At 51.2% G+C, this 121,896-nt stretch overlaps 1 protein-coding gene across 1 annotated transcript; it reads left to right on the top strand.

Moving 5' to 3' along the window:
- Positions 1-30,198: 30,198 nt before the first annotated feature.
- Positions 30,199-118,243, top strand: GRIK3 (glutamate ionotropic receptor kainate type subunit 3). Its single transcript, XM_065856991.2, has 16 exons — positions 30,199-30,832; positions 79,761-79,937; positions 80,462-80,719; positions 81,940-82,121; positions 83,958-84,011; positions 87,121-87,294; positions 88,179-88,322; positions 90,445-90,552; positions 93,858-93,971; positions 95,930-96,133; positions 101,622-101,845; positions 106,036-106,154; positions 108,055-108,272; positions 112,762-112,984; positions 113,206-113,456; positions 114,436-118,243. The coding sequence occupies exons 1-16, from the start codon at positions 30,718-30,720 to the stop codon at positions 114,628-114,630; spliced, it is 2,760 nt and encodes a 919-aa protein (XP_065713063.1). The 5' UTR covers positions 30,199-30,717; the 3' UTR covers positions 114,631-118,243.
- Positions 118,244-121,896: the final 3,653 nt, after the last annotated feature.

Consider the following 121,896-nt stretch of genomic DNA (forward strand, 5'->3'; position numbering starts at 1 on the left):
CATTTCCATTTCCCAGATGTGCTGATACACAGCTGTTTCCTCTGGGTACACCCCACACTGATCCCCCGTTCCTTCTTTAGTGACTTACGGGGCATCCTCTGCCCACACTATCGGCACATCGCATTCACATTAATGCTGAGTTAATTCTTCACTATCAGTATCCAGAGACTTCATGATTGGCTACTTACTATAAAATAATTATTTTTATTGTCAATCATATAAATCTAGCAAAATAATGAAGCATCAAGAGATTAGGCACTTGGTACTAATAAAAACACACCACGCAGGTAATAATAATAAAAACAAGGTATGGGAAACAATAAAATACATGAGGATTTATTTCTATACTTAATGCAATGACCTTCGTGACTCTCTCCTGAATTGGAGAATGACTTATTGCATTCTCTGAGTAAACGCGCTGTATCGCACGTCTTGTTCCCCTCCTCGCTGGAACACGATGCTCTCAGACATCTGGGGTGCCCGGAGCAGTGTCCTATGGTCGGGGACACCATGCTCTGTCCCCCGTGTCCCCCGGGCACCAGGGCTGGGAGAACACAGCAACGGGAGCTGGGGTTTAATGAAACCCAGGCGCTCCTCTGAGCATCGCTCATCTGCTATTCAGCTCAACCTGTACATGGGGAAATTAGCCGCAGAATTCATCTTCTCAGGGAACGTCAGTTCAAATCTTGTGCCTGTTTCTGAGAAACGATTTTATCTCCAGCTATGCCAGTTAGAAGGAGCAGGAGAATATTATTGCTTGGAAAGGAGGTGACGGATCTCTCGTGGCTTGTGTTAACAGCACAGGGGCTGCGAGGAGGTGCAGGGGGATCCCAGCCCTGCAGCACGAAGCCAACCGATCCCATCACACAGAATCACAGCGATTGGAAGAGACCTGGAAAGCTCATCCAGTGCAATCCCGCCATGGAGCAGGAACACCCAGCTGAGGTTCCACAGGAAGGGGTCCAGGCGGGTTTGAATGTCTGCAGAGAAGGAGACTCCACAACCTCCCTGGGCAGCCTGGGCCAGGCTCTGACACCCTCACCACGAACAAGTTTCTTCTCAAATTTAAGTGGAACCTCTTGTGTTCCAGTTTGCACCCACTACCCCTTGTCCTACCATCGGTTGTCACCGAGAAGAGCCTGGCTCCATCCTCCTGACACTCCCCCTTTCCATATTGATCCCCATGAATGAGTCACCTCTCAGTCTCCTCCAGCTCCAGAGCCCCAGCTCCCTCAGCCTTTCCTCACACGGGAAATGCTCCACTCCCTTCAGCATCTTTGCTCCAGCAACCCAAGAGCAGCCGCATCGCTGGTGTGGGGACACGGCAACATGGGGATGTGACAATGTGGTCCAGCACCTGTGTCCCCAGCAGCCAGAGCATCGCTGACCTCCGCGCCTCCCCGGCTTTCTGCTGTTGAAATGTTCTGCCCTGCTGTAACCCTGGCATCCTTAGAATACACCTCTCTCATCTAATGGGAGAGACTCCACCGCAAGGAGCCTGACAGCCCCTTCATTCCAGCGCGAAGGGGTGAGAAATTGCTGACCCCTAGAGTAAAGTGCTTAAAACCATTAGTGACTGCTTTGGTGGCAGGCTATTACAAGCAAATTTCTGCTCAGTGATTAATTTCATCACAGTAAAAGGTTCCACTGTTCATTTTGTGAGTTGATGAAATAAGGGAATTCGGTTCTTTTCTGAGTTACGTTCTTGAAAAGCAACTTTTTGGCACCAGGTGAGAGTTTCATTTCATTACAAAATCAAACTCGCTTGTGCCAGAAGAAGCAGGAGAACAACCATGGAAAAGAAACAGCCCCACAGGAGCTGGGCTGCCAGGCCCAGAACCCAAATCCACAACAGCGAGCACCAAATACAGTGAGAGTCTGCTCCTGCTACTTACTCATCAGTTTAACGTTAGTGAACAAAAGAATAAATAATTGCCTGTGTTTGCCACAGCGCTCCCATCGCTTCTGTCCTCCGTGTCCAGTTAAAGGGAATTTCTTTTCTCTACCAGTATCCTCCTTTTCATATTAACCCAGCTGATGATCTGAAAGCTCTGACCCCTCCACAGGCTGAGAAAGCTGCACTCCTTTCAAAAATGCCTCAGAGCTACGTAACACCATCATCAGAAAAGGTAAAAAAAGACATGGCAATTATTTATTGACTCATAGTTTAAGAAAATGTTGTTTCCTCTCTCGGAGTAAAAGGAGATCCAGGCTCTAATGCTATTTCTCCCACTCTTCAATCAATAACTCCGACAATAATTCAGGCTCACTCGCCCCAGCCCACGTATCCAGCCTCATCTCCCAGAGCTTTTGATGAGTCTGGGAGAAGAAAAGGAGCTGAATTACACCCACCGTGTCACACACACAGCGTGAGGAACGCCGCACAGCCCGCCCCGAATTCCGTGTTTGCCACCCAATGTGTCCCCAGCCCAGGCTGTTTCTGCGCTGGAGCAGGCTCTGGCAGGACGGGCAGTGGCAGGATGGTGATTCCTGGCCCAGAGCAGCTCGGCATCACCGCTGCACGCCAGCATCGCCCCGGTTCCCTTCTCCATCTCACATTCATATGTTCACTTGTTCACTCTTGACTCACAGAGACATTCACGGCTCTCCACAGCATCGCGTCCCATTCTACCCACATTGGTTTTGGTGGTCCTGGGTAATCAGCTCCAGGATTCACCCAAAGGGCCCACAGATGGGGGCAGAAACTCCCCCATCCCCACTGCAAGGTTTATCTTAGGAGATCTGTCGGGGACATCACCAGGGGACATGGGGAAGCCAGTAATCAATAAATCACCCCAATAACTGAGATTTTCTACAACAGCGAGCTCTGATTTTGGAAGGTCCCTAGAGGCTGTGCTGACAGCACCGTGATGCCGAGGGTGCTGGGGATGCTCAGCACCCACTCGGGTGAGGAGGGCGGGACCCACCGTGAGCATCCACACGGCTCTGTCACCGTGTCACCCGCACCGACAGCCGCAGCACCACCACCGCCAGGCTCCACCGCACCCGCTAATGAAGAGTCCACCGGGACCCGAGCATCGCCGCAGTGCTTTCGCTTTACAGAAAGCCACGTCCCCCCTATCCTTATTAATATGATTAATAATTAGGGGAAAAAAGCAGCTCAGCTTGGGATAAAATTAATATGGGAATAAAAGACAGATCTAATAAACATGGACAGAATTTATGATTTTCTCAGACGTCGCTTTGCGAGAGATAATGTTGCACAGTGATGCTGATTTGCTGGATGAGAACCATATAATTTACCCTGTCAGCGAACATAAGAAATCCTGTCTCTGCAGGGGATGACTGATGGCCTCATGAAAACTGGCAAGGAAGCAAATAAAATAATTTGGTCCGTTCAAAAATATCTAATTATCACGTCCTCGTTTATGACAATGCACGAGGGCGAGGGCTGAGTCAATACTTACAACGCGCATTTCTGCTCTATGCTGAAACTTTCTTTTCACTTCCAAGTTGTAGAGTTTTTAAAGCTAATAATTAGAGCTGCTGGCTCTTTGTTCTTCACAAGAGAGCTCAGGTTCCTGCACCGACACAGGTTTCCTCAGCCGGATCTGCTGGGAACTTCACCATGTAAAAAGCACAAGCTCAGATCAGCTCAAAATGATCAACCCCCCTGTGAATTGGGGCTTGATGCACAAATATTATCCCCCTTTTTCAAGATGCCAGCCCAGTGATGCTGGAGCGTGTCAGATGGACCCGGAGCAGCGTCACAGCAGAGGGAGAGCAGAAGGGAACAGAAACGGACAAGTCCAAAAGCGATGTGCTGATCTGAGCTATAAAAATCACTGCTGAAATTCCGGGAAAAGGAATAAAAAATACATCTTAAAAGTCGGCGCAGCTACGAGCTTCAAAGGGCACAGGTTTTGCATTTCCCTTGCTGCCGGAAGGTCTGCTAATGGCTCTTTAAGCAGGGTTCATCGGTGAGGAATGGTTTCAGTAGCAGGGCTCGTTCCTCGCCGGGAAGAGCGGAGCTGGGTTAATAACACCTTATTTTGTGGAGAATTCCACTTCACTGGAGCATATGTGAAAAGGACTTGGACTTGAACGAGGATTGATATCAGTCCTGCAAAGCAGGGCAACTAAACCAGCAACAAAACGAAGCATTTATAACCCAACCACTACCCTGTAAACTTATCACCCAGGCTGATTATTTTGCAATAATCTGAGGAAAAGGTTGGTGCCTCTCTGCCCAGCAGAGCTGTGCTGTCAGGTCGTAAAGCCTTCCTGGAGCTGCACGCGTGGGCTAATTGGCATAATTATGCCTGATAAACTGCCAACACCAACCATCGCTCAGAGTGGAGCCGCCTCCGCCATCCTGGGAACGTCCTTGTCCTGGGGTGATGGGGTGGCTGCAGTCCTGAGACCGTTAGGGGGTGAGACCCCCCTGACTGGCCCTGTGGCCACCCCGGGCAAGCTGGGCACCCCTCAGCCGTGCCACCTGCCCTCGCTGGCACTGTGACACGGGTGCTGGACGACCCGGGCGATGCCGTGGGCACGGTGGCCAGGCCGCGTTGCAGCCAGCGCCGCAGGGCCCCGCAGCGCTATTTTTAGTGTGTGCTGCTTTTTTGGCACCTGTTTTCTCCATGTTCCCTCCATAGCGAAGCAGAGGATGACAGGAGGTGCTGCGCTGTCCTCACTGGAGGGGCTGGGGCAGGATCAGCAGTGGCAGACGCAGCGAGTTCAAGCGCCAGGAAGAGAAATTGATAATAATGAATAGGCACAACAGCGCAATAAATAAAGGGGATTAAATCAGAACAAAACCAGGTGGCATTTATGTAGAGCATCTCCTTTGCAGATTACTCATGTAAAAAATGTACCTATATCATCACACGGCTCAGTTTAGCTCCACGATTAGATAATACCCAGGCAAACGACTCTCATAAGTCTGCATTATGTTTCCAGAGTGAATCCTGCTGGATCCCAGCGACACTTTTGCATTGAGCTGTGAGTTCAGACACAGAAACACTCGTGTCCCCAGACACCGAAACACTCGTGTCCCCAGATACAGAAACACTCGTGTCCCCAGACACCGAAACACTCGTGTCCCACCAAAACACTCATGTCCCCAGACACCAAAACACTCGTGTCCCCAGACACCAAAACACTCGTGTCCCCAGACACCGAAACACTCGTGTCCCCAGACACCCCGGTGGGCAGGATTGCCCAGCTCCCCGTTACATGTTCACCCAGTCTATTGAGATCAGAGCCAACCCGTGTCCTCAAGCACCACCACGATGCTGAAAACCACGAGAACAAGTGAGCAGCAACATCACCAGCTCAGTGCGGTCCGATTCGCAGCGATCCTCGCTATTCTTCTTGGGAATCTCTGTGCAAAGTGAGCGATAAGGGCCATAACTTTGCTTTATTTTTCCTCCCGTAGTGCTTTCGGCTCACACCCTCGCTGGTTCTTTGTGTCATTTTTATAGTGACTTATAAAAGCCTCAGCAGAGTTCGCCGTGATTTACTTCTGAGAGACAGGCTGGCTTTTGTCTGCCGTGGAAACTTTCCCATTGCTGAGACTTGCATGGCACTTAGCTAAATAAAACCAGGTAAGAAATTAGGAAAACACAGATATTTGCTTTGTATTAAATAAGTATTTCTGAGGAAGAACACTGTTACTTCTCTGCATTCACAGGCTCCTACAGCAGCTGTTGGGAAAGGGCTTCAAAACGCGGATGCGCGTTCAATACCGCTCCGCCGAGGTGTGTTCCCCATGTTAAATGGAACAAGTTCCTCTGGCTGGACACCCCTTACGCTTCAATTAATGTATTGTGGACACCCTTTATGCTTCAATTAATGTATTGTGGACACACCTTATGCTTCAATTAATGTATTTGTGACCCCAGCAGCTGTCCCAGGTCATCACGGGACCCACCACCCGTCTCCTCCAGGAATGCGTCCCAGGGCACAGGCGGGCAGCTGGACTCAATATACAAGGAGAAGGAAAAGCCAATTAAAAGGCTCTTTTGCAGACGGCCACTGAGTCAGACTTTCATAATTAAAAGCCCTGTTTCCTCCTGCTGAGGTGAAGGCAAAGGCCCATCGTCCTTTTACTCTGTCCTGCGCTGTCACTCTGTCCCTCGTTAAAGCCGGAGCACCATGTCAAAGGTGGCAGCTCCCTGCTACTGAACTCCATCCTTTCCAGCACACGTTCCCCAGGCCGGCGCTTCACGTTCGTTAAGGTTCATTTTCAAAGCCGCCGCAGCCCGTGCTCTCAATAAAGTGCAAATGGCAGGGATGAGGGGAAGGTGGAGAGATACCACCAGAGTACCCTCTTTAAAAATTGATAAAAATAAGATTAACAGATGCCTCTGGCTGCGAGGCTCCATCACTCGAGCATCGTGCTCAGCACATCTCCATGGCAACTCGCTTATGCGGCCTGAATAGACGTGTTGGGAAATTGGGGTTCGGCTGGACTTGTGGGGAACCTTGGGAAAGCATCCAAATCCACCCTCCCGGTTCAAACCGGGATTATTTGCTTAGTCCCAGTTTTGACCAGCGCTACTTTAACACCCAACTCCAACCTCGCCACTTTCGGAGGTTTTAACTTCCATCTGGTGATAAATGACATTCGGCAAAGTGAGTGCTAATGAGCCCAGATCCTTCATTTCACCCATGAAAAGATGGGTTATTGACAATAATCAAAGAGCACATCTGCGGCCGTGCAAGATGCGCTAATTCTGTTACACGGAACAACATCGATTTGTTGTCGTGAGGCATCTGCTGACCAAAAGGCAATTCCAGCTGAAAAAGGAAGGATGGAAAACACTCTGGTGAAGTTTAAATTCCTTGCCAATTAGACAGAACCAGGCAGGGACCTTGAGGGAGCAGCAGGGACCGCGTCCCCGCACCCGGCCCCACGTCCCCTGCCCTCTGCAGACAATATGGGCTTTTTTTTCCCTCTTAAGTTACTTTTATTTAAATGCAAAATCCTCAGCTTAAATTGCAGCAGGTTTTGTGATATTTAATATCCAAAGCTCGGAAAGGTCACGTCTGTCTGAAAATAAGATGAGGTTTAATCTGGAGATTGTGTGTGGCAGGTTTTTTTTATGAAGATTTGGGTTAGAAATAGATCTTAAATCCATAAGGTCACCAAGAGGGACGTGTTTTCTTTCTCAGAGACTCATCGCTCCTGTATCTCAAAGGAATGGAGGATGTTTCAGAGAAGAAACAAAACGCTGCGTCTTCCCTTCTGTTCATTCCTGCACCTGCACCCAGAACTGCTCTCTTCACCATCCATTTGTCACACTCCTCTTCTTCTGCTTACTTGAGTATTTGTGTTCAAGGTGTATCAGATAAGACACCTTTGCTGTATTCTTCCAACATTTTAACGCTATTTTTCAGTACCTTCATGTCGAGTTCACGACGACTGCTGTTCCAGTGACCCCGCGTACAGCTCTGCGGACGTTGTGCCAGTTGAACCTCAGAACTTCACCGTTCTTACTAAAACATCATTTTGTATCCTGCACTGTGAACACAGCACTGACCCGGCCCAGAAAGAGACTTTGCCCCCCCAGGAACTCTCAGGAACACTTCAAAATCTCCTCACTCCCTCCTTTTCGCAGAAGAACAGAAGCCAAAGGGCCGGAAGGTGGGACAGCACAAACACCGCGCTGAACAGAGCACAAAGCAATCCTAAGAGCATCCTATCACGTTTTTCTCTAAACACACAGATGTTTGGCTTCATTCTTTGTCCTTAAGCACCTTTAAATGCTCGATGCCCCTCTCCAGCAGGATCTGTGTGCAGCTCCTCACGCATTCTGGACATTGCTACCGCATTAAACGCCCCCAGGTCCAGTTTCTCTGTCTGCACGAGCTGGATTCCCCTGCAAGCTCCTCTTGCCTTGCAGACTAACGTAGAGCTCTGTGTATTTAATCATTCATGTACTCAGCGTTAGAGCCAGGGAATCACACACAACACAAGGTTAAATCACCCAGCAGCGCGATCGCTTCCTACTCGCGCGTGCGGCACTTGAGCAATGGGACCGCGGGAGCTCAGGTGCCAACCCCTGTTGTGCTGCTGGTGAGCTGTGTCGTGCTTAAGCATCACTGCTCTGGTATCTTTGCATTTAGTCCGAGCAGCCTGACGCCTGTTCATGGACTTAACCTGGTTTATGTTACACAGACACGCGGGGCTGGAATGTGACCTAAGGAAACGGGCGCAACATTCCTATGGGCTCCCTGTGCCGCATCGGGGTTGTCCCAATGTTTTTGTGCATCTGCAGCCTCTGACCTGTGGAAAAGCACTTGGAAAATGCCACGTCCTGACCAAATGTGCTCCTCAACATCAGCGTCCGGAGCTGCCGTCCGTCCTCAGTTCAGAGCGCGTCACCAACACGCCTTGGACTGCCCGGGGTAGATACACCTGCTCACATAAGGGAGCGCTGCACAAAACCCGCGACCAGCGCTTCTGTCGTTCTGTTTGATCTCGTTAAGAATCAAAGCAGGCAATTACATCCTTAATCTTTCTATAAAACTGTAGCTACAGATAAAACCACCACGGGTAACACACGCTACAGCGCAGACACAAAACAAGAAATGACAAGGGATCTTTGGTGCCTGACTGAGGACACCTAGAAACAGCTTCACAACTCCCTGAAACTTCAGCTGCCTCTAAGACAGCTTGAGTGTGAGTTGCACACTCACAGGTTTTGTTTTCTCCTGGCACTTGCGTACCAAGAACAGAAAAACATCAGCGAGGCCTGGAGATAAGGTTTGCTTCTCATTCTAGATACATTCACTGATACGGCTGCAGTCAAGGGCCCAAAGGGGAAGCAAAACAGAAGCAAAGAAAAAGCTAAGAAAGGAATCTCAGCTCTGTACGCAAGGGGAAGAGCTGAAACTCGAGGAGCTATGTGCATAGCATTGCTTTTGCTGAGAAAATATTTCTTTTCCAGTTTGGGTGCAATCCAGCACGGTGACTTAAAATTCCCATTTTAGCACCATCAAGGCTCCTCCAGTCCCCAAGCAGAACTCGTATGTCACACACACCTTGCGTTGGCTCTTGGTGCCCATGGGAAGCCCCAGCGCGGGAAGCGGGAGCAGCACGGATGATATTTACTTTAACTAAGCATCTGAATCCTTGCAAAAATCTCTGCTCTAAAGCAAGAATTACTGCAGAATAGAAATTCAGTGTGCCGTTGCTCGCTTTACCCGCACCGAACGGCCCCCACAGCAAGGGAATAAGTCGGCGCAGCCCTTTCTGTAGCTCTGGTCACCAGGTCCCTGTCTGTGCTGGATCCACAGAGGTGGCCAAAGCACCAGTTTGTTCACAGCGCAGAGAAGGCAGGGATGGGCGTCTCCATTAGAAACCCAACCCAAACCAAATGCAGATAGCTTTAAACCCATCCCTGTAACGAAAGCGATCATGCATAATTCAGCGATAATGAAGGCTACATGGAGAAGTTAAAAACCCAACACATTCAGCTCTTAAACCTCGGAAATAACCAAGCGGCTGCTTCCCGCCCAGGAGCCATTGCTGGAAGAGCCGTGGCCGCGGGGCTGGTTGGGACACCGGGGACAACCTGGGAAACACCAGGATCTCAGCATCGCCCTCCCCAGCTCCGCGTCCCCGGGACCGCAGGGACACGGGTCCGGCAGCATCGTGACCAACTCAGCTCATGCGTTTCCACCCCATCTCTACAGCACCCGCTTCCCTCCCCACGGGTCCCCTCCTCCTGTCTACTCCAGGTCCCGCGGGGCGCGGATGGCGGGAGGACCCCCCCCGTCACACGGATAAGCCTGGCAGGCTGGGAAAGCATTAAAACCAGCATTCGGAAAGGAAATGTGACACCTGGATATTACAGGATGTAATGGAATCAGCCAAGTGGTAAATGCAGCTTTTAAATAGGTTTTGCGTTCCCCATTAGCTTGTCTGACGCTGATGAGTTCTGACGGGGAAAGGGCTGGTCAGCAGCTCTGCCCAGCCAGGCCGGCGCTGGGGACACCCAAAGACGAATGGGACCCCCCTGGCCCCACTGCATTGAGGGGGAGCAGCTGAAAACAGATGCAATTTAAGGGAAACTTCTGGAATTGCGTAATTGCAGGTCAACAAATGCACACGGTGACGCACGCAACCAGCAAACACCCCGTGCACCGGCCTGGGGGCTCACGCCACCTATTTTAAACGCACAGGCTCAAATCGGGAGGATGTTTTATTCAAACACTTAAATATTATTGCTTAGTATTTCCCAAACACAAAGAGATGGGAAGGAAAACAGGAGGGGGGAGGCTGGGCAGCCCCAGCCAGCTGGCTTGGACCCCACCACGTCCCTGGGCCCCTCCTGGGGTCCCTGCTCTTTGGGATCAGCCAGCACGTCCGTGGTCCCCTCCTGGGGTCCCTGCTCTTTGGGGACAGCCAGCACGTCCCCGGTCCCCTCCTGGGGTCCCTGCTCTTTGGGATCAGCCAGCACGTCCGTGGTCCCCTCCTGGGGTCCCTGCTCTTTGGGGACAGCCAGCACATCCCCGGTCCCCTCCTGGGGTCCCTGCTCTTTGGGGACAGCCAGCACGTCCCCGGTCCCCTCCTGGGGTCCCTGCTCTTTGGGGACAGCCAGCACGTCCCCGCTCCCCTCCTGGGGTCCCTGCTCTTTGGGATCAGCCAGCACGTCCCTGGTCCCCTCCTGGGGTCCCTGCTCTTTGGGATCAGCCAGCACGCCCCTGGTCCCCTCCTGGGGTCCCTGCTCTTTGGGGACAGCCAGCACGTCCCCGGTCCCCTCCTGGGGTCCCTGCTCTTTGGGGACAGCCAGCATGTCTCTGCAGTTTGGGAAGAACAAGGACACAGCCTCATCTGCTGCTGGTGCTCTGCATCTTTTCCAGCCACGCGACGTTTGTGAAAAGGTTTTATCTTCATTCACAGTTTCTAATAAGAACGGAGCTATGATTTCTCCATTGCTTCGCTTTTTCACAATGAGCTTTCCAGTACTTAACAGATATTCAGAGCTACGCAGCAACTGCCTTTATTCTTTTCACTTGCAGTTGGCTCTCTCATGTTTTCCCAGGATAAAGCTTATTAAACATTCATAGAGAATAGAGGCTTATGTAGAAAAAAAGCTAAGAAAAAATTTTAGTTAATTGGAATCTGGAAAGAGTTGTGCTGTCACAGGTTTGAAATCCAAACCAGATTTCCAAACCCAAGCTGGTTCGATTTGCTTTGGCCCAAAACCTCCTGTTAAGAAAAGCGTTAAAGGAAACATCAAGCCTGACTTTCTTAAAATTCTGCAGTAAAGATGCTCAAAATGACAAAGCCATTTTGACTCGATGCACTTAACTTAAAGCCTAAACCACCTCAGGATAAAGCTGGACTTGTCATTCTGGGCGCACAGGTGGGTTTGTGGCTCCTTGTCCCGAACCCGCGGGGATGAAGCACAAAGCCCATACGGGACAGTTTGTGTCTCTGCCACAAGGGGTGGTTTGTGTCCTGGGAAAGAGCCTGCGGGAGCTTTTCTGCTGACGTTTGGGCTGAGGGTCCCCCAGTCCCCCCATAGTTGGGTTTGTGGCCCTGCCAGCCCAACCCATCAGACCTGCCCCGGAGCATTGAGATCCAGCTCCGTTGTTGTTTCCTTCTCGCAACAAACAGCGCATCGTTTCTCAGCAAGATTAACTAAAAGCCAGTATTTTAATTGTACTATAAGCTCTTTCATAAGCAAGCATAAGAATTCGCAGACTTATTTCCTTTTAAAATGAGGACATTTATTCAAAGTAGGTAAAAGCACCCACTTTGCATAGCATGATGCCAAGAATATTGCTTTTTTACTAGAATAACTCGCGCTATTTATGCAAACCCTGATGTATTACCAGTGTGCTGGGAGTTTTCATTGTCTGTTTATGAGCTTACAAACCTAACATCTTCCCCGTTCAATCTAGTAAGAAGTATTGCCATGCAAGTGTGCACTGGATTCTTAACCAGTCACTAAAACAGCAGCTCAGAGAACTAATGAGAGCCTTCGTTAGGCAGCGCTCATCACTCCATAGCTCACCCAGCTTCCACCAAAACGACCCGGGCCCCAGTACCACCAATGGGGACCCAGACAACGGGCTCAGGATCCAGTAGCATCAAGGCCACTTGGAAATGTCCTGTGGGACCCTCGTTACTTCTGTTTTAAACATAACTTATTTTCCTCATCTCAAGAGTTTCAGGCGCAGCCACGTGTTCCCTCTAATGAGTCCCATCTACACACAGTAATCCCTATTCCCTCTGTACTCCACAATACTCTGACAACCAGGACGCATAAACCACAGTGTATATATTTTATATATATATATACTTCCCATAGTAAGTTTTTGTATGGGAATATTGGGTCTGCTTTTAATCTGATGTACCAGTTAGGGAGCGCTGCTAAAACAGCCTGAACGTGCCAACGTGGCAAATCCTAAGCGTTGCTTCTAAAAGTCATAAACACGAGGCTGATGCAAGGAATTCTCTTTCAGCTGAATTGCTCTGTTCCTCCTCGCTCCTCCCCACCCCGAGTTTTAAAGCGGTTACTCCAGCAGCTGGTAGCGCCGCTCTAAAGCAATCACAAGGACTTTTCCAGGCGGCGTGGCGGGCAGAAACAAAGGCATCCAGGGGAACACAAAATCCTCTTTACTGGCTCTAACGAAATTGCCTTAAGGGTCCTACACAATCAATAAAATATCACTGCAGATGTATCTAAAATGGAGCCTTTTTTGCCTTTGCTTTGCATTGCAGGTAATATTTCCTGATGAGTGCTGTACCCTGCGCTCTGCTGCTGCTGATTTCTGGCTGGTTTTTGGCATCACGCTGCCGCGATCCTCCCTGCGCTTGCTCCGCCTTGCTGTTCTTTTTTCCATGAGCCTACACAGGCTCTTTTAAGCATCCCTTATAAATAAAACACTGGCGCAGCAGCGATGCTGGAGGTGTAGATGTACCTGTGGTGGCTCTGGGTTGCGTCCCAAGGCTCTGGCACACGCGTCACCACGTATCGTGCTGCCCGGCTGGGCACCGGGACCATGGAGCATCCCCGGGTGTCGCAGGTGCGAACCGGTTGACGAGCCCCAACGAGCACAAACAATCGGTACACACGAAAACGCACCGTATGCCAAGAGCAAACCATTCGCTAGGGAGCCCGGTTATCCTCATTGCTTGCTTCTTCTCAAATAATAAACACAACGCTCCCTGGCCCTTGGTCCCAGGGGCACTGGAGAGAGTGCCACTCGTGCTGTGGACCCGCAGGTCACGTTCCCACGGACACGCTGGCACGGTGCCCCCGCTCTCCAAACCCATCTGCTGCTTCGCTGCTTGGCCAGCGGCTCCTCTGGCTCCAACGCCTCCCCGCGCTCCCACCGTCACCAGCCACCCCTGCTTTGTCAGCTGCTGCCAGCCAAGCCCGCAGCCCTCTGCCGCCTTCATGTCGTTAAACGAGAGGAAAATCACATAAACGAGTATTTGCTCTATGTGCGAGAGGGAGAGCAGCTCCCAGCTGCCCAGCCTCTCCCCTCCTGTTTTCCTTCCCACCTCTTTGTGTTTGGGAAATACTAAGCAATAATATCCAAGTGTTTGAATAAAACATCCTCCCGATTTGAGCCTGTGCGTTTAAAATAGGTGGCGTGAGCCCCCAGGCCGGTGCACGGGGTGTTTGCTGGTTGCGTGCGTCGGCGTGTGCGTTTGTTGACCTGCAATTACGCAATTCCAGAAGTTTCCCTTAAATTGCATCTGTTTTCAGCTGCTCCCCCTCAGTGCAGTGGGGCCAGGGGGGTCCCATTCGTCTTTGGTCCCGGTTCCTGCCGGGGGGTGATGGGGACACAGGTGTCAGAAGGGACCGGCAGCCAGAGCTGACACCGCTGCTCCTGGGCCAGCAAAAGGCAACGCTGGGTTCAAACAGCTCCAACTTTGAACAAAAACCGCGGTTCAACCCCGACTGCCGAACCCCAGCCCTTCCCTCCAGGAAAAACACCAACCGGCTCTCTACTGCTACAAAATCCTCCTTTCCTAATGTGTTGATATTAACCACAAATTGGCTGATTTCCTGTAATGTGACAGCAGTCACATTAATATGGCACATTTGGCTGAGACTTCGCGCTCTTAAAATCTGGAATTGCAAAGTTCTGGTTCCCACAGCAACCACAGGTAGCAATTATCCTGGTTCTGCAAATTTCCAGACCAGAAAGAATATTTGCCTTCTGCAGCCCCCTTCTAAATGCACAGCAAAGGACGCGTCTCTGCATCAAAATTCATTTATTTCCTTTTTCTGTGTTTGTATCTCCATTTGAACCTTAGAAATCTTTTCTGTATGAGCATTTTTAGACAGGCTTTTGTACCTGCTGCAGAATATAGAACCTCCTAAAACACATCACGCTTAATTTATTTCCACTTAGCTCTAGTCTTTGCAACAAATACAATTCATTGCGCCCGCTGCATCACGTTTTGTCTCCGTACATCACGTATAATGAATATCACCACAATAAAATTCATAGTTTGTGACACTCCTTATTAATACCAGCTTCTCAGAGAAAAGGAAGATTACTGCGGCCATTATGAATTTATAGATCTTGCTTTTTCTGTGAGAAGACACGCACGCTGCTTTCAGAAGAGAGAAAGCCCTTCGTGGCCATGGATGGACGGAGCACCAAGGAGAGAAGCCCACAGTGTAAACCCACACGTGGCCCTTGTGGGGTGGTGGAACAAGCGGCCATCGGGGTTTCCAGCACATCAATGTGCTCCCAATGCCGTTCCCTCCATACGGCGAGAGAGGAGGGGAAACTGAATGTTTCTATGAGGATTTTTAAGCATTGCATGGCTCCCTGAACTCCCCCCTGTGATTAACAGGCCAGCGGTTTAGTGGTTTATTTCTTCTTTAATTAGCTGAGCTCTCCTAACGAGTCACTCCTCACCTCCAGGACCCAATGCCCTGAACGCAGATCAGCTCTGGAGAGCGCTGAACAGAAACCACGCTGCTACCTGCCCTAGTTTGGAAGATGCTCTTTGCTTTGGGGAAGTTCAGTAACACTGCAATCGCCCGGAAAACACTTTGACTGGTGTTTCCAACTTAAGATGCAGTTACATGCTCGCTCTGCCACTGCAAATTGCTTTGGGTTCCCTCCCTGCCCCTCCTGCATTACTGGCTAAATTACAAACACTGAAGCCTGCTTTCTAATCTACTTTTGCTTCGTGTTTGCTCCTGGGAGCAGGAGTTTGCTGGGGCTCCATTCTCAGCCCCAGTTAAACCCGTCTGCATCCATCCAGGCCTGGCTCATGGAGAATCAGCACTAAACAGCCCCGGGACAGACGCTGACCCAGAGCTCAGTTCAGCTCTTGCTCCATGAAGCTCAGCTTGGTGGGAGAGGAGGAATAATTACCGTCTGCAGCTCACAGCCTGCCTATATTTAATGTGTATTAGCACTGCAAACTGTCCTGATCGCTTTAGTACATTCATTATGTACTCAGTCCTCTCAGAGCCAAGATGCAGCACTTGATTTAAATTTTTGCTGTCAGATCTGATTAAAAATTAAGTTGAACACAGTTGTAGGAAAACTAAATTAACATTCTTTTTGAGTAATACCATATAATTTAATGCAACAATTAATACAATTGAGTCATGCAAGTACTAATATATGTCTAGCGGAGCCCGGGGTTGGAAGCAGGCAGGGACACGTGGCTGGTTTTGCTCTCTAAAGGAGCACAGGCAAAGGTATGAGCACGATCACCGGTGCTTCAGCACCACAACCAGAGGAAAATAAACAGGATCCAGGTTGGGACAGAGCGGCGTTTCGAGGAGACGGCTCTCACTGGGCACTCCTTGCGAGGTGGGTGGAAATTTCCATCCTCGCTTTTATTTCAGGATCTTTGAAGAACATTCCCAGAGGCAGCTGAACCCCTGTGTGTGTCTGGGGGTTCCGCAGAGCCCAGCGCCAGCACACGTAACCTTGCTCATCCTCCTCCTCGTGCTGCCCACGCATCCCTGCCAGAACACGCGTGTCACCCCAGGGGGACCAGGACAACGGCATTTGTCCCCCTCACCATGAGCAGACACAGCTCGCACCTCCAGGAGCTGCAAACAGATTCAACCCAGACCCACGGCACATCTCACCCTGTCCCAGCGCCTGCTTAAGCCCAGGAACTGCTGGCTGACCCCAGGAGCTGCTGGTTAAGCCCAGGAACTGCTGGTTAAGCCCAGGAGCCGCCGGTTACCAAACAATAGCAGTGCAGCATCACCGAGCTCTCAGCAGCCACCCCAAGCACAACCAGAGCATCTAAACACGCCACAGGGGTTTGTTTATCATTCTGCCCTGACAATTTTAATAACGTGGTTTATTTGCAACAGTTGAGGGCCTCAGGATACAGGAAGCACAGAAACATTTGCCATTTATTGTCAGTGAAAATGGCTTAAGGCAAACCCCGTGTGAGACACCGCGGTGGCCGTCCCGGTGCACCAGGCTCAGCGGGGCTGGCAATGGGGCTGCCGAGAGGGTTGGTTGGGTTGGTTTATTTAAAGAAATGGGTTATTCAAACCCTGGTGAGGAGTTTCCAGCAGCACCTTCAATGCAGCAAAGCATCCCTGGAGCACGAGGAGCTCGGCCAGGACCTGGCGGGGGAGCAGGGGATGTCCCCACAGGTTCCAATTCTGCCCTCACCACAAGATAAACTGCCCAAAGCCACCCGGGGTGTGCGATCCTGCCAGACGAGGGGTTCAATGCCCTTAATCCCCATCTCATAACCATAAAAATCATCACAGTTTTGCAGCAAGATGTAGTTAAAAACATCCAGAGAGAAAAACGTCCCCTCTGCCAGAGGTTGAGCAATTCCGGACGGTTTCTATTCCTTCACGCTGAATGGAGAAGGCTCATACACCAGGCTTTCAATGCAAGGGCCATTTAGGATTGAAAAATAGAGATAAGTTTATATACAAAATGGGAGCATTTCACAAAAACTCTGTCTCTCGCTCCCTCTCCAAGAATTATCGTCCCTTATTATACCGCAACAATGGAGGGATTCGCTTCCTCGCTGAGGTGAGCGCGATCAGTTCTGCTGTCATTTTGCAGAATGGAAGAGGAAAATAACGTTGACCTGAGATCTGAGCTGCGAGGCTGCGGACGCCACGTAAACGCTGGAACCCTTTGTCTGCTGCTCCCTGTCCCCCCCAGGCAGAAAACCCCCGGAGAGCAGCAAACGCACCGCACGCCGGAGGGGCCACCATTAGCCCAACCCGGGCCACTGTCACCGCGCCGGGGGGGGGGACGATCCGCTCCGTGACAGGGACTCTGGCAAACGCCGCAGCAATTTTTTGCCATTAGCAGCATTCTGTAAATGTCATTGCAACTGCCCGTCATCTCTGGAGGTATTTTTGGCTCTTGTATAACCCGCTCATCGCCTCGGCTCCAGGCATCTATTTATATCCCGCCGGCGGGAAAGGCTGGTCCTATAGACATGATTTTCATAAACCGGCTATAAAGCAGTTTAATATTTGAAATGTGGAGTGCTGGGGTGGGCTGGGCAACCTCACCCCCCAGCACCGAGTTTATTTGGGGGAACCAGAGCTGCGAACGGCTCTGGCCATCGTAACCGGGGTCGTTCATCTGTTGTTTAGCAGCGGTGCTCGAATTCTTCATCCCTAAAATTATCACCTGGGTCTTTGAATCTTGCTCAAGGTGCTTAACCCCTCTCCCTTTGCTCCTCAACGCACCAGCCCAACGTTTCTGCCTTAGGTCTTTAATAAGAGGAGTTTTGCCATAGCTTATTATCGCTAAAATTAAATGTCACCTTGGGTTTTCCTCGCTCACTTTAGCACACTCTGCTGCTTTCTACATCTATAAAAGGAAACTTCATGGCTCTTTGCTCTCCGCTTCTTAAAAACCGCATGCAAAGAGAAAAATATCTCGTTTTCTTTCTATTTTTTTAAATATGCAGGAATAGTTTGTGCAGTTGCACGTTGGCTGCACGGTGACGTTCGGGGAAAGCTGCACGACTGCGTGGGATTGATGCAAAGTAGGTTTTACAGCAGCAAGAAAAATATTGAGGGCAATGGGTATTCTTCATCGACTTCTCAGGCCTCCGGGGTTTCGCTTCACTGTGTCATAAACGAAGGCAGCGTTAACCTATAGAGCACTTCATCCCAACCTGCTTTTACTGCCTTAACCCTAAAATCGAAGGCATTTGTCCACAGCTGGTGGGGCAGAGGGGTCCCCAAGGTACCTGCTCGGGTCTATAAGGACGTTGCCAGACAAGGATTTCAGAACAAGGAGATTTAAGCCCAAATTTCTTAACAGTTTTCCAGTGAGAAGCGTCTCATCCCACAAGACTCTTAAATTAACCTGCCCAACGTTCCTCTTCTCTTTTACTAAGGCAAGAAGATACATTAAATCAGAGCCCGGCTCTCGCTTAAATCCAAGGGACGCTCCGGGAGGAAAAACAAACCCCAAAGCATCAAAGGAACGCAGAGAAACAAACTCCCAACAACCTAACACAAAAAACTAGAGCTCGTTCACTGCTCTGCCCGTTTGTTCCACCCTTTGTGCTCCCAGCTCTTCCTCATCCAGCACTGACACCCTCCATACCCCCAAAATGATCATGAGCCCCAAGTCAAACCGGCTCCAGAGCACTGGGTGATGCTGCTGCTCCGCATCCCCTCCAAAACCCACATTCACATCCCCCGCTCCCTCTCAAGAGGATCCCCGTGCACCCCAGGACCGGCCCTGCCTTTAAACCACCCTCAAACAGACCCTTTCATCCTGAGGGAACTCAGCTCCTTCCCCGCTCAACGCCTGGGATACTTTTGAAGTTGTTTTGCCAGCATCCAGATCAAGCCGGGCTCATGTTTAATGACACCCGCACGCTTCTGTTACACAGCTACAAAGATTGTTTTGATACTTCAAGAATATTTGACTCGCCAGTCAAAATAAAACACTGGAAATCGAATAAAAACTCCCCTTGAATGCAGAAATCACTTATTAAGACAAGCGCGCTGTGCAGGATGCGATCTGGACTGGCTTCCCAATTAGCTGCAACACCGAGTCTGCTGTTGGAGCCAAGTGCACAAGACACAGGGCTATTAATTAACTGCTGCAGTTTTCTTCAGCTCCCAAGTCATTTATTTTCTAAGCAATAGGGTGTGTGTGTAACACGAGAGCTGGGGAAGCAATTCCTCGCTGCTGAAAGTGTCACCATGGTCTTGCACCCATCACAAACCAGCGTCAGGAACTACCCGCCCATGGCTCATCCTGCCCGGCGTTGAGCACAAAGCCCTATGGGCCCCTCCAACACAACCCAAAGGAGCTGCTTTCAGGTTGACCCATTTTCCAAAAGATTTCACACCAGGTTACGTTGAACACGACGCTCAGAACGCTGACCCTGCAGATTTGGGGCTGTTCTCAGCCTGGCAAACAAGCACCAACACACGGGGAACACCAATTCCTGCTGCATCTCCGCTCCAAGCCAGCCTGCTCATGCTATTTTTTACTATTATTGCTGAAATGCATATGAATTAGTTCTCTGGGGGCTTTGCACAATTTTTTATTTTGCTAAGCTGCATTTTCTTTTCCAGAAACCTTATTTTGATGTAAATCTTGTAAACAGGGGGGCTGGCTCGTTCGAATGCTGAGCACAAAAGCTCATCCAGAGAAACAGATCAAAAGTCTGCGGTTGGCTTAATGAAAGGACAGATTGACAAAGAGGTTGGGAAAGCCTGCATGGATTGGGGGGGGGAAAAGCCAGATTTAAAGGTTTATTAATTGCCTGGGAGTACCTGAAGGAGAGATACAAACAGCAAGAAAGGTAAGGGAGATGAACCCTTCTTCATCTTTCTGACTGTGAATACCCTCAACGTAAAGCGTCCACTGTTCAATCTCGATGGAATGGCTGCACTAAGTGTTCAGGCAAATAGAAAACTCAGACTTCCAGACAAATTGTTCAATATTTAAAGCGTTTTCTTTGCAATCAGGTGTCCCCATTTTGATTTCTTTTCAAGTTGTGCACCAGCCCTGAAATGACTGCTAGGGGATAATTACGGTACTTTTCCCAAATGAAGTATAGACAATAACGAGAAAAGCAGCCGGGCTGTCAATACCACGGCAATAACGCGCAGCCATTGTGTGGCCGTGACACCCAGAGCATCGATCGTCCCTCCACGGCCACTAACGACACGGCAAACGAGCCGGGAGGAGGAACAGGGCTGGGCAAGGGAAGCTCTATCATCCCCCAATGTTGGTTTTGAGCTCTGACGGGACCAAATGCTTCTTTTTAGGGAAAACCCAAAGTAATGGGCACCCCTTGCGCTCCTGGAGCTGCATTTGTGCACTCGAGGGACCTTGTGCTCCTGGAGCTGCATTTGTGCACTTGAGGGATGTTGTGCTCATGGAGCTCCAGACCTGAGCTCTGGGTACAGAGACACAAAACGGTTAACGCTGGAAAGGAAAAGTGATCCCGCTTTTTGCTTTTATCATCTAATCTTAGCTGGACACAGCAAATTATGCAGAATACCAAGGAAAGCAGCATAAGCAAGATCCTTTGGTACTTGAAATTATCCACATTATCTTAAAAATAAATCATGCCCATTGCCCCTTTGAAGTTCTGTCACTATTTTTAATCAGAGAGCTGAGGCTCGGCGTTTTCAGTGACTCCATCAGTAATTTATGCTAATAGGTTGCTGTGCTGATGCTATGTGTGCATCTCCAGATCTGCCCGGATGCCGCGATAACCACAGGAATGCTGGGGCCTTTACCAGAAGCCGGCAAGCGGAGCTGGGACCGGATCCTGCAGCACAGAGCCCAAACCCACCCGAGTTCACATGCATTCTTCCCAGAGCCAAAAACACTCCTGATGTGCCTGGAAACCCAGAGATGTCCCTTTCCTTTCCTTCTCGATTGCCCGTCTATAGGGGACCACATGGAACACAGCGCAGGTTTTAGTTCAGCTCCCATGGGTCCAACCTCTCCTACAGCAACGGGAGCAGAAGGGAAAGAAACAGCGTTAATAAATCTTAAATTAAAATTAAAAAATCAAATCGCAAATTCAACCGGAATTTGCGCAAAAGGGAAGAGAATCAATGGCAGCCTGTTCCCAGTTTCTTTAAGGTAGCCTTGTGTTGTTTCTAATGAAACAAAGATCAATAAGAAATGCTTCTCATGGTTCATTTTTTAAAGCTCAATAGCAGCTACACAATTTGGATGACAATTATGAATGATCGGTTATGTCATTCAGCCCTTTCTCTACTCCCCAGCTTGCCAAAGCCTGCAATCATGTATTATTGCTTGCAGGTACATCTTTAAATATTGGTTTGCTTTCCACTTTTCTACAATGATCATTCAGAAATAAACTGAATTTGCTAATCAATTCCATTGACTTGAGAGCAAGAGTTATTAATGCCTTCAGTTTGTTGCTGGCTTCTAAACTTCTCTGATCCATTAGTTATGAGTCCCCATTGATTGAAAACACACATCCCCACCGCATTGTTTTTCAAGCTAAAAACCCAAAGGTTTGTACAGTCGCTTTTCCCCAGGAGGCACAGCTTGGTTTTTAAAACCAGCACGAGATGATCATGTAATTTCACCACAATAACTTCCTTTGTGGGTAAAAGCGACAAAGCTGGTTCTGAAGCGCTTCATTAAAGATGAGTTCATTTTCTCTCCCAATCGCGCGCTCTTCCACCTCCCGCCCGCGCGCTCCGGGTCCATCGCTCGGTCCCCGGGTGCCGCAGGGTCATGGGGGCACAGGCTGCTCCTCAGCTGCTCTCCAGGGGTTTGTGGTTGGTGCTGGGAACGTCCAGCAGCACCGAGGTCATTTTTCCTTCCAGAAAAGTGACTTTCAATGGGAAGGACACGTGTTTACAAAGGCACTGTTAGCAAGCGCAGAGCCGCTGCTCGCTCACCCCGTACCCACCATGAACCACCACGGGATCCCTCCAAACCTGCTAAGAAACCTAAGAAACCCACGGAACTATATCTGATTTTAAAATCACATTGGTTGGGCTCAATTCTGCAAGTCATTTAAACACGTTCTGAACTTGAAGCTAATGAGTCAACTTAATGAAGTCAAAAAGTACTTGACCGTCAAATCTGAAGTGCTGAGTGTGTTGCAAGGTCAGACCCCACAGGTGTTGGTGACAGTGAAAGGCGCGGACGGGGCGCACACCCCGCATCCACTGTCCCGGGCTTTACCATCTCCAAATGACAAACCTCACCACTTTCAGTGCAATCTGCAAGCGCCGAGAGCAATCATTACGTCTCATTTGGTGAGGAAGGGAAAAAATAAAACCCACTCTCTAATTCTCTTGCAGTTTGATGCCTAAATATATCTAAGCCTTCCAGGGAAATGTGCTAAGAACAAGTCTAACGTGAGCTGCTTTTCCTTTCAACTGAAGGTATTCCCCAAAACGTCCTATTGATCACAAGACAGGGGGATCATTTGTCTCCCCCGATGGCTGCGCTGAAGTGACCTTGTCTGAGAGTGTCTGAGGTTGGCTCAGCGCCGGGGGGACAGTAAAACCCACCCTGCTCAGAACCCTCCTGAGCTCAAGGGTAAAGAGCAAGTCAGCTTTTGGGGAAACGAGTGTCAGATTAACAGCTTGTGATCTGGAGCATGTGATGTGTGCATCCGATGGAGGAATGAGAGAGCAATACCCTGAAGCCGTTCCTGCTTCTTCTCCACCTTGCTTTTGGAGCATCCTTGGGGATTTGCCCTTCTAACGGAGTTCGGTTTGGAGGAGGAAGAGGGTGACATGTTCTCCAGGAGGTTATTTACAAGTGCTCTTTTCTGGAGATCAATGTGTTGAGCCTGGTGAGGAATGATTTCAATTTTGCCTGTAAAACTTGGATCAAACAGTGCTGACAATGCAAACCTCCCCACCGCCCGGAGATTAAACTCCTTCTGCTGTTTTTAACAGGGGCTGCGTGCGTTGTGTGCCGGGGGCTCTCGGTGCCGCGCTCCCTCTTCAGCAGGTTCTGAGAGCACACGGCAGAAATAACCCATTTGTGTATTGCTCGAGGTGCTTCTGATGCATCAGAGCTGTGCCAGACCTGGGAGTGCCCCACGGAACTGAAAACGCATCTGGAAAACCGGGTGCAAAGATAACACAAAATTACAGTGGTTGAACCTGAACTTGATTCTGGATTAGTACAGGCTCCTCGTATCGACCTTGAACAAGTCCCAGGGATTGAGAGCATAACAGCAGCACAAGGACAGAAGAGTCCTGTGCAGCACTGGAGTCTGTAAGAGGTCTATATTCAAACATCCAAAGCAATTTATAGCAAGAGGCACCCTTGGCATCCAGCATCTCCCGGGAAATGACTGCAGAGCTGAGCCTGATCACCCTTGACTTCACCTAGAGCTGTTTACTCCCTGCACCAGCAATTAATCCCACTGTCTCCCCACCCCTAGGACTCGGCTGCTAAAACCGTACACCCAAAAAAAGCAATGACACCTCTTGGCGAGTGCCAACCGCACCCGGTTCTCTAAGGCCCATTTTCCCACCAGCGTAACACAAAGCGATGCAACAAACCAGTAAAAATCCCAAGGATCTGATGTTCGAGCAATCACAGAACCACTTGCACTGTGTATTTACAAGGACTCCCTGATATATATTTTTTATTGCCCAGGAAGGAGCAGAGGAAAGCTCCAGCCCGTTGTAGGGAGCACCCCGAGCTGCATTGCTGTGGTGCCTGCTCTGTCTCTGCTTGCTCTTCATTTACCCTCCGAGTTGTAAAGCGTTGCTAAACTTGTCCTCAGCCACTTCAGAGAGGCAGACAAGGCAGCCACGCTTCTCCAGCCCTTGATTTGGCAGTTCTGCGAGACATTAATCTACTTGGAGGGGTTCTTCCTAATTCATCAATGGGTATCTTTATATTTAATCTCTAGTCAAACTACTCCTTACTTGATCTTTACACTGTTAGCACAAGGAGATGTAATTGTGTCCTCCCACGGCGGGTGCGGGAGGGCTGAGCTCTCACCGCTTCCAGGCTGGATCTCACCAAAATACACAGCCGTATGAGACGGGAGCTGCGATTCCTTTCTGGGAAGGATCTATATCCACTTCAAATCAAAACACAAAGGCGCCCAACTTCCCAAAGACACAACGTGCAGGCAGGTGCTGCTTGATTTTGTGCGACTGTTCCTCAGCAGCAGCCGCACAGCCCGGCACAGGTGGCGGCAGCAGCACCAACCAGTGTCACCAGCACTGTCACCGCAGCGCTGGGGCAGCCTAGGGGAACGAGAAACATCAGAGAGCATCTTACCGGTTACACTTCAAAAAGCAAGTGGTTTTCTATCTTTTTAAATTCATTTTCTCTGTTTTCCTAACACCTTTAAATACCAAATAAACAGCGGATTTTAAAAAGCTAATAAAAAGCAGCGTTTCTCTCTTCCTGTGAGGACTGTGATGCACACGGGGAGCCTCCCACACTCCCCCTCTTCCAGCCCATAAATACTGCGCTGCACAATCCCCTTCCACCGGGATGAAACATAAAACTCTTCATTGCTTGCTAAGCCGAAAAGCACCAACATTAACCTCCCGCCCAAGCACCGACAGCCATGAATAACAAGTACTTAACCAGCACAACGCTCTGGTTTAGCACTGGTTTTAGAAGGCATCTCACACCAGCTTAAAACAAGGCCACTGGCAATCCAGGCTCCAGTTCAGACGTGTGGGTTAAGCGCTAATCCCAGCCCAAGTGTCTTCTGAGCACGACCTGGCGCTTTGTCCCAGAGCCGGGACATCATTCCCGCAGTCACGGGCTTTTTGTTTCCACACATCTCGCGCACCTGGGTTGTCCACAGCATCTTGCGCACCTGGGTTGTCCACAGCATCTCTCCCATGGCCAGTGCCCAGCGCTACAGAAAAGCTGCTCTTTGGACATCCCGCCCCACGCAGGAGCCTCCTCATCCACACACATCAGGACGCAACACCCAGTCCTGTCTTATTTTGCTCTGAACAGGGACAGCCAGACCAGCCATAGCTTCCCCACCAGCATTTAGATCTTGTCTGGGTTGTTCCAGCACATTCAGAGATGTGCAGTGGGTTGGAAGCAGTGCCAAGTGTGCAAGGGGAGTGGGAACAAGACCCACTGCAGCTGGCCAAATAACTCCCAGCGTAATCCCACTGGAGTCTGATTTTAACAGGCATTCAAACCAACGTGCTCTTCTCTTGGCCTTTGCATGCGTGGAGGAAAACACCAAAAGGTATTAACAACTCATTCCAAACCTTCACACGGGTAATTGGACACGTGGGTAGTGAAGTGCCCTGTGCCCTCGCGGGCTGGCCGGTAACCAACCTTCTGCTTGCCCACACGCTCTGAGGCTGACAGGTTAAAAATCAATCCCACGTGAATTCATCAGGAAGCCAAGGAGCATACCAAGTTTTGCTGTAACCTGGTTCCATGTAAAGATAATTGCAAGCAGAGTTTAATTCTGCAGTGTCTCATTTTCTTGTCTGACTAAGCAGGCGTAATTTACACCCATCGGTTGCAAATGGCTCAATGGCTTCTCCCACCAATCCTAAAGAGAGAGGGCTTTTTCTTCCAATGAAAAAAAAATCATTTCCTACCTCTGCAGAAGGAGGATGGAAAATACACGCAAAGGCTGCCCGACACAAACATGCATTTCCACTCAGCCTAGTTCAAAAGGCTACATTGCAGCACAGAAAAGGGAGCACTTGACAAAGCCAACTGGCCAAAACAGCTTCTCCCACCAGGGGACGAACATGTGGTGCGATAAAGATAATAATTTAAACCAGTCTTACTTATTCATTTGTTCCCTGTTGCCCTTTTCAGCCTGTAGGACACGCTACAATTGTACAAACTCGCCCGCTGCTGCGTGCGGCTGATGAGCAGCTGGGGGCTCGTGGAACTTCGATATGAGAGGGATGCTCGAGCCCTGCTCGCCATGCACAGCCAGGTCTCTCATAGCACCAGTTCGTGTCCAACACGAGATTGAAAGACGTGGCTGATCAAAGGAGGCGCCCAGCAAGGGTCCCACTCCAGCGCTGGCAGGGATGCTCGTGCTGGCTCAACCGCCTCCCAAGGGTCCCCCAGGTGGGAGCGAAGCCACCTTTGAATCGGTTCTACCACAGGGGCCATGGTGAGAGCTTTCCCCGGAGCACCGGTCCCCACAACACCCTGCACAGTAACGGAGTCGGTACCAACCCTGCTCGTCCTCAGTTTCCGCAGAGCGCTCCTGCTCCCCGGTTTGACAGGAGCTCGCGTTCTCCCAGCGCGTTCGCCTGACTTTCGCGATAATATATTCAGCAGAACTGGATACATTTCAAACCAGCTATTACACCACAGTATGTTCCAACACAAATATATGCAGCGTAGTGCAGCAACAATTCTTCTACGAGTTATTACTCTCTAACGCAGATTACAGGAAAAAAGCAGCGCTTCCCTGCCTGCCCCCCGGCCCCGCTGGGCGAGAACCCACGGAGCAGACCCCACCGCAAACCGCGCTTCCCGGGAGCTTGCATGGAATCACCAAGAGAATAAACCGGGCAAAAATCTAAGAAGCGGGAAGCCTCCAGACATCCCAGTCATCTGCCCAGCAACACACTGCACAACACACGGGTGGTTTCTGGCACGTTCCATGGTGGGGATGGCAGAGCTGCCAGTGCCCCCGGCACTGCGGTCAGAGGAACCCACGGGGAACACGGAGCGGAGATGGGAATCCTCCTCTTCCCAACCAGCTAAACACAGCACAAAGTCATAGTGAGTTTGTGGGGGCAAACGTGGTTTCTCACCATTGGCTTTGGCAAGAGCTCCAGGCGGCACCGCCGCCTCGCCCCGGCTGCTCGCGAGGGTTTGACGCCTTCCACAAAGCGCTGGACGGAGCTCCTCGATAATTAATGCAGGAGGAATCCTCACTGTAGCTAAACTTGCTATGTAAAAAATCAAACCTACCGCGGCACACGTGGAGCTGCAGGGGAACCAGAATTAAAACCACAGTGTTAAAGGGAAGCGGAAGGAGGAGAAACGAGCACACGAGCAGAAAGGATGGAAATATTCCTCATAATGGTGAACCTGCGAACCACCAGCTGAGATTCAATTTAGCGGCCCATCAATCACGCTGGCAGTGTCACAGCTCGGGGCTGCTGGGGACGCTCTCAGCAGAGGGCACTCAAGGCCCAGAAATCTGCATCTCCAGCCCCCGTGTATTTACTCTCTGGTATTTTCGGAGACGACTTCAGCACATGAATCTTGGTAATGTGAGCACTGGGCCTCATAACTCACATTGATTGTGGTTATATTACACCTGATGCATATAAATCTAAACAAAACGCATGTGGATGTAGCTAATTCAAATGAACCAGTTTAGATACCATTAAAAAAAATAAGAGAAGCCTCTTTTTCTTCATTAGCATAGAAAAATGCCATAGCTATAGAAATGCTTACGTCTCCTTCTGCAGGTTCGTGCTTCTGCTGCTGCTCTGAAGCATGAATCTCGTTTGAAAAGGTCCTTTGTCAATCGGCATTTTTCCCTAGATATTAATATTTTAAACACTATTTCCACTTTCGCAAGCGGCTCCTTTTCATACTCCCAAATAAAGTATTACACTCATAGTCCAGAACATCAATAAATATACAGCTGTATTTGTAGGTGAAGAAACTGAGATTTTTTAATGTATGTAAAAAAAACATAAAACATACATGAGTATCAGGGTCTTATCTGGGTAATAAATGAACTCTAAATACCACACGTATGCGCTGTAAAAAAGGCAGCATGAAAACCCAACATATCCAAACACCCTCATAGCAAACGAGGAATAACCAAATGACTTATTCCAAAGGGCACGCGACGTTCCCGAGTTACAAATACAGCAGAGCACGTGCACTAATTGATACACTACAGAGTGATGAATTATCACATTAAAGCCATTTTCACAGCACTTGGGAACTGGGCAAACACCTCCCATTTTTAACGTGGCTGTGACAAATCGCAGAACGCCGAGCCCTCGGCTGCCTCTGCCTGTCCCTCAGCACCACAGCAGCCACCGGTGCCCAAAGACGGTCCCGTCTCACCCCATACAAACTCATCCGCATCTCAGGGAAAGGTTGCCTGCCCACCCACTGGGACAGACGGACAGACAAAAAGCACATGGAGCTGGGCAGCACTTACCCAGCAGCAGCACTGAGCTGGAGCTCTAGTCCCACAAGGTGCTCTGTTCATCCTACAGAAGCACTTTCTCTTCTTCCATCCATTTTGTCTTTGCTGTAATTGGCCACAGCTGGGGACACTTTGGCCCAACCTGCAGGTCATTGCTCACAGGTGTGGAGCCGGGGCAGGGCAAAAACAACCTAAGGCAACCACGGTGCAACATCTAAGAGCAGCTCCCAAATGGTCCCTCTTTTCAATCAGGCCGTGGGTCAGGCCTGGGGTGCCCTTGGAGAGCAGGGACTGGGCTGGGGACCGCGCACAGGAAGGGACATGGAGATGAGAGTTTTGCTGCACGGCTCGATTGCTGTGGCAGGAAAGGCCATGGCAGCCCCAAACAACCCCCCAGGCACACCGCACTTGTTTTCCCATTCAACTTCAGGTAAACCATGGTCCTGCCTTCCTGAGCAGCACAGGCTTCTTCCTCTGACCTACAAACCCGCTGTGCACTATTCACGACCTCCATGCACCCATCAGACCCCGGCCAAATAAGAAATAAGCTGTTTGTGCGGGTAGGATCCAGAGGCTGAAACCTGGTGCCAGCAAAAAGGCGAGAAGCAACATCCTGACACTAATGAACCAACAGAATATACCATCCTGGCTACATTTTAGTTTAAATAGTCCACAAAATCTCAACCTCTTATCCCAAGTTACTGAAAATCAAACCCACTTCTCTACATGCTGGAGTCTGCAAAGAGTAAAGAACAGACATAGAAGAAAGAGTCCTTTCTAGCCTTTCCCTCCCAATAGGTTTGTGGGGCTTTTTTATCTCCAGGTGCAAAGACTCACCAGGTTGTGACATTTAATCTTATAACAAGTTCACAGGAACAGCTGTCCTTCATTTAAGCAATAAGTAAAGAAAAATTCTTCCATGCCCTTTTGCTAAATCTCATGCTTTTCGGTGTCAGGAGGGATACAAATATCCTTAACATGAGAGACCCTTTTCTATAAGCGTCCTTGACACGGGTGAGATTTCCCGCTGGACGCGGGGCCGTCTGCCCGCACCGAACAGAACAGACCCCGGAGAGCGGGTTTCTGCACAGCGCTCTGACGATGCCGCATGCCTGCGCCTCCTGGCCTGACTCCTAGAAAGGAGTAAGAAGAAGCCTCCTCCACCACGACATGATGCTGAGAGCCCAGGCGGTGCTCAGGGGCACCCTCCCATCACCCCACACGAGCTAAACCGCGGCCCCGAGCGCCCACGGGGGCTTGGGGAAGAGTTACACCAGCATCTGCAGGAGGGGCTGGTGCTGCCGTGGGCGTGCAGATCCCCAGAGGCTCTTCCAGCTTCTCCTCACCATTCCGTGATGCTGACAGCTGGCAGACACCCCGGCCAATCCCCCTGCTGCCACGGGCACGCAGGGAACCCCCCGGCCCCGCGGGTCTGCCTCACTGCGGCAGCCGCTGCGCCCGCTCTCTGCTGTCACACGCAACACCCAGGAACTCTCCTTCGGATTTTAGACCGATAACGATTCGCTTATGTCCCCTCCGCCAGTTCACACAGTCAGGCGAACGGAGGCTGCTCCAAGTCGCTCGAGCGCAGGACAGCGATCGGCTTTTCTCCCAGCGCTGAGCACACCGAGCTCGCTGCTGGGGAAAGAGGCAGACAAGGAAAATTAAAAGGATGGACAGATATGGAGTAATAGTATGTTTGTAAGAAAATTAAAGATTTGCTCTTCAGATGTTCCAGGCGATGTAGTTAGCAGACAGCTGGCAAATGGGAGCGATTGGAAATGATGAAATAGATCAAATTATTTAAATGAGACAAAATAAATTCACCCCAGCCTAGCCCAGCAAGTTGACAAAGCAGCTACTTATCTGCTGCATGTGCAGCCCTTTGTCTCTGTCACCGCGGTCATTAAACTCCCGCCTGTGCAGCCCGGGCTGGGCACCCGCTCGGTACCGCCAACTCCAGCGGCCCCGACCCCCCCGTACCGGCCCCGACCCCCGGTACCCCGGCCCAAACGATGCTGCCCCGCCTCGCCCGGAGCCCGATGGAGGGGCTGTCGGGGACACAGGGGACATAGGGGACATCGGATACCCCGGGATCCGCGGGACGGGGGGGGGGCTGTCGGGGCAGAGGGCCCCCCGGGGCTGCCGAAACCCCCGGAGCCCCCGCGCCGCCGCTCCCCGGCCGCCTCCTGCCCCGCGCCCCGGGGGAGCGGGCGGGCACAGCGCGTCGGTGCCGGTGTGTGTCGGGGGTGTGTGTCGGTGTGTCAGCGTGTGTCGGTGTGTGTCAGTGTGTGAGGGTGTGTGAGGGTGTGCGGGCTCCACTCCGGGCTTTGCGCGAGCCGCGCGCATCAGCGGTAGGAGGGGACAGAGCCGCTCCTGCGGGCGCACCGGCACCGCTCCGCAGGTGCCGCCCGACCGGCAGCGGCACCGCACGGCCCGGCGCGGCTCGGCTCGGCGTGGCACGGCCCGGCGCGGCTCGGCTCGGCTCGGCTCGGCGTGGCACGGCTCGGCTCGGCACGCGGGACGGGCCGGCGCGGCCGCACTAAGATGTGCCATGAGCGGTCCGGCCTCGGCGCCGACCGGCCGCTCCGCCTGAGCCCCGGGCAGCAGCCGCCCGCTCCCCCGCTGCCCCTGGGGCCGTAGGGCCCGCGCCCTCCCCAACGATGCCCCATCTCTGGCCGGCTCTCCGCGGCGTGCTCTGGGAATACTGGGCAGCGCTCCTGGTCGGCGGCTTCTGGGGCCAGTGCTCGCACGGGATGCCGCATGTCATCCGGATAGGTAAGGCCGCCCGGCCCCGCGGGGCAAGGTCGGGGCGCGGTGCCGGGGCGGGGGATGCGCAGCCCGGGGACGGGAAGGACGGTGCCCGCGGGCGCGGAGCGGGGCCGGGCGCGGTGCGGAGCTGCGTCCCGCGGCGGAGCGGTGCCGTGTACCGGTGCGGAGCTGTGTCCCGGCACGGAGCGGTGCCGTGTCCCGGGGCGGAGCGGTGCCGTGCCGCTGCCACGGGGGTAGCGCGCCCGGTGCGAGCAGCCGCCCTGGGCACGGTGCAATGGGGGTGCTGGGCACGGTGTAAAGCGGAGAGGGGGTGCTGAGCCTCCGGAGAGGGGGGATGCCGTGCTCTTGGAGATAGAGGGTGCTCTGCCCCTGGAGAGGGGGATGCCGTACCCCCGGAGAGGGGAGATGCTGTGCCTCCGGAGAGGGGTGATGCTGTACCCCTGGATAGGCGGATGCTCTGCCCCTGGAGAGGGAGATGCTGTACCCCCGGAGAGGGGAGATGCTGTACCCCTGGACAGGAGGATGCTGTACCCCCGGAGAGGGAATGCTGTACCCCTGGAGAAGGGGGTGCCCGGTGCGAGTTGGGCTGCTCTGCCCCTGGAGAAGGGGATGCTCTGCCCCCGGAGGGGGGGCTGCGGTGCCCGGTGCATAGCGGTGCAAGGAGAGGCGCTGAGCCTGCTGCAATAGGGTGCTGTGCAGGGGGCTCGGAGCCTGGGTCAGCCGTGCCCAGCAGCAGGGAGAGGCAGCCGGGGGCCGTGGCAGCGAGCCCTGCGGCCCGGAGGATGCCGCGGGCTGGTTATGCTGCAGCCGCTGCTAAGGGCCAGGCGTGTTCGTTAAATTGCGGAGGTTGTGGGGAAAATTAATTTTTAATAATGTTACATAAAGTAATTGCACAGATAACAGCTTGGGAAAGAGTCTACAATCCTTCTTTTTCTAATTAAACAAGATACTTGTTTTAAGTGTGTCAGTGAGAGAACGGTGCTGGTTTCCTGTTACACCCCATGTACTTTGCCACCCGTACACATTCCCAGGGATTTGCTGTCTGCCCAGTAAAAATTATAAGGAGAGGTTTACTTGTCTTTTCAGGGACTGGATTCTAACCCAGAGAAACTAGTGAAAACAGAATAGATTTGTGAATATTCTGAAATGGAAAAAAAGGGTTTTATTTATTGCAGTGCAATTGCACAGCAGCAATGTGAAAGGCAGTGCGGGGAAAACGCTGCTCCGGAGGGGCAGCTGCGTTCTGAAGAGAAACACTGTCACCTCCAGAACAGTTCTGAGCGACTGTGTGGCCCAGAGCGTCTCACGGCCGATTCCTGCAGGGTGAACATCTGCTCTCCCCTGGACTCCTGTGGCCGGGCTCTCCATGCAGCCGTGGTCCTGTGCGTGTTGCAGTGCCAGAAATGCTGGTGGAAAAGGTTAATGGACCCGCTGCTGGGGCCTGGGCCCTGGCGGCTACTGAACTTTTGCTGGAGCCAAGCTGCTTGGTATGCTCAGCCATAGCCCCGAGCAGCTGGAAATGTTTTGCGCCACAGAAACCCCCTCCCAGGAAAGCTCCGGGTGCTGCTGCCAGCAGGGAGGAGGTGTCCCCGCCGTCCCCCCCCCATCCGTCACAGCCTGTCCCCAGCGAGAGCTCCGCAGCGCCGCGGCAGCGCTTCTCTTCCCAACGGGTCCCAGGGCACAGATCCCCACTGGGACCACTGGCTGTGTGCTGGGGGGTCCTGCCGCAGCTGGAGTGTCCCCGGGGGGATCCTGCTGCAGCTGGGGAGTCCCCAGGGGGCCCTGCCCTGGCGGCTCCTCCTGCTTTGGCTTAGCAGCAGCGGGCCCGATCCCGCATGGGCTGCTGTGGGCATCGGTGGGGTCCAGGCTGGGGGTGCCTGGGTCCCCAGACACAGCCCAGCTCGGGGAGCCATCCCAGCCAGGAGCACCCCCGTGGGTCCATGGATGTCCAGCCCCACGCCCAGCGCCTCCCCGGTGCTGCACCCGGGTTTCCTCGCCGCAGAAGGTGGGAGCGCTGCTGTGCCTTCCGCACAACGGCCTTGCTTTAATTGCCGAGAAACACCCCGACGTTCAGCACCTTGTTCAGCCTCTTTCTTCATCAGTCAAATAAGAAACCTCAAGATCAGAAAAAGGCTTTAAACGGGGCTGCAGGGAGACGGGTGTTTCCCTTCGCTCTCTGCTAAAGCTGGCGTAATTCTGTCCTCTTTTTCTCAGCCCGCTGGAAAATTGCAGCTTTTACCCCCTGCATTAATTTGTGCAAAGCTGCCCTGGCTTTCAAGTAATTCTTTTAATTATTAGGTTATGCCAGGAAGTGCAGAACACTTAAATAAGTATTGTTTTAGAAATGAAAATCAAGGCAGAGAGAAAACAGGCAACTTCTCAAAGCTCTCTGCTTTTCCTATGAAGCTGACTACTAAAATAAATACAGGGAGAGATATCTAAGAAAGGGAAGGAAAAGCCAAAAGCGCTCTTTCTCCCATGAGTAAAATATAAATATTTAATCCACACATCTAAACATAATCCACACATATACAGGTACAAAGAAAATCTCTGCCTTATTGCTGGATTTTTGTTTATTAAGTAGGAGTTTGTATCTGAAGCTTTTTCAACAGCTGTTGGATTATTACGCAATCTGTTAAATATTTGAAAATGCTCTATCAGGAAGATCTGCTGCAGGCTCAAGGTGCTCGATTCGGCTCCGAGCTTTGCTGCTACAAAGACAGACAATGGTAGCGGTGCAATGGAGTTACTCCGTGTTCACGCCCTGTGTGATGCCGCCATGGGATGGCTGAGCTTACACCTGTTAGCAAGCGCTGCACCGAGCAGCTCTATTCCCAAAACCATGCCCCTCATACAGTAAAAGCAGCAAGACGATTAAGCTCCCATTGAGAGCCTATTTCTCTAACCTTTCTCCTAGATTAATGAGCAGTAGTAGCACCTTTTCCAGCAACAGGCGAGAGCCTGATGCCATTTTGTGGAGCCCGGTGGCCCCGGCGCTGCCAAAGCCAGGGCTGACTGGGACCAGCGCCCGCTGTTCCGCAGCGCACCGGTCTCCATCGCCGCGCTTTGCTGAAGCGCCATCAGACACGACTTGGAGTGATTATTTTGATGGATGACGTGTTAGCGAGATCTACGTGCCGATCAGATGGATGCCAACGGTTTGAGATTAATAAGGAATTCTAAAAAATAGACCATGGGCGCCGTCAATCTAATCCCAGCCCTCGCGTTCGTTCATTAGTGGGTTTGTTTGTATTCCGGTGCTGCTGAGGAGGTGACGCCAAAACCGCAGCCCCGCTGCCGTCGCCCCCTTGGGCAGCGCTGCTTGGGGGGCAGAGCAGTGGGGGGGTGTCTGTCCCCAGTGCTGGGGGTGACAGGAGGGTCCCACACACCCAGGTCCCCCCAAACCAGGCTGCACGCTCACCTCGTCCCTCCCTTGTGCCGGGGGGGCTTTCAGCTCATGTTCCACCTTTCATAGGAATCACCTTCACCTCTACATTCTTGCTTTTATTCTGGGTTGTGGTTTGGTTGTTGTTTTTTAATAAGGTTATATTCCCACCGATATTTGTGGCAATAATTATACTTTGAGCATGTCTGACAGTCGCAGTCTTGTATCCCTGAGCTCTTGTGAGCAGGATCGGGCCCCAGCTAAGCCTTTAAACAAATAGCCCTGCACGGAGGAATCCATCGGATTGTACTTCTAGTCTCTTTCTAAGCTGTGTTTGCCTAGAGAAGGGGTCAGAGCATCGATCGTTTGTATGATTTGCAAGTAACACAGAAAAGACAATCAAATTGGATTGGAGTCTGCGTGGAAAAAAACCCATTGATTATTTTATATAAATAAGCAGAAAACAAATTCTGTGGGTAATTATCCTCCTCTGTGTGATTGCCTTTTCTGAGGCTTATTATGCCTGTCTGGGATTTTATTTTGAAATCACCTTCCCACACTCTGCAAACCAAGTGTTATTTTTAAAAACAAAGGCACGAGCAGGGTTTTGCAGACTGGGGGGGGGAAAGGGGTGGATGCGGGGAGGGAACCCTCAGAACGGCAGCGCCAGGGGTTCCTGGCACTGCCAGCCTGGTGACGGGTTTGGCGCTGGATGGCAATGGGGGGAGAGGGGTCACCGGGGGAGTGACCCCCCGGCAGCCCCCAGTGCCCCCAGTGCTCCCAGTGCCCCCAGTACTCCTGGTGCTCTCAGTGCCCCCAGTGTCCCCAGTGCTCTCAGCGCTCCCGGTGCTCCCAGTGCCCCGGTGCCCCCAGTGCTCCCGGTGCTCTCAGTGCTCTTGGTGTTCCCAGTGTTCTCAGTGCCCCAGTGCCCCCGGTGCTCCCGGTGCTCTCAGTGCTCCCAGTGTCTCGGTGCTCCCAGTGTTCTCAGTGCCCCGGTGCTCCCAGTGCCCCCAGTGTGTGGTACCAGCAGCAGAGCTGGGCCACCCGGGTGAACCTGCAGCGGCTCCAATGCCACCTCATCTGGGGGTGCGAGAGGAGAACCCCCCGCACTCCCGGGGCCAGCAGGATCCCCCTCTCTGCATTTCCACTGGTGCAACGAAGCGGTATGTTTGGGTTTGTTGTGTCTTCCCTGTTTCTAACCCCCTTTTGTTGCCCTTGTGGCTTCTCCTGCATTTCCGTGGGTATTTCTGTGGGTATTTCTGTGGGTATGCGCCCATTGCTCAAGCATTTAACGGCTGATAAAGTTATTTCAGGTCATGAGATGCTTTGTGTGTCAGATAACGTGTTCTAGTAATTTCAGCGGGATATAAGGGTGGCAGTGTAAATTGTTTGGTGGTAAATTAATTCTGAATACATTTGAATAACAATGTTACCTCTTTATCGCAGAATAGTCTAATTATTTGATCTTGGCATCCTCTTGAGAACTTCATACAGGAAATCAAGATCAAACCACAGAGCAGAAGAAAAGCAAATCCTCATTCATCTCGGGGGCAGGGGCGCCGCCAAACCAGACAGACCTGCTTGGTGCTGGTGGCCTCAGAGAGGGGACGTCCCCTGGTGGGCAGCAGCACATCCACCCCTGGGGTTAAAGGCAGCAGATTCTGCCAGTGGGGAAGGAGCTGGTGTGGACTACGTGTGCAGGGACAGACAGACGGCTCTGCCTGCACTGGGGACACAGTGATGAGCTGCTCTGTGTGCAAGGACAGACAGACGGCTCTGCCTGCACTGGGGACACGGTGATGAGGTGCTCTGTGTGCAGGGACAGACAGACGGCTCTGCCTGCACTGGGGACACAGTGACGAGCCGCCTGTTCTTGCTGCGCCGCCACCTCGGGCTTTGCCACCAGCAGCTGCAAACCCACTGCCACTGCTCCAAACTCCACTGCTTCATCTCTGGATGGTTTTGTCGAAGCAACTAAACAGAAGTGGATATTATGGAAAGGTTCCCGTTACAGCCTTCGCGCCGCAGCCACGCGCAGAGCAGTGCTATAAGTAATTCGGTCTCCAGCAAAGCCGGGTCTCTCCTGTCCCGGTCCATGCAGCGCTGCCCTGGCGCAGACGGGCAGTGTCAGTCAATCGGTGATCGCAGGGAACCGCAGCGTTCCCGTGCGTGCCGCGGGACGCCGGCCGGAGCAGCAGCTCGGCAGAGGGCACTGCTCCGCTCCACGGCGCCCAGCGCCGCTCCCCGCAGCCTCCAGCTCTGCCAGAACAGCCGCGACGCTGGAGTCTCTCATGGCGACACAATATCAAAGAAAACCCGACGCTGCACAGTCTGTTTGTAGCAAGCGTTAAGCCTTGTAATCCAATGTATTGCGTTCCTGTGCAATCTCCGTTCCCTCATTTTGGCTAGAGGTTTAATGTGATGATGTCTAGACTCCTTTTTTTCTTTGCATACTTAGAAGACAGGCTGGTGGAAGTCTCTGGGTAAGGCAGATAACGAGTTGAAAGCACCAGAACTCAACAGGCGAGGGAGGGGAGAGAGAAATGTTGGAGAGGAGCTGAGGGCTGAACGGGAGGATAAAACCTGCACTGTGGCAGCGTTGTCAAAGGGAACTGACGTGAAGTGAGAGGAGCCGCTCGTCTTAGAGCCGTGAGACCTGAACTTCTGGGACTGCAGATGTTTGCAGGGACCACGGGGGATCCCGATGCTCCACCCGTGAAATCTGGGGGCTCCGGTGCCCTTAGAGACTCCAGCGCCCCTTAGAGACTCCAGCGCCCCTTAGAGACTCCAGCTTGTGCCTGAACGCACAAACAGGGATGTGACTGCTCTGGTGTTGCTGGGAGGGAAGACAATCAGGAAAATGCCGGTTGGGTTGCAAACACCGCTGGGGAGAGCTGTGGGGTACCCAGGTGCCAGAGGCAACCCCCAGTGCCATACAGTAACCCCCAGCTCTGCAGTGGCTTGGGGAGCGGGGCTGGGGTTTGCAGCTGTGGTTTGCAGCTGGGGTTTGCAGCTGGGGTTTGCAGCTGGCATCTGCTCCTCCTCCTGTGCCCTTTGGATTTACCCCAACAGAAACTGATGCGGCAATGACACATCCACCTGGAGAAAAGGCCCCCAGGCTGCGTGGTTTTTCCCTAAGTACAGCCTGCCCTTTTGCTCCAGCCCTGCTAAGTCTGAAGAGTACACCAAAATAAAGACTATTTGCACCTCGGATTAGGAGTTTAGTCTGTGTAGTTACTGAGTCAGAGAAAGATCCCTGTCCAGGGAAGTTTTTAAGCAGACAAATAAAGCAGCTAATATCAAAGGAACAAAACAAAGACTTAAGCTTTCAGACATATTCAATTTGGGCTCATCCCTCTGGAAACTGGGCACCCAGGGATCCCCCCTAAGGGGCACCCAGACTCGCAGGTACCACGGCACTAAGCGCATTACGAAGGCTTTTGAGACAGATTGATTTCCATTAGCCTTCCATCCTTGACACCTGCAAGCCTCCGCTTCGGGAGCTTTGCTAGTGCCACTGCAGCAGGTTGGGTTGTGACGGCTGCTCACGTGTCCAATAAGGACCACGAAGAGGCCACTGGATACTCATTAGCGCATAATGACATTTGATTGCTGCAGCACGTCCTTTGTTCAACCTGGGGACTGGGAGGTGACCAGAGCAGCTCTTTGAACTCACCCGCATAAACTGCTCTTCAAATAACAGAGCTGGTGCTGGAAAACCCAAATTCAATTAAAGATGTGGAAGAGTGCGGTGAGAGAACCAGCGCTGGCTGTGGGTGGCTTTCCCCCGCTTTAATGAATAGATGGCTGTCATCTCTTACTTATCTCCCAGGATGAAACAGTAAATAAAATCTGGTATAACCCACAAATTTAGCTGAGTTACGCCTGTCTATCGGGACCGAAGCGTTAGACTCGCTGGTTAGTTTTGCAGTGATTCCAAGCACTCAGAGGAAGTCCCAGCAGTGATTTTCAATTCCTGCCCAGGCACCGGCCGGGGGTTCCCTGCCCTGTGTTAGAAACAGGGCTGATTTTGCTACTGATGCAGCCAACGGTCCCAGCACGCGCTTAATAGAGAACCTGAGAATGGATTTTGGCAGGAAGGGCAGAGCTGGGTTAAACCTGGTGCACAGGGCACCGCAGCGGCCGAACGGAGCTGCCGTGCGGAGAGCTGGGCTGCAAGTCACCAGAGAAGACCCAGGCGTGCGTCTGAACCGCTGCAGCATCTGGAGCCTGAAACAAAGATGGCTGTTTCACCCCATCTAAATCAAAGGTTTTCCTCAAGCGAACAGGTGCTGCTCGGTCTGAATCGCTCTGATTCATGCCTCGCTGGAGGGGAATTATTAATCTGTTATATCCCGCACAAGGGTGGCTGGTAGTTATTTTTGAGTAAAAATTAGAGCAGATCAAGACCGTTCCCTAACGGTTTCTATAGCCATTTGCATTATTCTATACACAAAGTTCTGCCAGTGTGCCAGGGCTGCTGCTGTTCGGGTGGCATCAGCAGGGTCTGGATGCTCCATGCTGGACAATGACAGACAAAGCATCCCTGAGGAGCGCAGCACCCGTTACGCTCTCCTCGCTGTCTTTGCCTCCTGCCCAGCGCAGTTCCCTGAGCAAGAAGGTGGTTTCCAGAGCATTCCCATATCAGCCTCCTGGGGCAGCACCAGACCCGTGGGACACGCAGTGAATAACATCTGGCAGCAGCTTCAGTCGCTGCCAACACCTGACTTGGAGCAGTCGCTGTTTTCCGTGCTGAGAGTCATAGGAACATTATGGCACCAGGATGTGACCTGGAGACTTTCAGAACTAACTCAGCTCGGCAATATCATAGCCATAACTTGCAGGAATATTTGTATTCTTTCCTCTGGATTCCTACTACAGAAGTTTATCACAGGCCATTTCAAATGCTTTTCCCCAGAGAAAGCATCCAGCCATTAGATATTTCCATGCTAAAGCATGTCTGTTAGCTCAGGTTTTGCTGTTATTTATGAATACTGCTATAAGCCATTTCAGAGACATGCTTCGCCCGAGTTCTTTAAAAGCCTCTGACTTATCTGGTTCTGCTCCTGTCCTTGGGAAGCAGAAGTTCAGCTCGCTCCCCAGAAAGAAACAGGAGACAAAGCCAGGCCCAGAAACCCTGCTGGCCCGACCTGCAGAGGGACACGGAGGTGGATGCTTTCTCCCAGTCCTCGAGATTCCATTTGTCATTTCCACTTTCCTTTGTTCTCCTTTCTTGCTCCGATTCCTGTGATGTTCTCACTCCCCTGCACACCCCATCGCTCCGGTGTCTGTGAGCCTGGTGGTGCTGGGCAGGTCCCTCCCTCAGTGCACCCCAGATACTGCTTGTCCCTGTCCCCATCCCCATTCCTGTCCCTGTCCCTGTCTCTGTCCCAACCCCTGCCCTCATCCCTGTCCCCATCCCTGTCCCTGTCTCTGTCCCTGTCCCGACCCCTGTCCCCATCCTTGTCCCCATCCCTGTTCCTGTCCCTGTCCTGACTCCTGTCCCCATCCCTGTCCCTGTCCCTATCCCCATCCCCATCCCTGTCCCGACCCCCATCCCCATCCCTGTTTCTGCCTCTGTCCCCGTCCCTGTCCCTGTCCCCATCCCCATCCTTGTCCCTGTCCCTCTCTCCATTCCCATCCTTGTCCCTGTCCCCATCCCCATCCTTGTCCCTGTCCTTGTCCCTGTCCCCGTCCGCATCCCTGGGCAGGCTGAATTCGCCTTTGTTCGCAGTCCCGGAGCAGCCGCCCAGGACGGTCCCTGCCCCACAGCTCCGGGCAGGGCCCCGTTCCCCCGCACACAGAACGCGGGCTGCTGTTCCTTCACAGCACCATTAACCCCAAAAGTAGGAGCTGCTGCTTTGCCTATGTAGACAGATTTATAATATTTCCTCTTCTTTAACACTGGATTCTTAGTGCAGACAGCAATTTATTGAATAATCAATTTCCTTATCTATGTAATACATTGAGGTGATCCATCAACGTCAGATAATCAATCCAGCTCAGGTTTTAAGTGTGTAAGAGTGTATGTGTGTGTACTTGTATATATATTTTCATCCTGTATCAATGTCAGGCCAAATAACATCTCCCTTTCCGTGCTGCTTTTTCAGTGACTTTTGTTTATGATGTATAAAAGAAAACTACAACATTATATTACACCTTGTAAGTTTTACGGTACTTGAGAGGTTTATGCGGTATGAATGTAAAGGGCAATGCAATAATGCAAAGGGCAGTGAGACATTTTTAAGCGCAGAAGGATCCACACGGAGCTGCAGAGATAAATCTGGGTGGATAATCTTCCCACCGTGTCTCTGCTGTTTATGAGAGAAGACGACATTCACTGCAAATCACGCTTCAGGTCACTCTCGCCCTGCTCTCTGGCTCTGCTTTGCGTTACAGGCTGCTTAAATGGTTCTAAATGGCCTTTGGGACACGGGCCCCAAGGGCTCATCTAGAGAAGAACTAACAGGAGTCCAAATGACCAAATCTGGAGCTTACAGATAGTTCAGGTGAGGAGGAAGAGCTGAGTCCGAAGTCTGAGCTGGGTGGAAAGTGCCTGAGAACAGGGCTGGACCTGCAGCAAGTGACTGTCCCTCAAAGACAGAAACCCCAGCGCCCCGCGCTGCTGTTGGACATCGCAAACACCCCAGCAGCGAGTCCTCCAACGTGAATATTCACAGTTCAGCATCTGTAATTAGCAGCAGAACTGGAGACAAAACGCCATTACTTTTTGAGGTCAAGATAAGTTTTATACATAGGTCACCGCTCCATGTGCTTCATTCAAAATCCAATTTGTTTTGTGGGCTGACGGACGGTGGAAATGCTGATTATTACGCTATCTCCACATGGCCAGTACTTTCTGTTGCAGGAAAAGATTTCTCCCTTAATTACTTTTAGTTCTAAGTGTCTGGCACCGAGATGGGATTTTCCTGACTTGAACCGTCTCATCAGGAGCTGAAAACTTAACTGGAGACGGGGCAGAGCCAGGGCAGCGCAGCTCGCGTCCCATCACGGTGCTGGCAGGCCATGTCCCCCCATGGCGATGTCACCTGTCCCACAAGGAGCTCCCAAACCCACCATTTGGGAGAGAAGAAGCCACAGAAAACCCCCTAAATCCTCATCCCTGTCTCCTGCACCCCAGTTCTGCACCGGAGCCCCCGCACCTCCCGCAGCTCCGGATGCCAGCACCAGGCAATTTCTTTTTGCAGTAATGCTATTACCATTTGAAGCTGAAACAGGGACCTGTAAAAAAGAGGTTCTTGGTTTAAATTTCTGCTCTATAAAATCTTAAAGATCTGTTCTTCCTTTATAGGGAAAGAAAACCATTTTCTTCCTCATTTTATGCACTTTTCTCCTTACGGATTTTTATTTCTGCAAGATCGGGTTTTGTCATCTTTACTTAGAAGAAATTCAGAATGAGTCCTTGGATGTTTCGCTCCAGGGTGATATCCAGGCTTGGCTCGTAATATTTGAATGGAAACAGGATCTTTAGTTTCTTTTCCTGTTCACGTACATCATGGGGAAAGGGTTGCCCACAAAGCCTGGGACACGATCTTAGATAAGCCAGGAACATTTTTAAAACGTAGACTTGTCTTTGCACAGATTATCAGCTTCACTTAAGATTAAAGTTACAAATAAAAGTGTCGAATACAAACAATCCTGGGCTGTTCCAGCAGCTGCCGCCAGTCCCGGGGGGGTCAATAGACTTTGTACATGTGCCCATCTATTTATACACTGATCAGCAGAACACCAGCTAACATGAAATATTTTGTCTGCAGTGTCGCTTTACGTATTAAGTGTGGAAATTTCAGGCACTGGATCCCTTTCCTCCAATTAGAGGGAGAGCAATGACACACTAACGAACGAAACCTCATTTGCGTATCCTTATCTTTACATTATCAATCCGCATGTAGTTTTAGTACTTTGGACTTGACTTTCACTCTTTCCTTCTCTCTTACTCCAAGGATCCCACACACAACAATGCAACCACATGGACCAGCCACCCCATGGTGGTCAGGTTAACCCGGCAGATGTGACCATGAGCCACCCCAGGGTCCCCATCATGGTCAGGTTTAACCCGGCAGATGTGACCATGAGCCACCCCAGGGTCCCATCGTGCTCAGGTTAACCTGGCAGATGTGACCATGAGCCACCCCAGGGTCCCTATCATGGTCAGGTTAACTCAGCAGATGTGACCATGACCCACCGCAGGGTCTCATCGTGGTCAGGTTAACTCAGCAGATGTGACCATGACCCACCGCAGGGTCCCATCGTGGTCAGGTTAACCTGGCAGGTGTGGCCATGAGCCACCCCAGGCTCCCATCGTGGTCAGGTTACCCCAGCAAATGTAACCATGAGCCACCCCATGGTCCCACCGTGGTCAGGTTAACCCAGCAGATGCCACCTGCCCCATGGTCGTGCCCAAGTCATCACCCGCATCCCAGCCCCTTCCTGGGGACGCTGAACCCCACTCCTCACCCGCTGGCCTCACAAGTGCAGGGAAGAAACCAGCACAGTTTAAATCTTGAGCAAGCTGTGTTCCTGGCCTCCCAAAGAAGCTGCGAGGTGCCACCAGCCCCGGTGACAGCACTGGGGACAGCGGCTGACAGCCCAGCAACGACCATGGCCCCGCTCGCATGAGTTCACCCAGGAGATTCTCCCCCAACCTGGTGACCGTTTCTATTTAGTCCTGGCCCAGGAGTCTGATCTATATTTTTTGACTGCATTATTAAGGTCATTCTTCGTGGTTACGTGACTCCTTGTGCTTTGCGAGTGTTTGTGGGGAAACCTATTTCCATATGAATTATGAAAGTTTATGCCAACGGGACTGTAATTCGTAAATCGTTATGACAGGAGCATTTTGAAAGGAAACACAGAGAAACCAGGGTAATAAAACTTGCCATTAAGGGAGTGGACTTGTGAGTCCTGGAAAGAATTCTTGTCCAAGGATTATATATGATCATCACACACCAAAATGTGGTTTTGCGTTTTTATTGCTAGCAAATGACCTGTAAACCCACTAGGGAGCTCATGATTTTTCCTTTGCGGCCACGTCGCTTCACTTTGGTTTTTTTATATATACGTTTTTGTGACCAGTTAAGCCATCGGTTTTGATTTATAATCACAATAATTGTTTCTAAATAGCCTGGGTGTTAGAGGGTTAACCACCCTGGATTCCAGCTGACACAAACTACCTGCCCGTGATGGATTTCAAAGGGAGGGTGGCTGGTGGAGCCTGGGCAGGGTTTCCTCTCTAAGGCGCTGACAGCTCGAATGGGGAGCACGGATTGTCTGTGTTCCTCAGCAGCTCCTCACTAATTTGACAGCGCACCTGCTTGAAGATTCCTCACTTTTTGGCTTCTTTATTAGCGTTACCTGTTCAGCAGTGCGGAGTAATGGGAGTGACTCCAGAAAGGAGCGTTTGGATTCAGATTCCATCGCTGCCCTTGTCGCTGTGCAGTTCCTGTTTCCATTCCTGTCCCCACCCCTGTCCTCGTCCCTGTCCCCATCCCTGTCCTTGTCCCTGTCCAGTTCCTGTCCCTGTCTCCATTCCTGCCCCTGTCCCTGTCCCTGTCCAGTTCCTGTCCCTGTCTCCATTCCTGCCCCTGTCCCTGTCCCTGTCCAGTTCCTGTCCCCATTCCTGCCCCTGCCCCTGTCCTTGTCCAGCTCCTGTCCCTGTCCCCATCCCTGTCCCTGTCCTCATCCCAGGCCCTGTCCCCTGTCCCCATTCCTATCCCTGTCCCCATCCCTGTCCCTGTCTCCATCCCTGTCCCTGTCCCTGTCCCCATCCCAGTCCCTGTCCCCATCCCAGTCCCTGTCCCTGTCCCCATCCCGGTCCCTGCTCACACCCTCCCGAGGAGCCTCCTCTCCACGTCCTCTCCTCCGAGCGTCGCTCGGTGCCGTGGGCGCCGGTTCCCGAACAGCAGCCGCTTACCCGATTACCCCTCGGAGACGCTGATAATTCATTGTAAGAACGACGCTGCAGAGAGCAGCGGGAAGCGCAAGATCAGCCTTAATACGAAGGTTAAGTGGGTCCTAAATTATTCACTGCCATGGTTACCGGGGTGATTACACCTCGCTCCTGATGTGCCGTCTTAGAAAGACCCTCCTGGCACAAGCCCGGTCACAGTGTGGGGACAAGCCACCTATTGTCCCTCCCGGAGCCCGTCACCCCCATCTGGGATTCCCTGCGCATAAGCAGCAAAGGGACAGAAACGTTCAGTAGATCATGAGACATCTGTATGTTCATTACCAACGTCCGTGACAAAAAAGCATCACACGACTAACTGCACTTTTGATCGTAATAAAGCCATTTGTTAGAGCCACAGTTCCTTTAGAGATTTTCAAAGCCTTATTTTTAGAGAAGTATTTTTTGATCTTTCGTTAGCTCCTGTTCGCTGCCACGGACTCCCCGTGTGGCTTTGAACAAATGACTTTGCTCTTCTGTACCTTAATGCTGTGCTTGTAAAACGAGGCTGAGCGCGGTTCCCGCTCCTCGGGGCCGTTGCAATGCTGAGGGTGACGTGTGGATGGAAACGGCCCACACTGCTGCACCGAGGCTGAGCAGAGAGGCACCAACAGCCACAAACCCCTTTAACTGGTGAAATAGTGAGATCACAACCCAGGGCTCTCTGACTGCAGTCGTTCTGAAAAACACGAGCATCCTAAATATGCTTAACTGCTTACTTAATGTAGATTTTAAAAGTTATTTATTGAAATCTAACAACTGTTTACTCAATATAGGACTGTGAAGCCTTAAAAACATACTCTTAATAACCCCGTGGTATTTAACTAATGTACAATAGCGTGTGCCATTACATCCCAATTAAACCCCTATTTAAGACACTTAATTAAAAAGGAAGCTATAATAAGCTCCCGGTCGTTTGGCTCCCCAGCCAGATCCATACAACGAAGGATTCTGCGCGAGTCGGTGCCAAAGGCAGCGGAGCAGCCGCCGGTCGCAGGGGGTGCGGCGGGGCTGGGAGGATGAGGAGGGACCGGAGGAGGGATGAAGGTGCTGGAAGGTGCTGCTGCCATGGGAGCAGCTCCCTCCCCGTCCAGACGCTTCAATGCCAGGGTTAGCAGAGCCCATGGGCTGCAGGAGTGGGGAAGGACAAAGGACACAGACACGTTGTGCTGCTGGATGCTGGAGCTCTCAGGGCCGCTCCAGCCGAGGGTCCTGGGCAGGAGCAGCAGCTGGTTCCAGCAGATCCGGCTTTATCGCAGCCACGGGAACGCCGCAGCCGTTCCCCTGCAGGAGACACCACCGGCTTCACGGCCCCTTTGGGCCACGAGTCCTGGTGCGAAGGAGCAGCCTCCAAGCTGCCCCAAGGCCACGATACCTGGGGCGATGGGAAACGACGCCCGGCGGGACGCAGACGCGATGCACGCACAGCGATCTTGTTCTGGAGAACAGCACAGAGCCTGGCAGAGCAGAGAGCTGAGCTGGGCTGGCTTCTTCAGTCTCCATTGACCATTTATAGGATTTACAGATGTAAATCCTGGGCTAAGATGTTACATGTTTTTCCAATAATTGTTATTAAAAACACACCACACTCCTGTTATGTTTGTTTCAGTTATGTTCCCACTCATTCACAGACCAGGCCCAAGGACATTCGCACACCCCATGCACTTGGGGCCGGTTACCCAGCCTGAGATACCATTCTCATGAGTCTGGGCTATCACTCTTTACAGTTATGAGAAACGTACTTCAACACAATCTGTCCGAGGCCCTTTATATTTTGCTATGATCTAATTACATCAGTATTATTTCTTTGACCGCCCAGACGGCCATGTTAGTATTGATCCTCCTTTATCACCCAGGTGGCTGGAACCGCACACCTTGCTTTCCTATAGATACTGTGTGGGGTTTTGGGAACGCGGATGGCTCCGAGTGGCTCTGCCCTGGTCTCTTCTGCCGTCGGGAGTCGTGACACTGGGGAACAGTGACAGTGGTGAACAGTGACAGTGGCGAACAGTGACAGGGCTGTGTCATTATCCAGCCCGTGCCAGGCTGCCGGAGCCCTCGGGACACCCGTCTGATGACAGCCGCTCGCCATCCAGCCGAGACCTTCGTCCTGCATCTCTTGAAAGACAATAATAATCCAAGCTCCCTGTAATTCAAGCACGTTTGAAATAGGAAGTGACAATAGCTTTGTGCCGGCTCCACAGCGTGATGTGATGGTAATTTGTATAAATGATTTTTTTTTGCTTTTAATTATCGGCTTGAGATTCAAAACTGAGGAATACGGGGACCCCGCGAGGCATGCTCGACTGTTTCAAGGATGAAGTTTGTTTGTTTATTCAGGTGCTTAAATATAGCTCTTAATTGTGCAAAATTAAAAGGCAGGAGAAGAGATTGGCAGCCAGGAGCCTCAGGTCAGGCCCCAGCTCTCACAGAGACCCGGGCCGCCCCAGGAAAAATACTTGAGGAAAATACTGTTCCCATTTGCATCTGGTGGACGGGATGCAAGAAACAGCAAATGAAAGCAAATGAGAGCAAATGCACTTCTGGTCCCCAGGCCACCGGCCGGGTCCCCACAGTGTCACCGCAGAGCAGAGCAAATGGATTTACAGCCACGGTGTCATTTCCCCAAGTGAGAATTGATGCCCTCGCTTCCTTTTGGAGGTGGATAAAATAAGTACAGAGAGATGTGGGATGCGTCAGCTCTCTGGGTTTTGCAGAGGATTTCCAGGCAAGCCGTGGTTTATGAGCAGCCCATTAACACAGCGCACACCGCGTGTCATAAAAAATCCCATTTTCCCCATTTTGGCTCTACCGTTGTATTTCATTTGCAGCCTAAATCTCCTAAGAGGCTCAGCGGAGGTTTGGGCAGGGAATGGTCCCTGTCCCGGGTGCGGGGACTGAGGCGGCCGCATCCCGGTAATGGGGCTGGGTGATGTAGAAGCAAGATTTGGGGAATTGCCCATTTCGGAGGGGTCTGTGCTCCAGGGACCTGGGTCAGGGCAGAACAGACACTTCCGAGGGAGAGGGAGATGTGAACATCCCCCCCTTTTTTGTTGTTGTTGTCCCAGCTCCTTTAAAATAACGTTTAGACTTCACGTATTGCTAATTACATACACTGGTGCTGTGTGGTATTTCATGCCAGCCACTGATGGATGCTCTATAATCTTACATAAAAGAGAGCACGTTTGTTTTGTAGGGCTAACTGCACACAATCTGTTATTGTATAATGCTGAATACTTTGAGGATTGGTGCCTTTCAGCGTTGAGCATAAAAGCCAGGCCTCCCCGGCAATAACCTTCATCAATCAGGCTTCCCTGGTCTGCGAGCGCCGGGACCGCGACGTTTTCTTTGTGCAGCACTTTGAAAAAGCTCCCACCGATCTGCCGGTCTTTCCTTTTTCTTTATTCAGTTTAAATGGGAAAATCCCCTCCCAGTACAACCACCGGCATTTGAGTTGGGGCTCCACGGTTTTCTGAGACTAACAGGCGGCTTAAAGCGGGGGCGGGAAAAGCAGCTGCAACTCCAGCTTCACTTAAAGAGGACCCAGCTTCTTTTGTTTTTCACAAGAGCTGTTGAGTGTTTGGAGCTTTAAAAAATATGGCAGCGTATTCAGGCTGCTAAAACATAGATTTAGGTGTTTCGAGGGCTTTCGAGAGACGGAGAAGCAGGAGTGAAGGTCACAGCGAGCTCTGCCAAACTGCCGCCAACTCCTGCACGAACCAAACCCTGGTGCTTTGGCTCAAGGTTTCCAAACTGTCCGGTTTGCAGATACGTCCCAAACCCCCCCGGCTCCTCACCACAACCAACATCAGGTGGTGTCTGAGCGACTCCGGAACAGCAACACAATCAACGTAATTTGAGGTTTAATTGCTAAACGTTGCTGTAGAAAGAGCAGTCGCCTTCCTGCTCCGCATCCCCGCAGTTGCTCCCCCAGGTTTCAAGACGCAGGGAAAGTTTTTGGGTTGTTTTTTTCGCACTGTACGTTTCAAATGCTTCATTGTCAAGCTGGTTAAAAGCCCTTATTTATAAAATGTGTGCGTCTCTTTCAGCTTAACTGAAAAGGCATTAAAATAACTGCAGCTGTGGAAAGAATAATTACAGCGAGATTTTGTCAAGGACTCTCTTGTCTGATGTTGCCATCTGTGACATGGTGAATGCAAAGATCATTTTAAACATAGGCCGTTAATGGAGAGAATAATTTGAGAGCTTTAGATATTTAGGGTAAATTATTTAACTTTATCGCTGGGTTTTATGGGCTCGATATTCCATATAGTGAGGATCTCTGCGTTTTGTGTTGTTCTGCACTTTGTGATGAGAAGTACACTGCAGTAAAAGCAGCACCTCACGTGTTTCAAGGAGACATCATATTAATCACATTATTTTCATGCTCTTCAATATCATCCTCGATGACTTATAAAAAAACCTTTAGAGCAAGATCTTGTTATCGCCCAGGTGTTAACAGTCAGTCCTTCAAGCATGGGCAGTGACAGGGCCTGTAAACACCACATTTTCGCATTAATTTCCTCCCGTCTCTTAGAATATTGTTTTTGAGACTCCCACTAAGAGGACATTGCTGCATTATTTCCTCCAACAACCCCCTAACTGCCAAATTAAGAACAGACTGTCGCGCTGGAAATGAGTAATTGGCTGCCGGAGCCCCGGGAAGAGGAGACTTGGCTTCAGTGACAGTCGCTGCTCTGTGAACGGGGCTCGCGCTGGAGCGGAGTCCAGTGTGCTCGTTAATCAAATTAGGGCAGAAGTGGCCGTGGGGTCGGTCCCTGAACCTCCAGCTCCCGCTGCCCGTCCCGCAGCTCCAGGCTGAGCAACCTTCTCCAAGGAGGTGTCCCCAGGAGGAGATGGGGGGTTTCCCAGTACAGAGCCGTGTCCTTACAGCACGTTCCTTTCCATAAATAACCCAAAAAGCTTTTAACGGGCGGTCTGGGGGCCGGTTCTGCTGACAGAGGACGAGGTTCGCTCCTCCTGGGAACATAACGTGGCTCCATCTGACAAGCGTCTCGCAGCACGTGCGTCCCCGTCCCTCCCCGCTCCCGCGGCGTCGCCGCGAGCCCGCGCACACCCGAGGTGCCCGGCGGGATGGTTCCGTCGGACGTGAACTTTTCAGCGGCATCGAGATCATCGTTCTGACAGCTGAAGGCCGCGGCTCCGCTGCAGCCCTTGGCAGCCACCTTGGGAGCGTGCAAAATGTAAATGGAAGGGACAAGAATCCGCCCGTTTGTTCTGACTGCAGAGCCTCTTCCCACCCAGCCTGCCCTCTGCCTCCTGCGGCTCCGCAGCTGCTCAACATCTGGATCTCTTTCTGGCTCGCTAATGGGCTCTGGCTGTGCTAATGAGGAGATGGCACTGCAGCCAGGGGCATGGCCGCTGGGCTCACAGCGCTCCCTGCACATCAACACTTGGCTATGAGAGGCAGGTGGACCTGGAAACCCCCTGAGAGCGGAGATGCTGCAGGCGATGGGCAGGGGAAGGTCGGCAGCACCAGCCATGGCACCAACCCCACCAGGCACTCAGCCTCAGTGCAGCTAAACGGGGCAAACCCAGTTGCTGGGGACTTACTACAACGTGCACTAAGTTGGGAGTAAACGTGTGGGCGATGGACTGGCAGGGGAGAAGCCAGGTAACATTCATCTCCACGGCAGCCCCGGGGCGATGCCGTCTGCCCTCAGCCGTTTGGGTGCACAGGAGCCCTCGGGAGGTTCTGCCGCTCCAGGCTCTGCCACGTTTGGCTCATTCTTTCACATGGCAGCACCTAAAATGAGCCAGCCAGCTCCACCCCTGCAGCACCGGAGCCCCTCACTTTGCAGAAGCCAACTTGCAAATGTTTGAGAGCACCTGAAGAAATATTTACAGAGTAGTGTTTGCAAACCCCTGGAAGTTTGGCACTGTCAGGTGCTCCTTTGTTTGAAGGAAAAGTGAGTTTGTGTACGCAGGTGGTTTACACTGTTTAGTTAATTTGGGTAATTTGTTTGTCACCGGTAACTTGCATCACAAAACAAAGCAGCTCTTGGCCAGCCCCTCCTCGCTTTGCACAAGATACCAGCGGCTCTTTGTGACACGATGCTGCTCAAAGGTCTCATAGCCTTTCTCTAGAGATCACAGCCACGCGGTCCACAGGTCCCTCTGAGCACAGGCTCCCTTTGTCCATACGTTTCCTTTCTCTACATAAAGGCACCGATGGCTGTCCCTGGAGGCAGCCACGCAAAGTGTCGAGGGCATGCGTGTGTCTGGGTGTGCGTGTGAGTGCACACTTGATTGGGAAAGAGGCAAGAAGGAGCAAAACCAGACTTAGTGCTGGCTTTGGCGTTGATTTTTCAGCAATTTTTCAGCTCGGTAAACCACAGTGTGAAGGTGTGTAGATGGATTTTTGTTCATGTAGCAGCCAATGTGTATCTGATGGTTCCAAAGCTCCTTCACCAAGGTCCTTGCACCTGAAGAGCGGATCCTCAGAAGAAGCTTTGCTCTCCTGTTCGCAGCGTGGCCGTGCAGGGGGTGCCGGCACAGACACAGAACACACTTAATAATTTAAGATACCATCTTTGAATGTGACTTTGTGGTTGAAAATAAGGGGAAACAGGGTAGCAAAGACAGCTCTCGAACACGCATCGAAACGCCGCCTGGCCAAAGTGCCAGCTCTGCGCTAAACCCACCTAAATCCACCCAAAACGGACCCCAGCCCCAGGTCCCAGACCCCACGCCAGTGAAACTCGGGCTCGCTGGCCCAGTTACAAACAGAAACAGGCAGGAAAGACCCCGCGCTTGCTCAGAAGCTGCAGGAACTCTTGGCTTCTTGGTTTCTCCTCCTCTGGCTATCAGAGCTGTTAACTCAAATTAACATTCCTAACGCCAAATCTATTGGAACATGCCTTCCAGACCCACAGACATTTCTGCTATGGCCAGGATTAATCACAAGGGATAATTAGAGTATTAAATGAAATAATTATAACATTATGACTCTAATAACCAAATTCATGGATATTAGCTTCTGAGAAAAGAGAAATACGGCAACAAGAGCCGTTTCGACGGGTGCCTCTGGCTGCATTGCTTTTTCTTTGCATTTTTCCATTAAAAATGCCCAAACATCCGCCACAGCAAGACAAGTTGCCTTAAAGCAAGGGGGCAAAGCAGCTTCTGAGCCACAGCAGCCGGTCCAGCAAGGGGACATCCTCGCGGCCAATAAGTGTTTTGCACCGCTAATGTACGCACGGTCCCGCACCAATGCTCTCCAGAGGAATAAATGAGTTCATGAAGGCATTATGCAATGGTAAATGTTTAAAAATACTGAGTACATACATTTCTGGGAGCACACACAGCAGTGTCCCGCGGCCATGGATCCGCACAGGGCGCTGCCGGGACAGCGAACGCCGGCTGCGGTTCTGCACGCACACACAGCACGTTAAACATGCAACGAGGTTTCACAGACCAAGCAGCTCCTTCTTTTCAGCAAGAAATATTAATTCTGGATAATAAATTGGGATTTTCATCGTATCATTCCCCTGAGATTCAGAGTGAGCTCCTTCATATTTGTAGTAGTCCCTACCATTTTTACACGAAAGTGTAGGAGTGGATGTTTTACCCCCAAGTCCCTAAAAACATACACAAAGCAACATGATGGTGACAGTCTACAGGATGGGTTTTGAAAAGAAGTAATATAGTACCACAGGTGGTCAAGAGAGTAAAGGGAGAAACACTGCTTTTACTGTTTCATAGAATCATAGAATTGTAGAATGATTTGGGTTCTTCTGGTCCAACTCCCTTCAATGAGCAGGGACACCTTCAACTAGGGCAGGTTGCTCCGAAGTCCATCTAACCTGACCCTGACAGTCTGATTTCTGGGCTGCAAGTGCACATTGCCATCTTATGTCCTGCTTTTTATCCACCAGTACCTCCAAGCCCTTATTCTCAGGGCTGTTCTCAATCCCTTTATCTTCCAGCCTGTTGGTTGCCCTGACCTAGATGGAAAAACATGTGGCTGCAACTGGCTGCAGCGAGGCAACTGGTAGGAAATGAAACAGACCTACCTTATGTATTCACCGTATGTAATCACTGGTGTAGCTCACCATCACATGTTTTCAAGAGATAAAGATAAGGCACAGTATGTGATATCTAATAATGAAGGTGGATTGCTATAATTTTTTCAGGTATCCAAATTCTTTGGTTCCTGTGATCTGCGGCAGGGATCATCTCGGTGTGAACTGTTACTATGCTGTGCTCCATGTACAACCTCGTAGCTCTGTTAGCAAACGAGACACATAACCACGGACGTAGTTATACGCGGTGCTTTATTTCAGCGCTGGGAAACCAGGGGTTCACACCCAAAGCTGGTTCCACCAACTGATCCAAACTACACTTCATTTATACAATTTGGTCACATAGATATTCATTACAATTCTTGACAACCATTAGCATATTCCACACCTGTTCTAACACAAGCTGTCTGTTTAAACGATGCTAAGTAACATTTGCATGTTTATCAGTTATTTCTCAGTTACCTGTTTTAAAAGAATATGTCATAAATCTATGTCAATTTTAAGAATAGGCTATGGCTACTAAGTACAAAGATCCTATGGTTGAATGCACCTCCTACGGATACAGCCTGCAAACCTTCAAGATAAGGGAAGAACCTTGGATACAGCATCTATGGTTACAGTTTACAAAACCAAAACCGAATATAACTTACAAAAACTAGTTCAACTATGACAGCTCCAATCGCAGTCTGTATGTACCAGCCTAAGTTGCATTATCCCTCTGTGTGTATGTGCGCTCTGGAGGCCGCGGCATGGAGAATACATCACACCACTTCCATTTCCAAATTCCTCCACAGGATTAAATGATTAGAATTCTTTTGCATAGTTCTGACAAAGCAGTCAAAATCCAGTTGCAAATGCTATGTTGTTTATCGATAGCTCCATAATACAGGCGAGGTGGGTTGCCAGACAGCTGCATTTCCCGGCATTTAAAAAGAATTCACTGTAATGTATTGTAATGCATTAGCATAATAATTGGTAAGCATTCGCAGATGAATAGTTTACTGACTGATAGATTTTGTACAGAAACTGTGAAGGTTACACGGAGGGTGAAAACATTTCACTGTGTCAATGAACATACTTAATTTTTCTGGAAGTGCTATTTAAATTGTGCGGCGCTGGGACATTAGCATAACAAAGCCATAACGCACCCGTCTGTGCCGGACCGGGGAGCGCGGCCCCGCGGGGGCTGCGCCACGAGACCCCCAGGAGATGGTCTGGAGCCCCCCGGACCCGCTGCTGCTGGGGACACGTTGCTGGTGGGGACACATTACTGATGGGGACACGTCTGAGCTCCCGGGGACAGGGACCCGCTGATGGACACACCATCACCTCCCATGGGGATGTCTTGGCAAGGCTTGGATTCACTCCCCGCTCTTCTCTGGGTCCTCTGAGCGCTTCGGCATTAACAGACGTCACCTGGGGCCCCTTGAGAGATGCACCACGGCTCTCAATTATTTACACCCTTCAGTTTCTGCCTCGGTCTTGTCTTCCCATCGTTCTACAGCAGACTGTCAGGATGACAACTTTGCAATTCACTTAGAGACAACCAGAAAGCTCAGCGGAAGGACAGAGCTGAATCTTTTGGACAGACAGTTTTGGAAAAGTCAGATTTGTGCTTGCCGTTACAGATATTGACTCCATTCTCATTTGGAATAAGTTGGGGCAAACAGATGTGAGAAGGAACGAACTATTCCAGCAAAGCTTTGATCTCCACTGTCCCCATAAGGAAGATCAGACACACGCGGCCTTGGTCTGCTGGGGGATCCCAGACTGTTCTATCAGTTACCATTCACTGTTCTACCACAGTTCCCATTCACTGTTCTACCACAGTTCCCATTCACTGTTCTACCACAGTTCCCATTCATTGTTCTACCACAGTTCCCGTTCACTGTTCTACCACAGTTCCCGTTCACTGTTCTACCACAGTTCCCGTTCACTGTTCTACCACAGTTACCATTCATCTCCACATTAGGAATATGTTTAAAAAAGAACAAAATCAAAGGAGCTTTTTGCCCAGGTGACAAAGTAAAAATACTTCCTTTCAGCACAACCATTTGACCTCCAGTTCCTACCCAACGTACAGATTTTAAGTGTTTCAAGATTTCATCTGAAAGCCTCATGAGCAGCAAACTCTGGAGTACGGTTCAATGCGTTTCTTCCAGGAATGATGGAAAGATGAATCAAACCTCATTCACAGAGATCTTTTAACCTTCCTGACATTTGCGGCTCTCACTTTTCCTTCTCGGAAAGTTCTTATGGTATGAAGAGGGTAGATGCAAACAGGTAGACGCAAACACTTCAAAATTTGTCATCAACAAGATGCCTTTCTGTAGATTTTTAAACCACCCTATAACACGAAACACATAGGGTATAAATTATGGATTAAGAAAATCTTCCTAGAAGTAAGAATATTTAAGTGGTGGAAGAGGTTTTCTATTTAAGAACGTGGATATTTAGGACTGTGGTAAAAGCAATGGGCTGACGAGGAGGCCCCAGACAGACAGACAGACACTGCAGCCACCGCTGTCCCCACCCAGACCCTTCCCATGTCCCTCCAGAGGCTCAGCAAACAGCCAAACAGCTCCTGCTCTTGTTATTTTAACCGTGAAAGCCCATTCCCAACGAGCTGCACGCAAACCTGACCTGTTTGCCTCCCTCGGGCTAATTGGTAACGGGGAAACAGAGGCGCGATTTATAGTAACAGGTTTCTTCCTACTTTACGGTTGCAATGGTGTCTCATTAACGCTTCCGCAGCAGTTTGCACTATTAGGGACGCGTTTGCTTCCAGTAAGAAGAGAGAAAATATAACAAAGCGGGGATAACAATGGGATGACGGCCTGCAGCTGGGAAACACCAAGTCCCTCGTTCTTTCTTGCGCAGGGAACCGCACCAGGACCTCCACAGGGCTGCTCAGCACCCTCCGCAGCATAAGGCTGTGCTGTAAATAAATACACTTAATGCTACACGTGGAATTTCAAGAGCAAAGTCCTCACCGAGAACGCACGTCATATTGGAGAGGTTTTGTGAACCAACCGCTGCCGTTATTCCTGAACAGAAGGCACGAAATGAGCTCCTGAGGAAGCAAAATGATGAAGGGAACTGCAGCATCTCCCGTCTGGGTCTGCAGATGCTCCGGGGGGACCGGGGTGTCCTCATGGGTCTGGCTGTCCCAGCGCAGCTCCAGGACTCGCTGTTTGCTTGAGAATAGCTGGAAAATGCTGGATTTGTTAGCTGAGGAATGAGGGACAACAGCGGAGGAGCCGGAGGAGCCGCTCGGGGAGCGCCTGGTGCTGCTCCGGGCAGAGGATGATGATGCCCATGGCTCGGGATGCATTACAGCTACCGCAACTTCAAAGGGAAAAACACACCCCGACACTCATTACATTTTACTTCTGCTTCTTTAAAGGAAATCTATTATTTATTTCTGTTCTGATTTATTTAATAATTAGCATGAAAGAGAAAACTAGCGGCAGATGGGGACGTTCCGGGGGAAAATTTCAGCGCTGAATATTTCATTATGTACAAATGTAACTTTGCTTCAGATGGAATGCAGTGTGCAGACAATGTGGGAGGCCGCGATATTTTTCTTCACGCTATTTGTTTAAAAAATAAACCGCACTTTACTAAAACCACAAGTTTTTAAGTAGTCCTGAGGACTATGTTAAAAACCATGTTAACATCTTCATGTTTTACTCCAGATGAAAACTCCTGCAAGTGCAGACGATGCTGGCCCCATGGTAACATGGACAGGATCCTGGGCACAGCTGCGGGGGGTTTGGCAGTGACTTCACTCGACTTGGTAACTCCGCTCATTTTAAACATGAAACTTGTAATATTTTGCATTCAGATTAAGGTGGTACCGGCTCCTGACTGCAGACAAACCCCATTTCGGTGCCGTCTGGGTGCCCTCAGCATGGAGAACATCCCAGAAACCAACAGCGCGGCGGCACCTTGTAAAGCTGTACCCTGGCGTTAGATGCTTTTTGCTGCCCTCATATATATTGGGTAATAAATGCCCCTTTGGTAGAAGGAGACAGTATTTCATTGCAAAAGTAAAATATAATAACAGGGAAAAGTGCTATCTCAGCTCGCTGCATAAACAGCTAAAATAAGCAATATGTAGGCATATCATTTGGAACACAGATTAATAATTTCTGTTCTGAGTAGTGGTAGCTGGCCTGATTTACTGTGGTGATGGTATTATGGTCCCAGACTTTATTGTCCTTTAAATTATATGGCAGTCTATACAGGAGGCAGACAGGGATCTAAATCAAGTATTATTGCCTGTAAATTTGGAAACAAATAGTAGTTTTCCCCCCTTTAAATCACGGAGTTTGTGTGTTTTATAAGGTGAACGCTACGGGTTTTTACACGACCCGAGTTTTTGTTTCCCTGCTTCGCCTTTCCCAGCGCACGGAACCCGAGTTGTTCTGCGGCTCCGGGATCTCTGCGTAACGGGGATGGTTTTACCTGACCCGCGGCTGCCTCGGGACAGGGGGGAAATGGGGGCTGCAGGTGCCTGGGGACACACAGCCCCACAGGAGCACCCGCTGGGGCAGGGACCGCGGGCACAGCAAGGGACACGTGTTCTCCCTCACGCAACAGAGCAATCGATACCACCCAGAGGATTGAATGAGGGTTTAGAAACCTTCTAAGCTTGTCTTTATTCTTCACGTCTTCCGAGGGAAGGGACGGCTGCTGGTCCTTCAGTCGCTTGCTATAAGGGGCCGGTGACTTTTGTGCCGCCTGTGAGGTCCAGTGTTCAGCAGGTAATTGAAAAGCTGATGAGAGGAGCTGTCATTCCCCGTCAGCTCCGCTCGCCTGGCGGCTGAATCGCAATTCATTTCCAGGCGGCAGTGTGCTGTTTATGTTTCTGTCATCTGATACCTGAGCGTCTGGATCAGACTCTTTATTTTCGCCTTGCCCTTTGTACCGCTCGGTGTATTCGCAGTCTCCCTGTCTCTTTGCTGCTTTGATGCCACCGTGTGTGCAGCTCGTGCCGCCCGCACCGGGGCCCGGAGCAGAGGGAGAGCGGCTCCGAGAGCTGCTGGGATCAAAGAGCAGAGAGCACCAGGGCAGAGCTCTGGGTACAACAGGGACGCTCCGACGTGTGGGGACGGGGACAGCGAGGGGGCTCCCACCTCACACGGGGCCGGTGGGAAGAGGATTCACAAACAGACCGAGATCTGGGCTGTGAAAAGCTTCTGATGGAAATAGATGAGAAATGGGAAGGGAAGGGAAGGGAAGGGAAGGGAAGGGAAGGGAAGGGAAGGGAAGGGAAGGGAAGGGAAGGGAAGGGAAGGGAAGGGAAGGGAAGGGAAGGGAAGGGAAGGGAAGGGAAGGGAAGGGAAGGGAAGGGAAGGGAAGGGAAGGGAAGGGAAGCGGGAGCCTTGCGGTGCAGGTGGAGGAGGAAAGCATGGCAGGAGCATACAGCACGTTACAAAGGCTGGAAAATGGGTGCAGGAACCCAGCCCTTCTCTCAGCCTTCCCAACGCGCAGTGTTCCAGAGGGAACCACACCGGTCACTCCTGGGGACACAGGGACTGAAAGGCGCCACTCTGGGCCCCTGCTCTGTCCTGTGCGACACGAGCCTTGGGCGGTGGGTAACGGAGAACGGGGCAGTGATGATGGGGGTCCCCACCCCGCAGCAGGAGGATTCAGAGCATTTTTGTACATCGGTTGATGGCTGTGACGCTGCTTTGCAGATTCTGTGATGTATTAGCCTGGCCTCCTCTCAGACAAGAAGAAAAATGGGGTAGGCAAAATGTTTCTATATTTGTAGGCTTAGAACAAATCATTTTTATGCTAGCAGAGCAGCTGTAACCATTAGGGAATCCCGGGAGCCCTAAAGAGCTGCCAAAAGAAAGCGTCCTCCGGGCTCACGTGAAAGCCCATGGAGGTGCTGGGCACCAGCATCTCTGCTCCGGGGACCAAGGGGACACCCAAGGAGCTGAGCAAGGAACGGGCGGGCACAGGGTTTGTTTGCTCACCGTCTGAGCCGGGCCATATTGCAGAGCTGAGATCTGCTCTCCCGTCTATCAAGAGCGCGTTTGCCAAGCAGCTCTTGGCAGAGCCGCCAGACACAGCCCTGCCAGGCTCCTCCTCGCGCTGCCGTGACGAGTGGAGACATCGCTGAGCGGGGACGGGGAGGGCGGACGGACAGACAGGACCAGCTGCATGGGGCCCATCCTTCGCTCCCTACCCCAGTGTGAAGCTGCCCATGGGACCGCAGGGGAGCGGGAAAATCAATCTCTGCATTCTATGCTTCCTTTCCCAGTGCACTGGTTTCAATCTGACCAAAAGGTTTCCAGTAATGCTGTCCCCTATTCAACACATCATAAACCATAGCCTTACACAAGAAGACTTATCCTATCACATATGCATGTTTTAGTGAAGGAAAAGCCTGAGTTACATGCAGCATGAAATAGTCTCTAAATGCAACAAACAGACTAAAATCCTGATCAGTAAACCCTTCCCAATCTCTTAAGTGCACAGTGACCGCACAGAGGAGAAACAACTACAGTCACCTTAATACTCAGAGTTCCTGAGGCTCCTCCTGGTGTTGGTGACTCCTCCGTTCAGCTTTCGGCAGCTTTGTGCTGCAGCTCGTGCTGCCCCAGCAGAGCAGCCCCGGCACAGGGGCACACATCTGTACTCACGAGGTGTACAAGAGCTATCAGATACCACCTTTCCGAGGGGTAAGTGTCCTGTGCTGCCCTTGCACGGGTAAAACCATCGATAAGAGGCTTCAGGGCTTGGACACCTGACTGTGCTTCTCCTTCCCTCTCCTGCTGCTTTGTTCAGGCACTCAGAGCTGTGACACGCACCCTCTCAAGGCTGAACTTCAGACGACTGAGCTGAGTTTTGAGCCCCTGCTTTTTAAGTGGGTTCATAAATTAAGCATCACATGATTCTTTTTTTCCCTTTTGTGCTCTATATAAAGCCGAGCGAGCAGTGCTCCAGCAGGGCATCAGCACCAGAATGTCACCCCTGTGAGAGCAATTTCCCTCTGGCTCCTATTTTTAAACAACCTCCTGGAGTCCCTCCTGCCCACGTTCTGGTGAAAGCACTCCAAAGCTTAACAGGTTTGACATTTTCATTTCTGTTTTCTTGAAAACGCTAACATCATCTGATTGAGCATTACAGCCTGTTTGCGTCATGTTGCCTGCGAATATATATCATGAGCCGTAGCACCAAGAACACAAGGCAGTGAGGCTGTGACAGAGACGCTCTGATTAAGTGAATGATTGCGGATTAGCGGCTGCAGAGTCCCCCATCTCTGAGCCGCGCTCTCCTCGTGGTCCTTTCTGTAGATGATTTGCTTTTTGGATAATGGCTTCTGGCATGCGGCGCAAGAGGGATGTTTTTATTTCATGAGCGCTGCGGAGGCTGCTGCCCAGACTCCCGGGCTCTGTTTTGCCCGTAACACAACTTTGCACTTTCCTTCCATCAGCCGCTGTGTTCCAGACCCTGTGCTGTGTAGCGTTACCCCCCAGCATCCCACACATCTGGCAGAGCAGCTGGGGAGCGGAGCAGAGCAGAGCAGAGCAGAGCAGAGCAGAGCAGAGCAACCTCGTCCTCCCAGCCCCTCGGCTGTGCCAGCACTGCCGTGACGGTAGACGGAGCCCAGTCCAACCAGCTCGGCTGCCGGAGCTGTCGGGAGCACTGTCCTGTTCATAATGCCCCATAGATCTGTAAGGGAGAGCGGCCGGCTGGGAGCTGCACCTCTGGCTCCTCATCTCCTCTCTAAAGCCTCTTCTGCTCCCTTCCATCCATGGTGTCAGCAAATCCATCCCAGCCAAAGTGAAGGCTACAAAGTCCCCGGCAATCTAGAAGCTCTTCCAAGTCCCATCAGGATTTCCAAGGCTAATGCGCTGGACATGAGATGAACCTCGCGCCCCTTTCACTGAGCAGCGACTAATCCTGCCAAAATGGCTGCGACAATCGTGGTCATGTCAGCACTGTGGGTTCCTCCCCTGAAGCAGCAGCATGGCAGAGGAGTGACAGCCCGGAGTGTGTCACCAGGGACATGGCAGCGCCCCTTTCACAGGACATATGTTCTGTGTGCTAACACATTCGAGGGATTCATTCACCTTTGATCTGGTCTTCCCAGCTTCTCAGCCCGCGAGCAGAGATGCAAATGTGGGTATTAAACCAGCCTGTGCCCAGAGCACACGCTGTGCTCAGCGCTGGTTTCATCCGCGCGGCTCCAGCAGAGATGGCTCCGCCATGGCTCTACTCTCTTGTTTTTTGTCTTTTACTTCAGGGGCCCAAAGCATGGCAGGGTTCAAAGAGCTCCCGGTGCTCCGGCAGCATGCTATCATCTCTGGGAGCATGATTATAGCTAGTACTGCAAATTGCACAAAATACCTCCCCAATGATGAAGATTGCAGGGAGGCTGGGAAAATTACCTTTTTCATTATGTCTTAAAAATACTGCAATCTCAGCCTGTGCCTGAGATTCTAGGAACTGGTGTGTTGTTCAGAACAGCGCTGCTGGAGCGGGCTTGCAGAGAGCAGAGAAAATGGAGCCTTCTCTTAGCCAGACACATCAGGGCACCCGTGACCCCTGGTTTTAAATCCCAATGGGTTGAGAAGCTTTCTGCAGCTCCCACCGGACGGCAGGAAAGGCTGTGGGCATCCTGGGGGAGGTTGAAAAGAGGAGAAACTGGAGCCCAAGAGATGCTTTAGCAGGATCTCAGGGGTGCATCCCAGCTAACTCAGGAATGGAAAGGAGCTGGGAACAGGATCCCAGCACAGCAGCCCGTGGGAAGCATCTTGCTGAGATGCTCTGAATCCATTTCTCAAGGGCGCTGCGGTTCCTGCGCCGGGATCAGCTCTCCCAGTGCTGCTCAGCTTGGTCGCTGCTCGTGCTGCCCGTGGCCGTCAGGGGTGTCGGGCACATACAGACACCTCGGGGTTGTATTTGCACAACCCGTTGTTCATCCCCCTCTCGCCTGCCCTGCCCTCCGCTTGCAAAATGGATTCAGAGCATCTTGGGGCATGACCTTGTCTAACGAGGTGCCTGCCGAGTGTTTGAAGCACACGGCAAACCCATGAATAGAAATGCAATCGTAAGGATGCACTAATGCAGAAGAAAATAAATACAAGTACGCACAACTGAGCTGAGCAGCCCCAGCCCTGCTCAGCACCAACACAGCCTGGGGGCTGGAAGGTGGAGATGGGAGGAAGATGGGCAGGTTATCGATTGAAAGCCGGATTTGGGCTGTGCGTAGGTGATGCATGAACAAAGCAAGACATTAAAAATTAATAGTAATAGCAAAGTCTGGGCTACCGGGGGACATTCTCGTCTCTGGCTGCTGGCGGGTCCGCTGGGGATGGCAGAACAGCTCCTGTGCCGCTTCCTCGTTCAAACGTGCGTTACGCTCATGAGCTGAGCTGCTCCCCACGCTTCCCATCTGACTTGGGACCAGTCTTAGTCCTTACAGGGCAAAGCGGTTTCTCCTTCTGTCAAAATTAACCAAATATCATCCCCTTGGTGAAACGCACAAGTGGAAAAGCACATATCAGACTAATACGCAGGAAAAGCTTTTTTTAGTTGGGTTTCTGAAGACACTGCATTTGAAGTCTGCGTCTCCTATCAGTCCTGTGGCAGCCGAATACCTGTGATGATGTGCTTTCATTAGATTTCGGTGTTAATTGAAAATGCTGTTGAAAGCCAACAAGAGTTGCTGCGCTGTAGCCTAAGGGACCTCAGTGAGGTCTTAAAAAAAGGAGCTTTTTCCTTTGAAGAACTCAGGGGAAAGGTGTCTGCCACCAAGATGCTTGGAAAATTCGCTCTGTTATTATTTTAGAAGAACAAGCCTAAATCTGGCACCATCAGCAGAGATGGCCTAGGTCAGTTTTTCCCTTTGGATGGGCTATCGCTGCCTCTGCACCGGAGCCCGTGGGATGCTGGTGCTCCCAAGGGTCCTGGGTATTTTCCGCCTCCCCTCTGGCCACAGAGCTGGATCAGGACCCACTGATCCAGGGCTGGCTCTACCCTTCCATCTCCTGCATCCCCATCTTATTTAGCGGGATACACACACAAAGCACTTGACTAAGACACGGGGTTTCGTGCAGAAATCAAGTAAAAGCTATCGTATAATTTTGCTCTGATGGGAGGCAAACACAGAGTAATTTGGGCTGAGTTTTCCTTTAAGTTTCTGCAGAAATGAAAACCAAAATGAGAAGGAGCATGAGGAAAATTGTTCATATGTATCCGCGGGAGCTGAAATTGCTGAGAGCCGCAGAGCTCCACCAAATCCCCTTATTCAGGACACACTCCTGCAATATTGGTAGATGGGACAGGGCTGAGATTTGAAAATGTCACAAGCAGCAGGACAAACAGGCAGGGGTTCCTTTCTATCCAACATGCGCATAACAACCATGGCGGGCATAATATTTCCAAATATTCCCTATGTAAAATTGATTTTGAAAATGAATCTGCCTGCCAGGTACACACCGTGTCTGCAAACAGACAAGAGACAGCGTTCTGCAGAAAGAACTGTTTGGTGCAAACTAATTTTGGTATCGTTAGAGCTTGTCTATTCACACAAGACGGGGTATTTGAGCAAATGAGGTCTATACAGAAGCACCTGTTTGCGCACCCACTAGAGCAGCAAACATGCACCGGGCAACTTCCTAAGAGTTTGGTGGGAGGCAGAATGATCCGTGATTAATGACCATTAGTGCAATGTATTTCCATACCATTTCTAGAAGAAAACTTCCAGATTCTGAGCAACAGGTCAGCTCCAGCACAACAAAGTTTCTCCTTCCTTGAGATGAAGCCCCGAGCAGCAGCGAGGGGAGGCTGCCATATACAGATACACGCTTTAGATTGGGGTTGTGCTGGGATCTGCTGTTCTGACAGCGCTGGGAAATGAGGCTCTTCTGGCCCCGGTCTCTGCAAAATCCTGCGCTGTGGGAGAAGGTTGTGCTAACAGACACGATGGAAAATGCACCTGATGGGCATTTTAAAGGGTGCACTTTAAAAATTAAGATACAAGAGTGCTTGCAAATCTAAAATACCAAGTCCCACATACACGCCAGCGGATTCGGAGAACAGATTCAACAAACAATGGAGCATCTGTTTGCAAAAAGCAGACAAAGCCAATCATCAGCCCTATGCTTATTTTTATATCGTAATTCACTGCTGGAGTGTGAGCGTCTGTGGTTTGACTCCCGATCAGCCGTGGGGAGCAGCTGGCGCCGGCACCGGGGACACGGAGGGGACAGGCGGAGTCCTGGCCCTGCTGCACAGAGGGACCAGCGTCACCCCTGCGGTGACACCCGAGGGATGTGCCGTCCCCTCTGGTGCCATGGGGCTGGCTGCGCCCTGCTCGCCACGGTGTCACCAGTGCTGGGGTGCACGGGCTCCCTGCAGTGTCACCAGTGCCAAGGTGCATGAGTCCCCCACCATGTCACCAGTGCTGGAGTGCACGGGCCCCCCACAGTGTCACTGGTGCCAGGGTGCATGGACCACCCCCAGTGTCACCAGTGCTGGGGTGCATGGGCTTCCCACGGTGTCACTGATGCCAAGGTGCACAGGTCCCCCACAGTGTCACCAGTGCTGGGGTGCATGGGCTCCCCACAGTGTCACCAGTGCCAAGGTGCATGAGCCCCTCACGGTGTCACTGGCGCTTGGGTGCATGAGCCCCCCGCGGTGTCACCAGTGCTGGGGTGCACAGGCTCCCCACGGTGTCACCGGTGCTGGGGTGCACAGGACCCCCTCGGTGTCACTGGTGCCAGGGTGCATGGACCCCCCACAGTGTCACCGGTGCCAGGGCGCATAGGCTCCCCACAGTGTTACCAGTGTCGGGGTGCACGGGTCCCCCGCACCAGAGCTGCCGCTGTGGGAAGGACACGGGAGCCAGAAGAACAAAGTAAAGTATCGGCAGAGAGGAGATAAACGACCCAAATACAAGTGACAAGTGGTGTTCAAATAGGAAACGGTGTCTCGCTGAACCCTGCACATAAAATGAGTAGAGAGAGTGGGAAACGTCTAAAGCAATTTGAAGCAGTGTATTGAATCCCCACGGGGAGCTCCAGATGGTTTGTGTGGCCAGCGCGGCTCTCGTTGCTCATGCAAAAGCTGCCCCGCGTTTTCAGGAGCGTTTCTGACAAGAATGGCGTTTGCTTTTCCCTCTCCGGACACACGGATGCTGTCTGTCCCCTCTGCCCCCAGAACTGCCCTCCCTGGGCAGCACGTCCGTGGTTCTCCCCCTTTTCCATGTTCTTTGGGAGTCAGAGACTCATCCTCCGCTCTGCGCTTGTGGTTTATGATACTTAGAGATGTCTTTGTGGCCTGTATAACGAGGCAATCTGCTGTCATTGAGCTGGGGGACGTTCCGGTAGGTTTGGAGCCACATTAATGCCAGGACACAGCATTCCTGGGGGCACAAGAGCCACTGCACATCATCCCAGAGACGGAGAATCCCCGTCCATCGCACACAGGACCTATTGCTTTCTTCCAGTCCCCAATATCTTCCCCCTCTGATACACCACATTCTCACTGTATTCTACCTGCACTACGAAGAAAAGTATTTGAGGTTTTCTTCTTCTGTTGTGCATTTTTAATTGGACTATAAATTCCACTTTGTTGTGTTCTAGAATGTTGGTTTTATTTTCCAATAGAACTGTCTCTTCTTTGATGAGGGCAGAGATTTATGACCCAATTTCCAGCTTTATGTCTCCCTTTTGGGCTTTTGTTTTAGCTGCTTCCTGGTTATACAGACAACCCCTTTTTCCACCTTTTTAGAGTTGAATATCCTCGAGTCCTTATTTCTGTGCTACTTATTGGTGCCTGTTTCTTTTGCCCAGTTTCCTCGGGATTCATCTCGGATCCATCCCCAGACCTGCATCTTCACTCTGTATCTTCCTGAGGATGTCTTTGAGCTTCCATAATTAGACACTATATTGTCATTGAGCTGTGTGATGTTACGATGATTTTATGGCCGTGTTTATGCTCTGGGCCCCCTGCACAGAAATACGGAAAGGACATTTTCTGTGTTTATTTCATACACCCATGGAGAACACAACAGGGTGACCTTCAGTCCAGTTCCTGGTTATTAATCGGTAGATAAAGCCACCGCCACTCGCTGGAGAAGCTGTTAGAAATCTGTACTATTCGGGGGTGTTTTAACTAAGTCTGTGTGACGGGAGGAAAGTGGAGGTGCAGTTAATTTAAGCACAAATTCCTTGTAACCTGGTAATTAAACCAACACTCTAGTGCTCTGCCCTAAAATCATGACGGTGTTCAGCACTGAAACAGGTTGGGTTTTAAATACCAGCCTCTCTGCATTAACCATGGGACTCTGTTTGCTGACCTTTCTTGCCGTATTTGCTTAAGGAAAGCCTTTTTTGCTACTAAACTGAAGAAACAACCATCATCCTTCCATATTATTTTAGTCTATTTATACGAAGTATCTCAGTGCACACTTCAAAGGTCACAGGAAAACTCTGGGAGTTAATTGGCCCCATTGCTTCTAATATTGCCTTTGATATTGGGAAGATTCCTTGTTATTAAACCAGGAGAAGGCTTAGTTATTAGTATCTGATACTACTTTAACAAATGAAAATTTGCAGCGAAGATGCCTTTCCCTCCTCCTCTCCTGAGGAAAAGGTTCATTATTTCCACTGGTGCTGGGTGAGCGTCAAGGGAATGAAAGAATTAAGAAAGGCATTTGTGTTTATCCCTTTAGCTCCATAGGAAACCCTCATCTGCTCCCCCTGTGACCTTTCGCTTGCAGAAATAGACCTTTATGCATCTTTGTTTCGGCATTTAACAACCAAGGATCATTTGAAGAACTCTACAAGTTTCTTATATTCATGCAATACCCTCTTTCAGGTTTGCCAGTGAGATACATTTGAAAGAGATCACAAATACCTGCTCGTACGAGCTGGGGAAGGGGACGTTAAACCGGCACTATTCACAGTAAAATCTGCCTGGAAGGAAAAAGCAAGACAAAGCATCACGTTGCGGCACATCAGGCAAACATCCCATCGCCGTCACTGCCCATCGCCGTCCCAGCAGCGCCAGTGACACGTCCTGGCTGTCCCAGCAGCCTGGGGACAAGTCCTGGGTGTCCCAGCAGAGCCGGGGACACGTGGAACCGGAGCTGCCGCCTCCCACAGCGCTGGTGCCGGTGAAACATCCCTTTGTTACGGGATAAAGAGAACCAGGACGGGGTTATCTCTGCCGCCCAACCCAATACGTCCACCCATCCACCGGATTCTGTTGACCAGTTTCAATCACCCAAGAGCTTAACCTGGCTGCTCCCAGGATTTGTGTTTGGATTACTCTGCAGGAGGAAGTAAATATTTGTACGCTCACCTAGGTGAGGGAGATAGAAAGCCCAAAGTTACGCTTCAAACCCATTCACTTGTTTTAGCAGTGCATTAATGAATGAAGTTCAGAGAGCTGCTGTGAGCAAAGTAAGCCCAGCTGGAATACGCAGTTCAGCATGGTAATCCCGTTCGGGCTGCTGTGTTCATCGCGGGGGTACCGCAGTACCAGTGTCACACTAATCCTGTTCAGGGTGCTGTGTTCATCTCGGGGATGCCGCAGTACCAGTGTCACACTAATCCCGTTTGGGCTGCTGTGTTCACCTCGGGGGTACCGCAGTACCACTATCACACTAATCCCATTCAGGATGCTGTGTTCATCTCGGGGGTGCCGCAGTACCAGTGTCACGCTAATCCCGTTAGGGTTGCCATATTAATCTCGGAGGGTATCAGTACTGCGCCAAGGCTCAGCTACACAAAACAGAAGGAGCAGAGGTTGAACCAGTGGGATCTTTGGTTTCAGCAAGCCTGACGTCTCTGAGATAACACATCATGTTCATCTCCGTTTGAAAGCATTAATAAAAATTTGTTAGTTCAACATGAATGCATCACAAGTGCCTCCCAAATCCAAAAAACTGAACAGAGAGCCTGAATGCACCCAAATTAACTCCGGCTTATTGGGGAAGCAAGCGCGTCGTTACTGCAACATGGAAAAGGATTATGGCAATTAAAGCCTCTGAAGGGGAGACGGGAAAGATGGGAGCTGGAGCTCTGCAGGAGGATGGGGAGGCAGTTCCTAGAGCTCCCAACCGCCCCACTGCCTCGGGACGGAGCTGTCGGTGGGGCCGGTCTGGCTCTCAGGTTATTCCTCTCTCACGGTCGGTTTAAAGAGATGCAACCAGACAAGCTGGTCCACTGAACAGCTGTGAAGCACCCGGTGCATGTGAACTGACCTCTCCAGAAGCCCAGGACGCTGTTGGTGTGCAAGGACGGAGCAGGACTCGGCTGCAAAGTGGTTCCTTGTCCCATCTCCTCCCTGTGCAGCTCTGCCAGAGCCACTGTCTGAATTAAAGCTTCGCTCCTGATCCTGCCGCAAGTACTGCAGCACAGCCACTGCTATCTGGGCTTGTCTGTCAACTGGAAACAGCTCTTCCTGGCTGCAGCGGTTCCCAGGAGCCTGGTTTACCCTGCAAGGTCCCTGGCAGGACATTCCTGAGGACACAGGCCAGGAGAAAGCAGAAGCGTGGGGACATCGAGGGAAGTTTATCTGCGGCATGAGGAGGATTTCCAACCTGAGAGGCTGCGCTTCAGTCTGTCGGCTTTACAATAAGGAAGCTCTCGCTGAAGTCCAGCCTAAAATTTCCATCAGATCTCCATCCCGCTTACCCTCTGTGCAAATGAGAGCTGATGCTTCCTCAATGCTTACAGACAGTTGTCACATCTCCCGTCTGGCCGAGCGCGGTGCTGTCCTGTCCTGGGGGGCTCCGGGGCTCAAGGCAGCTGCCCCGTGCTGTTATGGTGGTTGGTTTGCTCCCTGCGATCAGCACGTGTCACAGCACGTCGTATCACACGCAGCACATCGTGACATGGCTCTTGCCGAGCACGAGGGGACAGGCAGGTCCTTCTCCAGCCTGTGTCCCCAAAACCGCCAGCAAGAGCACTGACAGTGCAGGGGACCCAGGACTCGGTGCCAAACTTGCTGCTCATCTTGAGCAAAGAATCATCTTTCCAGGCCTTCATCCGACCATCTGCAAGTTTCAGAAAGCACATATTTTTTCCCCCCTGCCTTCTAGCTGGTGTCTGGTTTTTCTCTTTACACTATAAAGCTATAGTATTCTCTTTATACTACAAAGCTGAGTGAAGCACTAAGCAGTAGGGTTATTCCAACTCGTCGTCTGGTGCGATGTGACTGAGGGCAGGCCTTGAAGTATCTCCATAAACAGTATTTAAGAAGTAAAATAATTCACACTGCATTTCTTGGAAGTAGTTGCCCAAGAGGGACCTGAGCAAAGCTCACAGATCCACTCAGCTCTCTGTGCAGGAGCGGGCACGGTCACCTCGGCGGCGGGAATGTCCCCTCCTGCTCCAAAAACAACGCCCTGCTGGGCACCGGGGGACACAGGGACACCACAGAACGGGGGAAGAACGAGAGGAGCACACACCAGTGTGGAGAAGCCTTGGAGCTCACTTCATGTTTTCATTTTGGATCTTTTCTGCATTGTTTCTATATTTGAGTAGCAAGGTCCACAGCATGGCCAGAAGTAATGCTGTTGATTTCCAGCGCTAACTCTTGTTTTCATTATTATAGCCCCAAGATGTTACTAGTTGATTTTAATTAAGGGAGTCCCAAGAAGCACATGGACTGCACACACAGCCCTGCGGTGTCACCACCAGTGTCACCATCAGCCCCACAGTGTCACCACCAGTGCCACAGTGTCACCGCCAGCCCCATAGTGTCACCGCCAGCCCTGCAGTGTCACTTCCATCCCCATAGTGTCACCACCAGCCCCACAGTGTCACTACGAGCCCCGTGGTGTCACCGCCAGTGCCACAGTGTCACCACCAGCCCCACAGTCTCACCATCAGCCCCACAGTGTCCCTGCCATCCCCATAGTGTCACCGCCAGCCCCACGGTGTCACTATGAGCCTCATAGTGTCACCATCAGCCCCACAATGTCACTGCCAGCCCCACGGTGTCACCGCCAGCCCCACAGTGTCACCACCAGCCCCACAGCTCCTGCGTGCCGCTGCTGTCCCCGCCGTGGCACTCCCCCCACGCCCAGCAGCCCGGGCAGCACTGGGCAGAGGGCGCGTTTGCCGCAGCACCGAGTTTCCAGCACTGGCTGGGCGCCCCGCAGCCACCCCCAGGACATCACCGGGACCAACGCGCTTGCAGCAGCGCAGTGCAGGATTGGTGCCGCACGTGGGGCAGTGACCCAACACTTCGGTTCATCAGATTCACACCCAGCAGAGCCCCACTTACCGCTGGGCTACAAGATGCTAGAAACGTCTTTTCCAAATACCTTCTAAATATATTACACGCATCGAGAAGAAAGCGACGCATAAACCAGCCGCTCGGCGCTACGGCAGGGTGTACGTCTGCAGCACCCTCTACCAATTTGCTTTCATAATCTTATGTTTTCTCGCTTAGCCATTTGAGACTGAAGCTATTTCTTGAGTTCTGCACCAGTCACCTGTAAACTGGAGGATGAGCGAGGGACACCCTCCCCTATTTGGATCTCTGGCCCCAGTGTGGCAGCAGCAACCACGAGGCGGCTGCTCGGCCCACATTGAAGCAGGAGGACTGTTTTGCCCAAATTCCTGTGGTTTCCCCCCAACGATCTGTTTGCTGCAGCCCCACCATGGTGAGAACACCAGCCCTAGAAACAGGGAACTTCACTCCTCAGCTTTCCTGACAGAAATCTTTCCCTTCAATACACCTTTTAATTAAAGTCCAGTTCAGCTGAGCTGCATTCAGAGCTCCTTTGGCACCTTGCAGCGGGGGCTGCTCAAGTTCACAAGTTTTAGTCCCATCAGTAGATATTATCCCATTAACCCCTCCAGAGACCTGCCCCCGCCCCCTCTGGAGCAGTTTGCTCGTTTGTGCTAACGAGGTGTGTGTTATTGCTCATGTTTATGATTGGGTGATGTATCTATTAATTAGCTCCGCATGAATCAATAGGAGCCACTGAACACGCGATCCCTGGTAATTCATTACGCTGTAGTTGAGGAAACAGTGTCCTTAGCACTACATAAGCAGTGATAACTATGATAAATCTTGGAATTACTACAAAACGTCAAAGCTTTGGGGTTTGTTGTGAACAGCAAAGTGCTCAGGTCACCGCTGAGCAGACACCTGGTGCGGTTCCACCCGCTGCCACTGGTGACAAAGGTGTGAAGCTACACAATGACTAACGTGCATTTTTAATTGGATTTGAACCTATTAATAGAGTTTTTCCTATTCCACCTCCTCTGTAATTGGAACAGTCTTCAAGTTTCGCCATTTCTGAGCTACCAAACTGGTAATTCAGCCACTGTAATTTGTGATTCACTTTGTTTAGTCACAATAATGAATATTCAGCTTCATTAGCACACCCAATGCTGGTGGGGACACTCAATACTGGTGGGGACACTCAGTGCTGATGGGGACACCCAGCTCTGGTGGGGACACCCTGTGCTCTTGGGGACACCCTGTGCTGATGGGGGCACCCAATGCTGATGGGGACACTCAGCTCTGGGGGGGACACCCAGTGCTGATGGGGACACCCAGCTCTGGTGAAGACACTGGGGACACTGGGGACAGTGCTGTCAGGACACCGTGGGCAGCCCAGCCGTGTCCCCACCGCGGTGACGGGGACCCTGGCGCCAACCCCGTGTTCAGCCACCGGCACCGATCACAGCTCCACACCAGCTGCTCTTTCATGTGCACTGTATTCTTTGATGAGACGGAAGAGGTTTTAATAGCTGATTGTGATCATTGCCGGGAATTCAGAACTGCTTTCGGTGGTGCTGCCGGGCAGCTCCCGCGTCCCCCCGCACCCCCTGCTCCGCGTGTTCGTAAACCGAGAGAACAGACAGGAAAACCATGAAAGCACTTTTCAGAGCGGACCTTTTTGTCACTCTCTCTTTGTCTTTCATTCCCTGGAATAAAGTGCTGCTTTTAAGTCAGTGAAGCTTTCAGCTGTAATTACCCTGGACGCTCAGAATTGACAATTAAGAAATTAAAAAAAAAAGACAAATAACCATTCATAAGAACATCGCACGGTCATAAAATGCCTACCCTGGGCAGATTGTTCCTGCCAGGAAAGACGATGGTCAAGGTAGATTGAGAAGGAATATCTGAGAAATCCTGAGCTTTCTTGTTCTCATGAACAGCGAATGGTGCAGACGCCACCTGAGCACAGGGGGCAGGTCAGGGCATGTGTCCCAGGTGTCCCCAAACCCTGATCCCAACACATCCAGCGCCGCATCCCGGCATGGGGGGCAGGTCAGGGCACGTGTCCCAGGTGTCCCCAAACCCTGGTCCCAACACACCCAGCACTGCATCCCGCACGGGGTGGATCTCTCTGCTAAGGACATCAGAATAGAAAGAAGCGAAGGCCACGCTGGGCGCCTGAATGTCCCGATTCCATCTGCACAGGGCAGCTCAATCACCCGCAGCCTCTTGGAAACCTGGTAAACCCATTACAGACCTTTGATCTTTTCCTGCGTAAAGGTTTTGCTGTGGAGAGCAGATGGGATTAAGCAGAAACAATTTTTGCAGAGAACTCAGTGCCTTTTTTTTCCTCTCTGTGATTACTTTTAAAAACAGGTAGAAAAAAACCCAGAAAATGCGAACAGCAAAGACCCCGAGAAGGGTCTGGGGTTGTCAGCTCCTGAATGGAACGCATTTCATCAATCAAATTCCGCATCTATCAGCAGCAAATTCTCAGCATGTGGCATAAAAATCTTGTAAAATGGAACTGTTAAATATTTAGGGCAGAATGCAAACAATATGTCATAATATTTGCAGAGTTGCATTTGCTATTCAATGCATCATCTTATTTAAAGCCCTGATTTTTGGAAGCGTCAACACAAGAATGAGAAACAATCAGTTGACTGCCGGGATTTGGTTACATTGTAAATGAAGTGTAAGATTTAATTTAGATTTTTTGAAGTCTAATACTACATGCTACATGCCAGGCAGGTATTAACGCTTGTTAGCTGGGGCTTCGCAATGAATATCTAAGAAGAATTTAATTAACATGCAACAATTTTGATTTTTATTGGGTTGAATTCTTATGTGGGACTTCATCGCGCTGCAGGACAGCACCTGTTCTATACTTATATCAAGTATATTTCTAATTCCAGGTAAAAGAGGAGCTAATAACGGATAGGGAAGGAAACAGAGAGCTGTGCCAGAGCTGAGCAGGTCCCTGTTCCTGCTCCTCTGCCAGGTTCATGCCCATGGACAATTTTCACACATTAACCAGTGGGACTCAGTTTGCAGGGGGAGAAGCGAGCAAACCTTTGCCTGCTGGGGCTCAACAGGGGTGGTGCTGGGGGGCCCAAACCCAAGAGCATCGCAGGGAGACCCGGTGCCCGCAGAATCCCAGAATGTCAGGGATTGAAGGGCCCTGGAAAGCTCATCCAGTGCAATCCCCCCATGGAGCAGGAACACCCAGCTGAGGTTCCACAGGAAGGGGTCCAGGCGGGTTTGAACGTCTGCAGAGAAGGAGACTCCACAGCCTCCCTGGGCAGCCTGGGCCAGGCTCTGCCACCCTCACCATGAACAAGTTTCTCTCATATATAAATGGAACCTCCTGTGTTCCAGTTTGCACCCATTACCCCTTGTCCTATCACTGGTTGTCACCAAGAAGAGCCTGGCTCCATCCTCCTGACACTCCCCCTTTAGATATCTGTAAACATGAATGAATCACCCCTCAGTCTCCTCTTCTCCAAGCTAAAGAGACCAGATGGATTTGGACCATCCTGCGAGTCTTGAGCTGCAGCGATCGCAGGCGTGAGCCCGGATTTATTGCAGCTCTGGCCTCGCTTCTCTGCTTCATATTGTACCAGATGGACATCGCGTCCAGCACCAGATTACACCGCAGGCCAATAAAACACAATGGGAAAGCAGACTTACAGCTGTGCTGCCCAAACCCTGTGTTATAGATCCTTAATAACGTTAAGCATTCAAACTTCTTTTTTCTGCCGTATATTACAGTTTAAAGCGTGCTTATAGCCCAAAGCGCGACCATAAAAATGCCAACCAAGCACGCCTGATTTATTTGGTCACCGGTGATTTCCAGGACATGTTTGCTGAGTTCCCAGTCTCGGGAAGGTTTTGGGGAGGGGGTGCCCATCGCCAAGGGGGGTGACGGCCCTGAGGTCTCCATCCTGCAGCCCCATCCTGCACAGACCAACCCAGCACAAATAAATACTGCGGTTTAACTCTGCACTTGTGGCACCAAAAATCCAAACTGCTAATTAATCAAAGCCAGCGCAAGTGTTTGGTGAGGTATCAAATAGTAAAAACAATTTGAATGCAAGTAGCCCAAAGCACGCAAGATCTGCATCTTTTGGAGAAATAAATCTACTGAAATAAAAGCAGGGAGCCCGTCCCAGCACCACCGAGGGGAACTGGGGGGACTGGGTGTCACTGGGCACCCTCGGGGGCTCCAGGGCTGGGACTCCCTGGTTGCTGTGGAGATCTGCACGGTGCCACGGGCTGTACCCTGGGTACATTCAAGGGTTCTTGTTGTCCTTATCTTGACGGGAATCTACTCCTATGAGATCATGGTCCTGCCTTTTTCATTTTTTTAATTAATTGAGCCTGCTTAAAAAAATAAAAATGCCCATTTCATTCTAATCATGTATTATGCAAATTAAATATGTAAATATCATTAAGAAATCTGTTGCTAACTTGATTTATTTCTGCTGTAGCGCTGCTGAAGGTCTTTGATCTCAGATGAGCGCTTTGATCCGCTCCCTTGGTCGGGGTTAGGCGCTGCCGCTGCGCTAAACGCTCTTTCTCAGATGTAAAACGTGCGACAGCAGAACAGCTCGTTCAAAGCGGAGGAGACGGCGCCAATGAGGCCGAGCGAGCGGGAGCTGCAAACGAGGAGAAGTTTGGTTCCAGGAGCTGTGACCCGTGCAGGCTGTGCTGACCGTGCCGTGTCCTGTGGGACCAGATGGACACGGACACGGGTGCTGATCACACCCAATGCGTGTGACTCACCGACTCCAAGGGGGACGTGTGTGACCCACTGACCCCACACATGACATGTGTGACCTGCCAACTCCACGGGTGACGTGTGTGACCAACCCACGCCAAGGGTGACATGTGTGACCCACTGACCCCACACATGATGTGTGTGACCCGCCAACCCCATGGGTGACGTGTGTGACCCACTGACCTCATAAGCGATGTGTGACCCACCGGCCCCACAGGTGACATGTGTGACCTGCCAACCCCACGGGTGATGTGTGTGACCCGCCGATCCCACAGGTGACGTGTGTGACCCACTGACTCCATGAGTGATGTGTGACCCACCGACCCCACAGGTGACATGTATGACCCACCAACCCCATACGTGACGTGTGTGACCCGTTGACCCCACACATGATGTGTGACCCACCGACCCCATGGGTGACATGTGTGACCCACTGTCCCCATACGTGACATGTGCGACCCACTGACCTCACACATGATGTGTGACCCACCAACCCCATGGGTGACGTGTGTGACCCACCGACCCCACACGTGACATGTGTGACCCACTGACCCCACACATGACATGTGTGACCCCCCGCCCCACGGGTGACAGGTACCAGACCATCCCGAGCTGCTGGCCTTTAAAAAACAAACCACCATCTTCAATTAATTTCCCATTGAGCGCAAGCTAAGTGCTGATACATACACTTTAGCTACAGTGTTTTTAATCAGTTAATTTAACCAGAAGCATTAATAATGTATTTCTTTGCCACTTGGCTGCTCATCTGTTAAACGGCTCATACGGAGAAGAATGTCACCCCCTGTGACATGAAGTACCTAATACAGTGCAAATGAAGTAGGACTTTGCATATTCAATATCAAAATGAGAGGAGAGGGAGATGCCGTCTCTTGGGAATGGCTCGGCCTGCTGTGACAGGTTTTCTGTCCCAGCAGGCGGGAGAATCCCTCCTTATGGCACACACACGGTTTGCGTATCTGATTTTCTGCTTGAATTCCTTTTCTTGGCATTACTCAGCAAGTACCTGGCCTTTCGTCCTGCTGCAAAATGTGCTGGAATCCAAGGTGCTGGGAGCGTCGCTGGGTTCGCCAGCTCCTCCTGCCAGGCACTGGGGGGTCCGCGGGACCCCCGGACAGGCAGCAGCACCCGGGGCGCTGTGGCAGGCGAGAGCAGGACCGTCCCCTGCTGCCATTGGGTTAGAAACCTCGTCAGTGTGGGGATGCAGAGCAAACCCTGGGGCGCTCGGAAAATACAGCTGAAAATAGGCCAGACCTGAGAGCTGGAGAAACTGCTGGGAGAGAAACATTTGCTTGGGGACAAGCCCAATTCCTTCCTAATTCTGATAAAAGAGATGCGTAATGAACACCAGCAGCATGTGAGCGACGCAGACACACCGCTCTGGGGTTAACCCACGTCCTGCGTGGGGGCTCAGGTCCCCCTCTGGGTTTTGGCGGTCCCCATCCCCACGGTAGGGCCGGCAGCTGCACCGTGGCTCTGCCTGATGCGCGGTTGTGGAGCCTGAAATTGCCATGGATCTGCGGTCGTGCCGCATCGCACCGGGCAGCGCCGCGCTGAAGCGACGGGGCTGACGCACTGTGGGGGCCGGGAACTCGGAGCCGCCAGTTCTGTCCAGCCACAAACCCAGCTAAGAAATACTTTTCGGCTCCTTCCCAGGGGGTTCGTTTCCTAAGTTTGCGAGTTGTGTTTGCCGGCTCTGTCTGGAGCCTGGGCTCCGCTCAACACCTGCCCCAACAGCTCATTCAGCTGCATTTAATGATGGAGCATTTGATAGCAGCAGCTCCTCGGGGGAAAGGGCAAGAAGAACAAGGACTTCTATTTATTGCCTTCTGGATTTTGCTGCTTTCCCTTCAGTCAGTATTATTGCATCTGTGGCTGTAGGAGTCCCGATGCCAGGCAGTCTCTGGGAGTTTTAGCTCCATCCCCAGAGCGCAACCTCATGCTCCTGAGAATTATTCACTTCCTGCTGGTGTTTTCTCATTTCTCTTTATTGGTATAAACGCTGGCCCTGGAGGGACCTGGACCACGACAGTGACATTCCCTCCACTGGACTGGTCGGATAGGCAGAACTGTCATTTCCCACGGCATCCCGGGGAAGGCTCATGTGGGGAGGATGGGCTGTGCTGTCCTGCCCCAGGGACCACCCGGGAGAAACAGCCACCAAACGACGGGTACGGGTCCTGCTGGGCCTGTCCACTAATCCTGCCCCAAAACAGAGCCCAGCCCTGCCCTGCAACAAGATGTTACAGAGAAAACACACATGAAATACAGGTCCTGGGGCACAGAGGTCTGTGAGCCGCAAGCAGGAGCTCGGGCTGGCTCCATCCTCAGCAAGAGCTATTTCAAAACGTGTATTTCTGCCAGGATGTCACAAGGAACGAGACTGTCAGAAAGCTGTCTAAATGTGTTAAAAACACTGTCAGCGGGGGAGAGAAAAGCGTTATCAGAAATAGTTGTTCTTCAGAGCTAAGTAACTCCGTGATTTTATAAGGAGTAAGAGATAAGAGATCACACCGCACACTGAGGGCTGTTGGAATTTTCTTGCCGAGAACGAAGCCGTTTGTTTTGTTAACAAGGGGAAGAGGGCAAGAAGTGTAAAACTAAAATACTCTGAATTTCTTGACTTAGCTTTCAGTAGAGCTAAAAATAACTGGGGCTCCATGCAGCTGCAGCTCAGGATGAGCTGGGAAAGGATTCCCATCCCATCCCCGCTGCTCCTGCCGGGCCGTTCCGTGCTCTGTGGGGTTTGGGGTGTTTCTTGGGATCCAGATTTTACTCTGAATAGAGAGACCCATTTTCCACTGCTCGGTTAGAGAGGGATCCCCTGTGCTTTGTGGCCAAACCTCCCTTCACGTGCAGTCACCAGCCTGCCTGGCCTGGCCCTGCTCTAGATCCAAGGAGAGCTGCAGGTGCCTGCTCTGGATTCTCATTCTGAATCATTAAACCTTCAGCAGCAGCATCAGTGGTCATCAAATCAAACCACATAAAATAAGAAGACATGAAGCTGATTCTAATTGGTGTGTTTTCCCATATGCTGATTGACATTCCCTGGAGAGCAATTAGTCTGCTTTAAAGATAAAAGACAACTGAATAATTATTTAATCTGACTGGTGACTGATAATCAAAATCCACGGAGTCACATGTAATAATCGATTACTCCATCAAAAAAATATGGAAAAGCAAGTGGTAACGGTTGCTCGTTTGGTGCCGTCCTGCCCGAGGAGCTGGTGGCGCTTTGGCCGAGGGGTCTCAGAGGAGTCTGGTTTGGGAACGTGGAGTCCAGAGCACTAAAGGCCACACAAACACAGCAAGAAATAAACTCAACCAGACGCTGTTGGACCTCAGTGCGTGTTGAACGACACCCGTGGGGAGCCCAGGGCTGCACTGGCTGCTAGAGGGAGCCGTGCGGTCACCTGTCACCTGCGGCACGGGAAGGGACGAGGACAGAGCAGCTGGGACCTGGCACAGGCAATACTGGGAAAGGGGCCTGAGCACCAGGTCAAGGCAGCAGCATCCAGCAGTCCCTGAGACACCTGAAATAACTCGCAAAATAGGGCAGAGGCAGAAATGGTTTAGAGACAGGCAGTAACACTAAAGGGCCCTTAGTTTTAGTGTCTCAGACGAAACTTGTTTATAGGTAGTATATAAAAGTGGGAACGGTTTTGTTGTTGACTTTTTATAGCCCATTGACTCTGTACACGAGAGCAAAGCCGCGGCGAGGGTACCGGTGTGAGACCCGCGCGCGATGGCTCCTGGGGGGCGCAGGGAGGGCGACCACGGCTGTCGGTGATCAGCACATTGCCCGGCTCTGCATCGCTTCACCCCCCGGCGGGGTTTGTGGGCACACATGGGGTCCCCCACGATGTCCCATCCCTCATTCTCTCAGTAGCACAAGCAGATATTCTTCCATTTTGCTCAAATGGAAAAGCCGCAACAATTATTTTCATAATTAGCTGGCTTTTCAAATTAATGCCAGTTATGCTATGTAATCATGATGAAGATTATGCATTAATCAGCTGTCTCAAGCCGGTTATTAGGCTCTTTAAATAATGCTGGGAAGGAAGGTATCTGGAGGAGCGGCGCCGGAGCCGGGAGGGACGGCGGCCGCGACCCCCGGCTGGGCTGGCCCAGCACCGCGCCGCTGCAGATCTGCCGCCGGTGTCCCCGGCTCCGTGACACCCGAGCAACGGTGGCAGGTCCCGCATCGTCCCAGCGGCACAGCCAGAAATACATCACTTCTGCCTGGCTGCTCCTCCGTGCCTGCCACTAAATTCAAGGTACTGGGTGGCTGCACAGGCAATTCTTTTCTGTCAAAAAGCCTCTTCTATCCAGTTGGACGTTGGGAACGTGAATTTATTTGGGGTCAAACACCAATAATCCACATACCCAGCCCCTCTATACTCTGTCCCAGCCAGACCTGCTCCACACAAGCCCGCGGGCTCTGGGGAGGGACGGGGACGGTGTCGGCACCGCTCCCATGTTCACGGTGCTCGGGGTGTCCTGAGGAGCTGTCACCGCAACACCCGCGTGGCTCTCACCAAAGTGGCACTCCTGGCTTACACCAAATGGCCACAAACCCACAGATCATGTGCTCTGGCTCCTGGAGGAGCGTTTGTGCCATTTCTTGAGAATGAGGAGGGCTGAGCAGACATCTGTTGTCTACAACAAAACATTTTAGGTCTACCTTAAATTGAAGGGGAAGATTTTCCTTCTGCTAATGAACCCAGAGACCATCTGTTACCAATTGCACTTGCTTATCTTGTTCATCCATTAATTATTTAGGTTTACTTTTTAATAAGATAGAATGAGATTCATGTGCCTTTCTGTGGTTCCGTGAGGGGCAGAGGATGGTGCCGACATCTCCGAGACAAGGACGTGCAATTACATAATTTACGCCTGCACTAAGTCACTTCAATTAGAGCGGCTGTCAGCGGGGAACTGAGGACAAGCCTCGGATCCAGAGCCAAGAAACCCAGCGGTACCGCGACATGAGCTCGCTGCCCTTGGGGAGGTGTAATGGCATTAACAACTTCTGAACACGGCAAAGCCCGCATCCGAGATGTGCATTATTGAGCAGATAAGCTGTAGGACAGGCAAATTCAGAAGTCTCCGCTGGTCTGAATGATGAACTTGGATAACTAAAGATGAGGAACAATAGGAGATGAGAAGGGCACTGAAAGCAGCACTAAAAACAGCTGAACGAGGACGTGGGGGATGAGGCGGGAGGGTCGGAAACTCCCCTGAGCACAACACTGGCGCATCCCTGGAGCTGAGCAACAACACACCCACCTCCCACGGTTTGGTCTTACAGAAACCCACTTATCTGTCTTATAAAGCCGCTGGCACTGAACACGGGCCATGTAGCAAAACTGCAAATGTTCTCATGTCTTTCTTTCAGTCCAGGAAATGTCCTGGAGCAGCCTTGTGAATGTCACAGCTCTGGCCAAGAGTCTTCTCGTCCTTGGAGGTTCCGAATCAGACGTCAGGTGGCTTAACGCTGGCTTCGCCTTGTGTTGCAGGAGGCATCTTTGAGTACGCAGATGGCCCCAACACGCAGGTGATGAGCGCTGAGGAACAAGCCTTCAGGTTTTCTGCCAATATTATCAACAGAAACAGAACTTTGTTGCCTAACACAACGCTAACCTACGACATTCAGAGGATACACTTCCACGACAGCTTTGAAGCGACTAAGAAAGGTAAGAGCACAGCACGCCGCTTGGCGGCTTCGTGGCCGTTTATTGGGCACTAAAAGGTAGGGTTTGGCGTGAGAGCCGCAGCCGCTTGTTTTGTCCTCACTAGTCAGTGATGTGGAGGAGAGTCCTCCAGGAGCTGACCTTCCAGAGGCATTTTAATAGACAGGGAACGACTACGCTGTCCTCCCTCCGCAAACCTCGCAAAACTCCTTTCAGTGTTTGCTTCTAATCCTGAGCACAGGTCTGGAGGCCATGCCTTTGTTTAGTTTACTGTATCCCTGGCAGTTTCCACATCCCTAGCGTAGAATATCTGTTCTCATCCTGAAAGCCAGTCCGTTTTTATGATCTGATAACAGCAGCCTGCTTGAATTACTGAAGAGCAGGGAAGAAATGTGGCTGTGGGGCTGATGACCTGAGGGTTCAGTGGTTTTGCGTCTGCTCCGGGAGAACCGAACAGTGCTGCCTGGGCTGGGTTGTGGGGGAGCCCCCGGGGGGACGCCTGCCCACAGCCCCCATTCCCTTGGCAGCCTGTGACCAGTTGGCGCTGGGGGTCGTCGCAATATTCGGCCCTTCCCAAGGCTCCTGCACCAACGCCGTGCAGTCCATCTGCAACGCGCTGGAGGTCCCGCACATCCAGCTCCGCTGGAAGCACCACCCCCTGGATAACAAGGACACTTTCTACGTCAACCTGTACCCCGACTACGCCTCCCTCAGCCACGCCATCCTGGACCTGGTGCAGTACCTGAAATGGAGGTCAGCCACCGTGGTTTATGATGACAGCACAGGTAAGGTGCACGAGATGTTTTGTTGTGGGTCCCATTTAGGGACTTTTCTAATAAAGCTTTTAGGAGCAAAATGACACCCGAGCAGTGCTGGGTGCAGGGGACGTGCCAGTTCCCAGCGCTGCCTCGGGATCCTTTCCCATGTGTTTCATTCACAAAGCGCCAGGACATGGGGAACCCCCAGTGACAAAGGGGCCCGACCGCACGCAGCTCGGCTGCGTTTGGCACTGCGGTGCCACCTGCGCAGCAAAGCTCTTTATCAGTGGCTGCCACCAAGGGGGCACTTTCCCAGCAGTTCTGCAAAGTTTCTTGTTTTCTGGCTAATTCTGTAAAACGTAGCTGGCAAAGTTTGGCACATAAAGCAAGCTGTTGGTGGTTAAACAAAGCAAAGCGCTGCATAAGCCTATAGATTAAAAAAAACCCCAAAACAAAAGACACATTGGATAGCCTGTCCAACCTAATTCCACTAAACCAAATGGTTTCTTTAGGGGAGGGCTGATGAGAACGCAGTTTGACATTTCTGTTTTGCAAATGTGGGTCACAGTATGTTCCCTTCGTGGCGTATTCTCATGTATTTCTTCCACTATGCAGAAGGACATGCTTCTATTTTCCTCCTTGCAATGGCAGCTGCTGAGTTTCTTCTTGCAACATCAGATACCAGTAACTCCTGCTGCATCCAGCGCGGCTTTGCACCGTCTGCATAAAAATATATTCATTCTAAGGGTAGTAAGAAAGTCACGAGTTGTGATTAAGTGACTGTTATGAACTATACTACTCATAAATTTAAGTATCTACTCTATTTTTTTATTTTGCCGTTGTGCATCATAAATAGCGCAGATTTTAATTTGTCCTATAGCTGATTAGCACATCCTGTCCCTTCTCAAGGGTGTATTTGCTTCAGAAAATACATCATGACCGCAGAGATGTCAAAGGTTAGGACCAATCTGCTCTTCTCTTCCCCACTAGTGCAGGGACCCCAGCTCAGCCATAGCCAGGCCCAGGAAAGCCACCCTGCCTTAGAACAGCTGGAAACAGCTGGGTTTGTAATGACTGACACATGGCACCTTGGCTCTGATTTGCTTTTAGCAACGGCCATTTGAGGGAGAGAGGAAAGTCCTGATTGCATTCTGTAAAAGAACAGGGGAAGAAACACCTGGCTGCAATAGGGAGGAGGGGGCGAGGGCAGGCTCTGCGTAACGCGGCGGGTGTCGCGCTGCCCGCAGGGCTGATCCGGCTGCAGGAGCTCATCATGGCCCCGTCGCGCTACAACATCCGCCTCAAGATCCGCCAGCTCCCGCTCGACACGGACGACGCGCGCCCGCTGCTCAAGGAGATGAAGCGGGGCAGGGAATTCCGCATCATCTTCGACTGCAGCCACCTGATGGCCGCTCAGATCCTCAAGCAGGTGAGCGGGGGGACAGCAGGGAGCGTGGTGTGCGGGGTGGTCGTCTGGGACAGCAGGGTCAGACCTGCTCCCTCCCTCTGGCCACGAGCCACAGCTGCACTGAGAGGTGCAACATGGCCATTTCTCAAGGATACTATTGGATTTCTATAGGAACTATAGACGTATCACCAAGTGACTGTCGGTAGGAACAAACAAATGTTATGGGAGGACAAAGTGCCATGGCCAAGCGTGTGTTGAAGGTGGCACAGAGACCGGTTCATGCCTGCTATTTTCAATACCTTCCTTCCCATCCATGCTGCCGTCTGCCCCCAGGTTGGTCCACAGGAGCCCCTGAAAGTGCAGGGTGTTTATAACACACGTCCTTTGCGTGTCCTGCTGCAAACAACCGCGGCTGAGCGGCATCCTCCAGCCCTTCGGCACCTCCGTGTGCAATTCTTGGCCTTTAAGCCAGATGTCAGTGATTTTCCATTCGTTTGGTCTCTCTCCTTCCCCCCAGAGTTCCTCCAGTGGCATTTTTCGCAGGTTTGCTGCTCAGCCCAGCTCCTCCTCATCTCTCAGCGCCTTTAGGTTTCAGGGTCAATACGAGGATCTCACAAAGAAAGTTAAAAACCAGCCGGTGGAAGTGTTGCTCATATCAGCCCAGCAAGACACCACCACAGAGAATAAATAAACCCCCTGAAGGGCTGAGAGAGCAAGCACATGGAAAGAGGCTTCTCTTGCAGGCTGCTTGACGCAGAAGGAAGGGAAGAGCTCAGAGAAACCAGAAAGCCCGGGAGGGATTATTAAAGCAAGCAATATAAGGGACTCATTGTCTCCTGCCTATTATTTTAACATGCTGGCTGTGTTTGGTGCTGTTCACTTATTATGCAGTTTATTATAGTTTATTGTGCCATCTGCTCTGCTCATCACTGTGAGCGCAGAGTGAGGAAGATGGAGGAGAGGGGGGACCAGGGAGACAGAATCTTCCCGAGTCCTCCCGCCTGGCGCTGTGTGCGTGCCGGCTCTTTTAGGACCCAAAGCCATGAATTGCAGCTTAGCAATGCTACACAGAAAACACAGCGGGATCAAAAAATGCCAGGGAAGGCATCAAACTATCCATTATTTCACCCTCTTGGACAAAAATATCGTTGTAGAAACCTATCCCAGAGCTGGGTCTGCCTGTGAGGCCGTTCCATCCACCCAGCTCCTCTGTCCTCGCTCGGTTTGGGTCACTGTTAGTGCGTTACAGCTGTTCAGGGCTGCCCAGCTCCTCTGTCCGTGGCAGCTGTGCCTGGCATCACTGCCATGGGGCTCCCGTTCTCACCCTGAACTGCTGCAGCTTCTCCACCGGGTTTATCATTTATTCATCTCCCACAAACCCAGATGTTTCCTGCACACAGGCTGCCAGGACCGGGAAGCCTGGGCTTGTTTCCTCCAGCAGGTCAGAACTTTCCACCTACCACTGATCCAGCTGCAGAACCTGAACTGGAATCTTGTTACTTACTCCCCATTGGTTTCACATGCTCTAACTGATGCTTCACACACCGAGGTATCATCCCTTGCTCCAGCCCCTTGCACCCGGGTGTGCGAGTGAGGAGGGACCAGCCTGGCAGCTCCGTGGCCAGGGGGACAGGCTGGTGGCCATGGGGACAAGCTGGTGAGCAGGTGACAGGCTGGTGCTCTTCAGCACAGACGTCTTGCTGGCCAAGTACACATTTAACTGCTTCACAGACTGATCCGGAATCCAGATCCTGTGTTTCTGGGTCTGTCTTCTGCTGCACTTCAGGGGCTGACATTGCACGACTGTTGTGATATTCCTGTGCACACTCTTACTAACCTGTCCCTCCTCTCCCCAAGGCCATGGCGATGGGAATGATGACGGAATACTACCACTTCATCTTCACCACGCTGGTAAAGTATCTGATCTGTGCCAACACCTTTTACCCTCGCTGGGAGTGGGAAGTGAGGAGGTGGCGACGCGGCGGGAGAGTGGGCTGGGTGTCCTGTCTGTCCTGTCCGTCCTGTCTGTCCTGTCCCGGGGACACAGCGCGGTGGGATGGCACAGCCAGGGCTGGTAGCTGCCAGGGCAGGGAGGGCTGGATGGAGCTTCAGGTGGGACGCAGAGCACAGAGATGCGGTTGTAAATCCCCCCAGTGCAGCTCATCCCAAGACACGTCGGCCTCTCCTCCGGCTGCTTCTGGCCTGGCTCGCTCCTTGGGCTCTGCTCCAGCTGGGCACAGATGTAAGGTCTGGTTTTATCTCCCCTTCCAGCCAGTTTGATCTCAGTGCAGCCACCCACGCACTGGAAGATGAGCACCAGTGTGAATTTGTGCAGCTGCAGACCCCCAAATGAGTTTGGTGGGACCAGGTCTCACCGGAACCGGGTCCGTGTGTGTGTGCTGAGCTCGGGCTCCCCGAGGAGCCGGCAGCAGCCCCGCTGTGGGCAACAGTTCAGTCCTGCAGGTTTATTTTGCATGAGAACAACTCATCTTGAAATTAACTCCACACTCATTAAACACGGGCCAGTTCCTCTCTGACTCCAGAGGCATTTCGGTTGGGGATTTTTGGCATGCCACTTTTGTTTCCATTTAGGAGGCTATTGTCTAGTGCACTGTTGAATTTTGTGTGATTTTGAAAACCCAATTTATCTTTTTGCCTTTAGGAAAGAAACAAACTAAACTAACCCTTAAAAACTGCAAAATTTATTTTTCAAATGCAAAAGACATTTTAATTACCCCTGCTGCTATTATCTATTCCAGGCAGCTTTGAGCATTTCCCAGATAACCTCCTATTAATCAGCCCCAGCTGAGCCTGGAGTACATTTCATGTGTAGGTACAGCCTGGAGGTGGGAAAAGAAGAATTATAATAAATTAATAGATAAGCAATCACAATTAATGCCACTTTCCTGAAATAACAGTTATATCATGGGAAAGATATTTTAATCTGTCATTCCTCAAGGCAATGTTTTCCTAGCTTGCAATGCATGTGCTTCAGCTCCTCCAGTACTAGACCCATGGGGTGCTAATGAATTAGTCTATTATGTTATACTGAATGTTTCTAAAAGGTCCCCAGTCAATACTGAGCACAGTGCATCAACACTTGGCGTGAAACGCTTCGACGTTCCGTGAGGCTGCACGGTTCAGCGGGGCCGGCTCGCGGGGCTCGGCCACCGCGGGAGGATGAAGAAGAGGAGGAGGAGCCTTCTGAGCCTTCATCTAACGCACAAGCAGCTTTTGCACCCCATGAGGCCCCAGGCGGTGACACCGCTGAGCCCCAGCCCCTCTGACTCCCCAGCAGCTCCTACAAACGCGGCCGTGTCCCCACTGCCCCATCTCCTCCCGGCCTGTGAGCCGACGGAAACAAAAATGACAGACTCAACCCCGTTAGGCGCTAAACCAAACCAGTCCAGGGTGGCAGGATGGAGGGGAGAATTAATCTGCAGTACAGAAAATAATGAGTGAAAAGGAATGTAGATGAGGTGGAAAATAGAACCAGATGTTTCAATTTGTGGCTGCACAGGAGCAGAAAATCCAGAAGAAACTCATATGGTAATTGAGCCCCACACCTCTCCATGTCCTGACACTCTGCTTGTAAGCACTTCAAAGTCAACATTCTGGGCTGGTTTTCACCATGCCCTTTAACAAAACCTGGAGGTTTGTACTTGTGATTTTTCAGGGGTAAAACAACCAACCAAACACACACCACAAAGCCCCTGAACTCTGTTGTGGGTGTGATTAATGACCCGGTCCCCGGCTGCACCTGCAGATTAAAGCACGGCATCCATCAGAGCTGCCTTGGGGCGGCAAAGGCTTCAGGAAAAGATCAACCCCCCAAAGCTTATTAAAGCAAAACAGCTGTAAGAATTCCTCTCTCCCCCACTGCGAATGAAGTCTCAGTTGCTGGCAAGCGCTGATTTTGTTGCGCTTTGCTCAGGGCGGTGTGTTTTAGGGCCTTTCCCAGCTCGCTGCTGCCGGACCCCGTGTCCTATGGAGCCACATCATGCACAACAGCAATAGCCACAAGATCTCCTGCTGGTTTTAAACTCTCTGGGATAATCCCTTACGAGTGCAATGAACATCATTCCCATATTCATCCACCGCTCTACCACAAGAGACAGCGGTGTTGCCTTTCAACCTCCCTATATTTTTACTGCCACTGAACACTCACAGAAAGTGCTCAGGATAAACTTTGATTAAATACATCCCGTCCAACAAATGATTCCCCTTAATGAAGTCGCATCCTGACCACCATTCTGCAGCCTCGGGTCGCTGCCCGGGGTTCTTGCTGAGCAGATCCACTCTGGCTGTGTTGTCTGAGCCCAAACCGCTCAGACGAGGTACTGAGCACTGAAGTCAATCCCAAAGTGCCGTTAATATCCAGCGTGTGGCAGAGCCAGGAGATGCATTAGGAAGCGCCTCTGCAGAGGCTCCGCTCGCCCGTCTCGCTGCTGCCAGGCAATGCTGGCGGGCTGCCCGCCTCCCGGCTTTGCAGATCGCATAAAGGGCACTCTCATTCATTTGCAGACTGTGTGGGCTGGTCGTAATGTCAAGAAACACGTCTTAGTTCCTCTTTGATAGCCGTCTGCAAATTGGAATGCTGCATTCAGAGCTCCTCCGTCATCTGCAGCACCCTGTGGGTTCAGCGCTCACGGCAAATCGCCCACGGAAAGGCCCCCAGGAGCTTTGGAGCTCTGTATTGTCCCCCTCCCCTTGCTCCCAAGCCCCTTTTCATGGTTACAGACAGCGGTTCTGGTTTTCTCCCCACAGTTCACTCGCTTCTTTCATGCAGTGAGTGCAGTAGGAGCTTCCCCTGCTGTGTGTGGGTGAATCTGCACATTTGACACCCCAATTCCCCCGACCCTCCTGAGCCCCATCCTGCAAGCACTGACTGATGGCAACGGGCAGGACAAGCCACCAAACCCACGAGCTCCTCGTCCTGCCTCCCACCCTCAGCCACACACAGAAAACACCAACAAAACAAAGCTAAACAAAATGTTTAAACTGGTTTCTCTCTTTTAAGGATCTTTATGCATTAGACCTAGAACCATATCGCTACTCCGGAGTGAACCTGACCGGCTTTCGGATCCTCAACGTGGAGAACCCGCATGTGTCCTCCATCATCGAGAAGTGGTCCATGGAGCGGCTGCAGTCCGCGCCCAAGGCGGAGCTGGGGCTGCTCGACGGCGTCATGATGGTACGAGAAGTTTAAACGTGGGACATCTGGGGAGCAGATCGGAGCGGGAGGGCGGGCAGGAATGTTCGTTAAGGGCTGAGTGTTAGAGTTATTGGTTGTTGTACTGGTAACTGGACAGTGTGCGCCCCAGACCCTGCAGCACCCTGGAGAGGCATCGTCCCCTCTCTTTGCTTTCCCCCCACACGTCCTGTGTCAGCTCAGGGCAGAACGATCCCCAGCCCAACGCTCGGCACAGCTGGACCGCGCCAGGCAGTTTGCTGCGACTGGTGCAGGGAGAAAGAGCCAAAGCTCTGCCCAGAGAAGGGCTTTGCTGCAGCTTTGATGACTCCCTTTTAGGGTCTGATGGCAGCTCCGCTCCGCTGAGTTACTGCTCGGAAGGTTCGGCACCTGCTCGCCCATCTGTCTTCCCTGCTGGGCTGTCTCCGACCCCCGGAATTGCCGACTGGCTCCCTCCTTCCCTCTCCCTTCAGATCTGCCAGAACTCCCCCCACAAGTGGCAGAGCCTCCCAGAATTTCACCTTGAAATGGCTCCTTGTATCCCTCCCGTTCTTTTTTTCCCCCAGAGGAGAGCCCCACTATTCTCCTTTACTCACCTACTTGTCTGCGGCGTTGCCCACAACTGCGGCATCGTGTTGTCTGCAGCGCTGCTGGGTTCCCCCCCAGATCTCCTCCCAGTCCCTCTCTCCGTGCTTCCCCAGAGGAGATCCTGCCTGTTATTTGTGTTTGACTGGTGTCCTGATCTCAGCTGGCCATTCCAGTACTTAATCCACCGTGAAACTGCTTGGACATACTCTTGCACTTCCCCTCCGTGCCGTAACTTAGCAAACCTTGCTTCCTCGCTCGGGAACCACTATCGACACAAATGCTGTTCCCCTTGACTTTAGACAGACGCTGCCCTGTTGTACGACGCGGTGCACGTGGTGTCCGTCTGCTACCAGCGCGCCCCTCAGATGACCGTCAACTCCCTGCAGTGCCACCGCCACAAAGCCTGGAGGTTCGGGGGCCGCTTCATGAACTTTATAAAAGAGGTAAAAGCATGATTTGCAACTATTACCGCTTCCCGCTAACGCAAAACTCCCCCTGCGGGAGCAGCGAGCTGCTCGGCACACAGGGCGCAGGGCATCACCTGGCAGGGACACGGCTGTAAAACACCCCCTGCCCGGGCTGGTACCACACACACACCCCGGGCTGCTGAGTGCACCCAGAATGGAAAAATCCCCTTTGCCTTCAAAATAACATCCGTGCATCCCAAACGAGCTGAGCTCTCCCGCGCTGTCGCTGAGATCTGCCCTGCATCATGAGCAGCTGGACCGTTCGCTCTCTGAGGCTGTTTCTTAGCTGAGCACCAGCCTTTTATCGTGGACAGGAACATTTGCCTGGGGCCCACAAAGGGCGCTCGGTGCCGCCGAATCCCAGCGGCAGAGCTGGCAGCGCAGGGTCCCTGTGCGCTGACCCCGCTTGGGCAGAGCAGGGGATTTAGCACGGAGGAGCCAGGGGAGCGAGGACGTAGCTTCGTTCCCTCTCTGCTTCCAGTCATTATGATTTCTCCCTGTTCATCACTGCACTCACACCCCGGTTTTGCTCTGTCTGCAAAAAGGAGCCCTCACAAAAGAATAAAATGAAGGCAGAGCTGCAGGGAGATACTGCAAACCCTACCAGATATGTCTTTGTGATAAAAAACCCTCTTATTTACCCCAAGGACTTTTTCAACTTCTCTGCCCGGGGCAGTTCACATGGCAAGTTGTAAGAGGATGGGGTGGGATGCACGATTGGGTCACATTTAAAAGGCTGGGTATAAAAACCCCTAAAGTTTTCAAACAGAAGAGTAGCAGGAGGAGAGAAGAAGAATGATTCCCATTGCAGAGAGAGAATGAACTCTTTTCTTAATAGGCACTAAAGACGCTATTCTCTCCTCTCTCTCTCTCCATTTTGGTGTTTTGTTCCCTCCTGCAGAAAGCCGCTCCAGCTGGCTGCCAAAACAGAGTGTAAATAATTTGTTTGGTTGGCTCCTTTTGCAAATTACCCTGAGCCTCACACTCCAGTGCCTGCCTGTTGTTCCCTCCCTGGCAGCGTGTCAGCGCGTTGCAGGGATAAGCTTCCTCCCCACCGTGATCAGAACACGCAGCAATCACTCTCTCTCAGCTCCCAAAAGACTGAGGGGTGCACAGAGGGACGTGTCCCTGCAGCCACCCCCTCCCCAGCTCGGGGACAGAGCCTGAGACGCGACTGCAAAACAGCAAAGGCGCGCACAGCACAGCCCAGCACTGTCCCTGGCACCTGCTGTCCCCGGCACCTGCTCCGCCAACGCAGCCACTGCCTGATGTTTAGGGCTCGATCATCTCTTAAATCAGAGAGAGCAATTCTGGTGGTGCTGCGAAGCGTACGCTGGAAAAGAGGCAGCATCACAGCAGCGTTTTGCTGAAATGAATGTGGAGCTCTTGACTCCAAGCTCCCGCTCCGAGCAGGACGGGCTCCCAGGTCAGACCAGGTTGTGCAGGACCTTGCACCGTCAAACACTGAATTCTCCAGGAATGGGGCTTCCGCAGCCTCAAGGGCCACCAGCCTTGGGCTCATCCTGCCAAAAGCGGAGCAGCGCTATGGGCACAGCACTCCCACCGATCCTCATGCCTGCTTCACAACACAGAGCCTGCTAGTGCGGACAATCTCCTGGCCTTTTCTGCTCCACCTTCCGTCTGGAAGGAGGGAGGAGAGTGTTCAGGACACCTCATCCTCCACACACCTTGGAAGCATCAGCAGGTTCGTGCAGAAAAGGATTATTTATGAGCCGGACTGGAGTTGTCCCAAACCCCGGCTCCCCGCAGCCCGGCGTTTATCAGTGCTCCAAGGATAAATGCAGCGCACAAGGATGCGGTGATAAATGCAAGCGCTTTTCTACTGAGTCATCACGTCCTGCAACAGCTGGTGAGCACAAAAGGTGCAAACGAAAATTGTAGCGAGGACTGCAAGAGAGTTGAGAAAATCTCCAGCTCTGTCTGCAGTCTGAGCAGTGACAGAGATGGCTGTTAATTAATCATGCTCTTTGGGGAGTAAGAACCAGTATAAGGACTAATTAAAAGAACATACAGTGTAGGGTAAAAGATTATTTATGATGCCTAGTAACAGCCCTGCTACTTTTTCTCCCTTCCACAGGCCCAATGGGAAGGATTAACGGGACGAATTGTCTTTAATAAAACGAGTGGTTTACGGACAGATTTTGACTTGGATATCATCAGCCTCAAAGAAGACGGTCTCGAAAAGGTAGGGGGGTTTGTCTTACCCGCTATGGCTTAGTCTATCTCTGACTCTCAGGCAGCAGAGGAAATAGTTGGTGGTTGTATCGCTTCCATGTTTCCTGTTTTTTACACAAAAGGGTGTTTGCTTTGTGGGATTCCTTAGATCCTTTTCCACGGCTCAGCCGGGACTCGGTGGCCCCGAGCGATGTGTGTGGGATGCAGCGGGATCCGAGCAGCCGGTGACAGCTCCCGGCCCGGGCCAAGTGGGGAGGAATAAAGCTCGTCCCACCCCCCATCTCGCTGGCCTTGCTTACAAAATGCCGATTTTTCTGAGGAGGCAACAGCCCTTGAAAGCATCAACTTGGTGTGATTTCCCACAAAGAAAATTGCCTAAGGCTTGGAAATGGCACCGGCTTATTACCGCCTGTATTTTGGAGGAGGACGCAGTGTGTATTTTGTTTCTTTCTGGGCTGTGTTATCCAAGCGACAATAAGCAAAAAGCAAAGTGTGGTTTTGCCCGGTTGGCTGGAGGGGTCTCATTCGGTGCCTGTGTTTGCCCAGGAACCGGAGGAGACACAGCACAAAGGCTGCAGCCTCAGATCCTCCTCATTAGCGCAAATCTCCAGGCACAGAAACACAATGCTGATGTGCAAATCTGATTCTCAGGTGTTCGTGGGGATTTCATTTCCTTCTCTTCAATTACTTATTTAAATAATAATAACAAAAAAAAGGCCATATGCAAAGCATTAATGCTACTGGAACGTTTCAAGGTGAGGTCTGTCAGTTTAAGGCCAAAGGAGCAGCCCGATGTGCTCCCGGGGTCCCCCCAGCCTCATTCTGCTGAAGGTCTCTTGCAGGCAGCAAATCCCCTTCCCAGGCAGAGTCTGCTTTTGGATAGGCACAAGGTGCCGAGGGGCAGCGGGGACGAGCGCCGAGTCCCGTCCCCTCCAGCACGGGGACAGGTGATGGGGCTGCGGGAAGCGCCAGCCGGGGGCACAGAGAGGGACGTTTCAATTAACGGTGCAGTGAGCGGCCCAACGCGCACAGATGCCCATACGGGGAATTAATCAAACAGGGCTGGAGGCAGCCGTGTGATCAGGGTGCAGTGAAGCTCCCTGGCACCAAACAGCTTGGCCACCCCATCCCCCTGTTGTTACAGTTTGTTTTGCCTTTGGTTTGAAATAAATCGCTGCCTCGCTTTCTCACCACAGCAGTTGTTTGCTCCACGTAGAAAATCTCAAGGTCGCCACAGTGCTCTCCTAGCGAGCGTTTTTTGGTGTTGAATACAGAAAACAGTTCAACTAAACCCAATGGCATTGAGCCTGAGCTGCCGCCAGCCCAGCCGATGTGGGAAGAGCCGCCTTCCCGCTAGACCTGAGCAGGAGATGATCTCTGCAGCTTGACTTCAGTTCTTCACAAAGTATTTTGTTTATAGAGTTTAAACCAAAAAAACCCAACGTGTCTTTTTGGAGCACAGCGGCACGCACATGCGGTGGAATAACAGAGAAATGTGCATAGATTTGGATACCACGTGAATCCAAATGTTTAGGTCCAACCGCAATATCGGTCACGTCAAGTTGCTCAGGTGTGGCGGGGAATTGCTGGCACCAGCCGCATTTATTGCTGTTGTGTGTCACGCAAAGCCCAGAGGAAGCGCCAAACCCCGGCGCAGACCCCGTGCAGCTTTTGTCTCCGACAACTCGCGGGTTTCACAGCTCCGCTATTATTTTTTGAAAGCTCCTTGTCAGCTCTAGAGGGGTTTTGAAGTATCCATGTCACATCTCTGCCCAAGCGAGCTTTGTGTCAATAGTTAATCTGAAATAACAAAACGCCAAACTACAAACAAATCCCGAACGGATTGTGCGTTATGTATAATAGCTTATGTTTGTTGAGCTTTAGGATTGAACCCCTGATCCTCACGGCTCCTGGATTTCCAGGGATTACAGGAGTATTAACTATACCTAATTACATGTGGTTTGACTATCTGACTTGCACAGTTCTCTTAATGCACTTTTTTTTCTTTCCTTTATCTTAATATTTTAAACTGATTCATTCAGGGTTAAGTACTATGTATTTAATTTGTTAAAGAAACCTCGGCAAGGCAGAGTTACCCGAGTCTGCAGTGCTGCTGGCCGGGACCTCACATTTGCTTCTCTTTTCCCATGCAGAACCACCATGTTTTGCCATTGCGGCTGTTGTGTGATCGAAGGGAGATGCGGGGGATTGTTTAGGCTTTACCTGAAATATTTAGAGCCTTTCACTAAGTTCATGGAAACTCTTCTAGAATTCATGACGGTTTTCTTGCCAGGCAGCATTGCTCATTACAAAGTCTCTTTTTGGGGATGCAGTAAAACCGAGTTCTTCCCTTGGACTGCCGAAGAGGTTGAAGCAGCTTAAAAATAGCAATAAATAAAAGATGGGAAGCTCCTGGCTCCCGGTGGGTCTGAGCCGGCTGCCTTTGCTTCCTCCGAGTCCCATCGCACAGTTTGACCCTACAGATGGATCATTCTGTCCCCATTTCCACACGGGGTTTGGTTTTTCTCACTGCCAGCCTGCCTCGACGGCCACCCCGCTCCTTTCGCTGCCGGCAGCCCCATGTTCCTCCAGCCCCCCTGACATTTCATCTCCCGTCACAGTCCTTTAGCCACTTCAGCCTTCAAAGTTGGGTCTAAAGCCTCCCCGGCGCCGCGGAGATCAGGTTAACAGGCTTAGAGCTGCCCAGATGACTTCTCTTAAATAGAGACACGTTTTGCTATTTCTGGGTCAATAGCCTCCTTCAAAGCCTCATCTTTTATTAAAATTGACAGCCCGAGAAGAGCGGAGCACCTCACATTGGTGGGGACCATGGCTGCGAGTGCCCGTCCCGAGGGGTGACCTGGGCCAAGGGGACCCATTCCAAACATCCCTCTGGTTTGCCACAACGTGGAGTCAGGAATGGTCCCCACCGTGTGCAGAGCTGGTCAAGTCCTTTCTAATCTTCCCTATCAAAACAAATTGGTGGGAAAATAAAGAAACTGGCCTTGTATTTGTATTTGTTTTCTTTTGTTCTGCTTCACCCGTGCCTTTGCCAATTGTTCGTGCAGCCCCCGAATTCCACTCACCGTGGTCCTCTTCCATAGAGCTGCATCAGAGGGCAGCGCGAGCGCTGCTGGTCAGACACGTGCAGCTGGAGTCACCTGCAACTGGAGGGTTAATGCAAATCGCCTGTTTAGGTGACACAAGATGATCTTTTCAGTTTGCTTCTGGTTACCGGAGATGAAAGCAGCGCCTCCCCTACCCAGGCCAGGAGGGTGTCACCGGGTGTTCACGGGTTCGCTCGCTTTGTTTCAGGTTGGAGCGTGGAGCCCTTCGGAGGGTTTGAACATCACGGAAATTGCCAAAGGACGAGGGCCGAACGTCACCGACTCGCTGAGCAACAGATCTCTGATTGTCACCACGGTCCTGGTAGGTGACTGCAAGCTCATCTCTCTCCACCCACAAATCCTGGGGACGCTGGTTTAGCTGTGACAATCGCGTCTCTTTCCCCCTGAAGTCGGTATTTGATAAACTAGCTAAGGGTAACGCCGTTATCCTGCAAACCACGGTTGCTTAACAGGTCTCCTCCGCTCCCAACTGTCATGCCGCATTTTGTTCTCACATTCGCTATTGGATTTGACGGCAGGCATCAGATCAGAATGAATTTTTATTTACTATCTAATGAATTATGACTAGTGGCATTGGTTTCCAGACAGCTGTATCACACAGCGCGGGCTCCTGTCAGCCCTGGACAGCCTGCCCACGATTGAGCCTGAACTGCGGCTTTGCCTATGGAAATGTTGGGCCCTTTGTGTTCTGTATATTCAGGAGGCACAAAGGTTCAGAGGGTAAAGGTAATTCAGGAGAAAGGTGTATGGACAGGACCGAGGGAAAGCAGAAAAGATGCATCTTGTGAGGGACAAGACGCGTGGCCGGGGTTGTGGAAACATCTGGGTCTAGGGTGCGATAATCACCGGATATCAAAGGCCACGGCATAATGCGAGATGATGGAGCCAGGAGGAGACCTGTCAGCCATCCGCCTTTGACGTGCTTTTCTCAGGCAGCGTTTTCATCTCGTACTCCGCGAGCACGTACAAATTACATAATGTACACCAGTGATATCAGTTCCTATTAATTGTACCATTCCTTGGGCATGTACACGTGCCACGGGGTATCCACCTCAAATCTGCGGCTGCCCTGCAATCCCCGTGCCTGCGGGAGGGGGAAATGTGCTTAGACCCCAGTTTTGCAATAATTACATTTCCATATACTGGATTCTAAAAAATAAAACGCAACCTTAAATCTGATTTGCATTTGTACTTTCGCACTGGTGTAAATGATTGTAGAAAAGCCAGAGGAGGAAAGTTTGAAAGGAAAAGCATGAAAGGTTATTTTTTCCCCTTTTGCTCATATTGCAATGACTTGTTGGAAGAGAAATATTACCCCGGCAGCCAGCACCGCTCTCCCCAAGCAATATGGGAACTGTGAAGTTATGAAATTGAGGGCACCTTCACTGAGAAATCGATTAGCAAACTGAGAGAGCTTGTGAATTGGATGTCTGGCCATTTTCAGTAATAAATTGTGAAATAGTCCGTGAATAAGTGGTTCACAGAGTTCAGAATTACCCCCTAGGAAATGTTTGAGACCTGCAGATACATTACTGAAGCGAGTGGCGTCCTAATGTTCAGTGCTTCGGCTGTTAAATATGTATGTAATCCCTACAGCTCTTCCCCAAATTAATAGTGCTTTATGGCTGCTCTGGAGCCCGTGTATTTATATCGAGATCCAGGGATCCGGCTGATTCACAAACAAAGCCCTAATTCCAGGGAAGGCGCAGGGAGGGCAGGACCGAACCAAGCTGTGCGTGCCAAGCTCAGCTCTGCGGCGCGATGTTACCGGCTTTGCCAAAACAGGCAAGAAAACCAAACCAGGGAGGTTTGGGGCTGCCCACCCCTCGCCGTGTTCCACCCACCGGCCCGCGGGTACCGCGCTGCAGGGCGGCTGCGTCGCTGCTGCGCCCGATTCAGGCTCCAATTTGTCCTCCCTCCTTTATTGTTTCTCAACACTCTTCATTTTCAGAGCACGAAATGGTTCTTTTTCTCCCTGAAATGCTACCAAATGGAAAACAGTTGGCAGCTCAGAAGAGACAAAATTAAATTTCGTGGGGCAAACAAGGTTGCTAATTAGCTGATGTGCTGTGCAAAGTTAATTTATTCCCAACATGTCACGGTGCCAGCCCTGCTCCAAGCGCCTGGCGGCTCAGGCTGACCCGCGGGGTGGCCCTGTCCTTGGAACTAGATGGTCCCCAAGGTCCCTTGCAACCCAAACCATTCTACACCACAACCGCAGCGACCCTTCACGGGGACTTTTTGCCTTCCCATGTGCAGGAAGAGCCCTTTGTCATGTTCCGCAAGTCCGACACAGCCCTGTTTGGGAACGACCGCTTCGAGGGTTACTGCATCGACCTGCTGAAGGAGCTGGCCGTCATCCTGGGCTTCAGCTACGAGATCCGGCTGGTGGAGGACGGCAAGTACGGGGCGCAGGATGAGAAGGGGCAGTGGAACGGCATGATCAAGGAGCTCATCGACCACGTGAGTGAGCCCTCGCTGCATGTCCCCAGGGCTTTCTGTGGGGGAGAACGGGTGGCCGAGGGCTCAGGACAGCCCCAGCAAGCTTCTCACCCTGGATAAATGTTGCACAACTTGCTGGAAGAGCAGCTCTTAGACTCTTCTAAATATTCACTGGGGGGTTTTGCACATGGACGTGGGACAGGCTGCCTGTGCCAGCTGCTGTTCCCCCCGGGGACACCGCTGCTCTGCCCCCACAAACAGCGGCCAGGGCACAACACCAAGGTGGCTGAGGGACCCCAGACGTGGCCCAGACACAGCCCAGTTGAACCCGGATAACAGATCCTGCGATTCCGGGATCCAGACTGCAAGAGCAGGTGTGCAGTGGACAGTTTAATACACTTTTTTCATATATAAACTGAGCTTATTTTCTAACATCTCCTGGGACGTGGAGCTCCCCCTGCAACACAGCAGCTGTGGCCACTTCTGAGAGCCCATTAAACACCAGCGAAACTGTCGCGCAGCTTTACTTTTGCAGCTGCCACAAGTCACCTACTCTGAAACCTCCACTCACAGCCAGAGGTTGCTCAGGTTCCTAATTAGATATTTTGCCTCCAGCACATCCTGTGATCCCAGAGGCCCAGTTAGGGAGGCGAGGAAAGCTGGTGCTTTTATGAATCTCTTACTCTCAGAAAAAGGTCTCTGGAAGAAAAGATCAGGACCAAATTAATCTCTGATCTCCGCAGCAGTGTGAGCCACCCTGCAGCACAGCTCTGCCCTCAACGTCCTGCTCGAGTGGCACAGCCCCTGGGCCACCTCTCAAGTTCCTGGCCACATTTTGAAAACATTGCCTAAGTAGAAAAGAGACAAAAATAATACCCCGTACATAGCAGCTGTGATGCTCTCACGGTTCATGTGAGAAGAATGTGTTTGCGGGGTGAGTCACTCCAGTAAATGAGCTGCGCTGGGCAGGTACAGAGCATTGTCTGACCGAGAGGCCGCGGAGCTGGGGCTCGGGGATCTGGGTCGTGTTTCCAGATTTGGCTCGTCTGCCCTAAATGACATTGGACAAGTTGCTTCTGTGCAAGACTTGCTCCATCTGTAAAACGCAGATGATAATGATTATGTCCCTTGTAGGGACAAAGTGACGCTTAATCAGTTAGCGGAGAGCGCTGCCGTCCTCCCATGGCTCGCCCTGGAGAAGCGGCAAGGACGCGCAAGGACAGCCCTTGGGGCAGCAGGACGCTGTGTCCCACAGGGGAACGCTGTGCAAACCTGCCTTCCTACGTCTGCTTCCAGAAAACTCCAGGCAGCTCAAAATACACAATTCATAGCCTCTTACACAACAGCCTTGCTGGGTTAGACAAGTGACAGTGTCCCGGCAGAAGTGACTGGTGCTTTGACACACAGACAGGAGCAGGCGCAGAGCACGGGCACACGGCAGCTGCGGTTTTGTGGCTCTCGCCATGGAGTATCTGGAGTGCAGGGCTCTGAGAAGTAAACTGCCCCAAAGCAGGAAATAAGATAGAATAGAAGCCAGACTGTCATTTAGTCCAAACTGTGTCACTTCCAATGTCCTGTGAGACATTAGAGGGCTCTTGGGAGGCTTTCAGCCATCCCCAAAGCTGTGGTCAGCTAAAAGAGACAGACCGAGAAGAAGGTATGAGGAACAACCTCATTAAGGAGCACGAAATTCATGGTCAACCTGCATTAAAGTATTTCTCGGCCAACTGAAAAGCAAACTAACGTCCAGCAACAGGCAAGGAGCGAACCCGCTCTTCTTGCAGGCTCTGCTGCAGCACCAGGCTGGAACTCTCTTCCCAGCAGGTGTGGTGGGTGCGTGCCCTGGAGAGATTTACAACCAGTGCCCAAACCCCAGACGAAGCCATTATTTTCTTTATCTGCATGTCATTGCTTTTTATAGCAGTGTTTATGTAAAGCATTAAAAAGTGAAACTGCAACCAGATGGGGCCCTTCCTCAGCAGCAAAGCATCTTCAGCTCCTGCGGGGAAAGGAGTAACTGATCGGCACTTTGCAATGGGAGAGTTCAGCCTTATTTCACACCTCGTAGGAAAAGCGTTGGAGACAGCATTCAAACAAAGTTGTAGCGATGAAAACAGGGCTGCCCACACTGCGAGTTTGGTATCTGGGCTAGTTTCCCTTCATATTCAGCGTCTCCTTCTCATAAAAGAATTGGGATTGTTGGGGTGGGAGGACAGGCTGTTGTCGCAGTCTCCTGGCTTGTTTGGGAGTCTCGCATCCTCCTCTCTGATGCAGACAGGCCTGGCCACGGGCAGCGATGCCTCGGGCTGTGATCCTTTGTAAAACTGCTTTGTTTCTAGTCTGGCCTTAAGCATAAACAGGAAAAGCAACAGCAGTCGGAGCAGCTCCCAGCATGACCCTGTCTGCCAGGTCCCCAGCAGCAGATCTGGAGCCGACAGCCCCGTGCAGTTACATGCGCTAACCCTGCCCTGCTGCCTTTCATCTGCAGCTCAGCCTTCCTCTCCAAAACCCCCATTCTGAGGGAGTTCCCTGCACTCCCTGGAGAAGCAAACGCCTTCCTCACCGCTGGTTTCTTATCCTCATCCTCCCCTAAAGGAGCTTCCACCCCATGGGAAAGCTGAACGCGGTCCCTGCGCTGGTGTCTGGGGAGCCCTGGGGCACCCAGGTGACACAGAAGCTCCTGTGTCCTGTACCCATAATAACCAGGGACCCTCCTTTCGTCAGTAGTGACCTGTCACTGATGTTTATTCATAATTATTGATACAAGCAAAACCACACTGTGCATTGCGACCCATCCATTCTGATTTATGAATTCGAGTTGTCTGGCAAAATGATGCCTGCAAATCTTCCCTTTGTTTGCGGGCAGGATCACATAAAACCAGCAGAATGAGTTGTTCTGGACGTTTTGCACAAACTTGTTCACAAATAAAGCTTCTGCTGAGGCAGTGGATATCAAATTTCCATTCCATCTGAAACTTCACGTGGGAATAAAAAAAGGTATGAAAAATAATAGGGTTTCTAATGGAAATCCCTGCCAATGGTAACTATAGAGAAGATGTAATTTCTATCCTTAGGGACGATTTATGACAGTTGATTTAACGCTTTCACAATAAATGGGCATTTATTGACAGTAAAATCTGGCAGAAATACAAACTGAACCACATTGCCGTTAACGTCCCTGCGCTGGTGGATGTTTAATCCAATCTATTTGGAAGCCATAGGGGCAGCAATAGGGAAAAAGCGACTTTGCTGTATGGAGTGTCCTCCACGTCACACCTGAATACCAATTAAATAAGTAAAACCTGCACTATTTACCTGTCTCTCAGGCAACACATACATCATTAGTTTATGTAAATACCTAACTGAGATTGGCAAAATAAGCACTGAGGCAGCTTATTTTCTTGAATAAATGTTTATTGTGGTGCTTATGCCGCTCTGGGCTTGGCCGGGCACACGGCGCTTTGCTCAGGGCTGTGGGATTTCGGTGCCAGGGCTGTTCTGACCCCAGGCCACTGTGATCACTGAGAGCCCGAGATAACACCCAGCATTTGCCAACAAAGCCAAGCGTCCCTGCAGAGAACACAATGCACCCCCGAATGCCCGGTGAACCTGCATCAGTCCCAGCCAAGTGAAAATGCTGTAATTGGGTGAATATGGGGATCCAAGCCCTTCAAGGTGTGTTGGAGAAGTGTCTGCACTTGGTGTGGAGATGCAAAATTCACCTTTTTGGCCTCAATTCGGCAGAACACTCAGGAACACACATAAGGCTTGGAAGGCCTGCAGGCTCTAGGGAAACAAGTGTGTGCTTAACTGGTTTTGCTGGCTAACAGCCTTTAAGCCACTGGAATTTGTATCATTCCTCATTTTTAATAAAACCCATCTTACTGTGCAACAGCATGAAAGTTGGGGCTGAGGGAAGGAAGCAGCCAGGGCCTGATAATTGACTTCCCGGCCTGTAATGTCAGAGCACGACAAATGAAAGCGTCACCCTTGGTGGGTTTTGATTTAGATCCTCTCAGTCAGCAAACCCTTAATTAGAGGCCACCTTCAGAAAAATCTGCATTGATAAAAAGGATATGGAAGTGCAGCCCTGTGCTGCCTTTAATAGCTCAGGCCACGGCAGCAGCGCGGGCGCCCTAATCCACGCTCCGTTCTGCTTCTGCGTGACATTTACTGCCAAGGACGCGGGGCTGGGATCAAATCACAAGAGCTGCTGAAATGACACAGTAGAACTTTATTTCTGCACTAAAAGCGTTTGGATCCTCGGGCATCCACGCAGATTTCCCTCTCTCAATTTTCTGTGGTGGAGCATAAACTCCCTTGCTGTAATGTTTTGGCAAATCTGGTCAAAGGTTTTTAAAGGCGGGGGGTGTGAGCGAGCGCTGACCACAGAACGGCTCATTTGTCCCGTTCTCCAGAAAAATCCATAGCCAAATCCTTCTAGATCTCCCTTGGCTTTCCCTGTCGAGTCAGGACATTCACACGGAGGTGATGGAGGAGCTAAAATGCTGCACTTCTTGCTGAGCATCCTCCCAGAAGGATGGCGCGGGGATGTAGAACATCCCCGTGAAACCCCAGTCCCTCCGCTCCCATCGGCGTCACCGCCGCCACCGCTGGCACGAGGGGATCACCGCCAACATATTGTTTCCCTTTGCTCTGACGTTTGACAAATGCCACTGATAGAAACGGACACTTTCTGTAGCATGATGATTTCAAAATATATTTCCATTTGGTCGGTGACAGGGAAAGGGAAGCAACCAGGGCTCGGCTGAAGAATTGCGTTACAAAAAGCTACAGATTTTCACCCTTGTTAGAGAATTGCTGAAACGCTTCTGTTCAGGACCTTTAAAGCGATGTTCTTTGGAGAGGAGGCCCTTCCATACACACACATGTATATATATGTAACGAATAAAAGAAAAAGGCCCAGATTCTCATATACTTAAAATATTCCGCTGACTTCCATCACTGATTTGTAATGTCAAAAGAGATCATTAGTCCAACCTTCCTCCGCAACCCAGACCCATTTCTTCCCCCAATTCTACAGTGAACCCATAGTCTCTGTTGGAGTAAAGCGTGTTCTAGCAAGACAGCTAATATTGATTTAAAGTTTGCAAGTAATGACAAATCACTATATCCCTACGTAATTATCACTCGTGGTTAATTTAGAATTTTAATTTTCAGAACCAGATGTTAAATAAATCTTGCATGAGTATGCTAAGCACCTGGCACGGGGCGGGTGCTGCTCATCTTGGGAAACATAATTTATATACCCATATTTGCTCTGGAGTCAGTGGTGCCAGAAGCCCCTGAACATGGTTTGTGCAGCTCTGACAGGTCGGTGTTTGCTGGTCCGGCTGGAGGGACCGGGGACACGGAGCCCAACCTGTGCTGGGGGAACAGGGAACCCCAGGGCTGCGCTTTGGGGTTTCTGACCACTGTGGGTGCTCCACCGGGGATGGTGACCCCTCGGTTTCTAACGCCTCTTCCTCTCTCCCCATGTCATGCACAGAAAGCCGATCTGGCGGTGGCTCCTCTCACCATCACCCACGTTCGGGAGAAAGCCATAGACTTCTCCAAGCCCTTCATGACGCTGGGGGTCAGCATCTTGTACCGAAAGCCCAACGGGACCAACCCCAGCGTGTTCTCCTTCCTCAACCCGCTCTCTCCCGACATCTGGATGTACATCCTCCTCGCCTACCTGGGGGTCAGCTGCGTGCTGTTTGTCATTGCCAGGTAAGGGACGCGGGGGCCACCCCGGCCCGCTCGGCACCAAACCCGGCGCTGATTCAATCACCTTTGGGTGGCTCGTGGCTGCTCACACCTGCCAGGCTCCCTGTCTCTGTCAGACCCGAGCCCCAGCGGGGCTGCAGAGCTCACAGAGCCCCCGAGGGGAGAATTACAGACGAGCCATCCATCGGGGAATGTGTTTCCCTCTTCGCCAGCTCCAGCCTGTGTTCTATCCTTTGTACTGCTTTACCGTCCTAAACGCGCTTGTGTTTGTTTGCTTTATTAACATAAACCCGTAAGCCTCTTTCGCTGTCTCAGGGCAGACGGTTCTACAGATTTAGCAGACTTTCACTACAAAAGAATTTTAAAATGTGCTTGCTTTTATGATTTTAGAAGTTTTGTTGCCTTTCCGCTTCATTAGCGTCTCCTTGGTATAACGAAGGGTGATTTTCTTGCTCTGTATCGTTCCTCGCCATTCATGCTCCTGTTACCTGCTCCAGGGAGAAGCCCCCGTGTCCTGCACCATTTTCACCTCCTGTTTCTGAACCCTCCACCAGCAAAGCTCCCACAAACCCCTCCGTGTATCAAATGAATGGAGAACCCGTTGCTACGGGTCAGACAATGTGTCTGTTTACAAAATTAATATGCATCTAATTAGCATGTTTAAACCCCCTATATTTAAAAGCAGCAGAATTTGCATGTATTTGCATGTGTTATGAATTTCACAGAGTCTTTGATGAGACTCTCAGTCCAGGGCTGCTCTCAATACTTGATTCCACCTTTTCAAACCAAAACAAAGCACTTGCCCCCTCCTGCCCGCAGCCACCCCCCCGGCCACGCGCGGCCCTCGCCAGGTTTAAATATTGAGTGTCAACACCGTGCTGGGAATGTTTCCTGAGCACAAACTGCATTAGAGACTCGGTTCTCATTCTTTCCAGTTGAAGTTGTGCTGGTGGTGGCTTCAGAAGGCTCCGTGCAGCCCCCCCGGCCCGGCCGGGGTCTGTGCAGAGCCCCACGGGCTGCGGCGCCGTCCCCAGAGCATCCCCAGAGTCCCGCTCCTGTCTCATCCACTGCCATCAATCAGACAGACACTCAAAGCAAAGCTTAACCAGGAAAACTGCAGCAACCAGAATCCATTAACCCCCATGTTACAACAAATCTGCAATTTTCAACATCCCTCAGGTCCACGCAGGCATTTAGAGATGATTTCCTGAGTTTACTGTGAAACATCCTAATTACACATAACAGCAGTTGTCAAAGTAAACTCGGCTTAGCAGCATTCGTGCTGCAGAGCATCTGGGCTGGCAAAGCAGCATCGTCTGAACCCTCCTCTGCTGGAGCGCGGAGCTGGGGAGGCTGCACGTCCCTCCCAGGGGACACAGGATGCTCTCCATGTTCCCCATTTCGATTGCAATCGTTCTCTCTAGAATTTGCAACACATCTCTGGAGAATGGTGACACACACCGGCTTTCCAGGCCCTTCCCTGGCCCTGCGTGAGCACCCTGTGCTCTGCGGGCGCTTTGCACGGAGCCCGTGGGGAGCAGTAGCACCAGCAACCACCCAGCACTGGGGTTCTGGAGCTGGTGCTTAACGTACAGAATGGCAGCACTCAGTGCAATCCCGTACGACGCCAAGAGCTGCGTTTGCATTAACACACCGCTGCACCCTCCGCCAGCTCTGCCCCGCCGCAGACACACAAAATGCAGGGAAACTGGGCAAAACGTGGCTTGCTGGCTTTGTCCTGCCCCAGCTCAGCGTCGGGGAAGGGCAGGATGAGGTCCTCCATGGCTTTGCTTTGTGTCGGAGAGGGAACCAGATGCTCTCAGCGGGAAAAGATACTCATCTGGGAAAATGAACCCAAGGTAATTATGAAAAGGGAAAATATAGTGATGACTGATAGAACTCCTTCACTGATGTGTCTGGTAGCCATGCAGAACGCGGCTGGATGGGCTCTGCTGCCGGAACGCCTTTGACTTTAATGTCATAAAGTATCAGGCTGCTTGTGCGGCTTGGAATGACAATTCAAACACAATTTTACATTTATGAGTTTATTTTTCCCAACTCACGTAATGGCCAAATCCAGCCCAAATTGTCCAGCTGCCCCTTTCAAAGCGCGTTCAATGCGAAAACTGTATCTGCACGTGAAATTCATGGCGATAAACACGGAGGGGAGGCTGAAGGAAGCGCTGGGACGAGCCCTGATGTGAAAATGCCTGAGAAGCTGCATTTGTGAGAGGAGACCCGAGCTGGTCTGTCCACCCCTGGGACCCCCTTGGGTACCCCCCATCCCGGGGACCCTCCTTACCGGGCTGGTTTGGGGCTCAAATTGAACCTTGAAAAGACTGCAATTGTTTCTTCTTCACATGGTTTGTTCCTGACATTTCTTCTGCCTTCCTATTCTTTCAAAGAACATCAAGTGTTCAGCGTAATTAAGGTTCTGCAGGAATGATCTTTCAACACATAGAGATGGAAAGCAAGAGGTTGCATAGGGAACGTATTTACTGCATTCAGAAGTAATGGAAACAATATCTGCTTTTGACCCCAGCAAGGCCTCTAAAATTCAATTCTCGGGAGAAAACCACAATGGAAATAGCAAAGCCTTAATTCAGAGACATGAGCCTCCTGAACTAGGCACCAGAGTCCTCTGCTGATGCTATAATCATAGGTCAATGCCACTTAAAACCAACTTAGAGACTATTTAGAGGCAGGGAAAGGATGGATTTGATCCATCTCTCCTTTTATTCAGTCTTTAGTTATTGATGGAGCCTCTGCTCCCACCCCAGCCTCCCCAGAGCCATCAACAGCGGCAATTTCTAAGGCTTCATGGGGACAATTTGTGCGGGGAACCAACACAGAGTTCCACAGGGTTCCACGGGGTTCCACAGGGTTCCACGGGGTTCCATGGGGTTCCACAGGGGCCACACTGCTGATTCGAACTGCCACCCGTCCCCAGACCCAGACGCCCTTCAAACAACAGCTAATCAATCACCTTTGGGTGCACAGCGGGGCGGGGGCTTTAATATCCATCTTAATTGTGATGAGGACTGGGTCATCCATAAGAAATTCTTCTAGAGATGCATTTTAGACTCAAAAAGTATTCCGTGTTAGATCTTTAAACCATATTTGAAATGCTCCCGTTTCCCTGCTAAAAAAGGCCAAGAACAGGCAAGAAAATAATCGGGTTTTTGATGGAATATTTCTGCGCCTGAGGAAAGGGAAGCAGCCGACGGGGACCCCAAGCGGCCCCCGTTGGTTGTGGGGTCACCGAGCCCCGCTCGCTCCTTCCCTCGTCACCCTCTGCTGCCGCTAATGGCCCCGCTCGCTTTTCAAGCACCGAAGACTCCGTCGCCGCTTTGCAGTTTCTGAATATCTCTCTGTAATTTGAGCAGCACCAGTAGATTTTCGCTCGGAAACCTTGAAGTTCTTCAGCGTGTCATCTTGTCAGGCTCATTTGATCTTACCAATTCCCTTTCCGTTTCATATTCTCTCATTGGCAGCCCAAGAAGGTTTTTGTTAATTCCTCAACTCTGGTTTTATTCAACAGAAAGGGCTTAGGCACCATTCTTTATACACCCCTGGCACAAATTTACAGAAAGTTTTTAAAGGAACAGGCAGCATGTAAAGCCAGGTCTGAATTCAGCCTGATTTTTGTTGTCCTGATTTTTTGTTATTTAAAAGCCGAGGGAGGTGGGCAGGACAAGAGACCTGGCCAAGGGGTTTGCTGGGGGCCCTGGGACAGAGCTGGGCTTCTTTTCTCCAAATGCACCCACCCTCTGGCTGGGGCACCCCTGAAATTCAGCACCCAGACACCCCCTTGGGTGGCAGCGCGTCTGGCAGAGAATCACAGAGAGAACGGTCTCCTAGCACAGGCAGTGGGCCGGGCTTTGGGAAAGGGCTGTTGTGAAGCTACAGGGATTTCAGAAGGGAGCGGAGATGATAATTAATGCCTGGTTCAAAAGCAATTACACCAATTATGTTTTTAATTTAATCTCTGCAAAATTTGGGACTCTTGGAAAATGGAAATGAACAGCTCTAAAAATATTAGCGTTTCTCCCATTGAACATCCTCCCCAGATCCTGGCTAAAAGCCACACGCCCGCTGCGCTCAGGATGGATCCCGGCTGCTGTTCTCCTGCTCCTTCGGGTTCTCCTTAGCCACGTCCTGACTAACGAGCTCTCGCTCCCCCGTGCCCGCAGGTTCAGCCCGTACGAGTGGTACGACGCTCACCCCTGCAACCCGGGCTCGGATGTCGTGGAGAACAACTTCACCCTGCTGAACAGCTTCTGGTTCGGGATGGGAGCGCTGATGCAGCAAGGTACAGCCCCCCAAGCCCCCTGTCCCAGCACAGGGTGCTGCGCGTACCCCCCGGGGCTCCCCAAACTCACGGCATCGCACAGATCTGCAAATCCCCGCTTCAGTTCATCCAAGCAATTGGTTTAATCTCAGTATCTCTGTCCTGGCTCGCTCTGTTTTAAATCAACTTTCACAGAAGACAGAGCATCATGCCCTCTGGTCTGTCTCCATTTTTATCCTCATCTGGTCATTCTGCACATTGTGAAATGGCCTGGAACTCCCTCTAGCACCGGCCAAGGCTGCTGAGCTGAGCGGATGGATGGTGAGGAGCACTGCAGGCAGCTCTGCCCGGCAGCCACCGCGAGACTGAGCGCTTCCAGTGCTCCTGGTGGGAGATACCACAGTCACAGGGACCTTAGAAATGGGATATGGATGGGATTATGTTCCTATATATGTTTGGAATAAAGCAAAGTGATATATATATAGAGATGGAATGAATAGGGCAAATCTGTTAAAAAGACAGCAGAGGGGGAGCTTGTGAGCATCTCTGAAAAAAAGAACAAAATTCAGCTGTGATCTAATTGCAGAAAATCCAGGAATAAAAATAAGCAGAAAATGTCAAGCATTTATCAGGCTTTAATTGACCGTGTATCAGCATTTCCACCCAGAGAGCAGCAGAACACGCACAGCGCCCCTGCTCCCACGGCGACGGGCGCTTCCCGGCTGCCCGCACGGACGGGACAGTTCCAGCGAGGTGTTGGAGCAGGATGAATCATCCTCGGAGCAAGTGCTGAGAAATGAAAAGAGCTGGACTCTTTTAACTCTGTTCTGCATCTAAGGAGAATAGTAGTTCAAAGCTAGATTGATGTCACGCCGGCCGATGCATCAAAGGGAGAAAGCAGGGAAGCAGCAGGATCCTGGGGAGACCCACAGCAGGATCTTGGGGTGACCCACGGCAGGATTTGGGGTGACCTGCAGCAAGATGCTGGGGAGACCCACAGCAGGATTGGGGTGATCCACAGCAGGATCTTGGGGCCACCCACAGCAGGATTTGGGAGACCCACAGCAGGATTTGGGGAGACCCACAGCAGCTCCTCATCCCCCTGAGGTCTCCTTGCTGGGCCCAGAGGAGAAATCCACGCTCCAAGATCTGCTTTGGTGCCGTGCTGCTTAAAACTGCGTTGCAAAGCCCAATCTTTGTTGCAAATTCCAGGCTGGATTTATCCTCTGAACGCAGTTGTTTCAAACCCAAAGCTCTTTCCTGGCTTTAAAAGGTATCTTGGGCAATTACAAAAATAGCACAACCCATTTAGTCCTTCATGTCTGCTCAATGAGAGTCATTCCAGACCTGTTACCCCTTTTATGCTGTAACATCTCCTGCTTCCCCACTTCTCACCAGTATTCAAAGCACTGGACCCTGATAGCTCCTTTCTCTCGATTATTTTTTTTAAACCTTGTGTATTTGAACACACTCCCTAGAGTGAATCCTTTGAAAAATAATCCATATAAAAGCAAAGCACTTTTTAAACAGCAGAACAAAACCCTCATAAAAGTTCTGCAGTGGTTTGCTATTTAAATCTGATAAAAGCAGCCCGGTTAATTACTTCCGTTGGAACGTTTCCTGTACGTTGTGCACTGTACCCAAGGTCAGCAGGGAAGGGAGAGGGGTTTTCTGCAAACGTTACAAAAAGCCCACTGGTTTCCTTGCATGCAAGATCCATGGGTCATTTGCCTCAAAACCAGCTGGTTTTAATTGTGTTGCTGTTAAAGTTTTGACAGTGGAACCTAATCCTTTATGTATCTATTGGACTGGATGATCTTTCGAGGTCCATTCCAATCCCTAACATTCTGTGATTCTATATAGATGTATATAGCGTATAAAATGTACAGGTCCCTTCTCTCTGTTTCCTGTCCCACCTCAGGCTCCGAGCTGATGCCCAAAGCCCTGTCCACACGGATCATTGGTGGCATATGGTGGTTCTTCACCCTCATCATCATCTCGTCCTACACGGCCAACCTCGCCGCCTTCCTGACGGTGGAGAGGATGGAATCCCCCATCGACTCGGCAGACGACTTGGCCAAGCAGACAAAAATAGAGTACGGAGCGGTGAAGGACGGAGCTACCATGACCTTCTTCAAGGTGAGACCAGGCACAGACAGGGCCGGAACTTTCTGAGAACAAAGAACCAAAGCTAAAAAGGCTCCTAAGCCACCGCTGCTCCTCCTCCTAAGCACGTTGTTCCAGTCCCTTGCCGAGATTTCACAGAATCCCAGAATGCCAGGGATTGAAGGGACCTGGAAAGCTCATCCAGTGCAATCCCCCCATGGAGCAGGAACACCCAGCTGAGGTTCCACAGGAAGGTGTCCAGGCGGGTTTGAATGTCTGCAGAGAAGGAGACTCCACAACCTCCCTGGGCAGCCTGGGCCAGGCTCTGACACCCTCACCATGAACAAGTTTCTTCTCAAATTTAAGTGGAACCTCTTGTGTTCCAGTTTGAACCCATTACCCCTTGTCCTATCACTGGTTGTCACCGAGAAGAGCCTCCTGACACTCACCCTTTAGATATCTGTAAACATGAATGAGGTCACCCCTCCGTCTCCTCCAAGCTAAACAGACCCAGTTTAGCCCATCTAGACTCACAACATGGTTAAACCTCCCTCTCCCCGTTGCTAATTGAAGTCACAATTACAACATACATTCATTTTATAGCCTCTGAGACTGTACCTGATATTGGCTCAGACACCGTAACACAAAGCGCACATTAGGCACAGCAGGACAGGCGCATCACAGGTTCTCTAAGCACCTTCCCTGCAGAAGGTCCCTGTTGAATTGAGCCCAAACCCGGTGGCTGCTCCAGCCCAGGTTTGTTCTGTGCGCCTGAGCAAACCAGCTGCGGCAAATGGAGACTTTTCCCAACCCCACGGGCACATTTTGGCTTCATGAAAAGAACTTTTGAGAAGCTATTTATTCCCTGGCAATGCAGATCGAGTTACAGGAATAAACACAGCTCAATTAATTTAGGAACAGCATCTAGAGTTCGTTATGAATCACGCCAGAAATCCTTCATATCTTGCAAATCGTGCTGCCTCTGAACAAATGCCGGGTTTAAAGTGGAGTATGAGTGTGAGTGTGTGTATGTGTGTACATATACACTCACTTGTACTGAAATATTAAATCCTCACAAGTAAGTATCTTCAGCTGGTGAAAATCAATTTATTTTTCCATACAGACTGGAATTGAAAACGTTAAGCCTGAAAGTTACTTTCCTGCCAATTTCACTGATAAAAAGGCATATATGTCTTGGCAAGATGCCTCGTAGTGGCTCCTCTAAACTATCCCATTAATTTATTTGGGTGACTGGTCCTGACGCGCTGGTTATTAGAGGCAGATTCTGGGCTGTGACTCAAGGGATGGATTCAGAGGCGTTGCAATGTTGCATTCAGAGGGGCTGGGACGCAGCTTTTCAACAAGCAGCTCATTTAGCACTAACGCAGGGTTTTATTAAGATGCAGAGGGCAGATCCCGATGGTTTTATCCGCTCACATGAACCGGTGGGACAGGAGCAGGTGGAGAGGGACACGATCCCCAGCCTGTCCCTGTCAGCAATAATCTCCATCATTCCCAACAATCAGGAGCTTATGATGCCGGAATTTCTCTGCCAGGAAGAAGTCGGTGTCAGGCCATTTATCTTAATGCTTCCGAGTTCCTCTTCATCTGCCTTTTTCAGCCACGTGGGCACTGAGGGGGGTGTGGGGACCCCAGGAGGGTCTCTGCCTGCCGCTATCTCAGATTTCTTCTGTGCAACACATAAGAGTAAATAGACATTCCACAGAAAAGAAGTGTGCATCTCCCCACAGCCTATATCAAACAGCAACTAACCCCAGTAAGGATTCTGGAAGGTAAATTACCTTAAGCTGTAAAATCAGAAGTCCAGCAAAATAAAATGTCCACAAAAAGCCCAGGAACATAAAAAAACTTCACGTGCATTCTTTACTGCCTACTAAATGACTACTAATATTATCGTGCCTAATGAAGATGGCGGTTTGGCTTATTTGAACGGTGTGTTCTCAGGTAACGCCATCCAAATTCCCATCAATAAGCGCCGGTGTTTGCAGCAGGGCTGAAATGTTCAGAGAGGACAGAGGAACGAACAACTCCTCCCCAACAGGAAAAACTCTTGGTGGTTGGATCAGGTGTGAGCCGGAGCACGGGTGGTCCTCCTGCGCTTTCTGATTGATGACTGTTCTCACTGTGACTGACAATCGCTTCCAAATTGGACTCGTAACAACCAGCCAGGTCTGTCCAACTGCCAGCGCTGTGCCGAGAACTACAGCTGGTCAGTCTTCACTCGGGAAAGGAATCTCTTGTCTCGTGCCAGCTAAGTTAAACTAATAGGAAATAGGCTCGGAGTGAAGACGTGGTGGGTTTTGGACCTTGGGGAGACCCCGAGATTGCACCGAGGGCCTGACCTGCCTGAAGGAGCCACCACAGCCTCATCTGCGCGGACACGAGGACATTGCAACGAGTGGCGCTTTGTCACAGGGACACAGCCTGTCTCTGGGGGTGCACACCCCACCACGGTGTCCCCATGTCACCAGTGTCCCTCCCACCACGGTGTCCCCATGTCACTGGTGTCCGCCTGTCACCAGTGTCCCTCCCACCACGGTGTCCTCATGTCACTGGTGTCTCCCTGTCACCGCTGTCCCCCCCACCACAGTGTCCCCAGCCGGGATCCCCGGAGCAGGCTGGACACAGCGCAGCGGAGCCGCCAAACCTTGGCTCCTCCCGGCATTTCAAACCACAATTAAGTCCTTTCAGCCGGTCAGAAACGGTGATTTAAGAAGAGAAAAGTGTTTTTTCTCTTCCAGGGAGCCCTGTCTCATGTAATTTAAGTTGCCCGAAGAGCAACAATGCCTCATGCAAGTCCTATTAGCTTCACTAAATGCAGCCTATTGATTTTTTGCCAGTTTATTTTGCTCTATGCTTTAAACTGGGAGAACACTGATGTTGTTTAAGAGCTCTGTGTCAACACCCAAGGAGCATTAAATGAAGGAAGAGAAAGAGCGAAAGGGAGAGCCAGTGAACCCAGAGGCCTCTGATGTGAACTGTATAAATGTTAAACAAGTCGTTATCAGCAAGTCGAGTATGCTATTCATTTCAATTACCCATTGTAATGCACAGATATTTAATAATCCTTTTGGAGGCTACATTTCTTGCTGCTCTTTGAGGTTTGATAGATGCCACAAATCTACCTTAGAGGCACTGGACCAGATTTTCAAGTGAGGGAGATTATACTGCCTCTTGAATGGAATTTGCTCCGGTACAGCCACGGCTGCACGTTCATCGGGTGGATTATGACAAACATGAGCTTTAACTGAGATGAAATGAGTCTGTGGGTATTTCAGGCAGGAGAATGAGCCCACAGGGCCAGAGGAAGAGCCTTTGTCACCACACTACGCCAACTGGCCCTGGGCTGTTCGTGGTGACCACCATAAAACGTTTAACTTCTGTTCAACGTGCTGAAAAATGCCTGGGGTGAGCAGGTAAAGCATTTGGAATAGAAAGCACTGCAAGGGACTGATTTTCTTAGTTAATTCAGCCTTATTTAGTGTTTTTATCAGAAGAATCTATGCTCCGGGTGCAGGTGAGCGTGTACCCCGACTCCAGGCAAACCGCAAAGCCTGACCCCCCGTTTACCACCCGGCTCCCGCTCGGTGCTACCGGGGCCAGGGAGGTTTTGGTTGACTGAGCTGCCTCTTCCAGAATAAAAAGGCACAAAGATGCAGGAAAAACACCAGGAAAAACAAGAAATGAAGCAGAAAAGAATGACACATCAAGGCGCAGGCAGCACCACAAACACGAGCCTCAATATGCAAGTGCTTTTCCAGCCGGGACGGAGAAAGGACCAGGACACAGTGACCAGCGAGCGGCACTTCAGAGAAAGCACAAGGGCCTTTCTGGGGAGGACTTCCAGACTGGAGCCAGTTATCTTCCTGACAACCTACACAGAGACAGCTCAAGAGGGGGCCATAGCTAAATGCTGTATTTCAAACGTTAGAGAAAGACATAAAATAACAATACATCTTCCCACCCAACACATTTTCTAGAAGAATAAAACATTCACAGGAATAGCAAGCTAGAAAACATATTCCTCCTTTTTTAACAGAATGCCTGCTGATAGTGAAAGAATAGACATGCTTATTTTTAGCCGTAAGACAATCTTGAATACTTCTATCCTCTGTTTATGTGGCTACGTTAAATTTGTTTGGCAGTTGCACACATCTCGGAGGAGCAGTTTCCTTGTGATGCTTGAGGAAAGACAAAAATATAACAGAGCGTGTGCAAAAGAGAAAAACAAATCCTCTGAAATGTTCTCTGTCTTCTCATCGTGCAGAAACACTACAGGAGAAACCAAATTCTGGTTAGGAGACCAATACCTTTAAACAGACCCACTATGATGGCAAATGATACTGGGCAGGGAAGCAGATATTTAAGACACGGTCAAATTGGTAGTGATTCCATTATGTGATCTGTTCTCAAACTGGTATTATAATTTACTGCAAAGAACCCTGTTTCAGCAAACAGAAGACTAATTCTTATTTGGGGTCGGGGGGTACTGTATTTCCAGAAATCCAAAATATCCACGTTTGAAAAAATGTGGGCTTTCATGAGCAGCAAACCCACAGCACTGGTCAAGAACAACGAGGAGGGAATCCAGCGGACGCTGACAGCCGACTACGCGCTGCTTATGGAGTCAACCACCATCGAGTACATCACCCAGCGCAACTGCAACCTCACGCAGATCGGGGGGCTCCTCGACTCCAAAGGCTACGGCATCGGGACGCCCATGGGTAAGCGACAGCCACGGGGCTTCTGTGGGCAGGAGGGGACTGGTTACTGCAAATCCAACCATGGGGATAAGGTATTCCGCTCCCAGTGGCGAGTTTCCAAATCCCAAAGCTTACGCTGTCTGCCTGTTGAAGAGAGGTCTGAAAAGCTTTGCTTGGTGCAGAGACATTCCCTACTTTGTGCAGTACTTTCCCCTGTGTGTAACGGTGTTCCCTCTCCCCAGGGTCACCGTACAGGGACAAGATCACCATTGCCATCCTCCAGCTGCAGGAGGAGGACAAGCTCCACGTCATGAAGGAGAAGTGGTGGCGGGGGAACGGGTGCCCTGAGGATGAGAACAAGGAGGCCAGCGCTCTGGGCATCCAAAACATCGGTGGGATTTTCATCGTCCTGGCAGCAGGATTGGTGCTGTCCGTCTTCGTGGCCATGGTGGAGTTCATCTACAAGCTGCGCAAGACGGCGGAGCGCGAGCAGGTACCGATTTCCCCGGTCGTTGAGGGTTTTGCGCCCCAGAGTCAGGCAGGGAGACGGGTGGAGGGATTCAGCCCTGCCCGCGCTGCCTGGAAACCCAAGCGGCCGCAGCCCGGGGGTTGAAATGCAGCACCCCCAAAACGCCGTCCCAGGGCTCGCTGTTCTGTCCCGGTCCTCGAGTCTCAGCTCCCGCGCCCTCGATCAGGGGCATCTGCCGCTGCAGTAACTACACTGGTAAACATTAGTAGGGCAGTTTTGAGCAAGATGACATGTAAGTCATGATAATACAGACAGAAGTCCCTGGCAGGGACCTTTCTGAGCTGTCATATCTACCCACTACTGTCACATGCAGTAATGTTGCATATTCCAGGGGTAACACATACACACACAAAGTTTCCATCTCTTCTCCCCACTCCTGTTTGAAGGGCCTCAAGGAACTGGTCAGGGTCCACCAGGAAGCCTCACACTATCTTACCACAACACAGCTCATCCCACACACGAGTGCTCATTAAACCAGAGGATTGCTGCTATGCTTTTCCCTCTTCCTTGCGTGTTGTGGTAGGGTAAATGGAAGAAGCATTTGCGTACGTGACCACAAATCAAAGCAAGCTGCTCATGTGCTGGACTAGACAGACGAAGGCAAAGTGCCCCCCAGCAAGCCCAGTGGGTTCCCCAGCCCTCTGACCGCAGCGCACAGAGCAGGCAGCCCCAGAAGGGATCACACACCGCACCAGCGCACCGACAGAGCCTGCAGCTCTGCCTTCCGCAGGGTTTAATTCCTCAAAGGTTTCATTCTCACCAAAGGAGAGAGGGGTCAGCCAGCCGCCCATACATCACTGAAGTCTCACTAAGCGCAGCTGATGCCTTAAACGCAGCCTAAACCTTGCGCTTGCCCTCTGCAGAGCTGGGTTTCAGGGCCCTCCTGCTCACAGAGAGGTCAGCAGCACGTTTTACCAGGAGTAACGATGCTTTTTGTCCCCAGCGCTCCTTCTGCAGTGCCATGGCCGACGAGATCCGGCTGTCGCTCACCTGCCAGCGCCGGGTCAAACACAAGCCCCAGGCCCCCGTCATGGTGAAGACGGATGCCGTGATCAACATGCACACGTTCAACGACCGACGGCTGCCCGGGAAGGACAACATGACCTGCAACACCGGATTGACACCTGTGTTTCCCTAGGGAATGGGAACGGGGGGGCGGGAGGGAAGAACTGCAGCAGATGAGGCTGGATGCACTCTTAACTAGGGAAGAAAGGATTAAAAGACAAGAGGAATAAAATACAAAAAAAAAGCCTGGTTTGGCTCATCTCAAGAACAAGGCCTTTACAACACAGCTGCATTGATCACCGGCATAGGAGAAATAACTTCAAAGCATGGACTGTAACATGGGGCTTGGGGCTTTTCTGTTTTGTTTTTCTTATTTTTTGTTTCTTTTTTTTCAACACTTAGATCCCACAGGCCTCATGGAGCCCAAACACACTACCATCCAGGAGTCTGATGTTTACATACTGAAAACACACGGAGGCCAAACAGAGTTGAGCCAAACTGGCCCTCGGCGGGTAAGGAGGAGCCCCCGAGCTCCCTCTTTAGCATGGCAATAAAAAGCGACCCTTGGTCAGGTGCGGCGTGCACAGCGTTTGTGCAAACATCTGTCCCACAGCGACACACGCGGCACGCTTCGGCTGTCCAGGAAAGGTCCGTGAGTGCCGCAGTGGTCACGGCCATGCCGGCTGTAGGAGCAGCTCGGTGACACCGTGCCTGGGGCTGTGCTGGCCGTGCCGGGTGCGGGGGACACGGCACCGCGCACGGCCGATCCACAGAGCTCACCGGCGAGCCTGAGCAGGGCCCAGCGCCTGAGCAGGGCTGGGACAGTGCGGTGTGCGCGGGGCTGCTGCCACCACCCATGCCCTGTGTCAAACCCCAGCCCGGGCCCAGGGCGACATCTCCAGGTCCTCTGCTCCTTTGTTCTTTCTGCAAAGCTCAGTCTCTCCTGCAAAGAACCGCAGAATGCGGCCGACCCCACGGGCTCCCGCAGCGCAGGACTGGAGCTGTTTCCAAGAGGCGAACAGTACCGATTGCCGTGAAATTCGGCAGCGCTGCTGCGTGCACACCCAGAGCAGGATGGGACCATCTGTCTGGACCAGGACTAAACGCTCTTCGGGGCAACAGAGACCTGAACGGCCCAGGCTCAGCCCGCACAGCCAGCGCTGGCCTGGGACGACCATCGTGGTGCAAGCCCAGCCCCACACCCCGGGAACCGCAGCCTGCAGCTCCACCCCACTTCGGCAAACACACACCGAAATGTTTTTAAGAAATCTTCCGTGAACTGTGTTCTTTTTAGGTTGCTTAACCCAGAAGGCTGGTCCTGCAGATGAATTTAGTCAGAATTACCAAAGACCCCTCTGCTGACCTAAAGTAACGCCTGAGTAACATCGCTCGGCTCCATCCCTCCACAGGGAACAGCACGTGTGGCCAGGGGGACACTCTGCGGATTAATTAAACAAACAGAAACAGCTCTGCCCGTTCTTACCCAGAGCATCCCATGGCGAGTATTGCAAAGGTGCTTAAAAGCTTTGACTTAAACACTGGTGTTGAAGAGAAGAGCAACGTCCTGCCCTCGCACGCGTCAGGGTGACGGTGACGGATGGTGCCCGAGCTCCGCGGCCCCAAACTCCATCGTGTCGTGAGCGCGGCGACCGCAGCAACCGGCACCTGAACCCACCTGCTTTGCCCTTCTGGAAAGTTGATCCTCGCCCAAAGGAACAAACCTGTTTGTAGCTGATTTTTCAGGGTTGGTTGTTTTTCCCCACCTGTCTCTTTCTGAGGCTCAGTTAGGAAGTTGTCTTTGGAGCTGATAAGAATTAATAAATTAGCTCAAGGGGAAATAGCTGTTCCCCTGCTACCATGGAACATAATTAGTCCTTGTTTTGTTTTTTCCATGATGTAAACAAGCAACATAGTGACCCGAAACAGAAGAAGGTAATTTGCCATATTTTAACTCAAGTAAAGATATACAAACAATTTACGTTACGTTTTCACCTTTTCATAGAAACCACGAAAAATGAGGGTGAAAGCTGACAACTCGACGGGCACCATATTCTGAGTAATTTGCGGACCAAACGCCTACAGCAGAGGATGGATTGAAGTGTGGGTCCCTTTCCCAAAGCTAATGACATTCTTTCTCTATTTCTTTGCAAATCCTTAGGCTTGTCGGAGTAGTAGGTTTTATGTTTCCTTTACAGATTTCTAAACTGTTCGAGATTTTTACAGTTAAGGCGGAGAGAAAAATAAAGCCTGAAACTGGCTTTAAATATCCAGAGAGAGTAAAATAGCATTCATTTTGCTTCCTGGCAGATTTTTTAAAAATAAATAAATATTACTAATACCATTTATTCATCCTTCGCACCAGTTTGATTTGATTTTGCTCGCAAACATCCCAGAGTGCCGGACGAGAACGTGGAATCACTGGTGCTATCTGCCAGCAGGACCAAACCCTGCGGATGAACCTCTTCCCTTTCCTGCACCCACCGCTAATCAGCCACGAAACAGCAGCCAACGTTGTGCAGCCACACGAGGGTTTTATGTTTGAATCCTGAGCGTTGAGACGTTGGACACATTCGGTGTGGGAGCTGGGGGCTCCCTGGGACCCCCGCCCGGGAACCGCTGTTCCCCCTTCCCAGCAGCTCACTGGGAACTGGGGTGAACTGGTGCCAGCACTCGGCCGTGCTGCTGGGACCCAGCGCAGCTCCACCGCAGGAGGGTTAATCCGGCTGGTGGCTGCTCAGCTTGGCAGGACCTGGGTCTCACGTCCCCTGTGTCCCCTGGGGTGACACAGAGGAGCTGCCCGATGCTTTGCAGTGATGCACTGGGACACAGCTGGTGACAAAGCCTCTGCTGGTTACTTGGGACCTGTCTGTGACTATCGGCAACTCGCGTCTTTGAAACCATCTGACTTCCAGCTTCATTTCAATCAGCTCCATCCTTCACTTGGAGGGACTGAAAAAGTGAGGAGGAAATGAAGAATACCCAGGTTTGGGCTATTAAACTGTATCTAAACTGTTGTCACCTCAGTTCACTGTCCCTCCATCGCTTGCTTTGTCCTTCCAGCCCTCCCGTGACACAGGGAGCAGCTTTGCTCGGCGTCGCTTTCCTGCTCGGAGTTGACCAGCAGCACGAGTCGGGGACCACGGCAGATCCGCAAAGGGACAAACGTGCGAAGGGGAACCAGCTCCAGCCCCGGCAGCCCCTGCTCCCCCATGGTGGGGTCCCAGTCACAGTGACAGACCCCCCAGATCCCAGCGGGTGTCACCAGGTGCCCACCAGACCCCAACACCCAGTGACCGTGGGAGCAACGGCACCAGGGCTGGCGGGACATGGGCAACACAAACCCCTGTCTGTACCGTATGGGGACACGGTTCTCAAAAAAAGACACATACACAAAAAAATAGAAAAATAAATTAAAAAAACAGAAAAGAGTGGAAAAAAAGGAAAAAAAATGGTCTCCATAACATTCAGGGGATTTTTCCTTTGTGGACATGCAGAATTTCTATGAATATAGTTTTTTGTAAACATTTTGTAACAATTTTGGTTTCATAGTAACTGTGTTACTTGCTGATCATTCTATGCCGATGTAAATAAAATTTACAGAAAAAAAAAAAGAAAACAAAAAAAAGAAGAAATTCCGATTATTTTCCTTTTTAAGACACTGTGATATATCAAAAGTGCACAGTTTGCTGTATGAAGTAATATGGTTTTAAATTTTAAATAAAAAAGAATTTCTAGAAAATAACAAAGTTGATGCCTGTTTATACTGAACCCTTGTTGAAGTTTCATACCCAAAACCGAGCTGTTTAACGCCCTCCCCCAGCCCCTGTGAGGTTCGGAGCAGCTCCGCTCACCTGCTGCCCCTCTCCACGCAACCAGAAATCTTATTAGCCTGATAAAAGCTGAAAACACCCTCAGGGCCAATGTTTATTAGGCTGAAATGTTTACGACTCTGCTTTATTGCATTGAGGCGGGAGCAAAGCTCCGCGGTTTGCAGGGGGGGAGGGATGAGAACAGCCCGGGATGGGGACTCCGCTCCCGCACAGAGATGTGCTTGGGGCCAAACGGTGCATCCTGTATCCAAATCAGCGCAGTCAGCAGGACAAGGGCAGTGATCCTTCCCCTGTGCTCTGCATTGGGGAGGCCACAACTGGAGTATTGTGTTCAGTTCTGGGCCCCTCAGGTCAAGAAAGAGATTGAAGTGCTGGAGCGGGTCCAGAGAAGAGCAACAAGACTGGGGAAGGGACTTGAGCACAAGCCCTATGGGGAGAGGCTGAGGGAGCTGGGCTTGTTCAGTCTGGAGCACAGGAGGCTTAGAGGCGAGCTCAGCACTCTCTAGAATGACCTGAAGGGCAGTTCTAGCCAGGTGGGGATTGGGTTCTTCTCCCAGGCAGTGAGCAATAGGACAAGGGGGCATGGGCTTAAACGCTGCCAGGGGAAACTGAGGCTGGAGATGAGAAAGCAATTCTGTGCAGAGAGAGTGGTCAGCATTGGAACGGCTGCCCAGGGAGGTGCTGGACTCACCGGCCCTGGAGGTTTTGAAACTGAGACTGGACATGGCACTTAGTGCCATGATCTCGTGAACGGACTGGAGTTGGACCAAGGGTTGGACTGGACAACCTCCGAGGTCTTTTCCAACCCAGTCCATTCTGTGGTACTGTGATTTTCAGCACTATGCTTGTGCATTTATTAAATAACCTCTGCAAATTGCCATTTCCTGTACACCAATGTTTAAAAGACAATTCTTTCCCATTTGACTCATTTTTAAGGGTCACCCTCATCGATCTCTCTCATCCTTACTCATTCCAGTCCGCTGGAAAATCGCAGCTTTGGCGCTCCCGCTGAGGAGGGACTTTGAGAGCAGAGCCGAGTCTTGCTTTTATATTCTAAACCCCGATCAATATGCAGAGAATATGTCAAAAAGAAGAAGGGGAGAAAAGGTAAAAATGACTGAGGCCGTTGCAAAGCTGCTTCTGCATCGCTCAGCACGTGCGACTTGGTTCTGGGAGCGAAATCCCACGGATGCGGCACAGGAACGGGCAGGACGGGCAGCGCGGGCTGACCCTGCGCCGCAAACCTCTGGCGGCGCTAGAAACAAAGGAATTGTCAACATTAATCGTTATCACCGATAACGCCAGGCAGCAATTAACCTTGTCAGTCAACAGATCACCCTTCGCTGACTGTGAACCCGCCACCTGAAAGCTGCCAATCATGCTACAAATGAATAATTAATCGGACAACAGATTTCACTCATAAAAAAGGAGATCGGCTCCCTTTGAGCATCAATTAGTCCCTCTGGGCAACAGAGGAAGAAATCAAGAAACACTGAGAGAGGCATCTCTGCCCCATCTCCCGCTGCCCTGTTCCAGCCAGGCACTTTCAGACATTGTAGATCTTGAGCTCAGCAGAGAGAAGAGTTTTTAACCTGCTTTTCTTCCAGCAAAACCCCATTTTACATCAGCAATTGTACATATGCGAGCAGGTGTTTTCCTGCCCCCGACGCCAGCGCTGTGCCACGTCCCTGTGCCCGCGCGTGGGGAAGGACGGACGACGGGGACCCCCACAACTCCTCCCTTGTACCCCGGCTCAGCAGCAACCAACACCGGTTTCTTCCTCAAACGACACCAAACAAAAACTTTGTCACTCAGGAAGGACTCGGGCAAATTTAGACCTAAATGCTTTTAAAGGCAGAATACACCTGATTTCCTTAATGAAACTTTGGGGATGGAGCAGAGAGAATGAAAGCAGGAGATCCAGCTTCTCCTCTAACGCACCACATGGCAGGTGGAACGGGCTGAGATGGTCACAACATATCACAGGTATTGGATTTTGGGTTTTCCTCTGCATGTCCAGACTTTAAAAGCGTAACAAAAGACACTAAACCCAACCCAGCAAGGCCCCGCTGCGCCGGAGCAGCTCAGCGGAGGTGCTGGGCACAGAGGCGGCGCGGAGCTGACGGTGCTGAGCAATTTGCTGGGGCAGACAGGGCACTGACACCTTTTATTTTAAGTAGTATCAATGGTGCTATTTAGTACACTCCCAACACCGACTGAAAGCATGAGCTGAGTAAACAGGAGCTCTTTTGGCAGCACTGAAGTAACATATGGGCTCTGGATATAATGTGCCTGGAAATGGTTTTCGTACATTAGCAGCGAAGGCTCTGTGACCCCAGAGATGCTGCGCAATGGCCTGGAGGAGGATGGTGCTTGGGAGGCTCTTTTTGGGGGGCATGAAAGGGAAGCAGGCGGAACCAGAACGCTATCTCTGGCAGAAGGGAAAGCGGGATCATTACAGGGAGAAAGGGGAACATGGCAGAGTACAGAGTTAGATGAATCATTGCAAAAGAAGCCCAGAAGTGTGCTACAGAAAGGTTTCAGGCTCAGACCACCCCATCCTTTTAGGGCTTTTTTACTCTGTGTGACTCCAAGTTGCGGGAAGGGAATGGGGTTTTTTCCAAGTATTTCAGCAATATCGCTCTCCCTTTTGGTGGCCTAACTAGAACTGCTCTGAGAGCCAGAATTAAAGTGTTGAAGAAGCATCTGTCATTATTAAAACAAAGTTGCTTTGCAATATTACTATTTAGCTGCAGTTTCATTATCTTATGTAAATGAGCTGCCTGTTCCCTTCTGCAGCGTGGGCTGCAGAGGGATGGAAGCCCCAGTGAGAAAATTTATTACCAGCCTCTCCCTCTTGAGATTATCAATTGCAAATGAAGGAGCATAAATACATCTTCTTTAGCTGCTTATGCCACATTAAGGAACATGCTCCCAGCTAATGGCTTTGCCACTCCTGTGCGCTCCGACGGGAACGGAGCGCGGTGCAGCAGGACTCCTCCAGCTCACAGCAGCATTACAGAGGCTGGAGGAGCGGGGTGCGAAGCAGCAGGTCCTTACAACAGTGCTAATCCCAGTCTGCCCTGCAGACGATCACGCAGCTACAATAGGTAATGCAATTAGACCGGTTTGTCTTTTAGAATGAATCCTGGTCCTCTTGATGCCCTGTGACACAACCGCAGCCCAAAGCCCTGCGCTCATCTCCAGCCTGATCATCCACACGTGAGTCTGAATGTCCGTGTCTCCACGTTCCGCTTTGTCCGGAGCGTTTCCAGCCAGCAGACACGGCGCTGTGCGATCCAGCGCTGGCAGCCAGCGAGCATCCATCACAAGTGGGTAATTGATGGTATCTAGGGCCAGTTTATTGCAATCAATACAGCGCGCCGCACATCGGCATTCACCACAGCCCTCCTCTGTTCCAGAGGGTTAGAAAATGTTATTATCCAGACAAACCCCTAATTCCAACAAATTCGATTACCCAGGCAAATGAAAATAACACAAACAAAAGCGTCTGAGATTCTGATGGCTGAGTCGCTTGCTGGTGGGTTTATTTATTTCTTTCTAACGCG

This window comes from Patagioenas fasciata, chromosome 25, assembly GCF_037038585.1.
Source record: "Patagioenas fasciata isolate bPatFas1 chromosome 25, bPatFas1.hap1, whole genome shotgun sequence".
Taxonomy (NCBI): domain Eukaryota; kingdom Metazoa; phylum Chordata; class Aves; order Columbiformes; family Columbidae; genus Patagioenas; species Patagioenas fasciata.

What these genes read in the sequence shown, in the direction of transcription:
- GRIK3 (XM_065856991.2), top strand. Translation starts at nt 30,718, where the DNA reads ATGCCCCATCTCTGGCCGGCTCTCCGCGGCGTGCTCTGGGAATACTGG. An exon ending in CTTTGAAGCGACTAAGAAAG is followed by an intron (nt 79,938 to 80,461) that starts GTAAGAGCACAG and finishes TTCCCTTGGCAG; the next exon opens with CCTGTGACCAGTTGGCGCTG. An exon ending in TGATTGTCACCACGGTCCTG is followed by an intron (nt 93,972 to 95,929) that starts GTAGGTGACTGC and finishes TCCCATGTGCAG; the next exon opens with GAAGAGCCCTTTGTCATGTT.